The sequence below is a fragment of the Hippichthys cyanospilos genome, chromosome 8 (assembly GCF_059441005.1).
Source record: "Hippichthys cyanospilos isolate Australia breed blue-spotted pipefish chromosome 8, RoL_Hcya_1.0, whole genome shotgun sequence".
Lineage (NCBI taxonomy): Eukaryota > Metazoa > Chordata > Actinopteri > Syngnathiformes > Syngnathidae > Hippichthys > Hippichthys cyanospilos.
The window spans coordinates 18,138,513-18,243,422 of NC_142376.1; the positions used below are offsets into that span (position 1 = coordinate 18,138,513).

At 39.5% G+C, this 104,910-nt stretch overlaps 9 protein-coding genes across 18 annotated transcripts in view; 5 read left to right on the forward strand and 4 right to left on the reverse strand.

Annotated features, from left to right (window-relative positions):
- gclc (glutamate-cysteine ligase, catalytic subunit) overlaps positions 1 to 310 on the forward strand; it is an 11,982-nt gene extending 11,672 nt beyond the window's left edge. The window contains exon 16 of the mRNA XM_088421257.1: positions 1 to 310. This exon is cut by the window's left edge and continues 368 nt beyond it. The gene's annotated coding sequence lies outside the window, so the exon portion shown is untranslated.
- A 1,538-nt stretch (positions 311 to 1,848) lies between these two features.
- On the forward strand, positions 1,849 to 13,043 carry elovl5 (ELOVL fatty acid elongase 5). Its single transcript, XM_088420682.1, has 8 exons — positions 1,849 to 2,021; positions 4,615 to 4,686; positions 4,828 to 5,015; positions 8,243 to 8,320; positions 8,447 to 8,618; positions 9,733 to 9,857; positions 10,124 to 10,258; positions 12,061 to 13,043. Exons 1-8 carry the CDS (start codon positions 1,856 to 1,858, stop codon positions 12,154 to 12,156), a joined length of 1,032 nt encoding a protein of 343 aa, XP_088276808.1. The 5' UTR covers positions 1,849 to 1,855; the 3' UTR covers positions 12,157 to 13,043.
- A 406-nt stretch (positions 13,044 to 13,449) lies between these two features.
- fbxo9 (F-box protein 9) lies at positions 13,450 to 19,915 on the reverse strand (the record flags this gene model as incomplete). Its single annotated transcript, XM_088422009.1, is given in 14 exon segments — positions 13,450 to 13,798; positions 14,059 to 14,213; positions 14,291 to 14,384; positions 15,840 to 15,935; positions 16,019 to 16,109; positions 16,227 to 16,345; positions 16,717 to 16,831; positions 16,921 to 17,051; positions 18,039 to 18,135; positions 18,522 to 18,579; positions 18,656 to 18,772; positions 18,906 to 18,977; positions 19,858 to 19,873; positions 19,875 to 19,915. Coding segments are annotated over 14 exon segments (1,311 nt in total), but the record flags the coding sequence as incomplete, so codon positions are not given.
- Positions 19,916 to 21,497: 1,582 nt separating this feature from the next.
- LOC148420380 (serine/threonine-protein kinase ICK-like) lies at positions 21,498 to 29,151 on the forward strand. 2 transcript variants are annotated; one of them, XM_088422300.1, is made up of 14 exons: positions 21,498 to 21,651; positions 22,263 to 22,531; positions 22,701 to 22,755; positions 23,513 to 23,634; positions 23,718 to 23,797; positions 23,877 to 24,009; positions 24,864 to 25,035; positions 25,114 to 25,281; positions 25,387 to 25,743; positions 25,879 to 26,078; positions 27,010 to 27,152; positions 27,224 to 27,340; positions 27,643 to 27,750; positions 28,490 to 29,151. In XM_088422300.1, the coding sequence occupies exons 2-14, from the start codon at positions 22,431 to 22,433 to the stop codon at positions 28,633 to 28,635; spliced, it is 1,902 nt and encodes a 633-aa protein (XP_088278426.1). In that variant the 5' UTR covers positions 21,498 to 21,651; positions 22,263 to 22,430; the 3' UTR covers positions 28,636 to 29,151. The 2 variants fall into 2 exon arrangements, with proteins under 2 accessions (XP_088278426.1, XP_088278427.1); XM_088422301.1 differs by lacking the exon at positions 21,498 to 21,651 and adding an exon at positions 23,203 to 23,233 and having other exon boundaries at positions 22,476 to 22,531.
- Positions 29,152 to 30,034: 883 nt separating this feature from the next.
- LOC148420381 (glutathione S-transferase A4-like) lies at positions 30,035 to 33,586 on the forward strand. Its single transcript, XM_088421407.1, has 7 exons — positions 30,035 to 30,129; positions 30,232 to 30,352; positions 31,107 to 31,158; positions 31,377 to 31,509; positions 32,702 to 32,837; positions 32,917 to 33,042; positions 33,125 to 33,586. The coding sequence occupies exons 2-7, from the start codon at positions 30,266 to 30,268 to the stop codon at positions 33,260 to 33,262; spliced, it is 672 nt and encodes a 223-aa protein (XP_088277533.1). The 5' UTR covers positions 30,035 to 30,129; positions 30,232 to 30,265; the 3' UTR covers positions 33,263 to 33,586.
- agpat5 (1-acylglycerol-3-phosphate O-acyltransferase 5 (lysophosphatidic acid acyltransferase, epsilon)) lies at positions 33,323 to 53,476 on the reverse strand. 3 transcript variants are annotated; one of them, XM_088421405.1, is made up of 11 exons: positions 52,733 to 53,476; positions 51,421 to 51,490; positions 51,225 to 51,340; positions 51,062 to 51,151; positions 50,092 to 50,182; positions 48,958 to 49,119; positions 46,230 to 46,355; positions 35,374 to 35,454; positions 35,184 to 35,285; positions 34,011 to 34,098; positions 33,323 to 33,914 (listed from the first exon to the last, which is right to left on the reverse strand). In XM_088421405.1, the coding sequence occupies exons 1-11, from the start codon at positions 52,949 to 52,951 to the stop codon at positions 33,872 to 33,874; spliced, it is 1,188 nt and encodes a 395-aa protein (XP_088277531.1). In that variant the 5' UTR covers positions 52,952 to 53,476; the 3' UTR covers positions 33,323 to 33,871. The 3 variants fall into 3 exon arrangements, with proteins under 3 accessions (XP_088277531.1, XP_088277530.1, XP_088277529.1); XM_088421403.1 differs by lacking the exons at positions 33,323 to 33,914; positions 34,011 to 34,098; positions 35,184 to 35,285; positions 35,374 to 35,454 and adding an exon at positions 40,314 to 43,040 and having other exon boundaries at positions 46,232 to 46,355; XM_088421404.1 differs by lacking the exons at positions 46,230 to 46,355; positions 48,958 to 49,119; positions 50,092 to 50,182; ... (2 more) ...; positions 51,421 to 51,490; positions 52,733 to 53,476 and adding an exon at positions 36,203 to 36,300 and having other exon boundaries at positions 35,374 to 35,463.
- Positions 53,477 to 54,704: 1,228 nt separating this feature from the next.
- On the reverse strand, positions 54,705 to 89,969 carry mcph1 (microcephalin 1). 5 transcript variants are annotated; one of them, XM_088421914.1, is made up of 15 exons: positions 89,881 to 89,969; positions 89,477 to 89,538; positions 89,310 to 89,401; positions 87,238 to 87,356; positions 87,060 to 87,144; positions 86,157 to 86,268; positions 85,942 to 86,073; positions 85,769 to 85,840; positions 84,770 to 85,582; positions 83,691 to 83,794; positions 82,002 to 82,039; positions 81,728 to 81,890; positions 81,560 to 81,637; positions 55,368 to 55,608; positions 54,705 to 55,265 (listed from the first exon to the last, which is right to left on the reverse strand). In XM_088421914.1, the coding sequence occupies exons 2-15, from the start codon at positions 89,508 to 89,510 to the stop codon at positions 55,213 to 55,215; spliced, it is 2,136 nt and encodes a 711-aa protein (XP_088278040.1). In that variant the 5' UTR covers positions 89,511 to 89,538; positions 89,881 to 89,969; the 3' UTR covers positions 54,705 to 55,212. The 5 variants fall into 5 exon arrangements, 4 of the variants coding, with proteins under 4 accessions (XP_088278040.1, XP_088278037.1, XP_088278039.1 ...); XM_088421911.1 differs by having other exon boundaries at positions 83,691 to 83,797; XM_088421913.1 differs by having other exon boundaries at positions 83,691 to 83,797; positions 89,477 to 89,588; positions 89,881 to 89,896.
- On the forward strand, positions 64,996 to 77,431 carry angpt2a (angiopoietin 2a). 2 transcript variants are annotated; one of them, XM_088421916.1, is made up of 10 exons: positions 64,996 to 65,275; positions 65,338 to 65,472; positions 69,737 to 69,892; positions 71,280 to 71,401; positions 71,497 to 71,735; positions 72,877 to 73,004; positions 73,738 to 73,839; positions 73,975 to 74,141; positions 74,821 to 74,951; positions 76,014 to 77,431. In XM_088421916.1, exons 1-10 carry the CDS (start codon positions 65,234 to 65,236, stop codon positions 76,172 to 76,174), a joined length of 1,383 nt encoding a protein of 460 aa, XP_088278042.1. In that variant the 5' UTR covers positions 64,996 to 65,233; the 3' UTR covers positions 76,175 to 77,431. The 2 variants fall into 2 exon arrangements, with proteins under 2 accessions (XP_088278042.1, XP_088278041.1); XM_088421915.1 differs by having other exon boundaries at positions 64,996 to 65,472.
- A 2,909-nt stretch (positions 89,970 to 92,878) lies between the features above and the next one.
- On the reverse strand, positions 92,879 to 100,708 carry LOC148420385 (neuropeptide Y receptor type 4-2-like). Of its 2 annotated transcripts, none has more exons than XM_088421677.1 (2): positions 100,631 to 100,683; positions 92,879 to 94,299 (listed from the first exon to the last, which is right to left on the reverse strand). In XM_088421677.1, the coding sequence occupies exon 2, from the start codon at positions 94,224 to 94,226 to the stop codon at positions 92,949 to 92,951; it is 1,278 nt and encodes a 425-aa protein (XP_088277803.1). In that variant the 5' UTR covers positions 94,227 to 94,299; positions 100,631 to 100,683; the 3' UTR covers positions 92,879 to 92,948. The 2 variants fall into 2 exon arrangements, 1 of the variants encoding a protein (XP_088277803.1); XR_015866413.1 differs by lacking the exon at positions 92,879 to 94,299 and adding an exon at positions 96,139 to 96,271 and having other exon boundaries at positions 100,631 to 100,708.
- Between the last annotated feature and the right edge of the window lie 4,202 nt (positions 100,709 to 104,910).

Genomic DNA, 104,910 nt, shown 5'->3' on the forward strand with positions numbered 1-104,910 from the left:
AGTCAAGGTTATGTCATAGAAATGGTGTATTTATTTTTCTCTGGAAATCTCTTAAGTGACAATGGAAATGTAGCAAACAGTTGTATAGTAGGTCTCTACGGTTAGTACTGCACTACTGCTCTTTGCAACATTAACACAGCGTGCTGTGTGTTTGCGTCACTGTACCTCCGTGAACTTTCTTTTATTTTGGGGACATACTATTTGATTAACAGGATGTACTGTTTTACTTTACTATGAAACATAGTTTCAGGCATTCGTGGGGGCGGTTTACATTGTGATGCAACTTCAAATAAATCTGTATGGCATATCTGTTTTGGGGAGATTTTTTTTCTACCCAATAGTGACCAGAGTGAGTCGCTATTTCACGGACTGTTTTAAACACTGTACACTTCGTGGTACTTGAATATCCTAAATTTGACCTCATGTAAGAACAGCACGTGGATTTCATTGTGTCTGTGGGCAGGGGATGCTCGGTATGTAGGAGATGTTGGACTTTTTTTTTTTTTTTTCCTTTTTGCATGAATGCACTCAAAAATGAACAGCAACATTAAATAACATGTATTCACCCAGGAAGGAAACTTTAGACTTTTTCGAGCGTACCCTCAATTATACTCAATGATTTTAGGTTTAGTAGTGCAGATGTAAGGTGTTGCAAAAGTATTTATACAGTAAGGAACCGTAACAAACTACTATATAAGGCTACGCCCTTTTTATCCGCTCGATGGCAGCATAGAGCTATAAACCAAATCAGCTTCCAAAGCTTCGTCTGGTGGGGGGTGATTTGGAGTTACTAGAATTGTGGTGCTGTACCTTTCCTACAAAATGGACAGAGTTTGTAATTTTGTTTGTTTGTAAGTCTGTAAAGATATACAGTAGGCTGATTAGCTGTGGGCTTGTATTAAAATATTTGGCCAAAGTGCACACTTTAGCGCATATTTTCTGCCTTGTACGTCCGTTAATGGCTTTTTCGGGACACGTTTGGGATGTAGTCGTTGCTTACAAATAGCTGGGTTTTTTTATGTACCCGAAACGTAGAAATGCTTTCTCAAACAAATTTGGAGATTTACAATTCTATTATAATCCATCCAATTATTCACCAGGGCGCTTATTGTCATTATCGTTTATGGCATACTGTATGTGCGGCTAACACAGGGAGGGGAAGAAAAGCTATGCTAAACGGCAAGGAACAAATCACACTAGGATATCCTAAGTTATTTTGACAGGAGTCCAGTACCAGACAAATTTGGAAATACAATTCAGTGTTTTTTTGGTTTGTTTTAATTTCTTGAACTCTAGATTGTTCTAAACCTTAAAAACTTATTTACATCTTTATGTACATCTTTATGTACATCTTTATATTTTCTTAGTCAGCAATATGATGCGATGTTTCATTACTTGGAATGAGTTACAATTCACAGCTGAACATTGTCGAAAGTTAATTGCTTGAATTCTCTTACCTTCTTATGTGATTGCGACCATTTGAATCTGAAGGCGGTTTCAAGTTCTTGCTGGTATTTTATCTGGAGAAATCTACACAAGCAAATGCCAAGAGGCGTACATGCAAGCTCCACACAGGAAACCTCCGCATGCTGGGACTTCCTGCCGCCCCAATTTAGGTCAAAGAAGTGCCTTTTTTTTTTTAAATTATGGCCAATTGGTTTCTAATAACCGGCTAAGTCTATCAAATGAAAAGTGAGACAAATGATTCACACATTGAAAAATATAGTGACCCTTTTATTAATAATTCGAATAATAATATTAGTAGTAATTTCGCCATCTTTGTAGTCCAACTCATCTTTGTGCGCGCGCGTATGTCCTCCATGCTCCTCCCCAATCTATATAGGTCCCTGAGTGAATGCACGCTGTTCCGAACTGGCCCTCGAGCCACGCTTTAATTCCACTTTTCTTCTTAAAAAGGGAAAGAGAGCGAGAGAAAGACAGCGAGAGCAAAAAAAAAAAAAAAGTCCACAGTTCGTGTCGCGGCCACTCGCGTCCCGTGAGCGGGCACTCTGACTTTTATGGTGGGTGAGTATTACCGTCGTCATAGTTGTGTCATTTTTGCAGATGGTTAAAGACGTCTTCCGTGTCCTTGTGTGAGATGGGTGGTTGTGTGGGTCTGATTGTCATGTTAACTTTGTCGGAAGAGTGCACGTTACATTTGCTCAGTCGTGTACGCCACTTGATTTGATAACCAGTCTAATGATTGGAGGAAAAAAAAGTCTTTGGACAATCGATCTTTCTGTGCTCTTGCCAGGCGTGATAGTTGAAAGATTATGAGAGAGGTGATCGTGAAAGCTTATTAGTAATAACTATATGCACTGGTTTAATTGCTTATCGGTCATAACAAGGTTTACATTGTAAAACTATGTTTTAATTATTGTTATCTTCAATTTGAGCTTTGATTTTTTTATTGTATGACTAAACCCACCTTTGAAGTTTGTTAACAGTCATGGCACCTTGACTTACAAGTTTAAATCGTTACCTGAGCATGTTCTTAACTCAATTGTGTTGTATCTGAAGCAAATTTTGCTCATTTGAATGAATGGAAATGCCTTTTATCCTTGGGTTTTATTTGACATGTTTTTAAGAAAGATAATTAGCACTATATTGTCGATTTTGGTTGATTGATTGCTTTCGTTGAATAGCTGTTCAACAATTATTCATATTCTAAACCGCTTATCCTCATTAGTGTCAAGGGTGTGGTGAAGCCGAAAATAAACATAACAGATATATGTAATAAGTTAAAGTTGGGATAAATGTCAACCTTTGGCATAGTTAACGTCCAAAAAAGAGCAGGAAGATGTCAAAAGCTGATTTATTTCTACCCTTTGTTCTCGGTATAGTATTAATTTATCGGTTATATTAACAGATTATTCATGCAGTATATACTAGACTCAGGAGGTTTCCCTCATCAGTCCAAAGTTTTATGAATTTTGTTCTTGATATAGTTTGCCTGGCTAAATAAGTAGAAAAAACACATTGTAAAGTTGAAGTCAATTTTCAAAGTTAATGCTTTAACTTTGACGGCCCAAATAAATACATAAAAGAGAACGTAAAGAAGCACTTTGATGAAAATGTTGCACACACGCTGTAGTCAATCATACATTGTGCCTTTAATTAAAACGTGTAATCCCCCCGCTCGCCCGCCTCACCCCTTTTGCTCCAGCAGTGAGTGAGGAGGGCCAACCTAACCAGCGAGAGCTCAGCAGAAACACACCTTTCCGGGTTTCTTAATACTACAATCACTTGCATGTTTCACGTTCTTGAGAGCCCGCTGATGGCAGAGCCAAAAAACAATAACAAAAAAACAAATATACAGTTGATTTGTGCATTACGGACCAAGAACCAGCATGCAATTGTGCAATTAATGGACAGAAAATCATGCCCAGTCACCCAAAGGTCCCTTTTTTTTTTTTTACAGGAGCTGTCAAAGTCTGTTAGTTCCAGAAATGTCCGTAGTTTTATCAACAGAGACAGGCATATGTTATTTTCGAGCTGTGCCGCTGCTGTCACAGATGTACAGAACGATCTAGAAGACATGCACGGCCATGTTGGCATCAAAAGCATATTCATATTAATGCAGGTTGTTCACCAGATACTGCAATACTCTTTTGCTCACCCTCAAATGAGCAGCAGCTCTCTAAGAAAATGGATGGATAATGATGATATATGACACAATACATCCGTACAGAAATACCAATAATACTGTCCCTTGAAATGCAAAACTGTAGATGTCATTATGATCAAATTAAATATGCTTTGATTAGATTGTAATTAACCATGTTTTATGCCGGAATGAAATGACCAATGAGAAACAAGTTAACCACTGACAAGATAAGAATATAAACATATAGGAAGTTACTGGTGCGCTCATATTGATTTGGCAAGAGATATTTTAATGTCATGTGACCTTGTGCAGAGGCCGCATGCGGATTAAGTTTTCATTTTTTCACCGAATTTGATAACTCAATGCACGTTTGTGTCGCTTCATCCAAGGTTGTCTTAATCTGTTTAACCCTTCTGCGCTTTTAATCTGAACATGCCCTCTGACCTGCACAAATCTCTCATGAGCCAAACAGACCGTAAGCCCTCTATGTTGAAAAATGAGAAAAAAAATGTGTTGCGTTGATGTGAATATGTAGCTTGAGACAATACTGCACAGGAGATTTTTTTGAACCGCACTGTGCAGGTTGTGGCTGATGAAAAATACAAATTGTGATATCATATCAATGGCAAGAATGTCAGCTGTGGTGATAACTGTACACAAAGCACCTTTTCTTTAGTGTAAAATCTCAGATATTTATGAAGATCGTGTTATAGAGGTTAGTGTAACTGTTCAAAAAGCTGGTTGACACAAATCCTAATTTCCTTAGCCAAAGTTAACATACCCAACATAGGTAGCTAGCACATGGACTAAACTCTCTGAATTTCTCTTCCTAAAAGTAGAAATGAATTACATCGTGAAGAACTCATTAATTTGCAAGTGTTTTTGATTTATAGTCATCTGCATTTATACAATATCATCACGTGGTCCATTGCTAGCTTGTGTACTGCCTCATAATTCATCATTTGTCTTGCAATATTTCAGTAGTTAGTTGTTGTTGATGTTTTAAGACTTTCAGGTGAGCATGGAGGCCTTGGATCACAGGATTAACACCTTCTTGGAGTCGTGGTTAGGTCCCAGAGGTATGTCGGCACACAACATTATCGTTTGGGAGTTTGGTTTAGTGAAAATACAACTTATGATGTAGAAGGAGCTGTGGTCGTTGTTAATTTGATTTCATATTCTTATCAGATCTTAGCCTTACCTATGGCATATTTTCTCAGACCAGCGGGTGCGAGGATGGCCTCTGCTAGACAATTACTCGCCGACCCTTGCCCTCACCGTGGTGTACCTTACGGTGGTGTGGACAGGGCCCAAGTACATGAGACACAGGCAGGCGTACTCATGCAAAGGCGTCCTTGTGTTCTATAACACGGGCCTTACCATCCTGTCCCTCTGCATGTTCTACCAGGTAGGAGGTCACGCCGACGGTTGCGCGGCAAGCTATTGAAGACGGGATTATGTTACATACTCACTCGAAACCCAGTGTGTCAGTTTACTATTGATTTTGTTCATTCAAATCCATGCTGAAATCAATCAGACTATCTGATGTCAGGGGTTCTTTGTTGTCAGGCTCAGACCCTAGTCTCCAAATCACGGATCCTCGGATTGTGTTTGACGTTTAGTTAGAAATCACAGAGAATTCACGAGACACATTCATAGAAATCACTTCTTGTGAGTCATTTTTCTCAAGTCAATTGTTATAACCACATAATCTGCTTGGACATTGTCAACTGACGCTTTGTTATTTCTTCCACTCGCCATTTTGGAGGGGTTCGCTTCGACGGATTTAGTTAGATAGCATCACGCGTTTTTTTTTTTTTTTTAATCATTCATCACAATATTTTCTATAATTAATCTCAATTGATCTCATTTTTCAGTTTTTTTTTCTGAAGGTGGGATTTTAAAAAAGTAATGAAAAGTAACATCTTCCTTGGCACGTGTGTGCGGCAATCACATTGTGAGTGGTGATCGTATATATAGTTTTTAAAGCGTCATCAAATAATACTAAACTGCAAGCAACTCAATTGGATTCGTGAGCATTAGTGGACTAGTCGGACCAGCCAAGAGCAAGTGTTTTGTGGCAAACCCCCGTCACTGTTGTTCACGTAAGGCATTGCTTCTCATATAGTGGGGCGGGCCCCTCTCAATGTGATGCACGGTGGGGCGGATGACCCCAGGGAAACCCCTTTGTTTTTCTCATTTGAAAATTTGATTGAGTGATAAAGTCAATGACCAAGAGGTCCATTGATAGCACAATGAGCGATCAAGTTGATACCACCCAACTAAGTTAAACTACATGAAACGTCATCCCTAGATTATTATGTACAATAATGCAGATAAACACTGCAGAAGGACATCATCTTCAGTTATTGAGAGCCAAACATTACCAATGTCTGTGCAGCATTAACAACAGTCGGTGAATTACGCATCCGTGTAGCTCAAACGGCATTTTTGGAAAAGGTTTATAAGTTTACACTTTCTAACCACTTTCTCGAACGAACGTAAGGAAGCGTACGTATCCTGCTGGTTTTCAATCGCTCTAACTTTGAACATACCTGATTCAAACGATTAGGATGCTTCCACGGAGCTTGCTGATGAGCTGATCATTTGAATCAGGTGTGATGGACGAAGAACACATGGAAACAGACTGGATACGCTCTCGGGGAATTCCAGTTCCCTTCCCCTGGTTTAGAATATTGTGTTAGTCCTCCGATGATTTGTAAACTTCTATCTGACGGCGTGTCACAATGCATGTTGTCAAGGGCAGCAACATAACTATTTCTCCACACAATCTGCTGGTATGTCGTTTTAGACTAGCTGGCAAAGTGCTTGAAATACTCTGAAAAGGCCATAATAATTCATTTCGCTGATCACTGTTAATTGCTGCGTTTGCATGGACCACGCGCCTAATTTTCCATGATAGCGATGGTAGAAAAAAAAGACATTCCAGAATGCTTTCCTCTGAGCGATGTACGTTGTTTACAGAGCAAGTGCAAAATAGAATGCCAACAGCCCCTTTTGATTCTAGTTCACCCTTAGCCTTTGCACTTTCAATTGATTTCTTGAAGAAATGATCACATATAATGAACACGAATATATTGCTATAGCTGATGGCTGGGCGACAGACACACAGGCTAGCTAGCTAACAGCTAAGCCGCTAACCTGAGCTCACAATAGGCACCTCAACTCCCAACAGACAGTGCGAATGCTGACCCCCGAGCAGACAACATTAATACCTCACATGTACATTTTATAATGCAAAATATTTTTTTGTATCCCATTAAATAGTTGCATAATAGGTAGATTAATCTGGAGCGGTGTCTGTGGGAGCCAGACAAAGTCAAACAACAATCCTTTCAAATTGTTTCTTGTTAGATTAAAATATTACCAAAGGAGATTATAAACACCGATTGAATCCATTCTGGTATCAAATTGTCTACATTAAAAAGGGTTTTGAATCATCATCCAGCAAGTAACATGTGAACATTGTCAGGAGTTACTCATCTAGATGGGTTATTCACAAGTCTAAAAGTGCGTCTCCGCCTCTTCTGGCTGAATTCTTGCCTCGCCATCTGCATTACGTAAGGTTCATTAAACCCTGCAACTCATGTTATCTGATTAGAATCAAAGTACACGGTGGTTTGATTGCAATCAGTGAATCCTCTGGATTTTTTTATTTTTTTTTAAACAAGAGCGGTTTGAACAGAAAATCAAGCCAGTGATGTAAACGTATAAATCAAATGTCCGTCACGCCGTAATTCATTTATACATCTCCGCCCGAAGCTTTTGCTTCTTCTGTAAAGGCAGTTGATCGTTATTGATTTTGTGACTTGGTATTGTATTACACTTCTTATCTACTTTGAACTGGGTTGAGTTCATTTGTCCACAGGAAGTCTCATACAAATGAGGAAACAAAAGATGTTGTGGTTCATTTTTACTTCTGAGAAAATATCCCAAAGTCTTCGTGTTACCACAGTACTGTCTTGTATCGTTGTGCAACTTCAGTTTTCAGTGTGATTTAAAAATTTAAAAAAAAATGAAAGCTTTGATATTTATTGGATCAAGTTTGACATTTTTTGCAACTGCAATCTAAACATTTACAGCAGTTGTATACAAGTAGCATCGATGTCATTATTTATGACACATAAATTTATAACATATTCTTGTATCCTCAAATATATTCATGAATGAAGTTTATTGCTAATGTCGTTTTGTGGACTTATTTAAAAAAAAAAATACAAGCAGTGATTAGGTAAGCAATGCAAAAAAGTTGTGCAAAGAATTGAATTGGATTTTCACTACCTTACACACAAGCTAAAGTCACAGGTTAAAAAAAAAATCCTGCAACATAAAGATGAATGTGTTAAATATAAGACCAGTTCAGCAACTTGTCACAAATACACATGATAAGAATTAGTGTCCTTTTAACTTCATTGTGTCAAACAATGCTTTCTGTGAGAGGAAAGAATTTTTTAAACAACATTATCAATGACCCCTGCTATTCAGGGAGGAAAACAAGACCAGGCCGGCCCATAAATTGTGAAAATTCTATTATATGGGTGTTCATGCACGTTTTTGTTTCTTTTTTGCCTTTTTTGGCATAAATATGACACCTTAATTCCTTTTTGTCCTTAGCTTTTGTCTGCTTTGTGGAACAGCAGTTATAACTTGTACTGCCAGGACACACACAGTGCACCAGAAGTGGATAATAAGGTGAGTGTGTCATACTTCTTTTGTGGCATTGTTTTTAAGCAATGTCATTTCTTTTCCTTCTTTAACATATCCAAACAATTAGACTAATACATGCCTATTCACACTCAACGTCTTTGTTCGACTCAGATCATGAATGTGCTGTGGTGGTACTACTTCTCCAAGGTCATTGAGTTCATGGACACCTTCTTCTTTATTCTGCGAAAGAACAATCACCAACTCACCTTTCTTCACGTCTACCACCACGTCAGCATGCTCAACATCTGGTGGTTCGTCCTGAACTGGCTCCCCTGTGGTCACTGTGAGTGATGACAATCCACACCAACAGTCAATAGCTGAACTTTTGATTTAGTTTCCAAGCTGAATGGAGGGAGCTAAGAAGCCCAGCCATCAATCCATTTGTGCAGCGCTTCTATTACGGTCCAGGCCAGGGGTGTCCAAACATTTTTGGGGGTAACGTGGCAGGAAACCGGCGTACACAGAGAAAGGGGAGAACATGCAAACTCCACACGGGAGAGTTGGAAGCGAACCCACGACCTCCGTAAATGAGGCAGACATGCTAACCAGTCCGCCCATCACATTTTTTTCTCATCTAAACTCATGTAAACATTTTTAAACATCTTCTGGGTTCATTTGAAACATGTAACAAGCAATTAAATGTTCACACAAAAAAACAGGAAAAGTGAAAATTACATTTCAAACATGGGCTATCAATTGGGCAGTTAAATGTTTTTTATACATTTATTTAACTGGGAAATACATACAAATCATTCACCAGTGCAGCAGATTTCAGTCGAACCATGGCATATATTTGAAAACAAACGTTCACTCAACGTTGAACTTTTTAACAGGGAACTATGTGAACCTCTTCACCAGGTGAAAGCACACCATTCTTCTCACTACAAAATGTAATATCAACAGCGGCCAGAGGCGGCGCCAAAAAACAAGATCAAGCCAAACAAAGCACAAATGAATGAACAGCTTCCAAAACATCATTATTTTGGGTGCGGCCAATGCGACCCGGTACCAGTTGATCCACGGACCGGTACCGGGCTCATTGATGCACAGGGTTTTCTCTAGGTACGCTAGCTTCCTCACATTCATTCATACCAAATAATGTCCAAGAGTGTGAAAGGCTGTTTGGTGTGTATGTGATTGACTTAAGCTGGCTACTTGAGACTAAGCGGGATAGAAAATGGATGGGTTGAGGATATCGCTTACGACGCAGCATTGACAGAATGAAATGTGATTGTTGAGGCTGTCCGGCGACAACCGATACCTACAGTTGCGGTTGCTTCCTTCCTAACATTTGCGAATGTGCCATGAATGTCGGTCACGGAGGTACAGCCTTCTAATAATAGCGCTTACTATGCGTCCAGTCAAATCGTTTGTATTTGTGCACTGTCTCTTTCCAGCCTACTTTGGGCCTTGCCTCAACAGTCTTGTCCACGTGGTCATGTACTCATACTACGGCCTGTCAGTCATCCCCGCCGTGCGGCCGTACCTCTGGTGGAAGAAGTACATCACGCAGCTGCAGCTGGTAAAGACACTTCCGCGAAACGTAGCTTTGTCTTTGAGATGTCCTGGACACAGGACTTTTGAGCGCAAGTTCTCCTTGAAGCTTTGTTGTCTTTTATTTTTGGAACTGCTTAAACAAGGCACAGATGAAGGAAAAAGACATTTGCGCATCCATTACGGATATTTTGGGCTTTGGATCGATTGTCTTTCTCGTCACCTTTTAACTGCAGCATCCTGTATGTGTGTGTGCGCGCGCGTGTGCATGTGTGTGTCATGTTTCCCCTGCAGATCCAGTTCTTCCTAACGATGTTGCAGACCGTGTGCGCCATCGTCTGGCCGTGTGGTTTGCCCTTCGGATGGCTCTTCTTCCAAATCTTTTACATGTTCACCCTGACTGTCTTCTTCTGCAACTTCTACATTCAGGTCACTTTAGCTGATAGCGTCCCATTATTCACAAATACATTTTCATTGTTTTTCATTATTTATCATTCTCCAATTATTGTTGCGTTGAAATGAAAACCTGGGTCAAAGTCTTAACTGTACCTAGCAACCCTAACTTGAAAACCTAAATCCTGACTGAACCCAAAGCTAGCGCTGAAAAGCCTGTGCCAAGACAAAACGATAACCCTTTTTGTTGGACTTTAACCCCCGGTGGACATTTTGACCCAACTTGGGCTTTTAGATGTTTTTGATATGTGATAGCATACAGGAAAAAAAAACACTAGGAGGCTCAAATATTTCATTGATTGTCAAAACAGGTCGACATTTAATATGCCATCCCTTCTAAATGCTTGTAAACGAGGGGTCAAGAGGTACACCTACAGATGTCAAATTTAGCCCATAACAGGTGCATTTACTGCCATTAAAAGTGGGAAATATTGTAAATTTTGGACATATTGAAAACCCGATGTTTTATCATGCATTTCCCCCGATTTTTGCATTAGTCCTTTCAACGGCAACTCCCGAACAGGGTGCAATAGAAATGTTTGTGTTGAGACCCCAAAACTAGGTGTGTGTGTGTGTGGGGGGGGGGGGGGGGGGGGGGGGGGGGGGGATTTGCATACATACATAAAGTAAATATATATTTATACTGATGATGTTCTGACCCTTTCAAAGTCAGACCAAGTTGGGTGATAATAAGGCCAGGCTAGCGAAAAATTAATAACCAAGTTCAATCTTGTTCTTCATGATGTAATCATAATCTTAACGTAAACACAAATAGCATTTTAATCCCGAACGTTACTTTTCTAAAACCTTCTGCTATGGCTTTCGGTGACTGGAAAATTATGGGTATTTCAGTTAAATTGAAGTGACAGTTATTTATCGTTGTTTGTCGTTTTTTTTAATGTAATTGAAAATATACAGTAGAGTTTAAGGTGCTCTTGTAACATTAAAAGCAAAGGTTTTTAGATGTTCTATGTCAATACCAGTAAAATGTTTGGAAACAGTTTCAATTTTTTTTTAATTTGTTCCATATTGTAAGTAAATACGGAAGTCATCAAGACAATGCAGCAACACACAAAGAAACCATTTACTCAAGGTAAAAATGTTCAAAACAAAATCTTTTGAGATTCTTAACTCATTCACTGCCATTGACAGTATGGGTTCCTTAATTATTCCACTCGTCACAATGAGTCGCCGCCGTATATCCAAAAATAACAATACATTCCTTGCAGTAATCTGCCATTTTGCGGAAGAACATTTAACTCATTCACTGCCATTGACAGCTATAGACGTCAAAGCTTCGTTTTTACTGGACTTGCAGTGAATGAGTTAGAAGTAGGCAAAATGTTGCCACTTTGCACATTTTGGTGTTTTCTTACTCAGCTTTCTGATGTAAACATTGCTTTATGAACAGGAATGACTTTCATTTCACAGCTGTCCTTTTTCAAGAGCTGGATTTGGCGTTTTTTTTAATTACTATTCTTTGAGTATCAAGGGCTCCATTACATCAATCTTATTCAGAATTTCTAACTTGCAACCTTAACCCAAAGCCTGACCCTACTTGGCACCCCTTTTTCTGACTTGAAATGCTCAAAATGAATAAAAACACTTAATTCATACTCAAAACCTGAAACCCTCCCGCAATCCCAAATAACTAAACTTAACCAGAACCGTCACATTTAAACCTAGCCACAATCTGCCATTTCTTGCCATCTTTTGAAAATGTCTCTTCTAACCATTCTAATGATCATCTTTGTTTTCCTTCCTTCATCCTTCACTAGACATACAAGAAGAACAAAAGAGAGCTCAAGAACGGCACTTCCCGGTCAACCAACGGACACGAAAAAAGGAACGCGCTGAAAACAAAGATGAACTGAGGCTGGGTTAACATGGGCGACTGCAAACTCGCTTGATTGTCACCTGCAGCCCGTTGGCCCATGCTGCTAAGAAGCAAGAACAAAAAAAAAAGGAAGGGAAGGCCACGGTTTACACTTGTATTCCTGTTTAATTTAAACAAGCGGACAAGGGAGGCTTTCTCTGCAGACGGTGCAAAGTGAGCGTCAATTTGAAGCGCGCAGCACTTCGGGTTGTCCTTGACGTGTAACAAGAGCGCGCTTCTTGCGTCCGGCCTGCGCTGTTGCGTAATGTCGAAATACCGTTTGTCCTTTGCAGAGGCCACCCAGGACAGCGCAAGATGCTTCTTGTTCAAAAGTTGCACAGTCGGCCCAATTATATGAAATAATCCCTTGGGACTCCTTTTAATTGCGTTAGGCGGGTGGCTTCTTTACTCTTTATTTTACTCTATATTTGATATGTATTTACAAGCGCACTCAACATCAATAAGAACCACTTTAGACATTTGAAAACATTAAGTAGAGATGGTGCCTTCATGGATGTGGGTCTATTTGGTTGCTGATGGTTATGTCACCACATTGATGCTGGTTCACTTTGTGCCTGACTTTCGTTTTCGACATCAGCAATGGGACGTAATCAATTGCGTTATTTAAGAATTGCTTTGTGTTTGCTTAGATATTTTTATTTTACTTAACACAGGAAGTCTGCTTATTTACAGAAAGTCAGACTTGTTTCATTTCACACAGGAAGTCTCACCCTTGATGTCACACAGTATTTCCGATTTGAGAAAAAATGTAACTGGTGCACTTTGTCTTTGTGCAGTTCACTGACTGATGCATAGAAAATACTGCGCAATGCCTTGATTGAATTGCATATGATTCTTTGAATAAAACATTTCACCTACTTCACAGATGAACTTCTTGGCTTTTTGACTTCAATTTTGCACGTATTTCAGATCGCAGTTGGTATTGGAAAGCAATTAGTGAAGGACATATTGATTGCGCGCTGACATGCAAAAGACAGTGCATTCATTCAGGTCTCATCCACACTGTGGCGTGACATGACGTGAGTGATCAATAATAGGGACACTGGTGCAAACGCTAGCATGAAACATGGACAGCAAAACGTAAGTTAAAACTATTTTTGTCATGAATATCAAGCTTATCTGCATTTGAGAGGCTTGACTTTTGCTGTAAACTTTTCCCCTCCTCCGTATATCCTGCTTAATCCGTCCAAAAGAATACGACGAGGGGACGTTTCTTGTTCATATTTAATAACACCGATGTGATGTGTGTACCAAGCACGATTAAGACGTGTCAAGGGAAACAAACTTTTTATTTTTCACCTTTTATTGGCAGGAGAAAGTGCAACATGAGAGAGAAGCAGAATGAACATTCATTGCCGGGGACCGGGCCTGCTAATAACGTGGTGTTCAACCACTCAGCAATATTTTGGAAAATCAGGTTAACTAGTTATCACGCGCTTGCGTTCAGTTTTGACGTTTGTTAAAAGTGAAGCTTGAACCGGTGGCCTCGGTCGATGATCATGCGGGTGCCTTAAAGCGGCTGATCCGAGAATGCTGTGTAACTCTTCACGCGCCCAAAGGTGAAAGGTGTGTACATCTTATTCAGGTCAAATGTGCTGATAACAGTTTCCCCAGTCAGCCTGAAAAAGAGCACATTAAACAAACAAAAAAACATTTTTTTTTTTTTTTTTAATATAAAGTCCATGTATCTCCCACTCACTCGTGTGTTGGATTGCAAATTTGGGAAATGTTTCAAGCGTCACGCTTTTTTTCTTAATATCCACTGATGTCTGCATATGATAAAACATTCCATTCATCCTAACATTTTGGAATACTTCCCCAATTCCTCATCAAAAGTCCCCATGGTAATTTAGGCGCAACGACCCTGCTTGTGTCTTACTTGTAAGTGGTGTGGCAGGAATGGTGGATCCACGTCAGCTTATTGAATCTCTGGCGCCCCCCAGAGGACAGCAGGAGGCCCACATGGAAGGTGTGCTCAGCCTCCGGGCCGGGGTTCCGCCTGCAGAACCGACTCTTTTGCATCTCTGATGATTTCTGGCCATGCATAAATGATTTCCTTCATCAACATGGAACCTTAACTACCCCCCGCCCCCCTACACAGCAACTCTCACCTCCTCCTTCCGCTTGTGGACGACAGCATAAACTTTGGTTTGGTTGTCCGTCTCCTGGGACAGGCGGAAGTGGCCCAACTTAATGGCTTCCATTCTGCACAAGAACCAGAAATGCCACTTAAAATGACAGGCGGGCGCCAGTAGTGCACCAGTGTCAATTTTGACCAGCAATTTTCGTCTAATTTGTAGTAGTCTTGATCAAATGACAGTGTTCCTTCATTTTTCGCCGTTAATGGGGGACCGGAAAATCCAACGTAAAGTGAATTCAGCAATGAAGGACCCCACCCCACAGACATTGTACATACATTAAACGTTTTAGTAAAAGCCTCCCTCCCTTTCTTTCAGACGTCCAGTGATCTCCTAAGCGTAGCATGGAGGTAAAACAGTCTCTCTCCTTTGGGGCGCAAAATTTCTTTTTCGTTTTTCAACATGTGTATCAATGAGTGATGAGCGCCGCTCACTTAACTTTCAATAAACTGTGTAGAGTTCTTGCCAAGAAGAGTGCCAGACGAAGGAGAGCAGTGGTTTAGTTTGAAGCAAAAGTGCCTTCATTTGACCAAAATTGTGTATTAAGGCTTGCTTGAGACTCCACGTTTGGACTGAGCGGGGGAGTGTTGCGGCGCGTCATTAGCTGCTGTGAAGTGACGGCCCATGGAAATGAATGAATAAAAATGAGAAGCACTGGGGCTGCGAGGAGCCGAGGGAACGGGACTTCATTTCACTCAAAATTCAGTCATCTGATTGTATAATTTAGTCATCTGGTCGAATTTCCTTCAGGTCACATTAATGCTACAACAAAAATGGCATTGAGCTTCAAAAACATTTTAGGATGTGCGTTCTTTAAATGTCATTTCAAATTTGTCACGTTCCTCTCACAAGTGACCGTTCCAGATTATTTAAGATGTTGTATTTTTTTTCTTCGTTGTTTACTGGTTCATTATCTTCCCTGCACTTTCTTCATCGTATGGTTGTCATCTGCCCGCTGCTGTCTTCACGAGAGCATGATTGAAATGGGTGGCTGGCTTAGGTTCAGGGCTCAAAACGGCCTGGGATTGGTTTTCTTCCTTTAGTCCTTGTCTGTTCCATTTTCTGAGTGGTTCTTTTCTCTTTTCTGAATTTGACCTGTTCTTCTAATTAGATACTAGCAATATTCTTATTCCATTTTGTTTTTATTTGTTAACTATTGTCAGTTATAATATTATAGTATCAAAGAATGACGATTTGGTTCATTTTATATTGGAAATTTTTTTTTAACAAAACTCTTTAGTCGACGAAACTAGCACTGCATGACTTTTTAAAATATCCCAGAGCTCTGAGGCCTCTTAATTTGCGGGAGGAGTAAGGTGAGATCCTGGTCAAAATTCCTCCCCGGACTCAAAACATTCGAGATGACTTGCTTCAAATATTACTTGTATCAAAAATATGTTATGATGGTTTAAAAAAAAAAAAAAGTGCATTTTTATCAGAATTGGTGGGTTAAATGTTCCTAGTTCCTGTGAGGTTGCCCACCCGCCTTAATGCATACAAGTAAATATAAACAAGGTCCCACCTGGCATTTTGAGTGCGCAAGCGAGGGACAATAGAGAGAGGCTCCTCGGGTGTGGTCAGCATGAGCACGCTGCCATCAGGAAAGAATCGCAAGTACCTAACACAAACACATTGAATAACTGACCTACTAGTGGAAAAGAGCAAAAGTGGTGTGGCGGTATTTGCGTGTGCCATGCCTACCTATAGAAGTCAACGTGGTGCCAAGGCCGGTAGAAGCCGTCCAATGATTCCTCTCCTTGACGAATGTATGATGTCTTGCTGATGTAGACGCCTGTATGGACAATTGAAGAATTTACAAGAATTTGATTGTTTGTTTGTTTTTTGGGTTTTTTTCCAGGGAGGGGGGGGGGGGGGGGGGCAGCGAAGCATTTCTACAAAGCAGACATACCATCGAAACGGACGCGGGGCCTCTGCAGGAACATCTCTCTCCAAGACAGGAAGTGTCCCAGCTTGGTACAGCTGCGCCCCCACACTCTTTGACAGGCTGAACGCCATATTTCAGGATCCCTGCCGTACACAGCAAAAGCGAAATACTAAGGTGTGAACATGTGAGGGGCAGATCTCAAATTTTGGTTCACTCCCTCAGATGGTATGTAAAAAAAAAAAAAAATTAAAATTAAATGTTACAATGACAAACCTTTTTCAATACAATGCAAGTGCATTTTTTAAAGGGACAATGTGTAAGCTTTAGACCGTTTTTCATTACGGACAGCAGGAGATGCTGCATTTACCAGCCTCCAGAGGAGTAATAGGAGGAAAATATGACTTAAAACCGGAACAGCCCATAAAGGTTTTATGATGTTGACAGTTCAGACAAAATTAACTTTTGGAAAATATATTAGTGTACAGCGTTAATGAAGGTGACAAGCGGTGCTGACCTTGCACAAATGTAAAAGCCGCGGCACACCAATGACAGTTGCTCCAGGGCTCGCATGTCCAGGTCCCGCGACACGACCCAACGAAAAATGTACATGAGGATCTCCCGAGGCAAGGCTGCGGTCATGTATGAACACAACACGAAGGTAAGCACAAGCTGACAACCACGAGAAGGAAACAAATGACGTGCTGAGGAGGTGTTTTACCTGATACATGCACCTGAGATTTTTCCACATCAGGGGAGCAAATCTTGGGAAAGGAAGCTGCTAAAGTCAGCTGCTGCTCAAAGTAGGCAACCAGATCCTCAATCTCGTCATCAACATCCCGCTCCTCGTTGCTGTAGTACAACACAATGTGTGTTAGTGCGCACTTCTCCTATGCCGAAAAATGAAAAACGGTGAGGTCGCACATTTCATAGTGAACTTTTATGGTGGACAGCCTACGTTGCACCTGTAAAATACTGGTGTTGTATAGCTCAATCTTGGTGTATAGATAAGCGAGCAAAAGTCTTTTTGTGTACAGAGAAATAGCTAGATCTATTGAGTTTAGATTATGAAGAATGAGAGTAAAAACAAAAATGTGGATTTTATATTTCACGTTCAGAGTAGACTATTTGAAATCATCATTAATGGAAGACCTCATTTTTTTCAAACAATAACAGGACTTACACTCACGCTCAAAGATTTGGACGTTTAAAAAAAATAACCTTAATGAAAAAAAATTCACATCAAAAGAAAATGATTTAGTTTTGCAATGTTACAGTTCAGATATCCATCCATTTTCTATAGCCGCTTATCCCCACAGGGGTCGCAGGCTAGATGGCGCCTATCTCAGCTGGCTTCGGGCAGTTGGCGGGGGACACCCTGAGCTGGTTGCCAGCCAATCGCAGGGCACACAGAGACGAACAACCATTCACGCACCAATAACTTCTATGGACAATTTAGTATGTCCTATTCACCTGCCGTGCATGTTTTTGGGGAGTGGAAGGAAGCCGGAGTGCCCGGAGAGAACCCACGCGGGCTTGAGGAGAACATGCAAACTCCACACAAGAAGCACAAGAAGAAGCCGGGTGGATTTGAACTGTGAGGTGGACGTGCTATTCATTGCGCCATCAAGCCACCCCAGTTCAGATATTGTTAATGTTATTAAAACAAAACAAAAAAATTCTAAACAAATCAACTACTTTTAAGTGAGCACTATGAATAGGAGTGTTTTTACACAGTAATGTTTTCATAGAAAACAAGGAAGTACAGGTGACATTGGTAGTGTGAGTGACAATGGTAGTGTCCAACTGTGTCTGTGTCAACAACGTCGGGGATCTTACTAGTTTCCCTCAATTTTAACAGCGTCAGGGTGGCTGTAGTTGATCTTTGATTCGATATCAGGCACAAGCTGCATAGCCAGGCGATAGAACTTGATAGCTGCCAACATTAACAACAGTTTCAATAACAGTTAGGACTTCTCAACGAAGTCCACAAAAATCACAGTTAAGTTAAAATGAATTGCCAAGGCTTTTAAAGTCATGTAAAGCAGATAAGTGGCACACCACCCATTTGGAGGTTGACCCATAAACTCCAAAGTGCGTATGGTGCATTTGTGAAACCATGATCTAAATCATTAACTCCATGGGTACTTCTTGGACAACAATGTGACTTAAAGCATCCCCTGAACAGTTAATAAGTGCCACGCTCTGACTTGAGAGGATTAAGTAAGCAAGACTGGTGAAATGTCAACCAGTCACTTTGGCAGAGTTCAAACTTGTCTTTGCAGTGGAAATGTTTAAACCAAGCTGCATGAACACACTCACCTTCGTAAAACGCACCATTTTGCTCTTCCTGAACAGCTCTCAAGTACAGCTCTGCAGCCTATCAGGTAGAATTGGAATAAATAAAAATCACTCACTCAACGTAACAGGTCTCGTCATGTGTTTCGGGGACGCACCTCTTCTTCCCGAACAACTTCTTGCGTCCTCCTTGGACCTATGGCTCGCAGAAGCCTCGTTTCGGAGCTTGGTTTGAGCTCGGACATCCACTTCGCCCGGAAAGCACTGAGCTGCAACTGCAGTTGAAATTGTTACAAGTTACACAAACATTCTTCATTAAATTCATACGGAATTAGCCCCTTCACTACCATTAGTCATCTCAAATAATCTATGAATGGTGGTGGTCTGTGCTGTGCAAGGTTATTTTACCTCAAGATTTGGGTCATCAGACCCTTCATCTTCTTCCTCCAGCATGCCACCAACATCCACATTTTCTTCAGCCTAGTAAAAGTGAACAAACATTAGCCAAAGTCTTTATCACCGTGACCACAAAGCTGATAACAGAGCAAAGTGGGACAAACAACAGTTTGACTGGTTAATCTAAACTCGTGATTCCCAACCAAAATGCAAATTATGTCATTTCATTTAGTTTGATCAAAACATTTTTATTATAATTAATTACAAGTATTTGTTCTACCTATGCCAGTAATGTTGAAAAGTTTATCGGCCTACTTTCTCCAGACCCCTACAAGGTGCATCGCCTGCCTGTTAGACTCGGACAGGAATCTTCCATCATGTTGCCAAGCAGGTCGGCTTTCACCGAGTGGATACTCATACTGTGTTTATTATTAAACCCCAAGAGCGCCCTTGGGTGCCTTGATCAGCGCTACACAAATCCGAGCTGTTGATATAGAGTTATGATCAGGATCAGTTATGATTATTACTACTACGCAGTTTCCATAGTCGCCAGTCATCTTTTTAACGTTTTTGAATGAAAAAAAAGCACTATAGGCTCAACAAGCAAGTTTAAACCAGTTGCCTCGATTACACCTTTGCGGATACCATAATGTGGTTGACTGACAAGCTACGCAGAAATGATGGGGGGAAAAAATCTTTTCAGCAAGCTCTTGAGTATTTAGGTTAATACTGTGACACTAAGTTAAAATGACGATAACCATGCTATTTGGCCAATAACAGTGGACTGCAATTTAGCATTGCAGTGTAATTGAATAAATGCCTCAAAAAACAACAGCGTTTTGCGGACTGAACTAGTTCGTCTGGTAGCCAGGTGACGACAAACGTGTTGGCTAAAGTCAGCGAAGTGCTAGCTAGCCGACGTCAATTCTAGCTTGCTAACAGCTAACAAGCGCGATTAGCATACCATGACAACTTGGCCGAAAAGTCGGTTTAGTGTGCGCGTATGTCTTCACAAACTTTCGGCGTGGCGTTTACAGGTCACGGTCGGAGAAACGGACCACACAACGAACATATTTTCGAGCTCGCAAGAACGCAGCCATTTCGGCGACTGGTCCCAGTCGATCTTGGGAGAGTAGAGCCAAGTAATCCGGAAGTCGCTCACCTACCTGCCTTATTTGGCTTGTCACTGTTTTCTTTCGTACACGTCAACGTTACAAAATGAAGCCAAATTAAAATAACAAATAAACCGCGAGGGGAATTCTTATGGAACTCAATTTGCAAATATAAACTTAGATGTGGGTTGTTCCTGAACGTTTTTTTAAATAACAAATAAAGTCAGAGAAATAAATCTAAAAAATATTGCGTAACAGACACCTAACAAATGTATATACGTATTTCGGGATTGGATGAAAAGTGTACATTTTGTATATCTGAGAAAGAAAGTATGATTAATCTTTTTAATGTTCCTTTAGTGCTAGGTTATGGAAAAAAGTAGAGGGATATATATATATATATATATATATATATATATATATATATATATATATATATATATATATATATATATATATATATATATATATATATATATATATATATATATATATATATATATATATATATATATATATATATATATATATATATATATATATATATATATAAACTAATCACACAATAAAGATTAAATTCAAAAGTATATAACGCAGTCTATAGAAGGTATGTAATATTACATAATATTACATGTTTCTAATACAAAGACAAGTAAATCTCTAATATTGTCTTTTTATTTTGTTAAGGATATTTCGTGTTCACAAAGTCATTTTTTCCACTCCATATTTTAAAGTGTTCAGAATTGATATCGAGCTATACTTTTGACACGTTTAAGTTTGTAAACAATAAGGAAGGTATAACGATTCTAGACATTTGTTCTCATTTATTTACGTGAAATCTGTTATTTGTAGATATTCATTGTTTGGATGGTGTAATGATCTGGAATGTCTTATTGTTTGTGTATATTTTTGTTATGGTTCTCTGTTTTGTTATATTGACAAAGAAAGTGTTCATGTGAAGGGTAAAAATATTATAGTCAATGTAAAAATAAAATAAAAGAAAATGAAATTAAAGGTCTTCTTTTCGGCCGTAGCCTTGTTATTGTCACACATTTCAAATGCAAAAGACAGTTAGTTACCAATGGTCAGTTTTGACTTTGCAACCATGGTTGTGGTGAATAGAATGGAATAGAATAGAAAATCTTTATTACATTTGCATTATTGTTTATGTATTTATCCATTTATTTAATCCCTTTGCGCTATGAACCGTTTTATCGTCGCTAAATTTCATTGTAACGTTCTCTGGATACGCTTTGAACCTGTTTGTGTAATCTGTACAATCAAACGATTCATTAGTTGACCAGAGGAAGAATTTATTGTGTGATCATTTGCAGGGGAAACAACAACAGGCGGTTAAACACACGGTGTGGAGAATATTAAAAAAAAAAAAAAAAAAAAAAACTTAGTATCTTCACTATGACACGTTGTGATTTGTTGTGAAGTTGCTGCAAGCGTTTTATACAAACATCGCGAGACTTGAGTGAATCCTCTCCCAACGAGATCGGGCCTGGTTTTGATTGCATTTATGTTTTGTGGAGCACACACAGAAGATGGAGATCCAGTTCGCTAACTTGTAAATGTGTCATTTTTATTTAGTTTATTTCTGATATTTGGCTATGTGCGCTTGTGGAATTGAAGCGAGGAGGGTGAGTTTCGCTGGTTTGATTTTAACACCTCTGAGTGTTCTGTTCGGTTCTGTTGCATACTGTCGCGTTGTTGTTTTCTGTCTAGTGGACCATATTTTACCAATTTGCGTGTTCAATTATCCTTCACAAAACTAGGAACATTCAAGCAGAACGTAACACTAATGTTTGGGAAAACAATTGCGACAAACGGCAACTATATTTGCCATTTGGAAGTGGAAACTCTACGCGCATATTTTTGCTACTCTTACGTTTGCTAGCCTCAAATGCCTCAGTCCAATTATTATCATGACCAATAAAATGTGTGCACGCTGGTTTGTATCCCGTTACCTTTGGCCAAATACTGTACATACGCCATATGACGCTAAACAGCGCCACATTACATTAATTGAAGTAACCCAACTCCCCCGTGGAACCGATTTGATCAAATCTGGACATCGTAATCCTCTTGAAGGACGGATTTGATGCAAAGCTATTATGATGAATTGAACAACGAAGTGGCATAATGGTAGCAATGCAGTCTTGTGTGTTCCCGTTTCAGCTTAGTCCATGTCATACTGGTTGGTATACGGTCATAAAATTGATGATTTTCCGATGCTTTTCCATCTCTCCAGCTGGGAGCAGTCAAGCCCACTACACCATGAGTCCTCCAGCTCCACCCCTGGACTTGCGGTGTTGTCACAGGACATTTGGTTGCATTCAGTAGCATCAGCAGGCGAGCAAATCTCAGTTCCCCACCCAGTTGACTAAGCCCCGGGCGAGGGTATGGAAGAACCAGCACAATGAACAGATACAGCACCCTCAAACAGCTCGGCGATGGCACGTACGGCTCGGTCATCCTCGGACGCAACCTGGAGTCTGGAGAGCTTGTGGCCATTAAGAAGTGAGTGAGTGACTGTGTGTGTGGTTTGAACTGTGTTATTTGTTATTTTAATTTGGCTGGTTTTGAACTGTGGACTGTGTCATCTTAGTTATCAAGTGAAATTGAATAATGCGTGGCAACGAGCGCAACAATGAGTGTCCAAGTGACCTGAAATATATTTTCTTTTTAGAATGAAAAGAAAGTTCTACTCATGGGAGGAATGTATGAATCTTCGTGAAGTTAAGGTCTGTAATGCATTTGTTTTACAATTAAACATGTTTCTATGGTTTGCATAACAAATGCAATTCAGCGGAGCAAAGGAGTTGAATTGCAGTTGTCATTTTCACACAGTACCTGAACTTACAAAAAAAACAGATTGTACAAACGTATTTACCGTTGCGAAATATTTTATAATTTTACAGAAACACTTCCACTTCTAAACGTATCTCATCTCTTAAGATGTCACAAATATTGTGTGTGTTGGTAAATACGTCAGGTCCGAAGGCGATAACAAAACACCTGATATTTTTCTCTCGAGATGAAAAAGAGTATATTTGAGGTGTGGGCGTTTATTAATTTCAAGTGGACAATGAACACTTTTCTCTATTTGAAAAGTAAACTACATTTTGGTTTAGCTGGATGCTGTAGTGATGTAAACACTCAAGTTTGTTGTCCTTTCTTTTCACACTCAGAATATTAGACTCTACCCAGAGCAGCTCAAAGGTGATTCTTGTGTGCTATTGTCAGCTCATTTCCCCACCTTGAGCTTACTTACCCCTTTTGACTTTTGAAAACAGAAGGAGATTTTAGCCAGGTTCAAAGTACAGCATGTCAAGACATAAGGAATCAAAAACCCAGTATTGCCTCCTCACTAAACTGTAGCATGATGAAACCTAAATTATCCCTCGTGCATCCTGCTTTAGTGCTAACAGTTGAAGCTTGTTTTTATTGCAGTGTCAACATATGCTTTTTTTTAAGAACTTGTTTTTTCCCCCATTTCAGTCCTTAAAGAAGCTCAACCACGCTAATGTGATCAAGCTGAAGGAGGTGATCAGAGAGAATGATCACTTGTACTTTATTTTTGAGTACATGAAAGAAAATCTGTATCAGCTAATGAAAGACAGGTACCGTTGTATATGCCGACAGCTTTTGGAACTCCTATCTTCTCTACATTGACTGTATCTTTTCTCGTTTTTTCTTACATCAGGGCTCGGCTGTTCCCAGAATCTGCCGTTCGAAATATCATGTTTCAGATCCTCCAGGGGCTTGCATTCATTCATAAACATGGTATGTATTACGACTTCACCTCTGTACTGCTCTGTTTAGCCTAGCATAATGTAACCATATCACCTGGCATTTCTCTTAGGGTTTTTCCACAGAGATATGAAGCCTGAGAATCTTCTGTGCATGGGCCCAGAGTTGGTGAAGATAGCCGATTTTGGCCTCGCCCGTGAGATAAGATCCCGACCACCATACACAGACTATGTGTCGACCCGATGGCAAGTGAATATTGTCTTGGAGAATCATGCATTACTTACTTACAAATGAGTGTTTTTAGAGCTTGACCGATATGCTTTTTTTCAGGACTCATACCAATTATCAGTCGTCAAGGAGGCCTATAACCAATAGTTAAAGCCAAAATCCATTTCAAGGAATATTTACTGCAGTAAAATTGCTTGGGATCGCTCAACCAAGACAGAAAAAGGCAGAGAAAATTAACTTTGTGATACTAGTAATAGTAACTAGGCTAAATATACATTATTACTTAGGACAGCTGTCAGTTTCTCCTGTGGCTTGTGTCATACACACAGGCACACACAAATGCACTTGCTCTGCCTCTATCTCGCGTCCTCTCTCTCACTCTCTCGCAGCTTACTTGCAATGTACGCTTGCTCTTTTTCGAAACCTGAATGCTTCCTTTTCTTTGTTTGTTTGGATGGATGGGGGGTTGATTGGTAGTCTTTTTCGAGCCACCCTCTAGCTTGCCAGACTGCTCGCATCCTACTTGAGCAATATCACATAAAACGCTCCATGGAAGTAGCATATGATATCGTGTTAGCCACGCTACCCGTTGTAGTAAACGGCTAGCGGGCATTCAAAACAAGGCAATGTGGATATAGCGTTCCTTGCTGGTTGGTTCTGCCTCACGCAGCCAACCAATCAAATGCTGTTATGGGCGGGACGACGATGGCGCGAGACTCCACAGTGAGAGAAGTGCAAGTATGCATTAGGCATACTTTGGAAGATAAATACAAAAGGGCAGATGCCAATATGCTACACTATGGTGAATAGTGGCCCGGATAATCGGTCTATCCCTGGTTTTTATTTATTTGTTTGTTTGTTTTATGGGCAGGTACCGAGCTCCAGAGGTGCTTCTCAGATCCATATCCTACAGTTCCCCCATAGACCAATGGGCGGTGGGCTGCATCATGGCAGAGCTTTATACCCTCAGGCCTTTATTCCCCGGCTCCAGTGAGGTGGATACCATTTTCAAGATATGCCAAGTTTTGGGCACACCAAAGAAGGTAACCTGTTCAAGTGTGCAAGTAAGATCTAATTTAAGTTTTGAGTGTAACATCGAGGTCTTCAACTTTTTCATCAAGAATGATTGGTCGGAGGGATTCCAGCTGGCCAGTGCCATGTATTTCCGTTGGCCCCAATGTGTTCCCAGCAATCTGAAGACATTGATTCCTAATGCCAGTCCTGAAGCCATCCACCTGATGACCGACCTGCTTCAGTGGGACCCCAAGAAAAGACCAACTTCTGCACAGGTAAGCTCTGATGGCAGACATGTTTCTCAAACCTGCTCTATACAACCAGAATGATGAATGTCTTCGACGTTGACCGAACGTTAACTTGCACGATCTCGTGGGAAGGCTCTCAGGTACTCGTACTTCCACGTGGGCCAGGCTTTGGGCACCCCTCAGCAGATCCTGGAGCAGGGCAGACCCCAGCCTCATCCATTACCCCCGCAGCCACCATTATTACAGACTCAACAGCAGCAACCCCTACATTTGAGACCGGTGCCTCCCTCTCAGCCGCCACCACCGCACAACCAACACTGCAGCCCATCCAGGCCTCTGCAGCAGCTCCAGTCCTCCCCAGCCCCGCCGGCGGCATACCAACGCCACGTGGAGCTGGTTCGAGAGCAGCAACCGAAGCGCCTCCTCAATCAGGAACCCAGCGAAGGAACGCCGCAGACTCATCTACCTTATATTCTTGACAAGACCAAGGCGAGCGTCTTCCTTCACAGTCACATTTCAGTCTACTCATTTTTTCCTTTCGTCACTTCATGTAGTTGTAATGGCCAGGTTCTCCTATACTTTGCCCCGAACGTTCATATTCTAAATGAATGTTCCTGTTTACAGGCAAGGCAAGAAAGCGACAACCCGCTGAGCTATCAGACGAAAGCGAAGGGAGGGCGTCGTCGCTGGGGTCACGGCACAGGACACCTGAAAGGGGACGAGTGGGACGACTTCGAAGACACTGAATTGACGCCGTCAAGTGTTCTGGGAAAAAGCAACTTTTCTAAAGAGAAGTCAAAGCAGGCAGAAGAGCCGCTTAGAAGGTGAGGCAATTGAGTCACAGTGACATCTTTTTGTTTGTTTTGCTCATTTTTTTGATTTATCTCTAAATTCTTTGACTTAGTAGGTTCCATTTTGCACACCTACCGTGTAGTACCACATGATGCCTAAGGGGCAGTATTGAGCTCTACTTGCGTGGATATAAGGTTACTTAAGGCAATACGATGTACAGTGGACCCCCGGTTTACGGCGACCCTGCCTTATGTTTTTTTTCTCCTTTCGACGTGGACCGCGACGTTTTTTTTTTTGTCTCCTTGGCGCCGTTTTTTTTGCCTTACGACATCAAAATCAACAACTTCTCTTCTCAAAGAGACACTTCGTGTCTGACAAAGGCACCGCGCTCATACGTCACTACACGCGTCACTGCTTACGTCACTACAGTGCTGGTCCGCTCTCTGGCGGCGTCATGGTTTCAAAATGGCGGCATGTTAAAGATTTGTTATTGTGTGATTGCTCACAATATGGTAGTTATTGTGCATTTTTGTGCTTAATTCAAACTTTAATTGGTTAGCCATGGGTTCCAAGATTGCTAGTGATGTTAAAGAGAGAAGTAAAAAGATGATTAGTATGGAAACGAAGCTGGAGATAATCAAGAAATACGAAGAAGGCTAGGCTAGGATAGGCTACCCTCGCGAGGGAATATGGCCATAACAAGCTCGTCATGTCATTCAAAGGTAAAAAAAAAAAAAAAAAATCCTCTATTTTTTATTTAATTATATGTATGTATATTACATATAAGTAGCACTTACTATTTGATTTTCTTTGCAATGTTTTAATATGTAACTACAATTTTGAGTTTGAACCTAATCAACATAGGTTTGGATAACCCGCCATACGGCGAATTCGTGTTACGAATGGATTCATCTCGTAAACCGGGGGCCCGCTGTATTCCCAAATGCATTTCCTGCCCTTCAGGCATAGTGACATTCTGGACTTCAGTCGCCCTAATGGCAAAGAAGAAGCACCTTTAAACCTGAATAAGGCGGCAGGCTACCAGGAAACATCGAGGACTGCGTCTGCCAAACAACACTACCTGAGGCAGTCCCGATATTTACCAGGTAACACTCTATAAATGCTATGCCATTATGCCAGATTGTTCTGTTTGTTCATCGTTCTCCATGTCATTCAGGTATCAGCACAAAGAAAAATCTGGCCATAAATGCAAATAAAGACATTTCTGGAAGCCATCTTTGGGGCAACAGCAGTATTCCATTCGGTGGTACATTACCAAGCAGGGGTCTTCACGGTAATCTCGCTGCATTTTTGCTGCATCAGTGCATTTACTCTAACTTTAGTGGGTAATTATTTTTATATAACCGCTCATAAAGCTATAAATAACTACTTATTCCTCTCCACATCTGTTAACATTTAGCATAAGTTTGACGTTAGTTCAACTAAAAAATGGAGATGACAAAAGGTGTGATTGTTCTTAAGGTCTTTGTAATTAATTACTAATGATTCCAAATAATTACTGTTGGTTGATTAGATGTATATGTTTTGAATGTATTTTGAATTTACTTATGTATCTTTTTTTTCTGTTTTGAAAAGGCACAAATACAATCCCAGGAGGATGCTTGCCGACATTTTACACCAAAGACGTCGGCTCAGCTGGTCACAGAGGTCATCGGGTTCCTTCTGTGGAATCAACAGCATCAAGTTAGGATCTTTTTTTTTTTTTCTATGAAAACGGTCACTGTAAATTCTACGTTCCGAAACATACCTGAATACAAATCCTAATTTGTATGTAATGGCCATTGTATATTAATAGCCCTTTTGGGCTCCTTGTTATTTCAAGGGTTTTTTCCCCAAAAAACCGAAAGAAAAAAAAAAGCTCTGAGAGATGGATTTTTAACATGTTTTAACAATACTGAATGCAGTGTCCATGAGTCTTTGCCATACCAGACTCCCCTATTATCACTCGAGGGACATTTGCTGACGACCTCAGTCCACGGTCACACTGCAAAGATGGTTGTACTTTTTGCAGTTGTCCCCTATGCTCACTGAACTTGACTCTCGTCGCTTAATTTTGTTCCTCGCGCAGCAGCGCACACAGCTTGTTACCGTCCCTCTCACTCGCTCACTCTCCACAGGCAGGAGTCTGTCACGTGTGCACCTTGAATAGATGATGAATATTCAGTAAGAGGGCGAAGTTAGTTAAATTTGTCCATTGTGACCTTCGCTAATTTCATTGGTCAGATGTGACGAGATTTGGTGTATATAATTGTATATGTTAAGTGCTTGAAGCTTTACTTTAAAAATTCATAAGTAAACTGCATCACATTAAAAGTCGGGGTCAAAATTTTGGGGAGAAAGTATTGGCTTATAGTTTGAAAAATATGACATGGTTGCACTACTTCCTCATCTTCTTTTTTTTTTTTTTTTTTTTTTTGTTAAGATTATGCAACATGGAGATCCAGTCGGAGCCAGAGGACCGCTTCCACCAACATGTCCAACAAAAGCCCCCCTTGTGTGTTACCACGTGCACCAGTACAGACCATCCACGGGCGAGTCGACTGGTCTGCCAAATATGGACACCGCTAGTGGCCTGGAAGACACTTTTAAATTTACCTCCCAAAAAAATAAGGCCTGATTTCTTGGTAATCAAAGCCTGTACATACATCTTAACGCAGCAATAATGTTTGTTTCATTACATGTACTATATGTTTGTTGTGTGTATGTACTGTATGTATATGTGGATGAGGTAACACGCAACCAGCCTAGAAAAAAATGCACCTCTGAAAGTATAATTATTTACTGTGGCTGTTGTTACATATTATGTAACAATGTTAAGTCCATATGGTTGATTACTTGACCTGTTTATCAGCATGTAGAAATGACATGTATATTATGAGGGCACAATGAGTTGTTTACAACCAATTGATTACTTTGCTACTGTATGTTCATTTCTATAAATATCTTGCTACTGTGTATGATTTTGTATCAATGAGTTGCTGTTTTTTTGTATATTTTTTGTTTGTTTTTACTTTGTGATGCTGATGATGAGATCAGTAGTATTTGTATGTTTTTCCACACAATTAAAATCACGGCAGAAATTTACATATATTTAGTGCTTTACACATGCAGTGTATTACAAAACAGTGATGCAGTAAACAATTAAATTTTGAAACAGGCAATGACAATACCCACGATAAATTAGTTTCCCAAATCAAGGTAAATTAGTCTTTTTTTTAACCTATGCAAGAAAATAAATGTACCCAAATTTCGTAAATTTAGTGGATAGTTGTGAATGAGCAAGCTATTGCTGTTTAATCTTTGAAATATAAAAGGTCCTAATGCCCACATAATGCCAGTTAATGCTTTAGGATTCTTTTTCATCCAATAAGAAAAAAAAGGAAGGCAAACTGCCACATGCAGCGCCGCAATTGGATGTGTCTGAAGCTTGGAGCTTGACTTCCCTACGTTTCTCCTACAAATGGGCCTTGAGCTTGTTTGGAGGTTCTAGCAGGGGAGCGCAGCTACTTGGTATACCGATGAATGCTCGTCCGTCGGGGGGACGCCGTCCGCTGCCACCGAGCGCTGAGCTTCGGGAGGGACACACATGGAACGGTGAGGGAGGAAGGGGACACCGCCTAGCCAGCCAGATCAGCCGAATCAACCCTAGCGATCAATGGGGTGACAGATGTCGCAGCCAGATCGCCCTCACATCCGCCATTACATTACGAGTCTTTTTGTTTATATGGCCCATTTTCTAGAAGTGTGTGATACTTGTGGTGTTAAAGATTTTAAATGTGTAAGTGTTCTATCGTACGTATTACACACTGTTGTAAAGGTCACGTGGTATCCTTACCATAAGGCAATTGGCCGAAATTCACTTTAAAATACTGAAGTTAACGACGGAAAACGATTCCCAGCATGCTTAGAGGCAAAAAAATTAACATCTGAAGCCTTTCTATTGGCTAGCCTCAGCCAATAACATTCATCTGGTTTAAACACTCCTTACGGCTTCCCGTTTATTTGACACTTGAAGTTTCACGACGCGCCCATTTAAATCCCAGAGTTGAGGAGGCGACTCATGTAAGGGAAAATACATTTATACGCAGTATTTTAGATGTATGATTTATTTCATTGATTTAAAAAAATATTTATCTACCCTCGTATTTCGGTTTCAATTTTCAGACCGTCCAACAACTTTGCTGATTTGCACATAGCCATGGCTGAAAGGGTAAAGCTGCACTACTTCAACGGGAGAGGGAAAATGGAGTCAATCCGCTGGCTGCTCACTGTTGCAGGGGTGGAGGTAAGTGAGGGATTATCCTAGTCAAAATATTTCACCTCCAGGCACCATACCTCAGTTTATGTGAAAGCTGCCGTTTCCCTTTCATTTATTTGTTAATTTAATTCCACACATTTAATGATTTAATTGTACTCGGAAATCAAAGTGCGGAAAAATAATTACAGAACAGTATAATTCAACAAAGTAGCCGAGCGCATTGGTGCCACACAAATATACATTACTTTAGAAAGTTCTTCACATCTCTGCTGCAAAAGTTCCCATGAATGGCTGCACTTGACTAGTTGCTTTGCGTCTCACTTCTCTGTCCTGCTTATCCCAAATCTTCTGTTCTGGCATAGCCTGGACTTAATGCACCGAGTTATGAATCCCTGATGAGCTATATCAATACGAGAAGGTACAGCCAGGAATGAGAGCAGAAGTATACAGAATGGTGTTCCAAAACCTCTTTTATGCATACAGAACAGGTTCTAAGTAATCAAGACAGGTTAGTGTGCTGGAGTTTGTACTTTCAAGGTTCAATCAACCTCAATTGGTGCATTTTAGATATCAACTCCTGTCCTGTAATTCTTGAATGTACATTATGTGTTGCTTTTGGGTAACCACAGGCAGCATACCGCATAACGGTGTATTATTAAAAAGTATTCATAGGACTGAAACTTCTTGACTTTCACTAAAGTACTATAAGTAGGGTACGCAATTTAAGTGTTGATTTTTTTCTGAATGGCATTACACTGTATGACCACTTTGATGTCCACAGTTTGATGAGTTCCATCTGACCACCCGGGAGCAGTACCTCAAAATGCTGAAAGGTGAGTTCCCCATGTGAGTGTGGGACCACTTTTTGACAAGGCATTGTATTATATCATTTCAAGTCATGTTGATTTATCATTTGGTGAACCTCGACTCACTTTTAACTCACCTGAGATTAGCCATAACAATGATGTGGCACAACTGAACTTTGTGCAGGTCACCTTTGTCACAATGACTCAGCTTGCTTGACTGGGAGTGGCCCATGCTCTTTTTGCAGATGGAGACCTCATGTTCCAACAGGTCCCCATGGTGGAAATAGACGGAATGAAGCTCATTCAGACAAAGGCTATCTTGAATTACATCGCAGAAAAGTATAATCTGCATGGAAAAGATATCAAAGATCGTGTTAGGTATGAACCGGTGTTGGAATCTATAACATTCATACTGGAGGACATGGTGCCTAATTTGTTTTTTGTTTGAAAACAATGATGAACATGATTGCCTAGTTTCCTATGGTATGGACCAAAAGAGAGATAGAATTATCATAAATTTGTTGCTGCATTTTCTGCCCTTTCAAGTTAAAATGATGCCCTATGTTTTTTGTTATTATTATTATCATTATTATTATTATTATTATTATTATTATTATTATTATTCATTAGAGACTTAAAACGTGTTTTGTTTCGTTTAAAATAATTGACACAAATAGTGGATTGGTAAAATACAGTAACCGTTGGTTGCAGCCTTAAGTGTGGTTGATCCCAGAGAGTTATAGATTTTACAAAACTTTATTTATTTTCCTAAAACTGAACACAATTTAATAGTTAATCAATTTTGTGGTTGCGCCACCTAAAATAATTTCTCAGTGACGTAGGCCGCGGAGTTAGCCTTTAGCTGGATATACTTACTAGCCAAAGCATCAGCATGTGCGAAGAAAAATAAATAAATAAACATAGTTGGTTTAATTGCTCCACTTGCAGTCTCGCTACGCTGCTTACGCAAGTGCGATCCCCGAGCCGAGACAGTTAAACTTTGGCCAAGTGTCCTTACCTGCTTGTACACATAAACGAATAAATCCATGTCATTTTGGAGCGTTGACTCTTCATCGCTACTATAAATGTCTATTTTTTTCTGGAATTATATCCATTTTTCCGACGCTAATCTTAGGCAAATTGACATCGGGCACTTGATGTAGAGCAAAATACGTAACACCTGACCACTGCGAAGTGTTACTGAATTTACGTTCCAAAACGTCATGGCTCATGGAACGAATTATGTCCAATTAAATTGCTCGGTAACTATTTTATTGTGATAATTAGGTTTGCCACCCCTATTAAAGCAGTTCAATCAGTGTTGATAAATACAGCGAGAAATAATAAAGTTTCTCAGTTTATGTAGCAAATGTCCGAATTGTGTATTAAACCATATGTCCTTCACAGTAACCAAACCGGATCTCAGTTTCGATAAGGTTAATGACTTAAGACATACAAGAGGGATCTGTTGGAATAAAATTGCACAAATTTGCAATTATAGGTTTAGCAGGTTCCGCTGTGTTGTTGTGGGCTTCATTACAACCAGTGTAACGCCGATTCTTGTTATCAGCATCAACATGTACTCAGAGGGACTGATGGACCTGATGGAAATGATCATGATTCTGCCCTTCGCTCAAGACCCCAAGGCTAAACTGACCAACATCGAAACCAAAGCAAAGGAGCGCTACTTGCCTGTGTTCGAAAAGGTGGCATCACAAAAAAAAAAGCATATGAAGTTGGTCTGCTCTATGCTGCTGTTTTTTAAATAAATAATGTTGTATGCAGCAACTGCTAGAGCATGTTTACTTGGTGGGAGGCCGACTGAGCGTTGCAGACGTGCTCTTGATGGAATGCACACTGATGCTGGAGGAGAAGTTTGCAGGGATTCTTGCAGGCTTCCCTAACGTCAAGGTATGCAAGTAGCTAATGAGTTGATTCTGAGTACAATGGGTCTGTACTTATATGAATTACATGTGCATGGGTCTCCTTGCAGGCTTTTCAGGGCCGCATGTCACAAAATCCTGCCATCTCCAGATTTCTGCAGCCAGGAAGCAAGAGGAAGCCTCAGCCTGATGATGTTTACACAAAAACTGTCAGGGAGGTCTTCAACTTACCCATATCATTTCCTTAAAATGCCCTCAACTTTCGAAATAATGTTAAAGTCAAGAAATAAATCAGGATTTATTGCCCATTGCCTATTCAAACATTGCATCATTTATTGATTTCAAGATCATTTAACCAAACAAATCATGCTGTTGCTCTGCCTTATTTGGTCAGTTTGTTGGTCCATGAGGGAATTATTGATCTGTAGTTCATATAACAATCATTTACTTAGTTGTTGGTATAACAAGCATCATTGAAAACAGGATTTTTCTCAGACATTTCCTATCTGTCCACAATCTAAATATGAATTATTGTACTGTACATTTATTAAAAATCTAATTAAACAAACAAATGTATAGGTTCTTTTTCTTGATCATAAGCGTGTGTCAGTTTGGCTACTGTTTTTTTTTTAGGGTTTTATCTGTACTTAGTATTGCACGGTGGGCAGGATCAAATGTCCTCACCTTCGGTTCCCCAGCCCAGCTCTAGATTTGCTGCAAAAAAAAAAAATCAAGCTGCTTGTAATTCAGGCAAAGCGGTCATGAAGTAAAAATGCCCGATTTGATTTGTGTTATCAAAATCAAACTCTGCATCCGACGTCGTCATGTCAGACTGCTGGTCGCCGTCCCCTCTTCATTCACGCAACCATCAGGAGCAAAAGTCGGAACACCATCAACAAACTGCAAAAAGAAAGCACCCTCCATGATACAACCTTCCAATCAGTCCAACAAAGTGTCTATGGTCTGTTTTATGGATCCCGAGAGTTTAATTCTCACCTTAGAATTGTCATAATTCCTGCTGGCACCAATTTGCGTGACTCCTTGTACCTGGTCCCCATCACCAGCGCAAGGACTCCGGAAGCGACTGCAACAACACAGCGGAAGCAAAATTGATTTGACTGACGCACGTACATTGAATCTCATGCAAGCCTAATTATCTTTGCTGGCTTAAATCTAAGTATTGGAATAATACCAGTCAATTTTAGAACCAATTTTATATTTCTGTAGCTTCACATCCAGTTTTGTTTTGACAAACTGTTTAAAATAGTTGCTACACTGGCCTTATCTTACGCTACATAATATGCAGGGTTGGGCAAGTTACTTCAAAACTGTAATGCATTGTTTATTACTTATTACTGTCATTTCAAAGCAATTAGTTACATTAGAATATTACTGTATTTGAAATGCAATGCATTACAGTACTATTGCATTACTTTTTTGTTACTCTCACCACCCTAACTGGAAATATGGATTTGCCATTCTAACTGTAGCTCAATACACATTCAGTGTAATGTTGGCTTAAGCCTAAAAACAAATAAATCATTTGCTCTGTACTGTAAACTTTGACAAGATGTGGGATATTTTTTGTATTTGAATCCCTTCATAACTTAGCTTCACAGCATAGTTATGCATTGTTTATGCTTAAGGCAAAAACAGTTAGTGCATTCCACAATTTCAATGTTAATATTCAAATTAAAGTTCAGTCAGCTAGGTTACAGACAGACGTTTCAAAAATAGATGGATTCAGTGGGGCCAACGTTAGCAGCTAGCCTACATCATTGTTATTGTGTTTAACGTATTGTTTAATGTGAGTTTTGTATGCTTCATCTTGATACACATTGACCAGAACTATTTATAGACTTTTATTAATTAATTAATTTGCCATTTAATGGTGGCTGTTTTACCTGGATGGTTTGAGCTGCCACACATTTGAACCTGTCTCAAACTAATCAGTGGGCTCCAAAATAGTTACATTACATTTTGTACTTGGGCTACATTTTTGGGGAGCCACAAGATCACTAGGTACCATCTCGGTGGAGATTGGGCTTTTGTCCAGTGGAGTAGAATAGAATAGCAGAGTAGAGTAGTTAGAGTAGATAATGTCGGTGCAAACGGCACTTATCTGTAATTGTACAGTTGTTGTGTGTACTTTTTCCACCTGATACTTACAAAGTGACACCTTGATGTCAGTGGGCTTGTTGGAGATGTTGTAGGCGCCATAAGCAGACAGTCCGCCGAAGACTAAACCGGCCATCAGAGACATGACGCTGCCTTGAAAAGAGAAACGACGATGATCACAACTTGTTATTTTTTTCACTCATCAAAGTAGGTGACACAGATAGAGCTTACTACTATCGACCTTTTCTCTTGTATCCCATATATCCTCCCAGCAAAATGGCTGCCGCATAGCCAAATCCGATCCAGTCGACGGCCATTGAAATGTAAATATCTGTGCAACGTAAAACATGGAATACAATCAAGCATGTTAGAATGAAGCCTTATTTTTGTTTAGAACACAAGAAATTACCATTTTTAATTTGCATGTTCACTTTTTTACATTTAGTTGTGTTTAAGAACGATTTTTTTCTGTTTAAGGTTCATGTACGTTTTTTAAATTTCTACATTTAAGCAGCCTTAATGTTTAAAGTATGTTACAGTACCTTGCAATACCTCTGCCTCATTATTGATGAACTTAGTTTTGATTCACTTTTGATCAATTTGGTTTATGCAAAACCTTTTGAAGTACAAGACCATCAATAAAGTGTAAGAATGTAGGATGTAAGTTTAAAAAACGTCAAGCAAATACAAGATGGAATCTGGCCTCAAGGTAAAAAAAAATTCAAATGTGAAAGAAATGATGATGAAAAAGTGTCAATGTTGTTCTAAATGCTTTTCCTCACATTTAAAATCGACTCTTAATCAGGACAATAAAAATTTTACAGTTGTATGTAAAGTCAAGATGATTAGTTAACTACCTTGGGCGACTGAACATTTTGCAGCTTTCAGTCGACAGGGGTGCACTTTCTCCAATTGGCCACTAAATGTCAGTGTTTATTATCTATTATTAAGGCGGTGCAATATCACCGTATTAGCTGTACGGCAACTATCGCTACAATCCATAGCCCGAACGTTAGCGGTGTAACTTTATTGTAATCCGAGTGCATTTTCTACACTTTACAAGCACATACCTTGCGTTTAACCAAAGTAAAATTCCAGGGAAAATCTCCGAATCGACAGCACTTCCTCGTTGATTCAAACACGATTGCACGCATGCGCCCTACAGGTCTTGTTACATTCAAATACAGTAATAAAGTAGGAAATTGGCATTTTAAATACTTTTACGAGCTACGTCGACCTGAATGTGCACAAGCCTCATTCCGTCTGAAGGGTAAAACGCTTATATAAAAGCGTTTTCCCCCTTACCATTTAAAATGTATTTCTTACAGAAGATATCTATCTATCTATCTATCTATCTATCTATCTATCTATCTATCTATCTATCTATCTATCTATCTATCTATCTATCTATCTATCTATCTATCTATCCATCCATCCATCCATCCATCCATCCATCCATCCATCCATCCATCCATCCATCCATCCATCTATCTATCTATCTATCTATCTATCTATCTATCTATCTATCTATCTATCAATCAATCAAGTGGGGCATTTCCCCAACAGATGGCGCTAGTGGAGCACGGCAGACTCAAAATAATTGTCATCTTTTATCTATAAACGATATCCTGAATAATAATATTCATGATTATGACTACCAATTACTGTATGTTAGCAAGGCAATTCCGTTGTAAACATTTTTCACAATCCACAGGCTTTGCCAAAGCCAAAAACAATTTCTCTAACAGTGACTGGAATAGGGCCAGCCCATGGGCGTCTGTGTAAAGGGATAGTGTGTAAGATTTAGAGCGTTTTTCATTACAGACAGCAGGAGGTGCTGCAGGTCCGGCATTTACCATTGTCTGTAGCTATAACAAACATGGCCGCCTCCGGAGAAGTGCCGCCATCTGTTGGTCATTAAGAACACATTCATTTGTAAGTTTTTGAAATTTACAATTAATGTCTTCCTTTTGAATGAAAAACGGTCTGAATCTTACAGACTGTACCTTTATGTGATGAGCCACCAAAACTGTAGCGCGCATCTATAACGCTCTTAGCAGACAACCATGGGGCTGGGTCAATGTGGCCCAAGGCTGAAATCAGCCAATTAAAATATTGGCGTGACATACTTCAGACTCAAGACATAACAAACCTGTTCCGTTTTGGCGGACAGTGGCGCAAGCTAGCTCGGTTTTCATTGTAACCTAAAGGACAATAAAAGCAACTCATCAATATGAATTATGGAGATGGTTTAATAAAGACTAAATTTAGCACTTTGCCATTTGGGTAAAAATGAGAAATTAAACGTTTAAGTCAAGAGAAAGGGAACGCGCCGAGGATACGAAGGAAAACTTAGAAGCAAGGTAGCTTGGTGGTTTGCTCAAGTGGAGGAGATTTTTACCAAAAGTGATCACCTTTTAGCGCTACAGCTCGTGGACAGCAAACTTTTCAGTAAGTTCAGCAAAGCATTTCCTTGAGCTGAATTTGAATGTGCAACTAAAATCTGCTGTACTGTCACTCAAGAGTTGCATTCTGGCAACACATTGTCTTTGATACAGTTCATGTTAGGGTTACAACCTACAGGATGCATTATCTGAAACTGTGTCACTACTCAAAATGATCTTCACAACTCAAATGACAACAATTGTGTGTGTGTGTGTGTATATATATATATATATATATATATATATATATATATATATATATATATATATATATATATATATATATATATATATATATATATATATATATAAAATATGTAATATAATTTTAGTACAGTATTAATATTATTATTATTAACATAGATAGATAGATAGATAGATAGATAGATAGATAGATAGATAGATAGATAGATAGATAGATAGATAGATACGCCACTGTAGAGGAGTAAAATATTTTACCAAGTACAGTACTTCACAAGGCTTAATGTTCCCATCACTACATGCTTCTTGTGCTTGAGTTGTTGGAAAAAGAGTTAATGACACTTGGGGGTGGATACTGATTGGCTGCAATTGTGTTTGGCATTAGCTGATAGGCTCCTTTTGTGGATGCAGGGTAAGTCCAGGACTAGAGGAAACATGTTAAATTGAGGTGCATGAAGATGAGTAAATTTCCATCCATCCATTGATAATTCTTTAGCTTGGCCGATATTTTATTCACTATACAGTTTATATTAATTGAGCATTAAATTAATCAGCATTGTTTTTTCTGCCAAAAAACAAGAATGGCATCAGTCTTTAAAAAAAATCCTCATCGGTTGAGGACTAATAAAAAATATCCCATATTACCATGTGGGTGTTCATGCATGTTTATCTGCTCTGTGGAACAGCAGCTATAACTTGTACTGCCAGGACACACACAGTACACACCAAAAGTGGATAAAAAGGTGAGCCATACTGTACTTGAAATGTGCCACTGTTTTTTTTGTTTTGTTTTTTTTTTACTGACATTGTTTTTAGCAATGACATTTCTTTTTCTTCTTTGACAAATCGAAACATCCTTGGGCTAATACATGCCGATTCACCTCCAACTTCAGCGTTTCGGACCTTAGATCATGAATGCGCTATGGTGGTACTACTTTTCCCATTTGACTGAGTTCATGGACACCTTCTTCTTCATTCTGCAAAAGATCAATCACCAATTCAGCTTTCCTCACGTTTACCAGCACCTTAGCAAGCTTAACAGCTGGTGTTTTGTCCTGAACTAGCTCCTCTGTGGTCAATGTGTTGGGAATCCACATCACCAGTCAATTGCCTAACTTTTTACTTCTTTTTTCCAGGGAGGTAAGGAGTCCATCCATCAATCCATTTTTGCAGCATGTCTTTGACAGTCCAAGCCTGAGGTGTCCAACCATTTTGCAAACAGGGTGGCGAAATCTGAGCCTTTCTATCTTTTTAACATACAACATATAGAAATGTAAACATGTTTTCTTTTTGCAAACCAGTCTGCTGTTCATGTTTGACTTTTTCCATCCATTATCCTAACCACTTATCCTCACGGGGGTCAGGGGCAGGCTGGAGCCTATCCCAGTTGTCTTCAGCAGTAGTAGCGGTACACCCTGAACGGCCAATCTCAGGACATACAGAGACAATTAACCAATCATACTCACAGTTCACACCTGTACAATTTAAAGTGCTCAATAAACTTACTATGCATGTTTTAACTGAAAAAAAAGACCCGACGACACCTTTGATTACAGGGAGTGAGATGCATTCTTTGGAAGACGGAGCTTGCTTGCCAGATAAGCAGCGCAAGTTTAGCCTACCACATAAATGCAAAGCACCCCCAGCTGCGACAGCAGTCACAGCTGACAATAGCAACAAAAACACTGATGTAGCAAGCCAGAGCAAAGCTCTTTGCCAATCTAAACTCAGGCACGCCCAATGTTTGAGCGAGTCAGACGGACAGGATGTACAATTTTATATTTGAATGTTATTTTTTAAATATCTGTCTATTGACAAAAAAAAACAAAACAAAACAAAAAAAAGACAGCATCCATCATCCTGTTGGTAGAAACTAAAGGTTGCAGCCAATACTTGGTCTCAAATACATCAGAAGGTGAATGTTTCCAATTGCATCATTCTAAGTTTGTTAAAGACAATAAATGAGAGAAGACTTTGTTGTTGTTGTATATCAATCTTTCGGTCTGCCACAATAAAAAAACGAATCTTTAAAAAAAAGTTTTTTCCTGAGAAATGTTTAGGTGCTATTAAAATGATTTTAATCAATCTTTACATGTTTTAATTTCTCAATAGCACTACTGTAACCAAGCTCTAATAACAAATGGAGAGCGCTAGTCAAGCAAACATGCATGTTATTAAATGTGAGGAGACTGGAATAACATGTGAAAGAATTTGCAAACTCCATAAAGTAAGGCTGAAGCTAAAATTCAATCCCCGGAACCCAAAAAATACGAGTCAATTGGACGCAATGCTGCACTTCTAGAATATTTTTCCTTAAAACTAACAAAAAAAGCTTAACAAAACACACAAAGAAAATTAATGGAGCATGGGGAAATGGGTCCATTTTGACAGAGCTTCTTCCGAGGGCAGAAACATAAACTAAGTCATCAGTTCAGCCAGCTGAGACGGGCAATTGAAAAATGGGCAGAAAAAACGTGACCATCTGGCACTGTGCATCTTTGTTCACAAAACACACGCACACACAAATTCGTGACTCTTTTCGAGGGAAAAAAACCAAACCTTTATTTCACTCATACCGTATACCCATACCAAGAACATTAAACTCGCATTTAGTCAGAACCTGTAAATCATATCGTTCCGAGCAAAATAAGCCACTTTGAGCGAAGACTGCGACAGGGCCGCTGAACGCCTCTGTGCCGGCAACACTGCAAAGAGCCACTGAGGTCCTCCGGGTGAGGGAGGGATGAAAACCCGCTCCTCCAAAGAGAAGGCACAAGTTTATGCAAAGAGTTGGCATTTTTAAATGCTGTCTAGAGAAAACAATTCCTGACTGCATAAAGGTTCTTACAAAATATCTGCAAAAGGTTATATAGGAACAAGGAAGATGACGTAACTGAATGAGGTATTGCAGCACAGTGTAAAAACTTGGAAGTTACCTAAAAATAGACCTCCGACCAACCCTGGGACTGCAAATGTGCAAAGTGAATTGTGGAAAAAGGAGTTACAGTAGAACATGATGATGACAATTCACAGACAGTGCTTTTCACGATACAATGTGTAGAGAGTATAATACAAATGGCTTTGGGCTTGCATGGCTTTGTAAGCTTTTTTTTTGTTTTTGCTTTCAGCAAGGTAGATCATTTTCACATGAGGAGTAAACATGGAAACAAAACGAACATTTGATATAGAGTCAAGACAAATAGTGCTGCAACAGGGCTGGCATTGTTAAATTATTGCTTAACATAAAACATTTCGTGTGGCAAGGATCAACAGGTTTGGCAATCTATATTTTGTCCTTTAAAGTCAGATTCTACTTTGGTACAGCAGAGGCCAACACGATTTACTAATGTTTACTTATAGATTACTCTGAGTCATATTAAATTTATGCACACCCATGATGCAATGATCCAACGCGATAATTATATATTACAAGCATTTTTAACAGTTCCTCTGAGGTTGGTTAATTAATTCATATATATGCATGGCTGGCCAGAATGGGCTGTCGATTCCGCACGTGTGCTAAAGCGAAACAATTTATGAGGTGACGATGCCTTTGTCATCTTTAAAATGTATCACATTATGCATATATCGTCCAATCACTATTATTCAACATTCAATTTGACTATTAAAGCCAAACATTTATATTGTATATTGTAAAAAGTGCAGCAGGTGCCAGGCTGATAAAACCCTCCTGAGTACAGCAAATGAGAATTTTGTTGCATTCAAATCATGTCTATTTGAATGTTCAGTGGAACCCCCAAAGTAAAACGCCTCAAATGTCAATTTGTTGTTTAGCTCAAGTGTTCTGAAAAATGTGTGACATTTGCAAGTGTGTGTTTTTTTTTTTTTTTTTTGTGATGGCGTCATAAAAGGATGATGATAATCAAAGACCATCCATCCATTTTCAATAGCCACGTATCCCCACTATGGTTGCTGGCTTGCTGGTACCTATCCCAGCCTTCTTCAGAATTCTTCTAGAATAGAAAAGCAAGTGATGGTCACTCAATTACCGCACACATATTCACTGTTCTATACTGTTCTGCATAGACAAACATTCATTCACCATCACAGCTGAGGAGAATTTAGAGTGTTTGGATTTAAGCTGTTTGGGTGGGATGCAAGAAATCTTTCTGTCTTGCTGATACAAAGAAATATGCTGGGGTCTCATGAGGATGGGGAGGCTAAACAGCAGAATAGACAGCTGTCTATTCCTTCTCCATTTTCAAAGCATGCAATAGTTTTTTTTGTAATAACATGAGGTGTTACACACCTTATATTTGTACTGTATTTGTATGACGAATAAGGAGGGTCAAATGAGATCTTAAACGCTGCCGTATCGTTAGTTCCTAAAGATGATGATGATAGAGACAGTCTTAAAGCAATACACTCATCTCACATTGTTTCTGACACGAAAGGATTAATGTTGGGAAACAAGAACATTTTGCCGGTTTCCTGTGTGTCAAAGCAGATGGTGTTGGACTTTGGAGGTTCCACAAGACGGTCAGCAAGAAGAAGGGCAGAACAAGCTCAGTGCAAATTAGGAACGTGACACTTTGCATACAGAATACTAAACGCTAATTCATGAACTACGCATGAATTAAGTCAGTTTGAAGAGTGACTTCACTTTGCCTGGAGTATCATAGAAATGTCACAGGTAAAAATCGGCCAATGTCTGCTGGAACAATAAGGAGCATGCGAGGGTACAAGTTTTACTGATGATGAGAGCGAATTGGGATGGGATGGCGGTGGGTTGATTATGCGACTATTATTAGCTCGTCTGAGGAATTTCATGGAGTTTCTTTTGATCAAAGCCACTGTTGTTTCCCCAAAGCCTGATAACTCCAAGAAACAGGTAGTGGCATAAGACGAATACTGTAATTCTTGCATGGGTTGAGCACAGTGTGCCATGTGTAGTGCAGGCATGTGCGCCAACTGCGTTTTTGTACGATACGTACTGCAGTATTCGGTTTCTGCCACGCACCTTGTGTGGGAATACTGAAACATGGCACTGCTTTTTGTGCATCTCCCGCCCGTGCGTCAAGGAAGCAAATTGACCCAGATCCAACCTAGAAGAGTCCCGTATACCCAGGTCCTCCAGTACACCTTCCTGCCGGCGTCAGTCAACAGCAGAGGCAGCGTCAGGCCCCCCAAGACGAGCACGGCCGGGAGGGATTTGGAGAGTGCCAGGGGGGAACGTCTGCCCTCCCCAGGGAAGCTGCATAGTTTGTCATCGTCGCCACACTTGAAGAAACCCGCCAGCAGCCTTTGAAAGGACAGACACGGTTCTGATGAATTCTTCTCCGCACACAAAAGAAGCTGCAATTTAACACTTCAAAATGCCTTCTAATCATTGTATTGAACCGGCACTATTTGTGATTATGATGCATGCATTATTCACAGGGAATCAAGCGCTTGATAAAACATTCCCAGACTCTCCAATCTATCCGATCTGCATAAATGATTGAATGGCTTGTCACTATGCAGCCAACTTTTCACTAAGTGACTTTGGTTGCTTCTCATGTGTCTTATTTGATTGTGTTGTTTTATTGCAGAGGTGTCAAACTCATCTTAGCACAAGGGCCACATGGAGGTGGAAGAAAAAGGAAGAAAATTCCTTTTCCCTCCTTCCTTTTTTGTCTCCCATACATACCAATATAACATTTTTCATTAAAATTGAATTCATTAACACAATTAATTGAATATATATATATATATATATATATATATATATATATATATATATATATATATATATATATATATATAAAATGAAACACAACTATCCAATGGAAGGTTGTGCAAGTTCTTTTCAAGGAGAGGAGTACAGTGAAGTGCCAAGAAAATTAAATGGTGCTCTAGTGTCTCATTTTGGACACTGGGTGGCACCTACATAATATAAAATGAAACACAACTATCCAATGGAAGGTTGTGCGAGTTCTTTTCAAGGAGAGGAGTACAGTGAAGTGTCAAGAAAATTAAATGGTGCTCTAGTGTCTCGTTTTGGACACTGGGCGGCACCTACATAATGATATACATGACAAAAGAAGTTGAAAACTCTTGAAGAAGTCATGGGCAGCCTGCCTGATGTCCTGAACACCTTTTACGCACAGTTCAAGACCTACAGCCCCCACTCAGTCGCATCCTCTACACCCTGTTCACCCACGACTCTGTGGCCTCCCACAAGGACGTCATCCTGAAGTTCCCGGACAACACCGCCGTGATAGGACGTATCACCGGTGGTGATGAAGCAGATTACAGGATGGAGGTGGCCAGACTGGTGGCGTGGTGTGAGGACAACAACCTCACCCTCAACACAGACAAGACTAAAGAGATGATAGCGTACATGATGAAGAAAAGGAGGATGCATCAGTCACTGCTTATCCAAGGTCAGGAATTGGAGAGGCTGAGTAGCTTTAAATACCTGGGTGTCCACATCAGAGAGGATCTCACCAGGAAACTAAACACCACACAGCTGGTGAAGAAGGCTCAGCAGCGCCTGCACTTTCTGTGCAGGCTGAGGAGGTTTCTTATGTCCTCAGCAGCTTCCATAGCTGCACCGTTGAGTCCGTCCTAATCAGCTGCATTGTGGTACAGCAACTCCACATGCAATGGATCGCAAACCCCAGAGAGTGGTCAAGACCAGTGTTCCATCTAAGCTGCGCGCATGCGCGATTGCGCACTGTTTGCACATTCTCAGTGCATGAGAAAATCTATGCTGCGCATGAAACAAAAGGTAGTATAAATGTATTAAAATAATATTTAATATTAGACCTCATCTTATCTGATTAATTAGATCAATAATATTGTTTTCTGTACCATTTTGCATTGTGACTCAGCGAGTGACAAGTGTCCAGCCAATGATAAGTTTCACTTACACTATTCAGCCAATCATATACATTGACAGTGCTTGCATACGTTCCCTGCATACACTCCGTGCAGGTGAGCTAGCTAAAAAATGTGCAGGGTTAACAGACGCAAATGCTAACCCCTTTTCCTGGCGAAAGGAACAAGCAGCGACACATCCACTCACTAAGCCAAAGTAAAAAAGAAATGTACTTCTTTTAAGATGGAATGGCTGTCGGAGTATATACAAATAGAAGAACAAGCGGTGAAAGTGGGTGAGATTTTTTTTTTCACAACTTGTGGCTCATTTATTACCATGGTGACAAGTGTAATACACATTACACTGTCATGTCTAAAACACTTATCGCTCAAGATTAAAAAAAAGAAAACAAGAATAACAAACTTGTTGAAAACGAACAAAAATAGTTGTGATTTGTTTGGCAACATGTCAATCATAGATGCATGGTTCTCCTGTATTGGTGCTGGACGACGCTTTTCACCTCAGCTATCCCCTCATAAAGGACGGGATAAGTACCCAGAAGCACATTACCGGTCCACACATATGTTTAAATGTTGTTGGGCATCGTCATGCCGTGCTGTTCACATGAATTCTTGGGTGTTCCAAGCTGCCTTGCATTATCGACGCAAGATGCATGACCCACGAATGAGCCCACTGGCTCAGTCCAGGGCCGGAGCTAGGCGTCTGGATATCCTCAAAGCCCCCCTTCTTTTGTACTCATTAATGACAACATATAAGTTATGTGATATAGGTCACTTTGGGAGGGACATCAGATATGCACACAGCGACTCACTGCGTGCATGTCTGAAGTTGCTCACCTTGGTCCAAAGCATGCTAGGGAGTTTGTGTGAATGCTCAGACGCATTGAAAATTAGAGGGAACATTGGTCAAGACAGCATCCAAGATCACCAGAACTCCACTGCCCTTCCTGCAGTGCACCTACCAGCCCAGAGTCGACAGGAGAGCTGCCTCCACCAACCGGGACCCCGCCCATCTCCAACACGGACTGTTCATTCTCTACCCGTCAGGCCGGAGGTACAGAAGTGTAAAATGCAGGACTAGCAGACTGAGAAAGTCTTTCTTCCCCTCTGCCATCAGACTCCGCAACAGCCATTACAATACTACTGTATAGTAATTTTATTACAATACAGCTAATAAAATCACTCTCATACATCTCATACAGACAGCTGTTACTACCCCAAGACCATTCATCTCAGCAACCTCACTTGTGAAAATCGGTGAATGCCAACAAAAGTCTAGCAAAGATTAATTAATTAAACATGGTAGTATGGCAATTAAAAAGTATTCCATGATAGGCGAGTACAACCGTTAACAATATATGGACAATATTTTAGTATTCATAGAAGTAGAACAAAGTTTCCATTTCAATAGTGGCGAAAGCACATGTACAGCAATATATCTGATTCAAGTCATTAAAGCGTTGTGTTAAAGCGTCTGCTATTGCTTGATGTTGCGTGTGGGTTGACTGTGACGTTAGTCGAGCAGGATAGGACGCTTCAGCGAGGGAGCGTGCGAGTAAAGCGTGACTGCTTGGTTTGCTTATTGATTGAATACGCCGCACGTACACTCACCGGTCCTTGATTTCAAAGCGCTCGTGCAGCCACCTGCGGAAGAAGAGCGGCTCGGGGGGAATTTCCTTGACATCCACACGCTCAAAGTGGATGTGGACTCTCGGACATTCTTTGCACAGGAACTCTGCAAAGCAAAAAAACAAAAACAAAAAAAACACACAAAACACTTATAAGGAGACTAAACAAAAACAGGAAGAGACTTTCAGCAAAGCAGCACGTAAAGAGTCGGTCAGTTGCTTTTACATGTACAGTACTGTGGTTTTGCACCATGTGGTGCTGCCAGCTGTAAGGTGAGAACAATCAAAGTTGGATTCATCTAACTGAGGAAGAGTTGTATTAAATCACATCTCCACCAAGGCATTTTCACCAGGGAAATCAACGATTCCATGACAAAGAATCTTAACAGAATTGGATGTTTCATCTTGATTCAGAAATGGCCCTAGATCCAATGGGAACACGTGATAAAGTAAGACAAAAGTAAAATTATTAACCAGCTGGTCTGACAAGACAAGACAGGTTTAATAGGATTTTTGGAAAGGACTTTTGATTCAAATTTGATTCAAAGATGTGAAATACTAAAGGAAAAGACAACCCCAAAATGTTCTTGACAACAGTATGTTCTTTGCAGTGCCACTTGTTGTGGAGTATGAATTATGCAGCAAAATATATATATTTTTTAAATTGATCTCAGGGGGCATCCATTTTGCTACTTGCTAATGACTAAAAGTGACATTGCAGTTACTCAGAGAGCAGGTTACAACCAATCACGGCTCAGATCGCAAACGTTGCAAAACTAAACTGAAAACAAGAGAGCCGTGAATGGTTGTTAACGGAGTCCTGAGCAATTATTATGTGAAAAGAAGATAAGAGATAAGAGAAGGATAGGACCAAGTGGATTTTGCTGCTTAATTTTTAGTCGGTAAAAGCAGTATTAATCAGGATGCGGAACATATTGTAAAAAAAAAACAAACAAAAAAAACATTTTGAAGCTGCTTTCCTCTTTAAAACTTCTATACTGCATATTCATAATATTAATTCAAATCAGCATTCACATTCAAGTAAAAAAAAAAAAAAAGCAATATTCACTAAAGCTTGTCCTCAATCAGGTGACATCTGGCATTGAACTTGAGGTGGGTATGCACTGGACTCGTTGAAGGGTGCATTGAGACAAACAAATAAATTAACATTTACACTGGGGCAATTGCTAGTCTTCAAAAATCCAAATTGCATGTTTTTGGAAGATGGGACGAAACTGCAGTGCACATACAAAAACCGATGGTTCAAGCATGAAATGTTTCTCAAAATTAAAGGCAGCATTTTTTTTTTTTATTTCATTGAAAAAAATCTTGTTGGACCCACATCAAGACAAACAAGGATGTCATACTGAGTAAATCATGAGCTTTGACATACAAATACTTTAATTCAAAACAACACAAAAATCACCAGAAGTGACAAGGCAAGTGTGAATGCTCAAGGCTACATGTAAATCCCCTGAGAACTTCAACTTCCTGTTTCCACAACATCCAATCGTATCCGGAAAACTTGGTGCTGCGGCCAAGAGGGGAAACCTAGTCAAAGTCAACAGCAGAAGACTATTTTACTTTGAGCCTGACATGAAATATGGACTGTGAATAAACACTGGCAGCTCAGTGAGAGTGAAAAAAAATTCTTTTGAGTTGGACTTCCTTGCTTTCATTGGGGGGGTGATCATGTGTTTTTAGTTGATAGCTGACTGGCAAAGCAATATAATGACCAAAATGCAACCAGGACCAGAATAAGTGATTCTTCCCAAATATCCATTGACCTACATGCATCGAATAAAATCAGAATTGTTTATTTTTTATTTTTTAAGAAATCACTGACACTAGGAACTTCTTCCAGTCACTTTCATGTATAATTCAATCTAAAATATAAATTTAAATATGACCTATTTATAAGATAAGAATGAATAATAATGTACATAACGTCAGTGGCATAAAATCATTCAAACATACAATATAGATGGAAGAATAAAATGAATAATCCAATAACCTGATCAATTTGATTATGAATAAAGGTGAATTAAAATCCCTTGCCCTTACCTTATGAGCAAGCCCTCCCTCAAATTCTGTCAAATGACCAAAGTCACCTTTGCCCTACGACATCAGGAAGTGCGTGAGGAGAAAGACGTTTCACCCCTTGTGATCTTTTTGGTGCTGTTTATTCCTGACAGTGACGGGATGTTTTTTTCTAAACACTGCTCGAGCGCTTGCGGAATCTACTGTGAAATGCAATAATGAAAAAAAATCAAAAACAGGGAGTCATGCTGTTTACAGGAAGCCACCCAACAGCAGTAGGTAATTTTGTCTTTGTGATTAATTCCTGAGGGCCTTGTGAGAATGTTGAACATTGCTGAATTAGTCCAGAAACAACCTGTGTGACTGGAAACACTGATTAACAAAGAATTTTTGGCAGCTGTTTGTTCCTCACTGTGTTATAAAAGTGGCTGAGAAAAGTAATGGATCTTACAATGGTAAGTATTTACAGGCATTACTTTGGGGTCTCCAAGTAACAATTTTGAATACCAATTAGTTCTGTCGACTACACCGGAAAAAAAGTGATTAAACGTTCAAGCAAGGATCTTAAGATTTGTAAAAGACCAAGCATTTACATTTGCATTCCACATCTTCAACTGCAATGATCATATCAAATGAGATCAAGTGATGATGTGAAGCAACGTAATGTACCTGGCATTGAAGGCGCTGGTTTTCTTTGGTGGTTGGTGCCGAGCGTTCCCTCGTAAGCCACCGTGATGTCGTATACCGCATCCAAGTGGCTCCTCATGGTCTCCAGGGCGATGTGAGAAGCTTTCATTCGCGGCGTTAGCGTGTGATGCAGAACAGCCAGCCCTACAAAACAAGAACAACATTCAGTGTTAAGAAAATGGTTTTTGACTTTTCAGAACTTTCTTTCACTTCTATTTACACATCTTTTGGGGATGTTATACTTGTTTGTTCCATTTCATGGATATTTCTTTTTCATGAGCGTGTTGTTGTTACACGTTAGGGTTACACGTTACCTTAACATTCTGAAGGCATGGTGCAAGAACGGATGACAAACTCATTATTTTATAACTACTTTTTATTTCATGAGGGTGGTTCTTCTTTGAGGGATTTTTTTTTTATTTTTTACTTTTTTTACATTTGTAATCACTGGTATGTATTTTGATGACTGGATTTTATGACCGGTTGTTCAGGCTCAGGTGTTTTGCAGTCTACAAAATACCATTCTGTTGTGCATAGTGACTTGAGTCACAATAAGTCAGTGAAAACATTTTGAGCTAAGAGGTCACTTACTGTGCAGTGGCACACTCATCTGCTCACTAATACCTCACTAATAGCATAAAACGCCATGTGCATGTCAGCTCCTCTGAGTGAGTTGGATTAAAAATGGGGCTCAGAAATACGCTTTATTTCTGCAGAGCGGCTGAGCATAACCTCGGTACCACATCACATAAAATCAGATGAAAATGTGTTATAGCAAAAAATCCAGGAAAACTGAAAAAGTGAAATGGAATAATGTGATGATGACCACGCTATTGTGTACAATATGACTAACACTAACCACAAAAAAAGAAAAGCAAATGGAAATGTGCTCCTGAATGTCAGCCAGACCTTTTTTCACGTTTTAAGAAGAGCACAGATAGTATTAAAACGTCTAAGGTTTCACAAAAATGATAGGAGCGTGTAAAAATAAAATTGTGTGCAGTGATATTATAAATGTTAAAACATTTGCTCGCTCTTTTAGTCAGTTGTTTACAGACTGCGAGGGTCAACAGTATGCCGCATTGCTGGTGTTGCGTCTTGCCGTCAAGTCAGTACCTTCTTTAGTAGCAAAGGCCTGACTGTCGGCGATAACATTCTTGAGCTCTGGATTATAGCGCGTTCCTTCAGGGAAGATGACGAGGTACATCTGTGAAGAAAAAAAAAAACTGTTCAATTAAATGCTTTAACTTTTGACTCTTGGGGCAAAAATGGGGGGCAAAGAAAAAAAATAGCTGATCCATTACTATTGCAAGAGCTCTCAATGAGTATTACGGTCTCCAGGGCAATTTGTGCACAGTAAACTACTGAGGCGCACCCTCACACAAGCATCCATCACATTCATGGCCAGGAAAAAAAAACAATCACAACGTTCTATGCAATAACATTAAAATGAAAAGCCTTTAGTGGAGGGGACCTTAATAGACAGACATTGATTGCGAGTCAGACGCCGCCTTTCCATAAAAACACAGATAATTTAGCCAATGGAAAATGGTCACAGTCAAATTGAACAGTAGCTTCTTAACGTTTTTAATTTCAATCAGTTGATGGCAACTAGATAATTGCTATAGATCAGGGATCACCAACCTTTTTGAAACAGAAAACTCCTTTGGTACTAATATGATTTGCTACCAGTTTATGTGACGACACCAGTCACGTTACCAATATCTCATAATAATCAAGGAACAGCTATAGTAAATATGTAAATCAAGTCTAACATGCAATGTAATTGTAAAACATGCATGATTGTTGTAAAATTTCTAGAAAATCACTTTCTATCAGTTGAAAACTATTTGAAGAGGCTTCCGGGCTACTCATGTGATTTTCGGGGGCTACCGGGTGCCCACAAAATACAATCCCATTTAAGCGTGTGAATCATGGTATCAAGCGGACCAGTTGGTCCACAACCATGCCCTTCTTCACATCAGCGCAAACCGAAACAAGATTTGAAGCACTGGACCAGCATAGAACAACAATGTATTTGGCAATTCAGACTGGCATGCCATTTCAGACAGTAAGTTCGACTTACTGGTGCTCCTGACTGATTCTGAGAGGCAAGCTTCTTCTTCATAGCCTCTTCATTAAACTTGGCACTTCGTTTTACATAGATCCCCCCATGCTGGCACAAAAAGAGCAACACCATGAGAATTGTGTACAAACTTTACTTGAAAGCAATTACACAAAGACATTACCTGGGAGAAATACCATCCGTAGAGTGGAAGCCACTTGAGTCCGTCCTTAAGAACATATCTGACATGACCAAGGGCACTCTGTCTGATTGCCAACATGTCAGCAATGATCCAGTCAACTACAAAAGAGACATACAGGAACCTATTTCCGACTGTATGCCACATTAGATTAGGCAAATTATATGTATAAATGATTTACCTGTACACTGATGATTAGACAGATAGATTACATTCTCTTTGTTTTTTGGTATATCTCCATATATGATGATCTAGTGGAAAGAGTTGGAATCAATTAGCATTTGATTTAAATATAACCAAGTAAGAAATGCTGTGTTACAGTAGAGCAGGATGAAAAAGCAGCATTCGCTGGCATATTGACACTTAAGTTCAGAGATTGATCAAAGTTTTGAGGGAAAAATATAAATAATGGTGGACACAATGTTGTAATAACAAATGTATGACATCAAACATAACTATTACATCAGCATATATTAGAACTTTTGTCTTGCGTAACCAAGAGTTTAATTATCATAATAGTTATTTATCATTAGTCATTAGTCAACTGGATGATTGAATATTCACCACTGTTACCTTGTTTGCGTGTGTTTTTTATTTTTCTTGGTAGGTTTGTTTTCCCACCATTCTCCCTGGCTTTACTGAATCCTCAGATGGTGCCAGTATTTATCAGCTTTGATTTGCATTTTCTATGACTAGTCTGTATATGGGTCCATCTGTTTAGGCTGTTGATCAAAAGGAGAACCGAATGAAGACCCACATTGATACATCAACTTCTAGCTGCTCACTGGTAAGATGCCAGATACTGTAGCTGTCACATGATGAAAAGGTAGTTTTATATGCACAGTGATAGTTAGATAGCATAATGATAGTTATTTCTATCTAGGTCAGGTTTTGTTAGTTTTTGTAAAATGATTCTCTTGAACAACAATTCAAAAGAAATGTTTTGATTTTTATTGTTTTTTTTTAATGTATGTTTTTATGATGACTTTTTTCGGTTTCGGGTTTTATTTGATAACTTTTTTGTTTCCTTCCGAGCTTCGCAGGTACGCTTTAGAAGGGACAGATAACATTTTTTTTAATCCGTTCTACCTGGCCAAAAAGATTTCTCAGCTAAGGCCAGTATTTAATCATCTTTTTGTCAACAAAGAAATTTTACACATCCACCTGTTTAAAGTTGTTTGGCAAGACCTGAGGATGTACATTGATACAATAACTTTATACTGGACTCCTATAATCATTCAAGGGTATAGTGTTCATAAAAGTGATTTACTTTTGCAAAGAATGCTTGACACTTGAGCACTCCACAGGTGTTCGGTTAAAAGGTGTGGCGTCAAACTGAGGTGGAATGCAAACTTTCTTGACTGGCTTATGTTTGTTTTTTAAAGAAGACTAAGCGTCTCAAAAATTATAAGCAAGCAAAATTGATGTTGTTATTACATTTCCCACCATTGATATTTATGAGTACAGGTGGGACAGGCATATCTCATACTCGCCTCCACTCCCGTGTAGTTCTCGAAGAAGAAGAGGACCATACTCTGGTAGATGCAGTATAGTCTGTCGTCTAATGTGTGGTACAGTCGGGCCGGTAAAAGAGTGGAAAGCAAGCGCCAGGCTCCCCACGAGAGCACGTAAGCCGGAGCCGTGCCCAGCATTACGGTGGCAGGGAACCAGTACCGCAACGAGTACGTGTGCACGACGAGGGAGAGAAGCATGTTGCAACCTCACGGCTTCACTTCACCGACTCACAAAAATAAATTCCGGATTGTTTCACGACACTTGCATCTAACACTCGCCTCTAGTCTTCTTACCAAAGCACACCCGCCCGCACCAATCAGCATTCAAAAGTAATTCAAGTGTGTAGCAGGCTAAAGCTAACTTTAACCTAGTATACATGACTCAATTTGGCCGCGTTGTCTTCGATTATTCATTCACGGCTTACAAAATCGAATAAACTATCATAAATTACATGTTTTACGTTAATAGGACTTAAACGACACACCAGAGAACGAGTGGCTTTGCTGTAAAAGTTATTCCTAGCCGTTAGCCTTACTCTATAAACTCTCTCGTAGGAAAAGTAGGATTCAAATAAAGCGCTGCATTAAAACGCAACACGGCGCGGGAGGATATGAAAGCTAGTCCGAGTATTATTTTAGTGGTTACAAATGGGCGAAAACATCTGAATAAAAAGTGTTGTTCCCAGTTATCGGTTAGCTGTTACCACCTAGCTTCTGGCAGCAAATGTCATACACACCTCCCTACGTAATTACAATACGTAACATGGTTGAATACGATTGGTCTAATCCATTGATAGGCGTTGCTAATCTTAAAGGGTCTCACTGTAAATGGCCATACAGTACTGTACAGTTTGTTCCAAACTGCAATTGTGTACTGTAATATTTTGTTTGTTCTTTTATAGGTCTACAATATTTTAGACAAACTATACACATATATTTCCTGTCTTTTATTACTCCTTTTAATAAAATCCAAACTAATGGAATTTGATACTACCACTATTATTTTGTGGCGTTCATGTTCATCTGCATGACTGAATTTGATCAACTATCAAATTCATTGAAACTAAGCTGTTGTGGGAGATAATACCAAATACAGCTATTTTCCACGTGGGTACTCTACAGCGGTATCGCTTCGGTGGGGTAGACCAAGAGTGAAAACAAAAATAGAATTTTTAACTTAATTTTATCCATCCATCCATTTTCTACAGCCACTTGACCTCACTAGGGTCGCTGGCGTGCTGGTGCCTATCCCAGCCGTCATCGGGCAGTGGCAGGGGACACCCTGAACTGGATGCCAGCCATTCGCAAGGCGCTTAAAGATTAACGACCATTCACACTCACAATCACATCTAAGGACAGTTTAGAGTGTAACTTAATTTCCTATGTTCTATATTTCATATGGTGAATTACATTGCAAATGTATGTATACTGTACACTTACATTGTTGTATGTACTCTATGTAGTGGAAGTCACCAAAATACTAGCCCGCAAGGACAACAACACAAGCACGAGGGTATGTTCAAGGATAAGGGTATGTTCCAACAGTGGCCGTCACCGGTGATGGAGTATTGTGATTTTCAAGAATTGTTGTTGGAGAAATGTTAGCAGAGTTTGGCCTATTTTCCCTCCTAGACCATATGACAAAACATTATTTGAGCATATTTGGTATTTCAGAAGTGTGTAACAAACTGTATTGAGAGACTGGCCCTGGCACTAATCAGCAGTCAGGTAGCAGCTTACACCTTCAAAAAGGTTGGTGAACCCTAATATACAGTAGTGTGTTCACATCAGTGTGAAAGTCAAGATTCATCTCATGAAATTCGTATGAATGACTTCTTCCTCACCTGCATGCTGGTATAACACTTCACTCATAATTCACATTACACTGAGCTCATTTTTCAATCTGACAGACTGATTTATTTCAAAATGTGGCATAATTATTCATTCATCATTCAGAGATTGCAATATGTACTGTTTTGTTTATCACAAAAACCTGACATTTTGATGAACTTGTTTCATTATCCCTACTGCAGTAAATAAGAAAATAGCACTTATATCAATATTTATTAGCTGACAGAAGACTCGGTAGGTATCTTGAACCAACATCGCTTTCGGTCTGACAATTCACAAGTTATGAAATGAAACAAAATGAATTAAAGAAAAATGTCTTAATAAAAACATACTTCACCGCCAGAGGCACCATGTTTCACAAACAGTTTTTCGATGGTACCATGTAAACGACTCAAAGGTAAAATGTACTGAAACTTTTTGTCCATGTGTAACCACAGACAAAAAGTTAATTCATATTTCAGAGATGGAAAAAAAAAAAGTATTGTAATTGTATTTCAGAGAGGTGATCATTTCTTGTAAAAGAATGATGCATTTGGCCTCTACTAGAAGAACAAACGATGAGAAAATTCAGTATCTTCAGCACAAGTTTGCAACATATTGAGCATCTCTCAAGCCAGGTCATAATGATCATAATCAAGTTGCTGGAAATGAGTGATGCTGTCTGAAATGGAAGCACAGAAAAAAACAACAATTAAACTACAAATTCCCAAGTGAGAGTCATCAGTGGTCATTTTAATGAAGCACAACACATAAATCATCTTACCCAGAACCCACTGCTCAGACAGTATCCTACTTCCCACCGGTCTCCTGCCGCTGTATCTCCCAATGAAGATTCCGGCCTGACGCACAGCTTTGCAGACTGTCCCCCCGCACAGCTGGATCAGCTCTACCAAAGAGGAAGCAGGTGGCTGGGAATGCTGGGACACAAATATGGGCGGCTGGTCTTGGAACAGGTCCTGCTGGTGGTAGTCCCCGGAAGCGAGATGCCGCTGAAGACGGCAGATCTAGGAACAGATAGTCAGTGTTCCAAATATGAAATTAACTGAAAATACAATAGTAAATCATAAAATAAAACATCTGAATAGACTGAAGCACGAACCCATACTTTTGTATATTACTACATGTGATATAGGGCCTTTATCAGGGGGGCGGTTTGGTTGATTATGAGCTACCAGTAGCTTGCAAAGGGAGTGTTGGTAGCTCTAAGGCAGACACGTCCAAAGTCCGGCCCGGGGGCCAAATGCGGCCCGGGGTCAATTTCCATCCGGCCCGCAGCCTCCGTCATAAAATCAATAACGTCTGGCCCGCATGGAGAATTAATACATTGGGCAGCAGCGCTGTTACCGGCGTGCTAAATGCTGCTGTATATAGGCTCAAATAGGAACAGCAAATTAGTATATGAGTAATTGACTGTATGAGCCAATAATTTTCTAAAATGGCGACAATCAACAAAAGGAGGAAAGTTGCGCTGCACTGTGACTCAGTGAGCTGCGGTCAGCACCGGCAGCTTTATATCGCCAACTTTTACTGACAGCTGGATAAGGACAAGTTCCCGAGAGATTCGAGCATTTGGTAAGAAATGCTAAGATTGTTCGGGTCGACGTATTTGTGTGAGGAGACATTCTCGGTTATACTTAAATAAGAGCCGTGTGAGGACACGGCTACCGGACTCTCACTTACAAGACATCTTGCGCATCCATACTACTGCCATAGAGCCACACCTGGCCTTTGCGGACAAGACATTTTTCATTCACAATAAGTCTGAAAACGTTTTTTTTTTTTTTCTCTCCAGAGTAATAACCATTTAAAAATCCAATCAACATTTAGTTACTAATTTCATATTTTAAATGAGCCCTGCACTTGTTGACGATTGCTCATTTCTCTGTTATTGTGTTTAAAAATTCTATAAATATTAAACTGCCTGCCATGGTGAGATACGTTTTTATGTTTGAGATGTAATTTTCACCCAAGAGTACAATTACTTCTGTTTAACTGTTACAAAAAAGTTAAAGTGTTAAAAAAAGTGAAGTGAATATTCAATTTTAATATTTAATGTCAATTCATTTTTGATATGCATGTTTCAAATTAACCAAAACACATGCTTAAGATAGCTGAAATGAAAATAAAAAAAGCAAATGTTAAACACAGAACGGCTCGCTGAAATGTATTTAAATGAATTGCTGTTATATGTAAAGAACGCCTGCCAAGGTTGCCCCCCCCTACATTTTTAACACACCAAATCTGGCCCACTTTGCAAAAAGTTTGGACACCCCTGCTCTAAGGGGATTAACTGAGTCACTGCCAGCCCTCCCAAGTTTTATGCAATTGATGTCGTTGCTGCCTGTCAAAGGCAGTGAGTTACAAAAAAACCCAAAAAACAACTCGTTTGTCCTGAAATTTGTCACTTGCTTTATATCATAGTTGTCACGAATAGTTGACGTTGTCTACAACGTCGATTATTTATTTTACAAGTCATTTGCTCTTTTCAGTTCTGGTGCGTGTTTTCTTACATTGGGACGCTTCACAGGAAGTTAGATGTTAGTCTTTTCCCTTCGTCACCCCATTCCTTCACTACTTTAACATCCCCAGAAGAAAAATTAGACGCGCTTGGCGGCGTAAGCCAAAGCACTGATCTGGCAACATGGCGGTGGCGCATGCACAATGCGAGGCTTGGTGTCAGTTTCAGATTGAGCAATCTAGCAGTAATATTCCTGCTCCTTTCGGGTCTTTTCCTCGCTAATATACGGTCAGTGCTGAACAAATTGATGAGTTGTGACTGAGTTACAAAACACAATAAATTTAGGACCGCAACTCCATGTTACTCACAGAAACATGGTTGCACAGTGGAACACCAGACAACGCTATCGAATTAGCTGGACGATATTACTCTCGTAAGACAAAGGGCGAAGAACTGTGTATTTACGTGTACTTATACAGTGGGCCCCCGGGTTACGAACTTAATCCGTTCAGCGGCTACGTTCGTATCTCGGATTGCTCGTATAGCGGGCAATCCAAACCCATGTTAATTCGTGAATGCGTGCAACGCGCGCAGAAGCCTTAGGTAAGAACATCACGCTGTATACATATATTAATATTGAGTCACATAATCTACTGTACAGTTTCATTAAATGACAAATACAAAGGAATAACGACTTTTACCTTTGGAAAGATGTGACTTGAGCTGAGATAAGCAGAAGTCAACACTATAAACCAGACATGCTATTGGTCTTACAGTGTCACAGTAACTTTTTCAGTCAGGGTTTTCTCTACTTCCTTCCATCCCAACCAGCTGTGCCATCAAGCTAGATAAAGGCGTTCGGCCAATAGCATATCGGCACTTCTGTGATTGACGTGTGATGCCGGCCAATAGCATCTCCGTGAGTGAGACCAGGTGACCTTAATCGACCAATAGCATATTGGCGTCTGACTGATACTGACTGATACTTATTGGCACATTTTTTTAAACGGTTGGAATGTATTGACATCTAATTGATTAAAACACATTTAAACCTGTGACGATTCTTTGTCCTGCAATCGGCACACTTAATTTCATGTCAGCTGTTTTTCCCGACGTGAATTGAGCTGAGTGGAGGCGGAGGGGAGGGTGTGTGTGTTGTATTGACTAGGCACCATACTTATAGCTTATTCGAACATTAGCTCAATGTTGGTTTCAACTCACAGTATTGCAACAAGGGCGCCGTCCCAAAGCATGTCGGGAGGTTGCCGTCTAACATGACATGCAATTATGTAGAACGACCATTAAACAGCACTGAAATTCCACCCGTAAAAGGATGCAGTGATTAACGCTCAATGTCAACACGGCAACGCAAGTAGGCTATTGGTCTTACAGTGTTACAGTAACTCTTTCAGTCATGGTGCGAATCACGGAGATACTAAAACATCATCCTCTTATTTCTTCCTTTACCGCTGCTAGTAATTTTAGAAGCTATGTCTAACAGATAAAGTTTGCAAAGTCTTCAAAACATTCCGTTTTTCACACATTTTCTCTACTTCCTTCCATCCTGTCCCATCAAGCTAGATAAAGGCGTTCGGCCAATAGCATATCGGCATTTCTGTGATTGACGTGTGACGCCGGCCAATAGCATCTCCGTGAGTGAGACCGGGTGACCTTAATCGACCAATAGCATATTGGCGTCTCCTTGACTGGCTGATAATTATTCGCACTTTTTTTTTTAAACGGTTGGAATGTATTGACAATTAATTTAAAAAAAAACACACATTTAAACCAATGACAATTCTTTGTCCTGCAATCGGCACATTTAATTTCATGTCGGCTGTTTTTCTCTTTAGCTGTACAAACACTACACTTAAATGGTAATTATATTTAGACACCGTGAGTGAGACAGTCAGTGTGACGTTGTAAGACCAATAGCGTTCACGATGTCGCAACTGTTAAATTTGTTGACGCAGTTAAGCGAGAACATTACAACAAATTCAATGGCTGGATTATTCGGAATGCTCGTAAGGCGAGAGGTTTGTTCGCAAGCGGAGGATTAAAATCTCCCTGATCCACGCTCGTAAGGCGAATTGTTCGTAAATCAGGGTGCTCGTAAGCCGGGGGTCGACTGTACTTGATTATACTACTGGGCTGGTACTTATGTACGAATGGATTCTTGTTCATTGTTCCGTGTGAAAGCTGCAAATGTTCTACAGTACAAATGTACTATTCATGGTTATAGTAATGAAGCAAACGAAGTAGCACTCTTTAATATGTATTCTTAAAAAAAAAAAAACGTTTACGTACCGTACACTTTTATTTGAGTCATTTTAATTAGTTTTATTTACATGTTTATATTAGTTTTTACTGAATAAAAAACATGATAGTATAAAAGATGTGTGTAATTAAATATACTGTATTGTCTTTGAGGGGAAATAAAGGGCTCATGAGGTTATTTGGAATCCGCATCAGAGCTTTAACTAATTACAAGGAAAAAATAATCGCCATTAGTAGGGATTTGACGAGATCTCGCAAGATCAAACGCCATGAGAATCTCGCAAGATTGAACGCCACAAGATTAATTTCCTTTTCACTTTTTTTTAGGCATTGAGCCAGAAGTGCAATGGAGGGCAACTAAGCTTGTATAAAAGGCTCAAAATGTTGTATGTTCTTATTCACCAGTTACAAGTGTTTAGTTATTTGCATAATCACGTCTACAATTTAATCGCTGTGCCTTCTATGTCACATATTATAGTGTTTTCATCTGCATGTTAATGCTTTAATGTTATTCCTTTTACTTATATGTATAATTTACATAATATGACCTGTACCTATTATTGTTAGGTCATAGACTGAAACACAAACCCATACTTTTGTCTCATACTACATGTGATATAGGGTCTTTATTAGGGGCCCTACAACGTCGATTATGATAGTGTTATTCTACAATTTGAGACTCTGTGTCTTATCTTTTGCAGTTAAACATCTGTGTCCATCATCTGCATATGTCTATATGATCAGTCATCATTTAACCATCTTTAAACTGAGTAACGAGTCTCTTCAACCAATCCCTATATCTGTATTCTTACCAATACACCATCCTGTACACCACCCGTTTCCTCAACATCACTTTAGTCGTACAGTAGTTCCAACACTTTACAAGAAAATCAAAGCGGAGGTCATTGATGCCATGAAGTACCTGTAGCTTTGCCATCATGACCGATTCCTTTAAATGCTTTCAAAAGTGCACCTTGCCATTTCAGTGACATCAGTTGGCATGTCGCTATTTGTCACTGTTAATGTGTTTTTTGTTTAATGTTTGACACTTTAAACATGATTTTTTTTTCATGTTCAACTATGAAAGAGTTCAGTTGCAACTTTTCTTGAAGCAGCATGTGAAAAGGAAGTGTTTTATTTTGTTGATTTTCGCATATCCTGAGATCTCAGATGAATACTTTGTTATTAAAGCAGCATAGAAAAAACATTTAACGTTTATTGCAGCCTGCTCAATAAAAATGAAACCTTTTCAAATTGAAGAGTTTAAATTAGCAATAATTTTATTTAAAAAATTGTGCAAAATCTCATCAGATCTCATTCTCCGACTCAATCTCGTGACGTATCTAATCTCGTGGGATTTGTATCTCGTCCCATGCTTAGCGATTAGTCAACTAATTGAAAAATAATCACTGATTAATCGACAGGTGAAATAATCATTAGTGACAGTCAAAATTGATATGCAGATTGGCTACAGATAGGCAGTCATATGCCTGTTATATGCCTCACTGTACATATGCAGTATATTGGTTCCTGGAATTATGCAATTTATACATATAAAGTATTGGATGTATATTATATAATACAATAAATAACATAGGTAGCTCATTTGGATTTTATCATTTTGTACTGTAAGTGCCATATTTAAGCTGAATCAGCGAAAAGCTGCACCATCAAAAATTTCACAGAAAATACATTTTAATTAGGTATAGTCTGCATTTCACAATAAGCAGCTGATTGAAAAATATGATATTTACGCAGAAAGACGGTACAGGTTTTTTTAAATTTTGGTAATGTTTTTTCTTTTTTTTTTTTAAACTGCCAGGGTACAGCAACATCATGCCTTCAACACAGATTGAAAATATCTGCATGGTTAGAAAAAGGAGCAGCATCAACATATTTTCAACATGACACACTGAGACTATAGCACCAATACAACAGTAACATGGTTGGGGGGTTTACTAGTGGAGCGTGCCCCTGGTGTTGAGTAAAATAGCGGTTTAAAGGCAAAATCAATACTTCAATAGTGTCTTCTGCCTCCCTTTGTTTACCCAGAGAGTGCACCCTTGTGGCTAGTAAAAAAAAAAAAAATGCACATAAGCTGTGCTGGCCTAAAAGCCATAGGATTCTAAGAGTGACCACAAATTGACAACACATCAAGAAAGTTTTCCTGGAATTAGTGAATGAAGTTCAGAGCTCTCACCACAGGCTTGTTGGGTATCCATCAAGGGTCACTTACTAAACTGAATGGGACAATCTGCACTATTGCGAGTTGAATGCCAGGAAACAAGCGTTAAGGCTTTTAGCCCTTTGTAAGTGTTCACACCGGTTTTATTTTACACCAAGTAATCAAGGATAGACCCGAGGAGTTCAGGGTCAGCCTAATATGAACCCATATTGTGCACTTGCAGGGGAGCGACTCACTACTTAATAGGGGTCCTATTGTGTGACTAAATACGTCTGGAAAAAAAAAAAAAAATCATTCAAGCTCATAATAGGAAGACATGGAACATAATAAAAGGTTATAGTAACAACACACACAAACAACTCACAACTGTTACCGTTCAAGCAAGAATAACATGTTTTGCGCAGAACCTTGGCACTTGGAAATAGTGTTTGTGCTCAAGACTGACAAGTATTGAAAGCAGCAAAGTTCCATTGCTTGTGACAATAGGTCATATGTCTAACACCTGCAAGGGTTAGTGTTGAAAACACATGAAAACATCCAGGATTTATTTAAAAACTATTTAAATATGCAGGGATTCCATTCGTCACAACAAGAAAATGCCTCTTAACAAGCTTAGTATAGCTTAGATGTCATGTATTTTGCACGTCATTTGCAGGTTAAAAAGTTAAAAACCTGCCTTTGTGTTTGGAATGTTATTTTGCCATTTTGTTTTCGTGTGGCTCAATGGATTGTCAGATAAATAGACAAGTACTCCAAGGACAACTGCAATCTCCCCTCATTCATGCAGGCAACGTTGCCATGGAAAATAATTGGTTCATTGACCGTGAATCGAACCTAGGAGCTTCCAGCTACAAGATGACCACTATACCACCTTTTCCAAATGTACATACAGATTCTAAACTGATCATGACAGTATCATCAGTTTGAATGAACTATACCTGTTACAAGTATAAAAAAAATGCTCAGACTGGCATGGATGAGCTTTTTCTGTTTGAAGAAAAAAATATTTTCAGTGTCCATAAATACCTATGTAATGATTACTTAAAATACATAATGCATTGCAAGAGAAGCAAGAGAAACCTGTACAGGTGTTCAGTACAGAAGACAGAGCCCCATGTTAGTAAAAATTCAATCCTGCAAGAAACATTGGAAATAAGATTTCAATACCAGTAGTTAGAGTGATTCTGATTCACTCATAACATATGAAGGGGGAAGCCGAAGGTCACAAAAGCAACCACATGAACATTTGCAACATCACTGTTTTTGGGGAATGACTGAATGCGTTTCCTCTTCTGTAATGTGCCTTAATATTAAAGTATTTTCTCTCGTTACAGAATACTGCATCAACTGACTTCCTGCAATTCTGTTCTGCCATTTTACTAATTGTGAACCGTACAGCCCAAAGAAAGTAATGTTGTCAAGTTGTAGGTCACACTAAAGTGTGAGAGATTACAGAAAATTAGTGCCTTAGTGCAGGAGGGCTTATGGGGGAATCTCCTGTGACAAACGCCTAAAGAATGTTATTAAGGAACATTCTTGCCAGGACAAAACTGCACATACTGTAATATCACACAAGCAAAGCGGCAACATTAACACTGCAACTGAGGTAAAAAGTAGATTTTGTTTTTCTGAGGATTCACCTGGCAAAATGCAAACACCAGTGTGCTTCATTTTCAAAAACACAACAAAAGAAAAAAGCTGGTGACAAGGCTTTTTGAAAATATTGTCTCTCATAACATTAGCACGCTCAGTAAATAGCTGGCATCTGATCATCTGATCTCAGCTGTATTATTTTTTTCAAACTATTATATCTGTGAGAAAATTTGGTCCTGAAACAATAATACTCTTTATATCACTCTGATGCTTGGTGATTGGTGGAAATCAGTACAACTTGTATCAGACTTTTCAGCAGAGATAGGCTCTGGTTTTCCACTAACACAATGAGGCAAGTGGTTTACAGAATGAATACATTTGATTTGGGAAATTAAAAACAAGGCAACCAAAGTTGCAGAGGAGCACAGCAACCCCCCCACCCCCCCCACCCACCCCAAAAAAGCAAAACAAAACAAAAAAAAAACAATGGACATTGTGCTGTTTCTTTTGTGCACACCTTGGCCATCTGGATCAGTATAAAATATGCAGCATATATAAGCAGTCTTATCTACGCCTTAAATTTCATAATGACAATTGCTGTACATATGGACTGGAAAGTAATCTTGATTCTTGTTTTACTTACACACACATACACTTGTAAAAACTTGTAAGGGGGTCACTTGTACCTCCAATACCTCCAATAATTGGTGCCCTTCTCAGAGTAAAAAGGGAGGCATTTCCATCTAGATTCACTACCCAGTTATCTTTGCCGCTTTTCCTCATGAGGGTCGAAGGCGTCGTGGACCCTATCCCAGCTGACTTTGGGCAGTGGGCGAGGTACACCAAGGGTTGGTTGCGAGCCAATCGCATGCCACACAAAGACGAACAACCAGTTGCACTCACAAACATATCTAAGGACAGTTCATAGTTCCCAATATACCTACCATGCATGTTTTTTGGAATGTGGGAAGAAACCCAAGTGTCCAGAGAAGACCCACACAGGCTCAGGGAGAACATGCAAATTCCACACAGGCCGGCGCCGGAAGCAAACCCACAACCCCTGAGAGACGGACGTGCAAACCAGTCTGCTAGTGATTATACATCCTTCCATTTTCTAGAGCTGGTCATCCTCACAAGAGTCGCAGGCTTGCTTGTGCCTATCCCAGCTGACTATGGGCAGTAGGCAGGGGACACCCTGAACTGGATGCCAGCGATTCGCCGGGCACACAGAGACGGGCAACCATTCATGCACCTAATCACACCTAAGGACAATTTAGTAGGTCCTATACAACTGCCTCCTCCTCCTTGACATGCTTACCACTGCTCCACCGAGCCGTCCCCTAATATTATATTTATGAGATATATATTTTTAAGCATCATTATTTAAATCTTGAAGCACAAATTTGAAACTCTACATAATTTTTTTTAAAAACAAAAATAGGCAAGTAATTGTAAGAGAAATTGATCATTTGTAAACTGAATTTTTCAAATGATAAAAGATATATAAACAAATACATAAATAAATAAATAACCAAAAAAAAAACAACAAAAAAACAAAGAAGCCATTTTCTCTCAAGGACTCACAAATATTTTTCAATGGACTGATGGCTGCCACTGAATATAACAGTGCTGGAGACAGCTGCATCCTGCATAGCTGTTTAAGCAGAAGAGGGAAAAACACGTGGGCATTGTGTAGGATATAGTAGAGAATGTGTAGTTTGTGCATCTGCCTCTATGTGTTGTCAGTGTGCATTATAATAGAAGCCGTTCTTCACTCAGTGGCCACATGGAAGGGGGCGTGGTTAAACTCACAGTTAGCGAATCTGGGGGTGTCGAGGGCAGCTCAAACAAGTGGCTGGAGCCTTGATAAAAAACGCGCACATGCAGTCTGGCACCGGTAAACTGCGGGAATGATCTTCTGATTTCTAATGTTTCTTTGTTCTGACTGAAAGGTTACACAAGGACTCTGCAGAAGCCAAATGGGATTTACAGTTGAATGCCACTGGGAAAAGTAACATCAGAAAGAAAAACTTTTTTTGCCGCACAACAAACTCAGAAGAGGAAAGATCATTGAAAATGTTGTATGTCGTCTTGTTCGTTTTATGTCCCTGTCTAAATGTGGGGAGGGGGTACCGGACGAGTTCGGACAGCACTGTGGGTAAGAGACAATATCAGATTCAAAACGGGCCATGCAGCTACACCTTTCTGCTCCCTGAGCAGGACAACTGCCAAAGTCCCAGCAGCGGCTACAATTATCCAGTTCAAAAAGATGGGCCTGCAGACAATGACGAGTCAACTCACAGGCTGGAACAGCTGGAGATGGTCATGGAGAACAACACGCAGTGGTTACTTAAGGTAAAGTCCTGTCTGCTCATTAAGAGCAGAATGAGCATTTGGCGAGCCAAGCCATTTCAACTTCAGCTATGGAATTTATCGCTAAGATGCTTGACACGATAAGCTGATTTTTAGCTAAACCTTTTAGGAAATGTCCTCATTCAGGTTGAACTCAGAGCGGAAGAAAACGACTATTTTGCAACTGAATTATTGATCACTTTTTTTTTTAAATAATTGAGGAATTGCAATAGAATTTTCTAAACCATTTTATTTGGATCACCTGCAAGTTTAGCTTTATTGTAAAAGTACTTGAAATTAGTATTTGTATAAAGATAGCATTGGTCTATAAAGTTTCATCTTTCATTGTTTATGGACAGTAGTAGCCATTATTTTGGACTACCTTCATAGAATAGAACGTGATAAATTTCCAATGCATGGCCTTCTCTCAATGTATTGGCCAAACACAGCACATACACATCTATTAGACAATATTACAAACTTTGGAAAATACATGTGGTGCAGTTATAATGGTAATCGGCAATGATCTCCAGTTTAGAAATGCTATAAACAGTAAATAGAAGTTGATGAGAACAACTTTATGGCACCCAAAAAGTAGTCACCTTCACTTTTTAAATGTTAGAAAAAAAGAGCACAATTTCATTTTTTGTGAATGGCCCTTAAGTCTCATGAAGTGACGAAATTCTCAAGCAGGTGTCTTGGCATGCATATGTCCATTCAATTCACCGAGCCCTTTCTTGTGATACAAAAGAGCAGACCTCCTTCTCTGCATTCCCTCTTAAGAGTGTGTTTAATAAAAAGGACCAGACAAGAGCCCTTCACAGCTTGAGTGCAAAAATTCATTGTCCTAAAAATGCAAGCGAAGAGCTTTTCCACAGAATAGCACAGTAGGGAAATCATGTTACTGTATGTTCTTTAAGGAAGTAAACCACAGCAGCTCACCAAATTGAAAAATAAATGCAATACGTTTACACTTCATGTTACAGTCTAGCATGTCACAGTACAATTCGGATGAGCTAAACGTTTGCGTGACTGAAGTATCGCTACTGAATGTAGGATGGCGAATTTTGTATCGTCTACGTAAACAGCATGGTGTCCAATTGATTGATCAATAGAATAAAAAAAATAAATAAGTAAAAATAGAACCAGGCTCTGTAGAGGGGCAGACTAGGCCTGCACGATTATGACCAAAATAATAATCACGATTATTTTGGTCAATATTGAAATCACGATTATTCATCAAAAATGGTAAAAAAATTTGGTCAAAAAATGTCTATTTAGTGCCTTTTTTTTTTTTTAAAACAAGCATCACGTAAACAAGGCTTCAAGGCTTGATACTTACAAATAATAATAAACTAAAAGAAATAAATAGTAAATAAAACAAATTCACAAGACATGGCAAAAAACTTGGCACACAGGGCAACAGTTAACTTGCTTGCTGAGTTCCAACCAATGAAAAAAATAAGCCTACTTGAAACCAAGCACATTGTTTACTGCAAATTACGTGATTTGAGTTGTAATAAAAAAAAAAAAAGTGCTTGACTTTTTAAATGTTAATATAGCCGAGGATCAGCTTAATCGTGGCGGCCAATATCGTGATCACGATTAAAATTCGATTGATTGTGCAGCCCTTAGGCAGACTGTTGACTTCTTGTTAACAAAAAGGAGTGTCTTGTTCCCCATTATTGTATGGCGCTCTCTGCTTTGATCGTTTTCCTTTTGAATGAACCAATCATTAGACAGCAGTTTGTAGAGCTCCACTTACTACAGCACACAGAATTGTACAGAATTGAGTATTGAGACTACAGATGCATACAGTACTAAAATAAGGTGAATCACAGCTTGGTGGAAACTCATGTCATTGATTTAACATTATGTGTAGTTCACACATCTAAGTTGGATGTAATTCATTATGAAAGCAGACACCATAGTGAAATGTTGGTGGGAGTTATTTATGTGCCTTGATCAAGCATACTTGCACCAGCTGAGATACTCAAACAAATCATAACCACTTTGCAATGGCTGTCACTTCAACAGATGGACTTGCTACAAACATCTTTTCTTCAGTCTAATTTATCGTGCAAATTTAACATTTTGTTCAAGATATAAGTATTGCACCTCTTTAAAGAAAGACAATGCTGAAGAACGTACTTGGCAAAGCCACTCTCAAGTTCGGAAAAGCTATAAAGTGTATGTGTGCCCGTGTTGGGGGGGGTTAAGCGTATGTGCCAATACGAGGCCGTGACTCAGTAACCGAAGGCTCGGCTATTTGACTCCCGCTCTGTCCGAGTTATATGTCGTTTTGTCCTTGGGCAAGACACTTCACCCACCTTGCCTCCAGTGGTCGGTCGGAGGGGCTGTAGGCACAAAATGGCAACCACACCTCCGTCAGCCTGCCCTAGGGCAGCTGTGGCTACATGACATAATTTACCACCACAACATATGAATGTGTGAGTGCATGAATAATGTGTGCAGACGCTCGTCTACATACGAACCTTCGATTTACGAACATTTGTAGATACGAACAGAGCTGCCTATAAAAATCAGATTTTGTATTTACCACTTTTCTGTGATACCATCGCCGGAGCAGCAATCGTAAACAAACCTTCCATCAAGTACGCTGTTCCACTGCTGATAGTATAGTACAGGGGTGCCCAATAAAGCTCAGCTCTTCTGCTGTGTTATCGTTAAACAAAGAGTCATATGACCAAGACAGGATATAAAGTTACCAGGCAGTAACTAATAGGTATGGGTTAGAAGTGCTAAGAAACACAGTGAAAAGTTAGAAACCGCTATGTGCCAATCTTCTCCAATAGAGTTAAATAAGAAATGAGCTGAGAACCAGCCATTGCTTCAAATTAACTGTACCATAGCAAAAAGTGTATAACACAAATGGCCTTAGTGCGCTTTTATTGAGAAGTTCCTCGCACGAGCATGATAAGTGACAATGATCGACTTGACGATCTTTTCCTGCCAGAGCAGCTCTCGATGTAAACAACAGTGCTTTTTTCCGATTGATTAGGGTTTTTTTTCAGCTGATTTTTTTTTTTTTTTAATCCAACAATTAACGACCAAATTCATCTAATACACGGCCATCTGGAACGTAATTTGTTCATGTGTAGAAGAATGTCTGTTTAATGTAAAGCGTCTGATTGTCCAGAGGGCTGTAAAAGTGTAAAGGTGATGCATTATTATTATTACTATACAATAATAATAATAATAATAATAATAATCAGTACTAAACGCAAATAATGACTAAAGAATGTTTGGAATTCATTTCTTAAACGTTTGTTTTGCATATGACTAGCTGGGGAAATGTGATGTCACGTTTGTGGAGTGACTGAGGAACACAGACATTTTTTCTCGATGACTCGGAGGCAAGCGGAATAAACAACTGATTAGATCATTAGCTGTAAACAAGACATCCTGACACAAATTTAAAAGGCCGCTCATCAAATATGGATGTGTCACAAGGAATGACTGGCGGGAGATGATGAGCAACTAAAACACAACAGAAGCTTCAAGACGTCGATAAAAAAAAAAATCTAACTACATGCAGACAGAGAAAATATATATTTACGTCATGGTGTCATGAAGGATGTAACTCCTCACTCAACACTTCCATCCTGTTTACGAGTCTTGTGACCTGATTGGCACTCAGGAAGACCATGCAGGAAATAACTTAATGATTGGTCTTGGTCTAAATCTGGAATAACGTAAGGTACATAAGAACATATTGAGTTAAATTTAAAACAGTGACCTTTCCCGCATCTTGAGGCTAAAGACTGGTTCATTCATATGGCTATCGGTTTGATGCACACGTCTTAAATAATGTCTCAAAATTACTTTCAACTGCACCTCTAAATGTTAATGGACAACCCTATTTCCATATCAACTCAAAATTTACCATCATGGGTGAGTTATTTTTAGAAGACTTTGATGGGCAACTGATGTGGTTCTAGGGGTCAACCAAGAGCCCGTGGACACTGTGTTGGTGACCCCTGCGTTATGCTTATTGACTAAATTGAAAGTGTAATAAATTGGTACAGCAGTAGTTTTAAAGGCAAGGATTTGTGACAGAAAGGTAAAGAAAATCTGGTTAATATGAAAATTGCGGTTAGTTGCTAGTCAGACTGCTCCCTCCGGTGAGCATGGATTGTTTTGTCCTTAGAGATGGCGTTCCGCTCTGTGCTTTTGTGTGAATTACAGTCATTCCCCATTGTTTTCCCAAACAAAAACATTTCTAACCTTCAAAACCTGTTCACAGCTACAGAATTACATCCAAGAAAGCATGAAGCAGGATATGGTCCAAATCCAACAAAGTGCAGTTCAGAATCATACGGCTACAATGATTGAAATAGGAACAAACCTGCTCAGTCAAACTGCAGCACAAACAAGGAAACTGACCAATGTGGAGGCACAGGTGAGTTCTGCTTTGTATATATATCCCTACTACTAATGGCGTAACACTTAGGAGACGAATCAGTCTGAGGCATGGTAGTGGTACCACGCACAAATTTCCTTTTTTGCTCTTGCTTATTTGGAATGAAATGTAAATCAAATATGAGAAAGAAATGAAGCAATGAAATACAAAACTCGAAGATCCAGTCTTCCTGTACAATAATGCAAGCAGCGTATATTTGGAGAAACTTGTCGCAACATTGGTGCGTTACTTATTATGTTGGGGGGAAATTAATAATAAAAATACATTTTTCATCAAAACGTTAATGTACTGCTTAACTAACTAAAAAACCAAAATCTGGTCATATAATTTTCCATGCATGCCTCAACAAAACAAAACTAATATATTGGTTCATAAAGCCAATGTTAACACTTCAGTCTGATTAAAATAAAATGTTGCGTGTGTTACAGCACATTAAATTATATACAGATACATTGTTCAAATGTAAGGGGATAAACAGGAATCGACATGTCAGTTTATTATTCTCGCTTAACATTAATAACCTTATGTGAGCCAACAGCACAGCATTTCCTGTTATTAGCACACTTGTATTCCCACAGAAAGAGTCTATCAGTTTGTCACAATCAGACATCCGTCTGTTCAAACACATCAACCGATCCATTGGAGAAGCACCAGTAGATTCCACGTAAACAAGATACTTTTTGCTGAGTTCAGTTTCCTCAATCTGGGAAATAAGCAGCAAGGTGCTCAACCTGAGAATTAAGTTCAATACTGTCTGTGGGGATACATGGGTTTTGAAAGTTTTCCAAAGTTAAGGTACATCTGCTCCACTGGAATTTAGTTGCTTTCCTGTCACATTTTTTCCATTTCACAAATGCCTGTTTGTTCACTCGAGAGGTGCAAAGTAAGCTTGTAATGAAATAATTCTACAAAAAAAAAGGCACACAAATCAGCACAGTACAGACTAGTTACGACATATTTGAAAGTCAAACCTGATAAGTCTTTTTCACTGTAGGGGAGGAGAGAGCTTTGCTTTAAAACCGCAGGCGGATCGCAGTCATCTTAACACCATTCCAACGCAAGCAGCACCAACCAACACACTGCACTCTTTCGCATCACAAGTACTTTAGAGAGCCAATTTCCTATTTTTGTAACGAGGATTTCACCATGGCGTTGTTAGTAACATACCCTTTCCCCAGTGGCCCACATAGCTCATAACACTCTGGGCTCGTGATTTACTTTGATCTGCGCATCACCATTAGCAACAACGCTCCCGCGAGAGTTTCTGTGTTGTAAAAGCTGCTTAGCTCAATGGACACACATTTACGCATTTTTTCCTCATCATCAAACAAATAGACTGTGGTTTGATATCCTTTTGTATTTCAAGGTTATTAATCACACAACTCGACTTGAGCGGCAACTGCTTGAGAATTCTTTGTCGACAAATAAACTGGAAAAACAAGTTTTTGTCCAAACAAATGAAATTAATAAGCTGAACGACAAAAACAGGTGAGGATATGACAGAATACTTGAAATTTAAAAAACAAAAACATGAGACAACAATCACGTTTTAAAAGAGTAACTAAAATTGTTGACCGTCTCAGCTTACTGGAGAAGAAAGTAAAGGAGTTGGAGGAGCAGAGGCAGGTGGAGCAGAAGATTCTTCGAATAGAAAAGGAGCAGCTTCAAATCCTAATACAGAGGCAGACAGCCATTATTGGCGAGCTGGAGCAACAGCTGCTCAGGGTGTCAACCAACAACAGCATCCTGCAGCATCAGCAACAGGAGCTGCTGGAGACTGTGAACCACCTAATTCACACCTTCTCCACTAGCACAACTCAAGGTGGGTCACCAAAAAGAGACCGCAAGATTTTTTTTTAGAAGTTTACTAACTAAACTCGATGCTCCTCCCGTCAACATCATGTATTCGTATCACTTAAGCTAAATTTACTCAAACTGAACAAGTCAGACCACAATCATTATCACAGCTCAAAACTTATTTCCATTTAAATATTCATGGCTGTGTGTTGAGGAAAGTAAATTTACACACATAGTTGGATTTGGGATGAAAATTGGCTTTCTGATATGTGGTGCAAGTTGCTTCTCTGATACAGAAAAATGTGTACACTGGTCTTAACATAAAAACATGGTTAAACAAGCTTTACACTGAATATTTCACTCTGCAGCAAAGGTGCCATTTTTTCAGCATTGTCTAATAGAAACGATGTGAGGCTGCAGCAAACACTAACTTGACTAATCAGTTAATCTGTTGATTATTTTGTTGTTCAAATGGATTTGGAAAAAAAAATCCATCCTTTAAAAAGGACATTTTTTAATGATGAAATAAAAAAAAGTGTTTGTTGCTGCTTTTTATCTGTAGCATGTCAGAAAATCTGCAAAAATTGTTGAACATTGCTTTCCAAAGTAATTGCAGATGTTAGCAAATGTCTTAATTTGATTCAATAATGATAATTATCTGCTTTCATGAAGGATTAATGAAATCTGGGAATATTTGCAACCAAGGGGATGAAATTGTGAGCATTTGGACAATTTCAAGTCTCGATTAATCGATTACCAAAAATATTAATCAATTAATTTGTTAATTCAACAATAACAATCATATGCTTTCATTCAGGACTGAAGAAAATGGAATATTTCTAGTCATGGGGCTGAAATTGAGAGCATTTGGACAATTTTAAGTATTAAAATTATTAATTAGCAAACATATTCATCAGTTAATTTAGTAAAAATTAGTTGGTGATTAATTCATTCATCCTTGCATCTCTTACGAGTAGCATGCAAGATTTCCAAAAATGTGTGTCTGTGTTTTGTCATGTGTGATAATCTCAACATTACACTCGATGCACTATGCAGAAGTTATGAGTTGAGAGTGAAGTTTTTGACTGAAAAAAAAAAAACTGTTTGAGTTTGGGGAAATCAACAGGTTTGTGCTGCCATACAAATCAGACTTTCTTACATCACAGAGACAAAAACTGCCATGATGCAGGATACTCCCTCCACATTTATGGACTGTGCTGCTGTCTACAAGTCAGGAAGCAGAAAGAGTGGGGTTTATACTCTCACATTACCCAATACTACTGTGGAAATGAAGGTGAAGTACATTGTTACATTTTTCCTTGTAAAATGAAAACCTCCATAATATTATAACAACCGAGTAAAAGAAGGTAAGCAGAAGAAACCAATGAGCCAGTCAATTAATTTTTTAACGTATTCATTCACTGCTATTGACATCTACAGATACCAAAAACATTTTTTTAATGGGCCTGTTTTGACCAAGTTAACAAAGAGATATATTTTTTGTGTTTGACCAAACTGTCTCCTCCATTGCTTATGTGATTTGTTTCATGAAACAATGACATTTTTTAACCATAATTTGGACTGAAACGTAAAACATAAATGCATTGCATTGTAGACATGAGACCACAATCATGTGTGAAAATATAAACTCAATACAGATCACAGACAAATGACAACCAACCATAATGCTGACTTTAAAAAAAAATGCGTATGATCTATGTTCTCTCACATGTTTGTCAGATAACAATTCCCTGTGCTGTGTTCAAGGCAAAATGCAAAATTGTGCAAAGAAATACATCATCTTGTGTCGTTGCTTATGTAGCACACATGGTGGCTTTGGATTGGACTTTCAAACACCTAAGAAACTAAATGTCTGGACAACTCCAATGATGTGCATGATTTAGCTAAAGCAGTGATCTCCTTAGATACCATGCACTTTTCAAAGTTTAATAGTGAACTTTTAAGCTTCTAACGTTCAAACAAGTAATGAAGTAACTTTTATTTTTTCATTTTTTATGTGTGCGCAGGCTTTTTGTGACATGGAAACAGAAGCCGGTGGCTGGACAATACTACAAAAACGCTTTGATGGCAGTGTTGACTTTCACCGTACGTGGCAAGAGTATAAAAAGGTAAGGAGCAGCGAAGTGGAAATACCCTCCTTAAGCAAAAAATATTGCCTAGGTGACGGGTTCATTTTCAAATTCTCGAAGTAGCTCCTCTGGTGAGGGAGGCTTGCTTAAAGTTGCTTTCTTGCTTTTGTGCAGGGCTTTGGAGATCCTTTAGGTGAATTTTGGTTAGGAAATGAATTTGTATCTAGGCTGACAAGTCAACAGTCCTATAGCCTCAGGATCCAATTGAGTGACTGGGAAGGAAACTCTGCATTCTCCCAGTATGACCAATTCTCACTTGATAGTGAAGGACAAAACTACAGGTAAGTGGAGCTCACAACATCCATCGAACTCATCTGGGTGGTAAATGCAACGTTCATTTGGTGGCATTTACGTCATACATTATTTCCGCTTAATCCAAGTAACAAGGAATGGGTTATGACTTCATAAATCTTTGATTCTTTTTCATTGCGCCATTCATGTGTCATTGATTACAGCCTCACATTTTTTCACATTGATAGTAATTACACATATTGTACTTTGATGGTTTTATTAATTGCTTCAATTTAAAAAAAAAAAAAGTGTTTGCTTCATTAGTTAAATATTTTGATTGAGCAATGATAATTTAAGTTAATATGAGTCCAAAATTGAGAGCCAAAATTGCAATGTTGTATTAGCACCATTTTACGCATTTTCGATGGTTAAATGTTGAACATCTTCAATGTCAGATGCTGGTTCCATATAGGCCCCACGTCTATATAGCTATTAATAGGTGGGTTTATCACGTAGTTTGATCAATAACTGTTGACTTAAAAAAAAAAGGGGGGGGGGGGGGGTAAATGTAAAAGCATAAATGCATAAAATCCAGTCCTATCAATTCCCACAACCCCGCAAGTCATAGCGGCTGTTTGTTATCAGAAGGCATGTCAGTTGTATTTTGAGGAACAAGCGTTATTGACTTCCTTCTTCTACTTCCTTAATTCTTCCTTTTCCACTCTACAGGATACACCTTAAAGGCTACAGTGGAACAGCGGGCAAAATAAGCAGCATTGGTCAGCCAGGAAGTGATTTCAGTACAAAGGATGCAGACAATGACAAATGTGTTTGCAAATGCTCGCAACTGACAACAGGAGGTAAGAAACTCACTCTCATAGAATGTGCAGTCTGCAATTGTACACATTAGTTAAAAGCCAAATCATTAAAAAATGATGGATGCCAGAATATTTAAATTCCCCACTCGCCTAAATGTATTTCGGCACTTTCCTCAAATCTCGGAAGGACATTATGAGGACTGCTGTTCCTTCTGGCCAGGCCAAAGAGCGCAATTAGACAGAGTTAATCGCGGATCAACTCTTGAGGGAATTCAGCCACTACAACCGCTGACATTAAAGAGCCTGGGAACAGAGCTTTCTCTTTCTCCTTTTGTATCTTAAAGGTTCTCCCTCCACTGCCTTGTAAGTGACTCTGCTGCCAGAATTTGCTGTTGCCTGCCTCTGCATTAGGGCTCTGTCAAATGAGCATAAAAGCAAGAAAACCCAAACCCTGTACTTTTTCCCATGAGGGGTCTCACACAGGGGACTCTCAAAGCATATCACTCACAACTCCACTGAGAGAGACAAAAAAAGAGAGACTAGGGTCAAGCAATATGAAGCTGTCCATCATGAAAGACCAAATCTTTGTATAAACAAAGGTAATCCTTAAGTAAATGACACGTTTTAAAAGCAAGTTGGAAAAGTGAAAACAACAGACTACATGTTCTAGGTCAGCAAAGAATATCCACAACCCCCAAATAGGCTAATTTCAGACTGCAAAACTGAAATGGATTTAGAGACAGTCATCAAAAGTGGCTGTTACAGCTCACTTATGATTGTGAACTAGCATGAAAACGGAAGTACCTTCTGGGATGAATTTGGTGCTGTCCTAGGTCTACATCACTAAGGAATTGCATCCAAACACTTTATTGCAAATGCGATTTTCATTTTGGAATTAGTCACTTTGTTCCAAGACTTTTGTAAACCTGCAAATGGAGAGACACAAAAAAAAAGAAAAAAAAGATCCAATGACATATTGCACTGTTTTTTGTAAACGGTCTTAAAGCTGAAAGTCGACAATTTGTCAACGTCTAAATACTCTTTTCTCAGACTCCCAATCATCACTGAATGTATTGAATAGTTTGTTCTGTATTTGTGTTCTAGGTTGGTGGTTTGATGCTTGTGGACCGTCCAATTTAAATGGCATGTATTACCAGCGAGGCCAAAACTCCAACCGCTTCAACGGCATTAAATGGTACTACTGGAAGGGCTCAGGATATTCACTGAAGGCCACGTCTATGATGATAAGGCCAACAGACTTCTAAGTTTACCCTTTTGAGTGGAAACTCAACAAGATGGAGCCTGAAGCATCTCATTACATTCCTAAAAGAACAAAGTTAAAATTGGTTGTATTAACTCTTAATGATCTGAACCAAAAATGGTCAAACTAAGGCACGATGCGCACCAGGATGCTTTGCATTATTCCATAAAAATAAAATAGTATAGTACATGTGGTGACTCAAAATGTTTCCCAATGAGGAAACCAGGAAGTAGCAATTGGATGTGACTTGTTGACTGTAATTTGCTGGTGACTGCCCATAGTAATAGATTCTACCATATTGTTAACGTGCGATAAGCCTAACGTGAAAGAAAACAAATGAGAATGGGATGTATTCGCGACTTTAGAAATTAGAAATTACAGTCGGTTTAATGTTTGGGAAAGATGTACATTTATTTGATACTATACAAGCTGATATAAAACTTAGTAGTGTTCAGTGTTTCAACCATGGTTGCCAATGAAACTTCCCAGAAACAGAGGCTCTGGTACAACATGAACATCAGGTGAAATATAGTTGGCTCTTATATTTATTAATTGCTCAACATGGTTTCATTTGTAGATGTCTTAAAAACTAATTATAAATTACACTGAGAATCTCAGATACCATTTCATGTATTCACTACAGTACATTGTGTTTTATTTATAGCTTATGTAATTATTTCAGGATTTATTTTACTTGTTTCATTGACATCACCTGAATGTGAGTTGCTAGAGAACTAGCATTTATATTGCACATAAGTAGTGCTTTTGGGAACATATAGGGCATCTTTATTTATGTAATGTTTATTTGAATCTCTCTTAAAACTGAGTTTTTATGATAAAGTAAATGTTCAAAGTTAAGTTTGTGTATCATGATGTTTGAAAGGTCGATTATCACCGTTGGTATTTTGAATGGTATTCCAGAGTTTTGGCGTGGGCGTAAAGTAGCTCGTCGACATATGTAGTACTTTCCACAGTGTAAATTTGAACTATTTTTTTATGTGGTGGTGAGAATGCATATTTTATCAGCAGGAGCAATGAGTTGCAAGCATTGTAAATAAATCAAAACCATTGAAAAGAGATTTCTTGAAAGCATGTTGCATTGTACAACTGACTAAAAGAAGACATGCGTTGTGGTTCCGCAATCTGCATACAACACAAATGTACAATGAACATGTCACGTGCTGACATTTTGTCTATGTCAAGAGGCTGTCATTGCTCACTGTGGTAGGAGGACAGTGACTCATGAGTTCAGGAAGAGGCAACATCCACATTTCTCACAGGATACTTCAGGAAAAACAAGCAGACTGAAAATGGATGGCTGGCAATAAAAACTAACAGGCGGACAACTGACTTCCGCCTTGCATTTATGAGCAATTATAGGACTGGGTGCCACAAATGCTTTGTATTGAGAACATGATTGGTAACAGCAGATGCTGCACAAGGCAAAATAATTTGCAACTCTCTTAATCAGGAAATACAGAATACAATCATTTTAAGAGCAAGTTGAATAGATTTATGATCGCAAGGGAGAGAACATGCAGAAACACTTGCATACCAAGCTGTATTTTATTGTTTTTTTATAAGACTTCTGCATATGACCATTTATATATTCTTGATCCAGTATAACTGAGGCCATTTATTAATTTTACAATACCAAAAGTGTGAGCACAGGGTAAATATTCTATTACAAGTCTCTTTCTGAATGAAGTCACACGGTACTCGACCGCCTCTGTACTCGACCAAATCGGTGCTCGACCGTTCTCGACTAGCCGAGCCGACCCGAACGCGCTCCTCGGCCCTTCTCGGCCAGCGGGTAAGCGCCAGTTCAACTCAGACCGCCAGCAGAGTAAGACGTTTGTTCGAGTATTTCTTACCGCATTTAAACTTTGTCATGTTGCTCTAGCCCTTAATAATGGGTCCAAAGAAAGACAGTGATAAGGGGAAGGCAAAGAGAAAAACAGTGAGGACCACTATTGAACTGAAGAAGGAAATTATAGCAAAATATGAACGTGGTGTACGAGTGTCGGACCTCGCGTCGCAGTTACCTAGCGTCATCATGGAAGGGGATTCCCCTTCCAAGGAGTAACCCTCCCTCCCGTCCTCTCCACATCCATTCCTGTATGCTATCAACCACTTTCCAAAACGTAAGTAAATTATACAAAATGGTTTATAATGCTTTATTTATCTTTATCATGTACTGCTTGTGCACATTTACTTGTGCACACATACTTTCCATTATTTCTTATGGGAAAATTGGTTTCGGTGTTCGAACAAATCGGTGCTCGACCACCACCTCAGAACGGATTATGGTCGAGTACCGAGGTACCACTGTATATTTATATATATATATATATATATATATATATATATATATATATATATATATATATATATATATACATACATACATACATACATACATATATATATATATATATATATATATATATATATATATATATACAGTCAGCCCCCGGCTTACGAACACCCTGATTTGCGAACAATTCGCCTTACGAGCGTGGATCAGGGAGAATTTTGTCCTCCGCTTACGAGCAAACCTCTCGTCTTGCGAGCATTCCGTCAAACCAGCCATTGAGTATGTAGAAATGTTCTCGCCTAACTGCGTCAATATATTCAGCAGTTGCGTCATCTACAATCATTAATAGATACTTATGGCGGTAACGTGAACGCTATTGGTCTTACAATCTCACACTGACTGTCTCACTCACGGTGTCTAAATATATTACCATTTAAGTGTAGTGTTTGTACAGCCAAAGGGAAAAACAGCTGACATGAAATTAAATGTGCCGATTGCAGGACAAAGAATTGTCATTGGTTTAAATGTTTTTTTTTTAATTAATTGTCAATACATTCCAACCGTTTAAAAAAAAGTGCGAATAATTATCAGTCAGTCAAGGAGACGCCAATATGCTATTGGTCGATTAAGGTCACCCGGTCTCACTCACGGAGATGCTATTGGCCGGCGTCACACGTCAATCACAGAAATGCCGATATGCTATTGGCCGAACGCCTTTATCTAGCTTGATGGGACAGGATGGAAGGAAGTAGACAAAATGAGTGAAAAACGGAATGTTTTGAAGACTTTGCAAACTTTATCTGTTAGACATAGCTTCTAAAATTACTAGCAGCGGTAAAGGAAGAAATAAGAGGATGATGTTTTAGTATCTCCGTGATTTGCACCATGACTGAAAGAGTTACTGTAACACTGTAAGACCAATAGCCTATATGCGTTCCCGTATTAACTCAAGAGGTTAATCTCTGCACCCTATTACGGGTGATGATACAGCGCCATATAATGGTTGCTAGACAAGATTGCATGTCAGGTTAGTCGGCGATCTCCCGATATGCATTGGGACAGCGTCATTGTTGCAATTTTGTGAGTTGTAACCAAAGGTGAACTGACGCTCGAACAAGCCATAAGTGTGCTGCCTAGTAAATGCAACACACACAACCACCTCTCCGCTTCCACCGTGCTCAATTCACGTCGGGAAAAACAGTTGACATGAAATTAAGTGTGCCGATTGCAGGACAAAAAATCGTCACAGATTTAAATGTGTTTTAATCAATAAGATGTCAATACATTCCAACCGTTTAAAAAAAAAGTGCAAATAATTATCAGTCAGTCAAGGAGACGCCAATATGCTATTGGTCGATTAAGGTCACCCGGTCTCACTCACGGAGATGCTATTGGCCGGTGTCACACGTCAATCACAGAAGTGCCGATATGCTATTGGCCGAACGCCTTTATCTAGCTTGATGGCACAGCTGGTTGGGATGGAAGGAAGTAGAGAAAACCCTGACTGAAAAAGTTACTTTGACACTGTAAGACCAATAGCATATCTGATTTACCGTATTGACTTAGAGCATTCATCTCTGCTCATCTCTGCTTATCTCAGCACAAGTCACGTCTTTCCAAAGGTAAAAGTCATTTATCCTTTGTATTTGTTATTTAATGCAACTGTACAGTAGATTATGTCACTTAATATTAATTTATGTATACAGCGTGATGATTTTACCTAAGGCTTCTGCGCGCGTTGCACGCACTCACGAATTAACATGGGTTTGGATTGCCCGCTATACGAGCAATTCGAGATACGAGCGTAGCCGCTGAACGGATTAAGTTCGTAACCCGGGGGCCCACTGTATATATATATATATATATATACATACATACATATACACACACACACACACACACATATACACCCCCCCCCCCCCCCCCCCCCAAGCATTCCTTGCTTATTCTGCGCGCTTCTCACACTGGCCCTGCTTGCGACAACAGAAGAAACTCCCCTACCCTGCCTTCATACACACCATATCCACATCTTTTAGTTTTGTTTTTTTGAGGAGAGATTTTGCACAGTCATTTAACCGATCCTTGTAAGGATAAGTGGTCAAGCTGGATAGATGTTTTATGTGACAGGTGACATTGAACAACATCATAAAAGGAGCAGGGCAGCCGCACAGTATGGCCCGCCAACAAGATGTTTGACTTCCAAATTAGAAATATCAGTATGATAAAACTCATATTTAATCAGAAATTAAATCGCCAATATCAGTCGAATAAAACTCATATTTAATCACAAATTAAATGACCAATGTGCCAACTGTAACTGATATGCATATATTTGACTGTGGAAAGTGTAAAACTATTAGGATCTAAGTCCTTCAATCAAACGAAGTTAAAATGACAAAATGTTTAAGAACTACAAATACACTGAAAAATTAAAGCTGCTGTGAAAATGTATTTTCACCCAAGCCACTTTTAGAGGACAGTTTGAACAATGATTAAAAGCCTATGAGTTCCTCTAACATAGTGAGGTATTTTTCATCCCTTTGCATAATTTGTGTCAAACTGTTACAGTCCCATGCTGGCACATGGAAAAAAAATTAAACACTGGAAATGACATTTTAGCAAGCAACAAGTTGAGCAGAGCCCTTCATCTCCCAGGTATAAAAAGCAAAAAGACAAAATTCAAGCCCGGGGAAACAGAAATTTGTCTATGTTGCTTACATCTATAAAAATGAGCAATTACTGCTTATTATTTTTGAAATCTAATCATGTGATCATAAAGAAGCCTCCTCTATGTTTCTGAAGGCAGTGCTCTTTTCTATGCATGCGATATTTTTGAATAAGTACAGAATACAGATAGAGCTGATGTGAAAAAGTCTTATTTATCCAAAAAAACTTTTTTCCCAAAAGCTGTCTGCCATGACCCTATATATTTTGGACAACACTAGTCCAAACAATAAAGTGAAATATTTCAGTGATTACTGTGTTATGCTTTGCATGTTGTTGATATTGAGTAAATACAATGGTTAGGAGCCAGGAATGAATAGATCAATTGAAAGTGGAACTGGTACGCACCTGTGCTGCTGGAAACTGCTCAGAAAGTTCATATGGCTCCTCTGGAATCCACTGCCTTTGCTCCAAACACCACATAATCTAATAAGAAATATTGAAAATGCATTTTAATACAATCCCGTGTTTGATCTGTACATTATGTTGGGATTGGTTCATTGACAAAAATTATACCCATTCAAATGAGATGATCCAGCACCCGCGAGCAATGCCCAGCAAAATATTCAGAGTCCTTTTGTGTTCCCCAGAAACTACATGAGTTGTACTCTCGCACACTTGATCGGCAATTGAAAAGCCACCCAATGCCTTCACAACCTGAACAACTGTGTTCTGCTTCCTAGAGGGATGATATGAGGGTAAAACAGATACTCAAATTTGTATACAGTGGTTGAAATGTCTACTGACTTTTGAAATAAGCCGTTTAAATATCTTCTTGAGTGCTACTTACTCAGTGGGCATGCTTGTCATGACCAGTGTTCTCACCGACTGCAAAACAAGAGGGATATACATAATTGGTCAAGAATCTACAGTATGGCCAATGTGGGTATCTTGCCACTGATAATATATGGGTGAGTATTTTACACTTCTTGTTCAATAAGCACATTTTGTATATGTGACTTCATGACATTCACCAGAGGAAAGTGTTTAAAAATAGTAATGTAGTAAAGATGGCAAGAAAGATCCAACACCAACAGAGCTTTAAATATTTTCTGTGAGGTTTCTTAGTTTGCGTCGACAAAGGATCACTAACGAAACCAGCCTGAGCACATCCAAAAAAATTGTCAGTTGCATTAGAACACATTTGGGGAAAAAAGATTTCAAAAGACATTATAGGAACTGAAGCAGAAGTATGAACTTGTCACCCGAAGGCCAGACAATTTGGTCTCGTCACATCATATAATAATCAGAAGCAGTTACAAACAGTTCTCTGATTATCTGGTCCCCCAGCTGGAAGGGCCAGGAGCACTCTGACAATCAGTGTGGTATCGACCCTCTTTCTGTTGACCTCACCCCTTGCTCCTACATCCCATTAATACTGATAAGAAGGTGGGGAGAATTAATCACCAGCATACCACAATTGGTACTCTACTGTTTCCCAGTACTGTGATGTGCACTGTGGATCCACAATGATTTTAATAATGGTTCATCCATTCAGCCTTTGCAAACTAACAATGCCACAAAGAGATACAGTAGCTGGCTCCTCTCATGCAATGGAAGAGAGTCTACAACAAAAAGCCTACAACTAATTGTCCCTCAGTCCAAGCTATCAAATTCCTTCAGGGAATGACAAGGACATTTTGACATCTTGAAAATGATGCTATTCATGTAAATCTGCTTCGTGTAAAAAGCCATCAACTGGCTTGTGGCAGAAGTCGTCAATAGCGGCAACACAGTCAGTGAACCATCCATTTTCTGCACCACTCATTCCATTACAAGATGAAATCACTCTATGTGGAGGGGAAAACTACGAGCTTGTGAATACTGACACTCCTGGCCACAATCGCAGGACGAGCGGATCATAGAGATGGTAAAAGAGCTGGTCTATATATTTGACGCTTGACCTCTACAGGACATCTGTGTTATGTTTTCTCATAATCTTCAGAGTGCAAACAGAAAAGCATCCTACAGTAGCTCATTTAATCAGATTACGTTTTAAACATCTAACATTTCTCCCTTGGGGTAAAGGATGTAACGTTTAGTTTTTCTCAGCGATGGCATGTTGATGTTTGCGCCATAAAGAAAAACAAAGGCCAGGTGCATTTCACAAACGAGGAAGTTATATTCCATCATCACAAAAGCAAAACACAGGAAGACCCAAAGACCAGACAGACAGAAGCTCCTTAGCGAGATGCACCCATGATGAGGAAATACTCTATCTAAACATGGCTGGTGTGCATCCTAAACTGTAACAAGGAATACAATGGTTGGTATGATTACATCATACTTTGTGACTACAAGAAAAATACAGACTCAACAAATGACCCTTCTATGAAAAATTCATTCCGTTTTACTGTCATTTTTATGTGACTCGAGCAGAATTGGGAACATTAAACTCGGCTCCCCTAATTTCTGGGTAATGTGAGGAATTGTTAATATCGAATAGAGTTGCTTTAAAAAGACATAATGCAGTTATTACCTTTGCTTTACTGATTTTCTGAAGAGTGAAGCAAGGTCGTTTATTGGGCTTCCCCTGGTTTTCATCAAGGACCTTTGTTGAAAGCATACTTTCACTTCTTCTGCCTACTTGGGTAACAAAGCAAAACACTGAAAACATTCAAGCACACACCACGGTCGTTGTTTGGCTTTAAACCGCAACAGCAACATTGCCAAAATAGGGACACCACACTTCAAAAAAGTAAGAGTCAGATACATACAACGTTCAATAAACGCATCTCCATACAGGAGGAATATTCAATGACCAAAGTAATGTATTATAAAGCTGTTTATGCACACCTAAATTACTGACGTTAACATGTTAGTAAATAGGTATGTCTCGATCCTGCTCAAGCGATAGGAAATCAGGCCTAATCACATCTTTTTTTTATCACAATCCGGAAGAAAGATCAGTTTTTTAAATAACAAATAAATATATGAATAAATAAGTGTCAAAAAATATTTATGGTTGAATAATAAAAGCTAGTTGCAAGTGTTTTTAGTTTTGCTCCTTGCATTAAAACAATTTCAAAACAGCTTCACACAGCCTAGTTGTTTTTTATGCACTACAAGGCACTGCTTTTGCAATTGGCCACAGTTTTAAAATGATGAGTCCAGTTTTAGTTATACATAAAAAAAGTCTAATTGACATTTCTGTCTAGACCTGAAAGGTACTTTTTTTTAAATAATTCCTGTTCCATATTTTCATCAACACAAAATGTCAGTAAGAAATGTCAGTGAAACGTGAGACAAAAATGTTATTATAACGCCAGTTATCATGCACAAAAAGTAAAGGAAAATGATCCTTAAACAAATAAATACATTTTCCTGTTTATGGCCTTCAAACATATTTCTCAAGTCAAACACAAGGGGTTTGGGACTTGGGAGAAAAATCATGATTTCATTTTTTTTTAAATGGTACGAAAATTCCTTGATTTCAAGCAAACATTTCCTTGCTTCAATTTGTGAACCTCGCGCCATTCATGCGTATTTTCCTCTGATATTTATGCTAGCTTTTTATGAAGACATTTAGAAGGGATTGCAGACCGCAGCTGCCATCACCTTTGTTGACTTTGCTCGTCTTGGAGCCGTTCATTTCTGTAGCAGCGCTTTCACATCTCCTTTGTTTTTTCTTTGGGACACAGTCCAACTCAGAGTGGATGTCAAGATCTGTCAAGTCAGGCAGAAGGGGCAAGAGAGGTCTCTTGAGTTTCTTGTGATTGGCTGAAGAGAAGAAGTCATCAAACACATCATCTTCTGCATCAGGGGAACTCGAAGCAGCATTGCGAGATTCGCTGGATGAACTAAAAGAGCTTGCAAGTGCAGAAAGAGAATGTCTGCCTCGTGTTCTCTTGCTCTGTAGTTTTGACTGGTCATGACATAACTTGTTACCCAACATGCCAATCTTATTGTTCTTTTCCTCTGCACGGTGAAAATTTGGCCTTTCCTGGTCAAACCTGTCAATTTGTTGCTCCAGCATTGCATCAAAAGAACAGTAGGGATCCATCCGAACCCTCCGCTTTCGTTTCCTAGCATCCTTGCTATCAGCAGATGCTGCCTCCTTAACCAGACTTTGTGCTAAACCCACAGATTTAGAGTTCTTTCTTAGTGATTTTTTTACTGAAGCCATCCTTTGCTTTTTCTTCCCTTCCTCTTCATTTATTGATAGGTCGGGACATTTCAAAGGACTGATGGACAGGTGTTCGGAAACGTCACTACAGCAGGGTGAGAGCCAAGGCTTTTCCAAATCTTTGCTAAAGGGTTTGTCAATGTCGTCCTGCTCAATAGCATCACCCTCTTCGCGATCTTTTTTCTTGTATGGGGAGTGATCGAGCTCAGCAACAGATGAACTGGAGTTCTTGTCAGAATTTTCACCTATAGTGAGGGGGAAAAAAAAGAAAAAAAAAACAAACCTCAGTTTAGCTCTAAACAGTATTAAAGTGAAATATGGCTATAGACATTCTTCACCACTTCGCGCAATAGCAGATTGTATGGCACCCACCAACTGAGAAATAGTGAAAATGCAAGGTAAAAAAAAAAAAAAATTCTCGGTTGGCTTACAAATAAACCTGAAGACAGTCTGTGAGTTTCCTTGTGAAGGCTTCACTCCCACTGAGGAAGACATTTGTGAGGCTGAAACACCAAAGTGAATGAAAAAGATTTTTATTTGATGTTATTATCAGCATAGATTAGATCTTTTAAAATGATCCGTTCACATATGTCACACGATTTACCTGTGGGTGAGATGTTTTCATGTTTCTCTTTCATCTGCTTCAAGCGCTCTGCCATATAATCAGCCCTTTTAAACGTCGGACTGTATATAATTCCACTGTCCTCATCGATAAAAATAGGTGAATCATCTACAACTGTGGAGAAAAAATAAATTGAAGATGACAAATGATTTTGTTGAAAAGTGTAAAAGTATAAAAAATGTGTTTTTCCCTCCTACCAATTGTTTGCTTGAGAGTAATATCTTTCATAAGTTTATTTAACTTGCTCTTCATGCGTCTGTCATTTTCCGGCGTCCTCACTGGGGTGTCTTTGGGCTGCATGCAACGATGCTGCACCATTCAAAGACAAATATGACATCAACAGGAACTCATCATCTGTCATATAATAAAGTGTTGGTTTCTTTGACTTTACGACGGGGACCGCAATGTTTTTTGTCCCCTCTTTACACCATTTCTTTCAGCTTATGACCCATGGCGGTCACGCACACATACTGACCGCCATGTATACGCGCTCATTCGTCTATACACGTGTCACCGCTTATGTCACTACAATGCTGGTCTGGTATTGGTCGGCATCACGGTCAAAATGGCTGCATGCTAATGACTGGATCTCATCTTGAGTGCTTAAAGTAACATATTTATTGTGCATCTTACTGATTAATTCCAACGCGAATGGGTTATTTATATATATATATATATATATATATATATATATATATATATATATATATATATATACACACATACACACACACACAGCTCTTAACTCCAATGCAGCAGGGTTGTACACATGTAAATTTAGCAACATTGACAGTAAAATATTACAACCCAGGAAAAGATTTTGTATATAGGAGGGTGTTATTACATATTTGCAACAGTCAACAGCCTATGGTATATGTGAAAGGGCATCTCACCAAAACAAACTTGTGTATTGTAAAATGGGTCAAGTGGGACAAAAATGAATATTCAAAAAGTGAAACATGCATAATTTAAAATGATAATCTTGCATGCACAGATGGAGGCATAATGACTGCTGCCAACCATCAGTAGTCAATTGTACACATAATAGCGCATGGAATGGCCCTTTAACAGAAACAATCTCCTACAGTATGTTCACTTACTTTTTTGCTCATTAATACCAGATCACTCTCCTCATTTAAGGCAGGATACAAGTCTTCATCTACCAGTACGCCCTCATCCTGACATCTGGACATCATTTCACCAATATTATGTCTCCAACAATACATAAAAGAAAAAACATCTATACCAATTTAGTGCCAAAGCGTCAAACATACATACCGTCTTATCCACAGAACAGAGACAAGCTTCACATGATTCTTTTTGGCTTTATTCCATGTGGAAGGGCGACCATCTTTAAAGACCACATGTGTGACTTGTTTATTGAATGTTTTTGATACCTGTAACAAATAATGCCTTGTCAATTACTTGAGGGCAAACTCATTGCACCCATTTACTGTACAGCTAAATACATGAATGCTAAGAGACCTTTACATTGGTTAACCTGCTATTTATTTGCTTGTGCTTCAAAACTTTTTTGAAAAGAAATGAGTTGGCAACGATGTACTCATTTATGAATTGTATAGTTAATTTTAAGAAACATTTTGCCATTCTTTTTTGAAACACATTTGTAAAAATAAATGTATCTTCTGTTGAAATATTAATTTCAAAAGAATCAAAGTAGAAGGGACCCAATTCCCTTTTTTTAAACCTGATTTTATTCTGATCTGCAGCTGAGCTTTTGATGGCAGTGAGAAGGAAACAAATCCGACTTTTTCCAGATTCCAGGCAACTTGGGTATGTGGTACGGAATCTGATATGAGCTTTTGAAATGGGAATTCGTTCTGAATCGCAAGGTTGCATTCATCCAACTCTCACATAACAAACAAGCAACAAATGTTACAATTCTGCACTCAAAAGGGGAGTAGAAGATAGGAAAAAACAAAACAACAATAGCGGACGAGGCAAAGACAACTCAATGGGGGAAGAACAAGTTGTATTTTGTGGCTCTGTTACTTACTCTCTCTCGCTCTCTCTCGCTGGCACTGCACAAAATGCCATGACAAAATAAATAAACAAATAAAAACCTCACCCATTACCCCCCCTTAATTTACTAAATTTAACTGATTGAAAATATCCTGGCTCTGTTACAAGAGCCATTTCACCATTGCCAGATAATTCCGAAAACATGGATTATCAATTTATTTCATTCTAAAAATAATTGCTTGTACACTATACATACATGCTCCTGGAATTCCCTTGGTCCAGGCTTGCTACTCATGGGGACTAAGCTTTCTCTGTGTCCGCCCCGGCCTACCTTTACAGGTTAGAGCTGCACAGTCTGTTGAACATTTTAAAATGCTGCTTAAAACCTTAAAATCTTTTCTCTCTGGCATTCAATATACACACACATAGGGTGTACACACAGGGGTGCACAGAATTTTTTTCTTGGGTAACTCACATGAGTACCAGTACATAGTGTTTGGTAGGCACCCTTTCTTTCATTAAAAAGCCTTCCTCAACGTCATTCTTAGTGTCGCTCCCACATTAAGCGCACATCTGAGTGCACACAGCAACGTTACATTATTCAAGCCAGCATCCTCAAAAGATTTCAAAAGTCCATCCAACATGGTTTGTGCTGTTCATTCGGAACCCAGTTTCATTAGTCCATTGAAGTCAGAGGTTAAGTGACAAAATAAACGATCTCCTTCACGAGAATGATACGCAGCCCGAGCCGCTCCAGAGAACAAACAAATCAATATCCTCAGAATAGGAAGACATGGGATGCACATACTTAGCTTTATGAAAGGCAAAGAGAAAACTATCAGGCATAGCTTGCATTCTCCTTGCAGTTTGTCTCACCACAGAGCAAGCGGGCGATTAGCTATTGCTTCTCAACTACTTTTTTTGTTAGCTATGTGGCACTACATTCACATGCTCTTTTCATACTAGTCAAATAATGGATGACTGATTTTTTTTTACCACATTTTTGTGTGGCATGTGTACCTGAGTACCAGTTTTTTGCATCCCTGTATATGTTGTACACCAGTGCAATGAAAATAAAGGCATTATATGCGATACAATTGTAATTTGTGGCAATAACGTCATTGATCACGCATGAAACTGACATAACAGTCAATCAGAGATTTTGAATAAAATGCTAAATATTGTGTGATCACATTGAAGCCAATTACATTGGCGTAAAATCTCAAAAATAAAAACCAAAAATAAGCTTATTAGTTGAGTTAAACAATTTCTTAAGAAACGTGACTCTGTTCAGCAACAGTGTCTCTCTGCATTCACACTGAATTTCTTCGAGAGTTGCCATTATACCTCAGTGAATCTGAAATTACCTGAGCGCCCATTTCCTGTAGCTGCTGAATGAAAGAATTTGAATAATTGGCTCTCTTGTCAGATGACCACACGTCGACATAGGCAAAGACATCTGGAAAAGACATGTGTATGAACATGAGCTTCAGCGTTTCATTTTTCCCCTAACGTAGTGCTGAGGCTGCAATACCTTTAAGAAACGTGCCACTCTTTTTTGTAGCCATGACTGGCAACTTCAGCTCCACATTTCACCTTGACAAACACAATTTACAAGCAAGCTGACTTTCTTTTGTTTATTGTGCCTACAGAAAATATAAGGTTATGGAGGCAAAAATTTGGAATCGATGAGGTTGCTCGTCAGAGATGCTTTTTGTTTTGAAGTAACTATCTGACATATTACTGTAGAAAAGGGGCACTCGACAAAAACAACAACAAAATATTTGTTAAGCCTTTTTCGCTAGCTTTGGGGAGAATGAGAATGGGCTAACTTTTCAGCGAATGGATTCAGCACTATGACGGTTCTTTAAAATGTGTTGACTATCAACAACAGAACATAAATGGTTTTATCAAGACAAACGCGCGAAGTCCACTTACTTTAAGCGGAATCGAGATTCAAATTGCCCAGTCTTGACTAAAAAGTAAGCAGGAAAAATTCGCGCCCGTAGTTCGTAGTGCAATGCATTGTGGGATATAATCTCTTGTTTGGTGGAGAGGTGGTTGCGTCACCTCTGTTACGCGTCAGGCATGACGTCCTCGTTGTTTATATTTGTCCACTTATCTAAAGCAAACTCAAATAAAGTGCCTTCATGAACATAATAATCAGTGGTGGTGCGAGTTGAACGCTGCTCGTACGACACTCCGCGATTACCTATGTGTCATCCAGAGGAATTGTATACTTTTTTTAAACACATTTGGAAGTTTGCCATTAGACTCACAAAATCATGAACATGTCTTAAAAATGGTGAACCAGTCACTTCTACTGCAAATCCCACTGACATTTATTCATTTATATTGAAGCCTTATAATGCAAGCGTTGAATTCCACATGAAAAACATGTTTGCCACATTATCGCACAACAACATATGCACACCCCCTCACACACACATCCACCTTTTAAACACACTTCACAGCACATGTCATACATACAAACTAATTAAACACACAGTAATATATTTACATAATAACATCATTTTCCCTGTCTTTTTTAAATCACATAAATGCACTTGTGTTAATTTTGCACCAAACACAGATATTGTAGCGCACATGCCTTTGAAGGGCTTCATGCAGCGATTTCTGCACAAACAAGTAGCGTTTAAAACAAGGTGGGGAACCTATATCCCACATGTGACAATTTCATGTTGGAAAGATCATAACGGGAAAGTATAATGCAAAATGTTTGGAACATTTATGATTTTATGTGTTATGCTTTTTCCAATGCTCCTCCAACATATTGTTTATTATTCAAATAGTATGGTGGGCCACATCAAATGCTCATTTATAGCCAGCAGGCTGTTGGCTCCCCACACCTGCTTTAGTAAAACAATTATTGCGATGACATGCATTCTAAGGCTAAATAGCTGAAGTCATAGAGCAATGTTTTACTGCTTATACTGTACATTAGAAATGGTTAATTTCGACCACTAATAATTACTTCATGTAAATGGATCTCAATCGTTATACTGTACTACCATTATGTAGGTTGATGTGAGAAAATTGTTCATTTTGGATCAAACTGGGAGCCATGCTCATTAATCAGTCCCCAGAGGTACCCAGTTTCAAATGGTTGGTGACCACAGGGCTAGATCAATGGAACAAATATCACGTGACTCTCAATAATGTAAACGCTCATTGAGCTGTTTGTGGCCTGCAGGCCATAGTTTGTCCAACCCTATATCAGAGTAAAACAGTATACTTCACAACATACTTCACTAAAAACCTGGATAAAAATGACATTATGAAAAGATTTGAAGCTTCTCTAAAAGTGTGAACGTAGATTCACGTCCAGCTTGACTATTAAAGGGGGAAGTCAAGTCAAAACATATATTTTCAATTATAAATTGTTCTATGTGCCTCCACTCGTCCAAACACATTCATGTGATTAATCCAGCATTTCTGGAATTTAGAATAATAGTCTGCACGTGATTGTTGTTTGATGTCCCAGTAAAGGGGGTGGTGTCAAACCTTTAATAAAATATTGGAAAAAATATACTCCTGTGGCTTTCCATACACTGGAAATCTGCACTTATTGACAACAGCACAGGTATGCTTAGTTGAGTATTTTTTCTCTCACTTCATCTTCTTTAAATATTTTTAACAATGGGAATGCTGAATAATTATTTAGAAATTGACTGTGAAAGGCCTATGTGGTCATGCACACATCCCAGTACTGTACAGTCAAAATGCTAATTATGTAGATATGTTAACTTAAATTTCATAATATCTTACTATATGTCTCCATTATTCCATGATGTGTTTTTGTTTTACTAATAATGAAATGAGAAGTGTGCGCATGTTTAAGAGCATCATAATTTTGTACCAAATTTATCCGAAAGAGTCAAAATGAACAAATATGCAAAAAACAAAACAAAACAAAAAAACAGATGAATACAAAGACCTTTCAGATCTGCAAATCAACACTGTCATAGGTGACATTATATTTTTTTTAGTCAACTCATGTTCTCATACAATAACCTAAATTGCTTACAGTAAATGATTTGCAAGTGTTCCGAAAAAGAACATACACTTTTTATTCAATTTTATCCTCACCTTGATTTGCACTGACACTTTATGTGAGAAGCAGCAAATGGCTACACTTTGAACACACAGCCATAAAGAAAAACAATTCTAACAAAACGCCCAAAATTCTTAAAAAAAAACAAACAAAAAAAACGATAAAGAATCAGTAAATGTTCCAAAAAAATGGCGTGAAATGCAGCAAAAAAAAAAAAAAAAACCTGCAAATATCCAAAATCGTGACAGTCATCACCTGAGCCCTTTGGGTCTGTGATGTCATTTTCAATCGACAGAAGGTAGCAAAACAGCTGCCTCTTGTGATGGATTAACCGGTGGGGTATGTTTTGAACCAAACTCGGATTTTTTGATGTTTGTGATCAGTGATATCAAAGGAAAAGCATACAAAAAATATTGCATAGATTGTCAATGACAACATGACAACTTTCAATATGCCACGCTGCCATCCCTTCTACATGAATGGAGGTCGAGAGGTACACCCTGTAGGTGTCAAATTAGGCCATGTCAGCAGGCTCATTCACTGCCATTCAAAATTGCAAATATTGCCAAATTTGGACATATTGAAAACCCAATGTTTTATCATGCATTAACCCCGATTTCTGTATTAATCCTTTCAACGGCAACTCGCAAACGGGGCACAAAAGAAATTTTTGTGTTGACACATTTGCACGCCTTCCAGTAACTTCAATGGTTGGCTTAGCCTGGACTCCCATAATGCAAAAGTCTTCAAATGTGTATATATATATATATATATATATATATATATATATATATATATATATATATATATATATATATATATATATATAGTGGCTTTGCTGCTCATGCTCGAAAAATGCATTATTAATCAGAATGCCTTTGGACCATTGAGGGCCATAGAAAACAGCAAAACATTTGACTTGACTTCCCCTTTAAACAGAGTTACTCCTGCAGGTGAGTGGCACAGAGGAACGAGACACCTCCATGTGCACGGTGGACATGGGGAAGCGCTCCAACTCTTCCTCCAGAGGGCGGCAGCAGCAATACTGGATCACCTCCTTTACCTCCTGCCTGAAGTTGGAGTTGAGGAATCCATAAATGACTGGGTTGATGCATGTGGACGACATGGCCAGGAGGTGGCAGAGTGAGAAGAGCAGGTTGTGGTGGCACACTGGCAGCGCCTCCTGGTTCCAGTCAGACACAGCATTGAAAATGGTGAGCGGCAGCCAGCACAGGGCAAAGGCCGTGATCAGGGCCACCAGCATGATGTTGATACGACGGCTGTGGGTCATGCGTTGGCTCTCGGGCACCCTGGCGCGGTCCAGCATGTCTTTGCGGTGGCGCAGGCGCACAAAAACCCGGACGTAACACAGCAAGACGAGAATGAGAGGGCCGCAGTACTGGAAAAGCAGAAGCCAGGTGGTGTAGGTCAGCCGGTGATGCTGGGAGGGCCAGTGTTCCAGACAAGCCTCCATGTGCAAGGATGCGTAAAGGTTGTGAAAATGGAGTGAATTCTGAAGAACGGACAAGTTAGCGGGCAAGACGTGATGCGGGGGCGATGTTTCATGGTAGGCAGCAGAATGGGGAAGCATTATGTTCATGTAGGGCTCGTTGGTGAGCAGCTGAAAGGCCAGGAAAGGCGAGGAGGTGGAGCAGGCCAGAATCCAAATGATGACAACAGCTGTGTAGGCTTGCGGGATAGTGGGTTTCCACCCAGCTGGGTTAATGATGAGCTGGTGTCTCTCCAGAGCGATAAAAACAAGGGACAGGATGGAGACTGTTACAGACATGCATTGAATGAAGGGCACTAGCCGGCACAGCAGTGACCCAAACACCCAGTGGTCCATGAGTGTGTATATGAGTGTGAAAGGGAGGCAGAAGACACACACAAGAATGTCAGAGAATGACAGATTACAGATGAAAATGCTGGTGACGTTGGCCTTCTCCCGGCGCCGGGTAATTATGCAGATAAGGCCGACGTTGCCCACCAGGCCCAGCACCATTGTGACACTGTACCACGCTACCAGAAACGCCGTGAGGACAGGAGACGTGTGACATTGCTCAACGTGGCTGAGACCCGACAAGTCTGGGAGGAGAGTCTCATTTAAGCGACCCTCCTCCCACGATAGCTCCGGCTGTCGTGAAGAAGACGTGTAGTTGAGGAATGGCACAGAAGGGGGGGGCTGGCTCGCATTGCCCCTGAAGGACATCTCGCCAGTATTTAAGGGTCACCAGCCTTCAAGATGAAGACATCCATCTCAACCTTTAGCAGATTATCGGCATCTATGATGGAGGGGGAAGAACAAAGCAATGTCACCCACAGATCAAAAGATCTACTTAGGTTGCATGGAAAAACAGGCTTTATTTACCAGTCATGCTATTCATATATTCAACTAATACAGCTGATCTAATACTGACACAATTGTTTTGTGCATAAAATACAATTGTATGGATTTGGTGGGGTGCTGGCACGTCCGCCTCACAGTTTAAAGTTTCGAGTACAATTTCAGCTCGTTCGGGCCTTCCTGTGTAGGGTTGCATATTCTCCGCGTGCCTACGTGGGTTCTCTCCGGGCAATCCGGCTTCTCCCCATGTTCCAAAAACATGCATGGTAAGTGTAGTGGACATTCTAAACTGTCCTTAGGTGTTATAGCGTGCGTAAATAGTTGTTGGTCCCTGTGTGCCCTGCATGGGGTTGGCAACCATTTCAGGGTGTCCCCCACCTACTGCACGTAGACAGCTGAAATAGACAGCTATGGAAAATGGATGTATGGAATTGGTGGACATACAGTTCGATGAACATTTTTCCAATAATGCCACATTCTTTCTGTGAACCGTTTTTATTTATTTACACAATTAAAATGAACATAAACAAATATATGTACATTGGTGTTTAAGATAAATATTATACTTGTGAATCAGTCCAGCTGAGATTTTATATACTGTATGTATGTAGATAGATAGATAGATAGATAGATAGATAGATAGATAGATAGATAGATAGATAGATAGATAGATAGATAGATAGATAGATAGATAGATAGATAGATAGATAGATAGATAGATAGATAGATAGATAGATTTGAACTTGTCGGAACGAGATCACACCATTTGGCAATCCAACTTTGAATTGACACAAAAATCCTAAATCAAATTTCCCATTGCAAATATATGACTATAAAAACCACACATACACTTTGCAAACTTAATGGATACGTTATTTTCGGGTTAAGGCCACAGAACCAATTTTGCCCAATTCCATCTTTTGAGGTTAAACGTCCTCAGATAATAAAATGTTCAAATGTCAGATGCTGTCCTTACTTGTCCTTACAAACTGTTGTAACTGGCAGTTGTTAAGCCACCAACATGTGTTAGTTATCATTTCAAAAGGGATTTTTTTTTTTTGTACAATTGGAACATATCAATATTTCAATTTACACTTTCGTTCGTGATTGAGGCACTACTCAGGATGGTTACCAGCTGGCTGGGTGGATGGCTCAAGCAAATACCAGAAACAACATCTGACGTCTCGATGCATAAGAGTGCATTATTGGGAGAGATAGAAAGAGCTAGAGAGAGAGAGAGCTAGAGAGAGAGAGAGAGAGATAGAACTAGAGCAAGAGAGAGAATACAGTCCTATACATGAGGAGGATGCATGCTTTATCGCACTCTATTGTATTTAGAGTTAAAACTTGCCATGAAACAGAATTTGGCCTTCACAGTAACAAAATAATCATTTGAATCATCCACAGGCCCATTATAAGAACAAGAGTGTCTCTTCCGTCGCTATGGCAACCCTGTCACGAATGTGACTGGAACAAACAGGAAAGGAACCCCGGGACACACTGAAGACTTTGAAGTTACAAAAAGGTTTCTTCACAAAAGGGGCACACATCGCGTGAAGTAGCAACTCAAGAAGGCAAAAGTACAACTCAGGAACAAAAACTGGATTTAGTACAAATTAAAGAGACATGACAAAAATGCATCAGGGGCGGAACCAGCAGGAGGACGTCGCCATAAAACTCAAAGTACATACTAAAGTCACTACTGCAGAACAAAAACAGGCAAAATAGCAACTAAAATACATATGTTGTAAACCAAAGGTACTAGGGAGTGAGGGACTTAGAACAGGCATAGGCGCTGGATGTGTGCAAAAGGCAACAATCCAGCAACGTCCTCCTGCTTTGGCCGCACCTAAATAGTTTCCTGAAGATGATGGGCTGCAGGTGTGCGGCTGGTGACTCCGCCCCCTAATCTGCAGACGGACAAGACATTAGTGACACGAGATGTGACAAGTCCAAGATTACCTTTCTTTGTGCAATCCTTTGAGCAGTGTTTCTCAAATAGAGAGGCGCAAGGCAATGTCAGCAGAGGCGCGAGTGACCCCAGGGAAAAGGATTTGTTTTACCATGTGAAGTGTAATTGTGATAAAATAAAGATTGGCCCTTTTTTTCAGGCACTTTGATTCACTTGGGTTGGACCAGTGCTTCTCAAATAGTGGGGTGGGCCCCCCTGCAAGGTGATGCCAGGGGGATGCGGATGACCCTAGGCTTTGTTTTTGTCACATAGTATGTAATTGCAATAACATAAGATTTTTTTTTCTTTTTTTGTCAAGCACTTTGATGCAATTGTTTTTGTTGTTGTTGTTGTTGTTTTAGACTAAGCTGTAGTAGAAGTACCTAACAGTTGTTGAGTTTATTTATTTATTTTTATATATTGATTTTCCTTGTGTGTAAAAATGATACAGTTTTAGGTATACTTATACCATTGTTATTGATAATAATCTTACTTATGGTCGGCGTGGCAATGGGGGATGGGTCTTTTTCCTCGGGGGGGCTTTGCAAAATATAATTGTGGAGCACTGCCTTAGAGCTTCCAATATGGTCTGCTACAGTTGTGCTCATATGTTTACAAACATCAGAAGTAGGTAAACAGATGAGCAAAAGTGTGTGTAGACACATGACCATTTAGTGAAGAAGTATATATCACCTTTTACGACAGTTGCCACAATTGTGTCATAAGTTTATAAACCCCTAAGGGGTATATAGTGATAGGGATATCATCATGGAATACCATTTACATACTGTAAGTCCCTTTCTTCTAATACACTTGGTCCAAATGATGAGCTCATCAGAAAGCTTCGTGGAAAAATGATAGCAATCATAAAAATATGAAACAAGAGTGTTGAAAGCGGAAGATCGAAAAATAGCAGGATATGGCTCTCGAAGAAATGAAGTATCCTACCCCTGCCCAGGGATATGTAATCTCATGAGCGCAAACAACAGTGTATGAAAAATGTACCCATATTTAGTGGATTAATTAAGTTAAGAACTGATGGAAACTTTAATGAAAATTCCCATTAATCAGAAGATACTTTATGTGGTTTTGACATAAGTACATTCATTAATACATTAAATCAAACAAGAGCACTAACTAGGCAATTGATGATGCAGCATTAGGAGCAACTGGGGTTGAGATTCACAATGCTCGGGGATTGAACTGACAACTCAATTCACAGCTGGGAGACAACCACTCTACCACTGAGCCATGCCGCTCTTAACAAAAGACCTACCAATCACAATGAAGCAATTTTATAAAAAAAATTATGAATCATCAATTTCTTATTCTTCTAATTTGTGAATTGTTGTTTGTGATTGTACAACCGTTCCAAGAGAGCCACTGATACTAGAATTGTCTGTCATCACAAGTATAGTACCAATATATTGAAATTAGGCCTGGTCTAACTCCAATCCTTCTTTAACATTGTTGTAAACTACTGTCACAAAAAATGTACTTCAATAATGATTCAATTAAAATGCATTCTACATGAATAGATATAAACAAAAAACAGTTCTTATCTCATTCATTGCAATTAACCAGTATATTTGTCAATGCCATTTTTTTCAATGGGAATAGGTGGAGAGTAAGGGATTCTGCTCCACTGTAATTGTCAAACATAAAACAACTCTACTCATGCACAACCCTCAATTGATGACAACAAAGCTCCATCTTAGATTTGAGATCAACACATTTTGAAGAGACGGCTGAATTTTGTAAACCTTCCTTTTTTTTTTACAGCTGATTATAAATAACGGAAAAAGGTAGAAAGGAGAGTGTCTGCGATTTCATTTGGTAGATTTGGAGAATATAAAATCATTGAATACAATATTGTGTGGATATTGAAAATGTCAAAATGCTTCAAAATGGCCAGCAGTGAATGAGTTAGACTAAGTTCAAACTATTTTTGGAAAAGATGAAATACAACTGAACTGTACATTGGAAACAATTATTCTCATGTTCAATAGCAGGGGCCCACATTCCCCTCACTGAGAATCAGCACTTCAAAATAATACATAAATACTGTAACAAAATCAAATAAAATGATAATAAAAGCGGTCTAGAGGACCAATGATGGAAAAAATGTTCTTCACTGCTGCTCGAAGATTACACTGTTATCAACTACTTTACGCTTACTAATTTATCTGGCTAGTGTGTGACATGTGCAGTCCCATAGACAGGCCGAACGTGAAAGGCATGATGACAGCCAACGGACAGTGTACACAACGCTGGCAGAGAGTTCTGCTTTCCAAGCAGCACATTATAGCGTGTGTCAAAACAAAAGGGCATGACATTGTCAGAATCCTAAAAATGGATTGTCTATGTCTCCCCCCTGAAACCTTTGCTGTACAAATCCTGCATGGCACATACAATGAGCCTGTCATTTTGTGTTAAAGGCGCATACTAGTTTCTATCAGTCACGTCACAGTACATCATTACTAACGCATTGTGTCAGTGTGTTGAGCGGGCTGCAGGCGAGGTGGCAGAACATTGATGTGGCTATGCAAGCAAAAAAAAAACTAACAAAAAAAAACAAAACAGCTATTATAGAGCAGATGGAGTAAGTCCTAAAAAGAAAAAAAAACCCTCACTGCTCTAACAATTTGACACTCTTGAAAGCACAGCTGAGTCTGTACTGCGAGAGCAAAGTGACCGGGCACCAAAATGTCCACTGTGTTCTTCATTTCTCATTTAAGGCACAGCACAGTCATTCATCACTAAGAAAACTGCCCACAATGACACAAACTTAAATGAAGATAAATGATGATCAATTTCAGATGAGGATAAATTGGCCCCCACCCATCCGCACAACACACGCACACACCCGTGCTGTAGCAGTGCTCGCCTTGGCCCGCCGACATTTTTAATCTATTTACATTTTAATTGGCACCAGCACCACTGTGGGTCCCAAGATGTCTATGATCACTTCACACCCGTGGCTGTAATGTAAGACATTCCTTATCATCAGTTTGGAAGGTGAGTTTTATTAGACTGCAGCTTTTTCTGACTACATTCAGGCATAATGACAATAAGATTTGATTTTTTTTAAATCATCGTAGCTCGTAAGAGGACTAGAATAATACCATGATCAAATACAAACAATTCGGAATGAAACAAAAATCCTGAAATAGAAAGAAATCAAATTATAACATAAAATACTTCATTGCTTAAATTACATAAAGGAAATATAAATGCTCGATCAGTAATTAAAATGAACATTGACAATCTGTTAGTAGAGGTAATGTATTTTAAAAATGAATATGACAGTAAAATAAACGACTAATCAACAGGTAAAAATTGATTGATTTTTGGAAACCACTATGCCTTTCCAATTCTAATCTACTTTTGTGATTATAGACATGGTGTCACTGACATAGGTAGCCCCCAAGGACCACGACGAGCCAGCGGGTCTGTTCTAAAAATAGCGTACTAGAGAGAGGGTCCATTTTTGAGTGTTGCTATTCTTTTTTTTAATTTTTTTTAAAAGGACAACTTACCATTGAGTTACATTAACTTTTTTTTTTGTCTTTGCTATTGTTTAGATCATATTTGGTTATTTACCCTCAAATCTAATAACTTTGTCCTTGCAGAAGTGTGAGCGCAACTGAGAACCTTCAGCTTATTAGTACCCAAGAAGAAGCTCTCAATTTCAAAAGGGCTGGTGACTCCTGCAACAGGCAATTAAAATTGCCAAACTACTGTAGATGTCCATACAATATGAATTTGCTGTAAAAGAAATGCTCGTCCTTGTAAAGTAAATTGTGCTCACGGTCAGAACATAGCTCCCCCCCATTCACTGCATGGCTTATCTGTGAATTCATGTGCATACACATGTCCAACTCTTCCTCTCAGCATTTCCACATGCATGCTTGGCCACTAATGCTGTTCACATACTGTAAATCTCTCCTCTCCTCCCGTGTGGAGATGCGGGATAACAGCAGTCGACCAAGTGCTTGACCCAAGATAATGATCTTACCCTCATTATTCAAGGCTGGTGTTCATTGTGCGTGTTACAGTCCCTTGCAATTACCTCACCACACATCGCAATAATGTCTTGTATTGCAGTATATGTCTAGTTGGAAATACTGTGATCCACGCAGAAAGTGGGTGCATATTATTGGAAAGCATAAATTCAGGTGCTGTCTTGTTCAAAACATCCAACATTTACACATTCCTACTTAATTCTCTAATCTCTGTAATTGCTTTAATTAAAAGTACAAAAGATCATCTACATGAAAAATAAGCATTTGTGCAGGAATAGTAAAGAGGCACTCACGTGTGGAATTTGATGCGCCAAGCAGGTCTGAAACCACAGACAGTAGTTGAAGAAGAAGCAGAGCATCCTGAGGAGCGTAATGCCTCAGTGAGAGGCAGAGCTGAGAGGAGTTTGGCTATTATTGGGCTGATGGAGCCCTCCGGGTTGCAGAGACCCTCGATGAGCCGAACTCTGCTGTCACACTGTGGTGCTTGTATTCAATTGCATCCTTGAAATGATACATGCTGCAAAATTGGGCAGCACTGGTTCGTTACAAGAAAACAGCGACAGCATGGATGTGCGCGGACGGCACCCAGATGCCATGATTTTTTTTTTTTTTTATTAGATTTTCTCAGTTGTTACCATGGCAAGTGTTGACTGGTTTATACTATCAGTACATCATTTGCCTGTGCTAGAACTTATTGCTGACAGCTATATCACGATTTATGATTCAAATCAACTGAAGCTTCCAAAATTAGACTTTGGGCACGAATAAATGAAGTACGCAGATTTTACTACTTTTTTGTGTGGTTTTCTCACACAGTCAACATACACCAAACCACAGCCTTTCTTTAGCCCTCAAAATCCATCCATCCATTTGCTACCAACTTATCAGGAATCAGGTCGCGGGGGCAACAGGTTCAGCAGGGAAGGCCAGGCTTCCCTCTCCCAGCCACTTTGTCCTGCTCCTCTGGGTGGTACCCAGGCCAGACGAGAGACTTAGTCTCTCCAGCATGTCCTGGGTCGTCCACGGGGCCTCATCCTGGTGGGACATGCCCAATACACCTCACCAGGGAGGCGTCCAAGAGTCACCCCAATGAGATACCAGATGCCCGAGCCACTTCAACTGGCTCCTCTCAACGTGGAAGAGCAGAGGCTAAACACTGAGCAGCTCCTGCATAACTGAACTTTTCACTGAGAGACACGGTCGAACGCCTTTTCCAAGTCCACAAAAGACATGTAGACCAGTTGGGTGAACTCCCATGTACCCTTGAAGATCCTCCTGAGCGTGTAGAGCTGGTCCACTATTCCAGGGCCTGGACAAAAACCACTCTGTTCCTCCTGAATCAAAGATTCGACTTCCTGATGGACTCTCTTTTCCAGCACACCTGAATAGACGTGACAGGGAGGCTGAGGAGTGTGATTCCTCTATAGTTGGAAGTTGGAACACACCCTGTGGTCCCTATTCTTAAAAGGAGGGACCACCACCCTGGTCTGCCAATCCAGAGGCACCCTCATCGATGTTGCAAAGGTGTGTCAATCCAGACAGCCCTACAACATTCAGAGTTTTTAGAAACTGCAGAAGGGGTGGCCTTGCCACGAAGGAGCTCTTTGACCGCCTCTGTGACTTCAGCCCCAGAGATAGAGTTTCCAGACTCTTCTTCCTCAAAGGAGGACGTGTCAGTGGAATTGAGGAGGCCTTCGAAGTACTTTGCCAACCGACTCACGATATCCTGAGTTGAGGTCAGCAGCACTCCATCTTCATTGTACACAATGTTAATGGTTCACTGCTTGAGATGTCGGATGGTGGGCTAAAATTTCTTTGAAGCCGTCGGAAAATCGTTTTCCATGGCCTTAACAGGTTTTTGCCTTGTCCCCCACCGAAGCTGCCCTCCGCTTGGCCAGTCGGTACCTGTGAGCTGCCTCTGGAATCCCACAGGCTAAAACGGCCTGATATGACTCATCCTTCAGCTTAACGGAGTTCCTTACCTCTGGTGTCCACCAGCGGGTTGGAAGATTGCCGCCACGACAGGTACTGACCACCTTATGGGCAAAACCCCAGTAAGCAGTCTCGACAATGGAAGCACGGAACATGTTCCACTCGGACCCATTGTTTCCCGCCCTCTCCCAGAGGTAGGAGTTTACACCCTTTCTGACAGGTGGGTGCTAGACGTTCCCAGCAGACCCTCCCAATACATTTAGGTCTGCCAGGTCTGCCACCTCACATTAGCTCAGGCTCCTTCCCTGCCAGAGAATTGACATTTCATGTCCCAAGAGGTAGCTTCTCCAGCCGCGGACCAGTGCACCAAGGGCTCACACTGCACATGACCCCTATGGCCCCTCCCACACCTGGTGAGCCTATGGGAAGGGGGACCCAATGACTCAACTACCAGGTGTTCACTAGTGAGCCCCACCTTCAGGCCTTGCTTCAGAGGGGGGCCACAATGACCCGCAAGGGAACACATTATCTAATAGTATCATTCAGGGTCAATGGACCTTACTTCGTCTGGGCAAAAATTCCCCAAAAACTTCATTGGGACACGCAAACCTCTCTACCACGATAAGGTGACAGCCCAGAGAGGAAGCCCTTAAAATCGATAACACAAAGATGCACTGACCCAATCAAACACAGTACAGAAAAAAATAAGCCTTGACTGGCACCAGTAAAAATCAATGGTGAGAGGTGATGAAAATATACACAGTACAGTGGTGCTTTGAGATAGCAATGTCTCAGCTTGGGAGATTTTGAGATACACTCCTTCAAGCAGGTCTTTACTTGCAAGCTCACACTGCCAGATATAGTGCGAGCTAGCTTCTTAACAAACAGCAATATGGCAGATAGAACGAGGAAAAAAAATCTTATAAAAAGGAGACTTTGTTATTTATTGCTTAGCATAATCCTAAAGTTAATATGTACATAATGGAAAATCATTGACAGATGGATGAAAGAAAAAAAATCGATTCACACGATTCAATTCAATTAAAAAAATTACTGCATTGATATTAATGAAAAAACAGAAATTGATGCGCTTCCTGTGATCTGCCATACTTAATAAAAAACTTCAGCATGTCCACATAATAAAAAAATAAAATAAAATACAAACCAATGTATGCATTTGGGTATATTTTGCAATTTGAGCAATAGTTTTTCCACATATTTTGACACTGCAATTTCTTGTGAAATCTTGTACTTTCTTTTTTTTTAAATATTTGTTTATTTTATACTATTAAAGCTATTCAGTTTATAGCTAGCTTAAAAAATTAGCAGTTGTCCACATGATATTTTTGTGGAAAAAAGGCATGTACAGTACCTTACAAATCAAAATTTTATAAATCTTGAAAAAAAAAATACACTGTCTCACTTTCTTATTCTGTCGTGCAAAGCAAACTCAAGTAGGGCGATGATTCGCACATCGAAAGAGTGAAGTAGAAATAATTTTAATTGAATCAAATCGAATCGTTTTGAAACGCAAATCGATTCTGAATTGAATGGTGAGACAGTCAAAGATTCCTGCCCGTCCAAAATATGCTGTCATACCTGCAGGGGTGTCAAACTCGTTTTAGCTTGCGGGCCACGAAGAGGAAAATCTACATACTCAAGTGGGCAGGGACCGATAAAATCATGGTTTATACAATTTAAGAACAACAACTTTATTATTCTCTTTTTTAAATACTGCCCAAAACAACACTATGTCATAAAACATAAAATTTAATATTAATCATTGAACATTTCAAGTTTTTCATTTGATGAGAAAAATTCTGATCATTTTTATGCATTACAAAACCATCTCGCGGGCCTGATCAAATCTGTTAGCCGGCCAGAACCAGCCCGCGCGCCATATGTTTGACACCCCTGTAATACAATATGCGAAAGTAAAAGTGCAGGGAAGTTTAACAGTTTTTAAATAGACTGTGGTATGAAACTTATTTTGGCAGTAACATAAAAAGGAAGACTGAAAACGGTCACATAATTTGCACGATGAAAGATTGTGGTTCGGTATCATAAATTAATATATGCAAATATGTAACACTTCTATCTTTGCAGCAAAGACTGATGCACTTGTAGTCAGGGCTAATTATGCAGGAAATTGTGTGAGCTTGTGTTTGTAATAGCGACAGTATATGTAATTAGATAAACTATAAGCTAATTTGTACATTGCGGGCCACATGAGGGAGAAATCGAGCTTTCAATCACAGAACATAAATAGCCACACTGCTGGCTAATGGTGGTCGTCATGACAACCCACCTTTTGGAGCCCCCTTTAAAAAAAATAAAAAAATCTTTGATGAACATATGCAGCTAGTAGAAGAAAAAAAAAGGAGTGTGTTTGACGCCGGGATAAGCAAACTTGGTGGGCATTTAACCAGTTGGGAGGCCTGAGACAAAACAAATTGGGCACATTTCCACACGTTTGTTGTCACACCGTGTTGATGCACCTGCCTTTTCAACCCTCTCGCCATTGGCAGGGAAGGGGATGTTTAATTCATCAGTTAGTGAAGCGATGCGCACACACAAATGTCAGTAAAATTCAGCCAAGCGTGCAACGTACAGGAGAGGAGCTCTTCTCTCTCTGCCACCC

Bases quoted from the DNA above. Each gene is read 5' to 3' on its own strand.
- elovl5 (XM_088420682.1), top strand. From the start codon at position 1,856: ATGCACGCTGTTCCGAACTGGCCCTCGAGCCACGCTTTAATTCCACTT. The intron at 2,022-4,614 runs GTGGGTGAGTAT...TGATGTTTTAAG, and splicing joins CGGGCACTCTGACTTTTATG to ACTTTCAGGTGAGCATGGAG. The intron at 8,321-8,446 runs GTGAGTGTGTCA...TGTTCGACTCAG, and splicing joins CACCAGAAGTGGATAATAAG to ATCATGAATGTGCTGTGGTG.
- LOC148420380 (XM_088422300.1), top strand. From the start codon at position 22,431: ATGAACAGATACAGCACCCTCAAACAGCTCGGCGATGGCACGTACGGC. The intron at 27,153-27,223 runs GTAACACTCTAT...CATGTCATTCAG, and splicing joins GCAGTCCCGATATTTACCAG to GTATCAGCACAAAGAAAAAT. The intron at 27,751-28,489 runs GTTAGGATCTTT...TTTTTTGTTAAG, and splicing joins TGTGGAATCAACAGCATCAA to ATTATGCAACATGGAGATCC.
- LOC148420381 (XM_088421407.1), top strand. From the start codon at position 30,266: ATGGCTGAAAGGGTAAAGCTGCACTACTTCAACGGGAGAGGGAAAATG. The intron at 31,159-31,376 runs GTGAGTTCCCCA...CTCTTTTTGCAG, and splicing joins GTACCTCAAAATGCTGAAAG to ATGGAGACCTCATGTTCCAA. The intron at 32,838-32,916 runs GTGGCATCACAA...TGTTGTATGCAG, and splicing joins ACTTGCCTGTGTTCGAAAAG to CAACTGCTAGAGCATGTTTA.
- agpat5 (XM_088421405.1), bottom strand. From the start codon at position 52,951: ATGCTTCTCTCCCTCGTCGTGCACACGTACTCGTTGCGGTACTGGTTC. The intron at 34,099-35,183 runs GTAAGTATCAGG...GTGTTGTTGCAG, and splicing joins TGACATCAAGGTGTCACTTT to TCGCTTCCGGAGTCCTTGCG. The intron at 33,915-34,010 runs GTGAGAATTAAA...TTCTTTTTGCAG, and splicing joins GGAATTATGACAATTCTAAG to TTTGTTGATGGTGTTCCGAC.
- angpt2a (XM_088421915.1), top strand. From the start codon at position 65,194: ATGTTGTATGTCGTCTTGTTCGTTTTATGTCCCTGTCTAAATGTGGGG. The intron at 65,473-69,736 runs GTAAAGTCCTGT...ACCTGTTCACAG, and splicing joins ACACGCAGTGGTTACTTAAG to CTACAGAATTACATCCAAGA. The intron at 73,840-73,974 runs GTAAGGAGCAGC...GCTTTTGTGCAG, and splicing joins CGTGGCAAGAGTATAAAAAG to GGCTTTGGAGATCCTTTAGG.
- mcph1 (XM_088421911.1), bottom strand. From the start codon at position 89,510: ATGGCTACAAAAAAGAGTGGCACGTTTCTTAAAG. The intron at 89,402-89,476 runs GTATTGCAGCCT...TGTCTTTTCCAG, and splicing joins GAGTGGCACGTTTCTTAAAG to ATGTCTTTGCCTATGTCGAC. The intron at 87,357-89,309 runs GTAATTTCAGAT...TATTTGTTACAG, and splicing joins TACAGGAAATGGGCGCTCAG to GTATCAAAAACATTCAATAA.
- LOC148420385 (XM_088421677.1), bottom strand. From the start codon at position 94,226: ATGTCCTTCAGGGGCAATGCGAGCCAGCCCCCCCCTTCTGTGCCATTC.